Source organism: Salmo salar, chromosome 15, assembly GCF_965601325.2.
Source record: "Salmo salar chromosome 15, fSalSal1, whole genome shotgun sequence".
In the NCBI taxonomy this organism is placed as follows: Eukaryota; Metazoa; Chordata; class Actinopteri; order Salmoniformes; family Salmonidae; genus Salmo; species Salmo salar.
Genome location: NC_138305.1, coordinates 44,444,200 through 44,588,378, shown reverse-complemented (window position 1 = coordinate 44,588,378; position 144,179 = coordinate 44,444,200). Strand labels below are relative to the sequence as shown.

Sequence of the window (144,179 nt, the reverse complement as noted above, 5' to 3'; positions counted from 1 at the left end):
AATCATCATTACAAGTCTCCTCATGCAGCCTTACAATGTATTAAAAAAGTAAACATATAGCCCAACGTTTGTAGAACAACTAAATGAAGCATATAGGAATACCTATTTCTTTGCTAACCGCTCAACACAGAATAGTGTGCGAACTCCCTCAAATCAATTGAAGAAAATATGTATATTTTATTCAGCTTTGTTCAATTGTATTCTTCATACTATAAAATAATGCCACAGAATTATAAGCACAGTTTGTCTACTAAATGAACTAGTGTAGCCCACAGCCATAACCACATCAGGACCTAACATAAGGACAACACAGAGTATGCTATTATTTTCTTCTGAAATAGAAAACATTTGCTTCGTATCATTCTTCTTTAGGCCTGTGTAAAATAAATAATGAATTTATTGTGAAGGTGTAGGCTATATTACATGATGTATTAGACTTTTTAAAATGGCTTGTAGGCTGTGTGTGGAAGCCTGGACATGCTAAATGTGTTTATGTTCATTAACGGCCAATTACGAGTTATTCTCTTGACAATCGCCCGCTGACAGAATTTTGTGACCGCCACATCTATGCATTTGATGATGCTAGTAATATCCTTTTCTGTGAAGTACGTCTCTACGCAAAAGTCTGAGGGACAACAAGCATCAAGGATGCCGGAGGGTCGAAATGTTGTTATAAATAAAATCACCTGGGAGCATGAGCAGCAGTGTGCAGCGTTTTCCTTCATGTTTTCCATGAGTTGCGGAAAGCACCTGGTACTATGCTCTTCAGCTTTTGTACAAGCATCAATACCACATGTACTGTAAATAGGATAGTATAAAATATATATTTAGGATGACTCTGCTTTCTTATATAAGATTATGTAAATGCTATGGTCTGTCAATCTGATGTAATACAATACAGAGATATCTACATTTGTGAGAGGCAGACGTAGCAAGAATGGTGGGAAGCCTGAACTCTTCTGGTCAAACTTGTCAGGTCAGTTATGATTACAGTGAAGCTGTGGCTCAGTTGGTAGAGCATGGTGTTTGCAACGCCAGCATGGTGTGTGCAACGCCAGGGTTGTGGGTTCGATTCCCACGGGAGGCCAGTACAAAAAACAACAACAACAATAAAATTTAAATTAAAAACATTAAAAAATATAAAAAAATGTATGAAATGTATGCACTCACTACTGTAAGTCGCTCTGGATATGAGCGTCTGCTAAATGACTAAAATGTAAACAATGTAAATGTAAGTTTGTCAACAATAGAAATGTGAATGTTGGCAGGGATGAGGCACCGTGGCTGGACCACCGTGGCTTCCCAGATTATGTGGCACAGTTCCAGAAGTCAAGAAAGGGAAACCATATAATTTCAATATTTGAGTGTGAAAAATGTTTTGAAACGTTGTTTCCCTCTTTGACTTCTGGCAGCAAGCATGACTAGAATATCAACCTCTTCCCAGCACATATGCACCAAACCACATATTGGATATTCTGAGTAAACCACATTGTGAAAACTTGGCAACTGTGCAGAGAAGAACAGTCAGTAAGTGTAAATTGAGAATGATTAAAAAGCCATAACTGTTATGTCTTACAGCAAATTCATCTGGTACATAGGACTTGACATGACAAATATTAGGGTTATGATTAATAGAATTAGCTACTTTTCATTCCCTTTATTGGTGAGACACAACTCGTCAATGCTGTTGAGACATAGAGACAGCTTCATGAAAATATATTATTGTCAGGAGTTGTGGAAAAACAAACAACAGGGTCTGGAAAATGTTTTGGAATACAGCCAGACCAGCCACATTCATCAGAGTGAACACTAAGGAACAGTGTTGGTTTGGATGTAGCCATAGTGATTTTCTAGCTCTGTGTCCCTATTAAATTAATAGAGACATGTACAAATGAATCAGAAACAAATCACGTCTGGATTCCCTCTGCATTGATAGAACTAGATAAGATATAACCTAGAGGATCATTTGGAATATTTTATGCAAATATCTATAAAGATGATGGCAGCGCAGTCATGATCTAATTCAAAGTAAAGCTGAGAACTACATCGTATTAGCTCAAACCACTTTATAATCCCCCCCCACACATTCTTGAATTGAAGACCCCAAATATGTTCAACACGAGAACCTTTCCAAGCAATGTCTCTATCATAACAAATTCGGGCCGAGGGAATTTCTTTCGCGATGTTTCAATTATTTTCTTGATGCTGGAAAATAACAATTGAGAGCTCTGACTGCTTCCAAAATATAACTGGCCCTGTTCGCCTGCCCAGGTCAAGATCAATGCTTTGTTTTGCCGCCAAGCTGCATCTCTCCAAATCTATCTATCTATCTATCTATCTATCTATGGGCATAGTCCTGATCCACTGGCATTGGGGATTCAAGATGAACAACAAATGTAAAAAGCTCTATAGAAATAAATATAAAGATACAGTAAAACAACAAAATTGTTCCATTGCTTCACAAACGCAAAACAATAGCTCACACAGCAACATTTACCACAACGCAATATATTCAGTTCCCCTATTGGTGGGAAAAGAAGACTAAGTGAAGTAAAGCAACAATGAAGAGCAGATTAACATTTAGCTGCTTACAAATGTTGGCATTAACTTGGATGAACAAATAATGTCAGTGTTTGTAGTCCCTTTTCAATCAGTACTGTACTAAACATTGTGCTGTGAGTTGCTCTATTGTGAAATGATTCAATGTGGAATGTTTATGAAACTATGAACTGGATTCAATCCGTATCGCAGAAGATAAACGTTATAGCGCAAGTAAAATGTAAAGGAAATTTCCGATTGCGCCAACATATGCTGTGTTTACCATGAACGCCGTCTCCGTGAATGCCGAAACATTGCCTTGAAATTTCATTCGCGCTATAGCGCGGATCTTCCGCGATACGGACTGAATCTAGGCCTACCTTACCATATCCAGGTTTAATGGTTGGGGTTTGGTAACCTCTATCCATAGAACAGTCAGAGAAATTACACTTGACACACAGATCACCCACAGAGGTTGTCCTCAGTCAAAGTTAACAAAATGAAGTAGAAATTAATGGACCAATTCTACACATTCCTTTCTGCATGTGTTATTCAGTAGTAGAGCATCTGAAGCTTAATATTTAAAAAATATACATGAAAAATCATTTCATCATAGTGTTGATGATGATGTTGATAGGCTGACCAAGATAAAGTAAGCAATTTATGCAAAACATCCTCATGTAAGGCACTGTAAAGGAGAATAATATTGCTTTCCAGCTAAAAGCACACACAAGATTCACAAACAGACGACTACAAATTACAACTCCACCTAAACCCGTTCCATTTTCAACACACATTGACAATGCTACAGCTTTTAAAAACTCCCTCATGTTAGTCTTTGGGTCTGAAATATAGGCCTATGCCTGAACATTTAGTCCAGATTTGATGTTTTTCGTTCATTCTACAGACTGCATAATGAGAACGGAACAGCTAAAATGGATGATATTTCTGTACAGGAAAGGATAACCCTGCTGAGAACCCTAGGCATGTGCAACACAAACTGAGAAGCAATTATACGGGGGCCTATTAGATATACCATCAATAATAACACAACACATAGCCAGTTGAAGATTAGCATCACAGTATGTACATTGCAAACTCCATTCTCTGCTTCTCCCGTTTCTTTTCTATAGAACTATACATTTCAACATTTCTCTTTTCAGTACTGACTGGACCAGCAGATTGAGTCAAATTTTGTACAGTATACACATATTCATACTACTAGCTACCGTCCTGCTGCTCTGGAGGCTACAACCCTGGGGTGACATTGTGGACTGGGGAGATCACCCAGGGTTAGGGGCTAGCAGCAGCAGGAGGAGGAAGAGGAAGAGAAGTGCTGGGTGGTCTAGAACTTGGTGCTGTGGCTGAAGGTGTCCGACATGATAATGTTCTTGTAGAAGTTGTCGGAGCGCACCGAGCAGTAACCTTTGACCTTGTCAATGACCTGGTGCACGGGAATGATGGAGGAGGAGTCCTCACCCTCTGAGGAGACAGTTTTAGCATTGGTCTGGTTGGAGTAACCTTTACCTGTTCAATATGAAGGAGAGACAAGGTCATGGTTCAGAAAGAACACAATGATCTTTGTGCAGCGCACATTTTTTTGTTTTTCTTAAACTCACAATGACACAAAACGAATGGCTCCAGACACTTGAAAAATATGCAAAGTGAAAAACACATCACTAAGCACATACACAAAGTAGATATAAATCGATATATGATTGTAGGTTGAATATGTGGCACTCATTTTAAACAATTCTAATGCATAGGCTTTGCCAAGATGATTTGCCTGTGTTTTCTGTGTAAAACAGCTTGTATCTTAATCTTGAAAAATGTTTGAGGTTTAGGTTTATGTCTAGTTACTGTTTAAATTGAGTCCCAATATTTTCTGAGCAACAGTTCACATGCATCTGTGCATTCTTGTGGAAACCATTCCTATACACGCATGCACTTTCAAACAACCTTCAAATTCTACCACAACGGACAACTATGCATAACTCTGTGTATCTTGCCAAAATGTTTGAACCGTTTTCATCTGTTTTTGTCTTATTCTTGTATTGTTTGCCAAGTGATAAAATATTTTGGTTGGTCTTTTCCATTTGATAATGTCAAGGCAAAAACATCCATCAAAACTCAATTATTTGAGTGGGTCAACTCAGGAATAACATAGGCTTTTAAATGCAAAGACTTTGGCATCTTCAGTGACAGAACTTCTGGCTGCCTCTTCACCCGACTGTCAACCCACCATGTATGGGAAAAAGCGTGACTAACAATTTTGACTTATCGAGAGTAGAAACATACAGTGCATTCGGAAAGTATTCAGACCCCTTGACTTTTTCCACATTTTGTTACGTTACAGTCTTATTCTAAAATGGATTAAATTGTTTTTTCCCCTCATTAATCTACACAAAAAACAGGTTTTTAGATTTTTTAGCAAATGTATAAAATAAACTGAAATATCACATTAACATAAGTATTCAGACCCGAGTCTTCTTGGGTATGATGCTACAAGCTTGGCACACCTGTATTTTGGAGGTTTCTCCCATTATTCTCTGCCGATCCTCTCAAGCTCTGTCAGGTTGGATGGGGAGCGTGGCTACACAGATTTTTTCAGGTCTCTCCAGAGATGTTCGATCGGGTTCAAGTTCGGGCTCTGACTGGGCCACTCAAGGACATTCAGAGACTTGTCCCGAAGCAACTCCTGCGTTGTCTTGGCTGTGTGCTTAGGGTCATTGTCCTGTTGGAAGGTGAACCTTCGCCTCAGCCTGAGGTCCTAAGCGCTCTGGAGCAGGTTTGCATCAAGGATCTCTCTGTACTTTGCTCCGTCCATCTTTCCCTTGATCCTGACTAGTCCCCAGTCCATGCCGCTGAAAAACATCCCCACAGCATCCCCACATGCTGCTACCACCATGATTCACTGTAGGCCTGATGCCAGGTTTCCTCCAGACGTGTGGAAAAAGGGAAGGAGTCTGAATACTTTCTGAATGCACTGTACGACTATATATGTCTGCTTTCAGTTCGAGAGACAAACAGCTATAATCACTATCACATATTATTGGTATTCAGGCCAAAGTGTTCGATATTGGTTTCAGAGAATCTTGTTTCTCATGGTCTGAGAGTCTTTACGTGCCTTCTGGAAAAATCCAAGCGGGCAGTCATGTGCCTTTTACTGGAGGAGTGGCTTCCGTCTGGCCACTCTACCATAAAGGCCTGATTGGTGGAGTGCCACAGAGATGGTTGTCCTTCTGGGAGACTCTCCCATCTCCACAGAGGAACTCTGGAGCTCTGTCAGAGTGACCATCAGGTTCTTGGTCACCTCCCTGACCAAGGCCCTTCTCCCCCGATTGCTCAGGTTTGGTCAGGCGGTCAGCTCTAGGAAGAGTCTTGCTGGTTCCAAACTTCTTCCATTTAAGAATGATGGAGGCCAAAGTGTTCTTGGGGATTTTCAATGCTGCAGAAATGTTTAGCTGCCCTTCCCCAGATCTGTGCCTCGACACAATCCTGTCTCTGAGCTCTACGGACAATTCCTTCGAGCTCATGGCTTGGGTTTAGCTCTGACATGCACTGTCAACTGTGGGACCTTATATAGACAGGTGTGAGCCTTTCCAAATCATGTCCAATCAATTTAATTTACCACAGGTGGACTCCAATCAAGTTGTAGAATGATTAATGGAAACAGGATGCACCTGAGCTCAATTTCGAGTCTCATAGCAAAGGGTCTGAATACTTGTGTAAATAAGGTATTTCTGTTTTTTAATACATTTGCAAAAATTACAAAAAAACGGTTTTAGCTTTGTCATTATGGGGTATTGTATGTAGATTAATGAGGACATTTTTTTATTTAATACATTTTAGAATAAGGCTGTAACATAACACAATGTGGAAAAAGGGAAGGGGTCTGAATACTTTCTGATGTACAGTATGGCTATATATGTCTGCTTTCAGTTCAAGAGATAAACAGCTATAATCACTATCACATATTAATTATTCATTAAATGTCATCCTCACTTTGATCCTACAAAACTGTTTCTTCCACCAAAACAATAATCAACATGTCTCATAGAGTCATTACTGCTCACTACATTACACGTGTCCATGGTAAAGTAATATAAGGTCATCGTTAAAGTCCCAGTGCAGACAAAATTCAGTTTCCTGTGTTTTGTATCATATTGTACATCACTGTTAAAGTGTAAACAATTTTATTCTTGTTATTTCCTGATAGTTGCTGGTTGAAAATACAATCTACATGAGACCTTCTAATCAGTCTGTTTGTATGGGCGGTAGTTTCGGCTTGCCTGGTGACATCACCAGGTGGTAAATTGTTTAATATTTTGTATTTTTTTACCTCTCATTTACAATGACAGCCTACCCCAGCCAAATCCTAACCCGGGCAACGCTGGGCCAACTGTGCGCCGCCCTATGCTGTGATACAGCCTGGAATTGAACCAGGGTCTGTAGTGACGCCTCTAGCACTGAGATGCAGTGCCTTAGACCGCTGCGCCACTCGGGAGCCCACTAATAGACCAATAACAAAGAGAGTTCCAAACCTATCTGCCAACAACAGCTCGGTTTAAGTTTTCCCTCCTCACTCAGACCACTCCCAGACAGTCCTAGCAAAATTCTAGCTTGAGAAATAGTTTTTGCTAAAAAGCTATTTTTGTCTATTTTTATGGAAAACTATTACAGTAAGGTACTTAAAAAAAAATGTTTTATTTAACCTTTATTTAACTAAGCAAATCAGTTAAGAACAAATTGGTATTTACATTGACAGCCTACCTGGGCAGAACAACAGATTTTTACCTTGTCAGCTTGGGGATTCACTCCAGAAACCTTTCGGTTACTTGCCCAACGCTCTAACCACTAGGTTACCTGCTGCCCCACTTAATTGTTACCTAGAAATGATATGATATTGTGATTTAAAAAAATGACTGCATTGGGCCTTTAAAATGTGTACACAATAAATCAATATGTATATTCTGCTAAATCCATGAGCTGATATGTCAAGTAGGGTATGGAGGCCACCTTTTGTTGGCAGTGTGCTTCATGCATGATAGCCTTCGTTTCTCAGGATGTGACACCCACTGCTTTATACGCTGTCAGACTAAATTAGTCCATTAGCTGGGGGATGCCATTACTTGTTGGATCAGTCCAATATGACAACATCATATGACAATTACAGATTATCTCTCTAAGGCACACATCTGGAAGCAATAGGAGAATGCACTGCACACCTAACATGAATGCTCAATGATTTTCTCTTGAAGCTGTGGCCCACCTCAACGAGGCAAATAATAGGGAGAGTATCTATGCATGTGGATGCTGACAAATGATCTTTTACATTATCTGAGATCTCTGTGAAATGAAGACCCTAATGATAAGAACATGTTGTAACACGTTGCTGCATGTCTTGGTGTCTATACTGCACCTTCATCATTACCATTTTAAACCAGATTTTAAACATGCGCTTAATATTGAAGGTCACAACAAAAATCCTCAGGTAGCCAAGGTACTTCACCATCGAATCATCACAAGGTCTGTGTATAAGCAGGTAATAACGCACAAACATCATGCTTGAATTGTGCATTTGGTTGTACAGTGCGTGACGGTGATCTTCATTCCATTCCGTTGGTCAGGGATGCACACACACACACACACACACACCCACACACACACACACACACACACACACACACACACACACACACACACACACACACACACACACACACACACACACACACACACACACACACACACACACACACGTCTACAATTTCCCATGTGACAGTGGAATGCTACAAATGCAAGCTGTGTGTTTACTGTGGTATCATTGCTGCTAGCAGAAAACAGAGGCATCCTAGGGGAGCAGAATTAGTGTGGTATGAGAGAGAGACATCCAGAACCGCTGAGAAGGCAAAGGAGCTCACCTGCCAAACTCTCTCATTGGTCAAATCAGTCACATGTAACTACATCTGTATTCATATCGAACCAAATTAAACATCAATGTTGTTATAGCATGTTATGTCTGATTAAAATCTTGAGATGTTTTTCAATGACTTTAGAGAGAACAATGGCAGAATAGAGCTCCTTGTGTTATAGAGTCTTCATGTCACCATTCAATCTGGATTCAATCTAACTATCAAAGGTAGCATTTTGCATTGAAACCAAATGCACAAATGTCAATTTTTATCCTCCACATGTTGTGTTAAATCCAAGATGTCACACAATATTTATATTTCAAACTATTAAATGCTGCATTGTTCTGTTAAGGATAAGTGTTAAGTGTTAAGGATAAGTGCAACCAACAGCTGTTAGGTTGAATCCAGGCCTTCATGTTCTAAAGGTGAAAGGCCAATAACACAACATTACATCACACTGTAAGAAAGCATGGAGTCAGGCTGGCTTTGATGCAGTTCAGTTTACCTCAGGAGGTTCTCCTTCGTGCTATTGGTGGGCTACATCTACACACCACAAACATAAATACATACAGGAGATCAGCCACTATGTAGCCCAGGAATGACATATTGTAAACAGAAAAGCAAGAAAATAAATGTTTCACACATTCCGGCTAATAAAAATAGAGGAAAAAGGAAGTGTGCAGAGTTAAGTAAAGTATCCTTCTTTTCATAACTACAAAATGTAAACTTTTGTATAAATTAAATGTGGGTCAATGAAAAAGACCAACTGAAAGTAGACAAACGTTGTGTGTGGCTCAATATTAGACCCTCCCATCATGTCTTACCTGCATTCCTGCTGCGCTTTGCAAAGGGGTTTAGAGTTGCTTTAGCCTTGGAAGTCCAGTTTGCTGTACTGGAGCCAAAAGAACTGGAGGACAGGGACTTCCTCACGGTGTCTGAGCTGGCCTTTTTGGTGTTGTTAGTGGCTGTCTTGCTGCATTCTGCCATTCAACAAGACACATTTCACAAATGCTTATTTGGGGGAAAAAATCATATAAAGAGTGAAGTAACTTTTTATTAGGGCAGGGTTTTATGGAGTTTCTGTGTATTTGATTGCCTATAAATCTAAGACTTCTCAGGTTTTATAACCACTGTTCTTTGTTACTTTGGAAATCTGGAGTCTAACTAGCTGCACAGAAGTTTCACAGGACTTTCATTTCAATAGGAATTCTATTAACATTGGACAATATTAAATCAAATATTATTACCTTATCATCTTTATCACATAATCACATCTGACTTTTATTAGCAATGTACAAGTACAGTAATTTCCCTCCTCTCATCTAAAGCCTGATATGATGGTAGTATGATAACAGTTCTGAATATCAGGCCAGATATTTTTCCTGAGAGTAAGAAGAGTCTATTTCTAGTCTGTTTCCTGTCAGATCTTTACCTGAGTTGTCTGACAGGCGGAATCTGCCAAAACACAAGTATCTCCTCCACTGTTTCTGGACATTCTCCTTCAGTGCACAGTGGAATATGAAGATGAATAAACCTGTTGGCCAGAGAAGGACAATAAAGGAAAAAGCTGTTAAATAACAACGAAGATGACAGAGATGACAAACAAAAGAGAGCTTGGGTTGGTTCGGCTTTCAGCTACCAGATGTTGTACTAAGGAGCCCTCTGATGGAAGAAATAGTACATGACATGGCAGTGAAGAAACTACTTATAATTCTTAACATTTAATATAATACAGACCTGCTTTGTAAAATATTTATTAAAAAAATACACACACAAAAATACACCTTTGAGCCAAACATTCACATATCCTTAATTAGTCACCAACACTACTGTGTATTATCTTTAGGGTGCACAGCGCACCATAGGGAGGCCCTGTACCCTGCAGTGAGTTGAAGATGGAGAAGAGGTACATGAAGGCCAGGTTGACGGGTCCCCAGGCGAAGAAGGCGAAGCCCCAGGTCATGCCCAGGAGGAAGGTGAGACTGATGACGCTCCTCAGGTTCCTCAGCACTTCCTCACGCAGTGTGCGGTTGCTGCGCTTCCCGTTACGACCGCAGATCTGGATCATAACCACGATGAACATGGCGACGTTCAGGAGGAAGAGGACAGAGAAGTAGCCCACACACGTCACATAGAACACCACCTGGCTCCGGATCCAACAGCTGGGAGGGGATTAGTAATATTGGATGCAATAGGTTAACTGAAATGTTTTAGCTGGAAGGCTGGATCTATATAACATACTGTATACATACATTAGTCCTGGTCCTATGACTGCCATACGGGAAAACATACACTTGGATTTCTCGACTCTAAGGCTCCATCTACATACCTTATATTATGTTTTCTATCGTATCTCTTGAACTTGATGCAGGACTTACAATTCAGAAGAGCCTTGTCCAGTCTCCCCCTTTCCATACTGCATTTTCCCATAGGAGTTTCTGTCAAAAGCTACCACTATGGCCACTATCACAGCAGGCAGACCTGGAAGTGAGACATGGTAATAACAATTCAGGTACACCACGATCCAAACAAATTTGAAAATGCAGTGTATAGCGTAAATAATTCATGCTACCATGCATTTCAATAGGAAGTAAGAATATGACACATACAGCATACTGTATAGCAATTAGTTAATCCAACTTTAGTGGCACTTACCCCAGCCGACGATGCAGAACTTGAGGATGTACCTCCGGATGTAGGTGTTGAAGACTTTGACCAGGGCGATGTACATGTGGATGGACTCGAGGCCCATCCAGGTGAAGGATGTGAGCAGGAAGAAGTGGAGGAAGATGGCCACGGCTACACACAGGCCCTCCACATCGAAGGAAGCCAGCCAGCCATCCAATAGGAACACCATGTTGAGGAACAGCAGCGACGTGCTCAGGTTCATCAGGATCTTAGAGGGGTAGTCACGACGTAACTTCCTGCACAAGACATACACTGAATAACACTGTGACGACTACAGTTCTGGTTGTCTTTCTTATAATATCACGGCCAATTACTAGAACCAAGAGTCCAGGTGACGTTGATTCAGAAGACTAGTTATAGGAGGATTTCCTAGTCACATGTAATATGGATGGAAACACACACACTCACTCAAAGGCAATATAAGTCATAAGCGTTGCAGCAGAAAAGATGGCCGATATGCCACATCCGATGTAGGTGATAAAAGTGAGAATCTTGGTGTTTTTCTCATCAATCTGTGCAGCGGATCCAGAGATATCCTTCACAGAGAAGACAAAAGATCTTAGACACACTAGCCCATTTTATACAAGGAAACACTACTGTTTTAAATTATCAGAGTCATGAGGGAAGAGCCTGTAAACAGGTTATTTAGTCTTACCATTAGGATGCCAAAGTGTGTGAGATGATCACAGAGGCAGATAGTCTTGTTTCTATTGGACATGGGATTAACCCTGCAGCCTTTACTGTTCCAGCCACCTGCACCATCTTGTGGAAACAAAGATACAGTATATTCTATAATTGTATTTGGAGACATATCTTTTCGTTAAAATAAAATCAAAATATTTTGTTCAGACTTACTCTTCATGGTGAAATCCCAGAACACGCAGGTTGGCTTTGGTTTTGTCTGAAAGACACCGACACACTTAATCACTGTCTGACTACAGGCATACGTTCCAGGTGGCAATTTGTATTGTACTACTACTTTAACTGAGGAAGTACCATCAGGAATCAAATATTATCAACTGGGTGGTAACAGATTTATTTTTTTTAACCTATGTGGAATGAGTTCATTATCAAAATAAAAGTAGAAAAAAAATAAGCGAGGGAGAAAACAAAGAAGAAAACAGAGGAGTGACAGGGCATATAGAAAGGTGAGGAGAGGTGAGGTGAGGAGAGGTGAGGAGAGCAGAGGTGAGCAGAGGTGAGGAAAGCAGAGGTGAGGAGAGGTGAGGAGAGGTGAGGAAAGCAGAGGTGAGGAGAGCGGGCAGACTACCTGGTAGTTCAGGTGTACTATCTCGATCTCCACGGGATCCTGCAGGTTACTGATGGAGTAATTGCCCACACTGCTGGCCACAACATAGCTGTTAAGATATAGCCCGTCCTGTTTATCCTGTGAATGATCAAAGAAAAGTTCCATTTTGAAATATAAAAACATGCCACTGAAAACTGTAAATTCACAAACCAGGCATACAAATCACCATGCATTAGTAGGAAGCAATAAGATAAATTACAACACACTCTACAGACACACCAAATTTGTTGAATTCCATCAAACAGAGCTATAAACCTGGACATGTCACTCATAACTATAGATTAACATTTTTTATTTCACCTTTATTTTAACATACCAGACACATGAGTCACCATCCATGAAAAGGATGCGTGCGAAAAGAAAACATACAGTTATATGCTGAAAGGACACACTAAATCAGATACATTCCATCTAAAAGACGTATAAACCTGGAACAGTCCTGTTTTGCGGAAGAACATGAAGTTGATCCTGGAGACAGCAGCGATCTCAGCATTGGTCAGGGTCAGGTTGTTGAGCAGTGTAGCTGGCAGTGTGACCTGAGCCAGGGGGTTCAGCTGATCCGACTTAAAGGCAATCTGGTGGGAGAGAAGCTAGTTAGACCATTGGCTTTACCATAGACTATCCTATGTGACAGTATTTGATTTGCCAATGTAGACAGGTGCCTGCTGACTAATATGCTGATTATATAACGAGTCCCCTGCTGTACCATCTGGAGGTCCTTTGCAAACCTCTGTTGTCCCAGTGCCCTGACATGCCACCACACATGCCTTGTCACATCATTTACATCATCCACAACATGTGGTGGAGTATGATTAAAATGTGCCCTTTCTGCTGGCACAGAACTGGCACAACACCAGCACAGCATTGACACAGCATTGGCACAGCATTGGCACAGTATTGACACAGCATTGACACGTAAGGCAAAGGCATAGGGTAAAACACGTGAACCAAAGTGACAACACAGGAAATCAAGAGAGAGGGAAGGCTGTGGTGGACTCGGCTTGCATGTTAGTCAGCTGAATCATATTTGCTAAACTCTATGATCATTGCATAATTCTGAATAACAGGACTCCATGTGCAGCACAAGGTTATGAATGTCCTGAAAATACTAAGGACTTAAACAAATATACATCCTCCCATATAAGTGACATGGACTCAACAGGTCTGATGGGTTGTGAGTCACCTTTAACACTGAACGAGAGTTTCCACAGGAAGGCTTTCCTGGAAGCCCCGGCTGACTGGTTGACTGGCTGACTGGTGTGACTGCCTGACTGGCTCACATACACAGTAGGAGTAGTGGTGGGGCATAACAACCCCTATTTACTCTCAGGGCACATTGACTGTGAATGAAACAACAACCAGCAGGTATGGATGTTATGAGCTATGTGCACAGCAGAGCAAGGAGTCCCCGTATATATAGTACTACACTGCCCAGTACAGTACAGTGCAGCAGATAATACTGATGTCTCTATAGCTCTTGTGTATAACACTGACCCTAACTGTTTAGTGAGTACCTGGAGGTCTGTGGTGTTGGGGTGTATGAAGGCACTGAAGGAGGTCCCATTGAACTTGCTGTAGTTGAGGGCTGAAATTCCCAGAGCCAGATTTTTAGAGGTTATGTTTTCTGTAGGCCCATCAAACTCTATCTTCTGAACCAGCTCATCCACCGTCTTCAATGTCCTACACATAGATAGAGAGAGACATTTAGGGGTTATCACAAAAATGGACTTTCATTAGTGTATCACAGTACTTTGGTACTTTGGTACAAAGAGACCACACAAAGACCCCATACAGTAGATCTACCTGGGAGATATAGTCATCACTCATGTATGTATCCCTCCCAGCATGCTGGACACACAGTAAGAGGTGGGTTCTGAGGAGAGGAAAGACAATCGCAATGGGAGCAGAAAGGAGTATCTTACCACTCTGAGGCTGCAGCCAGGGCTGACACGGAGCTGGTCATCACGTTAGAGAGGATGCTAACTACGGTTTTGGCCAGAGGGGTGTTGATCTTAGCCACTTTGACCAGCTCCTTAACCTTTCCCACCACCTTGAACACCTCGTCTGTGGAGAGCTCGTTGTTGGTGATGTCATCAAGCTGGACGGCGACTTCGGCAGCATTCTCTGATCGGAGACAGTTAGAAGGGAGACGGATAAACAACTAGAGAGCTCTCCTTGGGCTGTCAATAGACACGTATTATCAGTTGTCTGATGACTGCCCACTGTCTGCCATGGTGAGGGCATTTACACACGTTTTATCTCTAAAATTGCATCTCAGTGGGCATCTCTGTCCCTCTAGATCAAATACATCGCAAGTATTCATTCGGGCAGCCGTTTTGATTTCATCTGCTGAGGAGTCATTAAAGTGATTTGAGAGAGCGTGAAGAAGTCTGTGGCCTACCTGCTGACACTTTGATGGTATCGATATCAATGCAATTGCTGAGGTCTGGGGCGCCCCAAAACGCTGTGTAATTCAGGGGGCTGATCACACTGGGGATAAACAAACACAGAATGAGATCTGGTATTTTGAGGAAAGATAAATTACCTCAACAAATTAATGCGTTCATTGTCAGAATATCAGTAATGTCAAGTTCTTAGAACTTTTAAAAGCAGGCTGATATCCCATTGATATCCCATTGACATCCCACAGATATCCCTGGAAATGGGTGATGTAATATTCCTGGAAATGAAAATGAACTTGCTAATTGTTTGTATAAAGATAGGACATCATTTGATACAGTGAATGTATCAGTCTCACCATGTTCTGGATGCAGTCTGGTCTTTGTTGGGGAAACAAGGGATGTACTGAGTGACCGTTGGTCTGCTCTCTGGCCAGATGTAATGGATGGGAGTTTCCCCTGTGCAGTTCTCTGAATGACAGAGAAAAGCATGCAGCAGAACATTTTTAACACTGAACACCAGCAATATATTAAGATCCAATGACTACAATAAGAAGTTCAGAAACCTTCGAGGCATTCACATTTCAAACCTAATCTAATTAGGAGGTGCTTTAGAGTCGATGTGTGACCGTGCGCTGTGAAATTGGGTTCTTTCTCTGGGCTGTGTGAGGGTCATGTTTTTGTGATCTTGGCGAGTATCGCTGCCCCAGTCACTTCCTGCAGTAAGAAGGGAGGCATTGAAGTGATTTAAACGGGTCTGGGTGAGATCATGTCCTACCGATAGACTGCACGGCGACAGTGTCTAGCTCCAGTCCGTTGCTGATGCTGGCGCCGCTTCTGCCCATCCTGGTGGAGATGGCAGCTTCTCCCAGGGTCACGTTGGTGGTGGTCTTGTAGACCAGCAGGGCCTGGCAGGTGTATCTGGAGGGGGAGAAGGAAGAGGAGGACGGGTGGGGAAAAATGAAGAGGGAAGAAGAGTAGCAGGACACTTAATTCACATGGAAAGGCAGACCTAGTGAATTACCATTCTTCTTTTAGAGTTTTCCCGAGTCACGTGACATGGTCAGGAACAACTCCCTACCTACTACAGTATACCATATTAAATATTGTCTTTACCTTTTACTCTCTAGCTGTAAGTCACTGCTAGGTTGGACACTGGGAACAAGATAAAAAGGAAATGGAGGGTGATCATCATTATTGACCTGTAATACAGCTCTAACGAAAAATACATAGAATGGACATGGAGCTGCATTTTATGATGGTACAAAGATCTAATTGCTTACCTGACATTAGCGACATAGACCATGTGTGTCCAGTTTTGGAACGTTTGATTGAGCTGTAAATGAACCAGTAAAACAGTGAAGTTCTCACCTAGCCATCTTAAGATGAATGCACTAATTGTAATGCACTAACTCTGGATAAGAGCGTCTGCTAAATGACTAAAATGTAAATGTAATTCATTCAGTTCATCTTGTATTCTATTGATGATTTGAAACAAGATGAATTGAACATGACCAGAAGCCTTACCCATTGTGCAACAGTTTTCTCAACATCAGACTCTCTTACTTCGGCCTCCTTGTCATTGACAAGAAAGGAGATCCTGTAGAAAAGACCCTCTGCAATTGAAAAGAAAACACGTCAATCTATATTTGACGCAGTTCATTTACAACTCTCAATGGAACACGTGTCTGTGCTGCACAGCAGGAGCGCGAGGGTTGAGACACAATTGAGTTAAGTAAAATCCAATTTCATATGACAAATGATGTTGACAAGCTGCTCCTCCACGGAATAAAAAATGTGGGGGTTTTTTCATAAGGAAGAGGCTAAATTAAAATACTCTGTTATCATCATAGATGACAGTAATCAAAACAGAACTAATAGATATAGTACATGCCATTATATGACTGATCTGTATTCAGTGCCCAAATGGTTGATTGTATGAGAGCATGTACTGTGTAATACATCACTCTGTTTGACCGTGTCGGTGATCTGCTGCTATGCCTCACAGCCATCACAAGATGGCTCCCAAGCCTCTTCTGTTGTTAGTGCTGATCTAAGTACAGTACAATGCTGTTTCTAATCCATATCAAAACTTTTCTTAGGAGACTCCAGTAATTAGAGATTCGGTAGGTAGGTCACCTAAGAAAGTTCTGAAGTATCTAAAATATATATATATATTTATCTTTGTTGATCAAGAGTGTTATTTTTTCTTCGATTTTCTATCGTAGAGCAATAACAGATTACATTTAGAGGAGCAATTATTTGCTCTAAAATCAAATGATAACAGCATTGGAAGTCTCCAAAAAGACATGTGTGATTAAAAACTTGAAATCACAAGATGAGAGCTGGGCCCCATCAGCAGAGAAGAAGCCATTCTAGAGTTCAGTGATTGGTCACCTACAGAACACTCCAATGTTAATGTTCTACGGCCCGTCCAAAATCACAACACAACCTCAATCAACCTCCTCCTCCATGTGATTTTCACCAGTTTTGGTTTTCCTCTGTCAACCTCATCCCACCACTACTACAGTAGCATTCAAAGCAGAGATGTATTTATTTATTCACCTTTATTTAACCAGGTAGGCCAGTTGAGAACAAGTTCTCATTTACAACTGCGACCTGACCAAGATAAAGCAAAGCAGTGCGACAAAAACAACAACACAGGGTTACACATGGGATAAACAAAAATACATTCAATAACACAATAGAAAAATCTGTGTACAGTGTGTACAAAATGAAGTAAGGAGGTAAGGCAATAAATAGGCCAATAGTGGCAAAGTAATTACAATTCAGCAATTTACACTGGAGTGATACATGTGCAGATGAGAATGTGCAAGTAGAAAACACTGGTGTGCAAAAGAGCAGAAAAACAAAAACAAATATGGGGATGAGGTTGGTTGGATGGGCTATTTACAGATGGGCTGTATACAGCTGCAGTGATCGGTAAGCTGCTCTGACAGCTAAAATTCAGCAAAAGAGGCTCTCTATCTTTATGTTTCTACATATAGTGCTTTGGAAAGTATTCAGACCTCTTGACTTTTTCCACATTTTGTTAGGTTACAGCCTTATTCTAAAATTGATTAAATATTTTTTCCCCCTCATCAATCTACATACAATACCCCATAATGACAAAGCAAAAACTGTTTTTTAGAAATTGGAAATACCACATTAACATAAGTATTCAGACCCTTCCCTCAGTACTTTGTTGAAGCACATTTGGCAACGATTACAGCCTCGAGTCTTCTTGGGTATGACGCTACAAGCTTGGCACACCTGTATTTTGGGAGTTTCTCCCATTCTTCTCTGCAGATCCTCTCAAACTCTGTCAGGTTGGATGTGGAGTGTTGCACCCACAACTATTTTCAGGTCTCTCCAGAGATCGGGTTCAAGTCCAGGCTCTGGCTAGGCCCCTCAAGGACATTCAGAGACATGTCCCGATGCCACTCCTGTGTTGTCTTGGCTGTGTGCTTAGGGTCATTGTCCTGTTGGAAGGTGAACCTTCGCCCCAGTCTGAGGTCCTGAGCGCTCTGGAGCAGGATCTCTCTGTACTTTGCTTCGTTCATCTTTCCCTCGATCCTGACTAGTCTCCCAGTCCCTGCCGCTGAAAAACATCCCCACAGCATGATAATGCCACCATTTCATCAGACCAGAGAATCTTGTTTCTCATGGTCTGAAAGTCTTTACGTGCCTTTTGGCAAACTCCAAGTGGACTGTTATGTGCCTTTTACTAGAGGAGTGGCTTCCGTCTGGCCACTCTACCATAAAGGCCTGATTGGCGGAGTGCTACAAAGATGGTTGTCCTTCTGGAATGTTCTTCCATCTCCACAGAGGAACTCTGGAGCTCTGTCAGAGTGACCATCAGGTTCTTGGTCACCTCCCTGACCAAGGCCCTTCTCACCCGATTACTCAGTTTGGCCAGGCGGCCAGCTCTAGGAAGAGTCTTGGTGGTTCCAAACTTCTTCCACTTAAGAATGATGGAGGTCACTGTGTTCTTGGGGACCTTCAACGCTGCAGAAAATGTTTTGGTACCCTTCCCCAGATCTGTGCCTCGACACAATCCTGTCTCGGAGCTCTACGGACAATTCCTTCTTCCTTCTTCTCATGGCATGGTTTTTGCTCTGACATGCACTGTCAACTGTGGGACCTTATATAGACAGGTGTGTACCTTTCCAAATCATGTCCAACCAATTGAATTTACCACAGGTGGACTCCAATCAAGTTGTAGAAACATCTCAAGGATGATCAATGGAATCAGAATGCACCTGAGCTCAATTTCGAGTCTCATAGTAAAGGGTCTAAATACTTATGTAAATAAGGTATCTGTTTTTTATTTGTAATATATTTGCAAAAATTTGTAAAATCCTCTTTACGTTTTGTCATTATGGGATATTGTGTGTAGATTACTGAGGATATTTTCTTATTTAATCAATTTTAGAATAACGCTGTAACATAACAAAATGTTACGTTACAGGGGTCTGAATACTCTCGCACTGTATAAGTTATTGCAAAACATACTGTTCCCAGTTCAAGTCCACACAGACATGAAAAATTAAAGCGAGCTTTACAATGGCATGGGGCAAGAACAGGGGTGTCCGTGATGCAGGCTGTGGTACGTGCGATGGCGTTTGTGGTGGACACCGTGCCACTGCCTGCATTCAGCACTTCATGTGGAGTGGTAAGAGGAAAGTAGGGGCTCTCTGTAGGAACAAAAGACTGATGATCCATATCAATGAATGCTTGTGGCATGGGAGTGGTCTGTGTCTCTCTGTCTGTGACGGTGCTCTGATTCACAGTCCCATTGTTGCCAGGGCCCAATCTGCTTACTGACGTGCTTGCAGCAGTGGAGGGTGTGTGTTGGATGAGGGCCGGTCCATCTCTATTACCCTGTTTGTCCTCACTGTGGTTGGCCCTGAAGGGGACTGATACAGGGCCAGCCCCAGCAGGGTAGGTGTTTAGGGCTGTAAGAGGCTGGTTGGTGAGGGTATCGGTGAACTGGATATTTGGAGAAACAGTTGGCTGTTTGTTGGCAGTGGTGAGTTGTGTGTATGTGGCAGACTGTGTGTTTGAGGTAGAAGGAGGCTCGATAATTGTGGTAACAGTGGTAGGCTGTATAATTGCAGCCCTAATGGTGAGGTTACCAGAGGCAGCAGCAGTGAGCTGTGTGTCTGGGGAAGCAGTCAATGCTGTGTTCTCTCTGCTCTCTTCAGGCCAGGCCAGTGTTCCATCAGTTCCAGCAGGCTGAGAGGGCTCTGACTGGCTGCCAGTGAGTGTAGAGGATTGTCGGAATGCAGCCATTGGTCGGGTGGGCAGTGAGGCGCCAGCTCTCCAATACGAGGAGCGTTTGTTGTCATCGGTCTGTGGAATAAGGGAGATTCAGAAGCATCTGACATGAGCTGATCTGACCTGGAGGTCACGGCGGAGAGTGTGTGTCTGTGTGAATCACACAACCAAGACCACTGACCGGCCGTGACCAGCCTAATTCATGCATTTATGCCTGCCGCTGGGGTTCATGGGTAACGACGCTGCCATATTCTGACGATGTGCTGCTGATGTATGGCGTTGGCAGAGCTGGAGAGGGAGAGGGGGCTAGCATGGAGGAGGAGAGGGCTGGTCTGGGAGACATATTCAGATCCATCATCATAGTTGTGTAAGGTCCCATGGTGTCCAAGCTGGGATACAGACGGGTTGCTCTGCGTGCTGGGGCGGAAGAGAGAGATCGGAGATGGAGAGAACGAAGAGCCACTTACGGGTGACGTGGACTTCCTCTCCTTACTCTGGAGCCGAGTGTCTCTCCATCCCATCTTTACTTTCCCATTCAGTAAAATTGGTGATATGAAGCTTCTCTGGCAAGGCTGTCTCAGACAGGGGGTCAGAGCTGAGAGAGACCAAGCTGAACGTGGTGGGCAATACATCCATCCACTCCTGTCTGCTTGGGGAGATTGTATTAGGAGGTGAGGACTGAGAGGAGGCCCATTCGTCTGTCATGGTGGCTGGGAGGAGCGCCTGGTGGTGTGGTTGTTCTGTGATAGGAGTGACAGATAGATGGGATGAACGTGACAAACCTCTCAGATTAGAACTGAGTGGATAAAAGCCCTCTTTCCTCTCGGTGCTGCCCAACATACTGCTGTCTGACACATTGTTTATAAATTTGATGATTGCTCCAGAGCCAGAGGCGAATCTAACCTTATCCCCTCATTCACTCGCAATACTCTCACTTAGTACCATACTAGCTACCCTACTGTCCACAGGATGAGAGTTAGTTGAGAAGGAACTCAACTGATTCCTCAAAGAGGGTAAAACCAGCTCACTGTGGTGTTTGTCAGAGGAAGAGAGGTGTGTTTCCTCAAGGACAGGTGTTAGAGCTGTTTTAAGGACTGACGGAGACAGTGGACTGGGCCTTTTGCCCTCCCGCATCAATAAATCACTTTGAACCTCCATTGAAGGCTGCAGCACACTCGCCTGTGAACTCTCTAAGAGCACCGGGTCTGTCTCAGTGGCATATAGCCTGACGTGTCCTGAATGACTAACATCACCTTGTTCCATCCTGTGGATGGGTAAGGAGGAGAACACAGGGTAGGGAGAGGTGGGGAGAGGTATGGTTGGAGTGGAGGGAGATAGGGGCCAATATATCTGTGATCACAGCTCTGGAGGCTGGAGCTGCTGCAGTGTAGTAGACATGGTAGGTGTGGGAGTAGGTTAGGGTGTAGTAGACTGTTGGTCTGGAGATTTCCAGTGAGGTCACTTTCAGAGATCATCTCGACCCTCATAGAGACTCTGAGCTCTGCTATTGTTAACCTCTCTGGTATCATTGGGACACTAGCGTCCCACCTTGACAACAGCCAGTGAAATTGCAGGGCGCCAAATTCAAACAACAGAAATCCCATAATTAAAATTCCTCAAACATACAAGTATTATACACCATTTTAAAGATAAACTTCTTGTTAATCCATCCACAGTGTCCGATTTCAAAATGGCTTTACGGCGAAAGCACACCATGCGATTATGTTAGGACAGCGCCTAGCCACAAGAAACCATACAGACATTTCACAGCCAAGGAGAGGACTCACAAAAGTCAGAAATAGCGATTAAATGAATCACTAACCTTTGATGATCTTCATCTGGTGGCACTCTCAGGACTCCATGTTACACAATAAATGTTAATTTTGTTCGATAATGTCCCTCTTTATGTCCAAAAACCTCTGTTTAAATTGGCGTATTATGTTCAGTAATGCATTGTCTCAAATAACATCCGGTGAAATTGCAGAGAGCCAAATCAAATTACAGAAATACTCATCATAAACATTGATGAAAGATACAAGTGTTATACGTAGGCTTAAAGATACACTTCTTGTTAATCCAGCCGCTGTGTCAGATTTCAAAAAGGCTTTACGGCGAAAGCACACCATGCGGTTATGTTAGGACTGCGCCTAGCCACAAAACACCATACAGACATTTTCCAGCCAAGGAGAGGACTCACAAAAGTCAGAAATCATAATTTAATCGCTATTAAATTAATCACTTACCTTTGATGATCTTCATCTGGTGGCACTCCCAGGACTCCATGTTACACAATAAATGTTTGTTTTGTTTGATAATGTCCCTCTGTATGTCCAAAAACCTCAGTTTTGTTGGTGCGTTTAGTTCAGTAATCCAAAGGCACAATGCGTGCTCTCAACACCCAGACAAAAAGTAAAAAAAGTACAATAAAAGTTTGTAGAAACATGTGAAAAGATGTTTAAAATCAATCCTCAGGTTGTTTTTTGCCATAAATAATCAATAATATTTCAACCGGACAAAAGCTTCGTCAATAGAAAAGGAGAAACAAGAAAGGCGCGCTCCCGATCACGTGCTGGGCTCATGTCTGGAAATTTCCACTGTCCACTCATTGAAAGTGCTGTATCTCCCTCATTTTTCAGAGTAAAAGCCTGAAACAATGCCTAAAGACTTGCCACATAGAAGAAGCCATAGAGATCGTGAACTGGGTCCTAAGTCTTTGTATGGTGGATAGGCTTTCAATGGAAAAACTTTCAAAATAATAGTACTTCCTGGATGGATTTTCCTCAGGTTTTCGCCTGCCATATCAGTTTTGTTATACTCACAGACGTTATTTTAACAGTTTTGGAAACGTTAGAGTGTTTTCTATCCAAATCTACCATTCAAAAGCATATCCTAGGTTCTGGGCCTGAGTAGCAGGCAGTTTAATTTGGGCACGCTTTTCATCCAAAATTACGAATGCTGCCCCCTACCCTAGTGAAGTTAATAATGAGGGAGACTGTGTGGCGATGTTTGAGAGGGACTGAGTGGTTCTCTCTGCTGTTTGCTCACTGAAGCCACTGCTTGGCCGGGCCTGATCCATTTGCATACCTGTCTTCTCTGGAGCTGTGCTGAAAGGAGGGATTTGAGTCCAGCTGCTGTGTGCTGCCACCACCCCACCCTGCTCCCCAGTCCCAGCCTCTCCTCCAGCCTCTGCCAGAATGCCTCCTGCCAACGCCTCCCAGGGCAAACTGGGCTCTGATTGATTGGGTAAATGTTCCCCTCCTCCCCCGGTGGTAACAGGGCCGCCCATAGTCACACGGTCTGGGCCCTCAGTGCTGACTCCAGCCCCAGCGTGGGAAAGGTTGTGTGGGCCAGAGGCGGCCAGAGCCAGGCCTTCATCCAGGGAGTAGGGTGAGTCATATTGGAAGAGGCTGAAGGGGTTGTTCCCTAGGTCCAGGTCGTAAATGAATGGCTCAAAGCCTGATGTGTCCTCCACCAGGGGCTCAGTCAAGTTCACAGTGCTGCTGCTGTTCTCTCTGCTGAGACTCAGTGGCACCCAGCGGTGGGGGCCATGGGCTTACTCTTCTTACGGTTGCTGAGTGATGCTGATGCCGCTGCTGGGAAAGATTCCAGGTCCTCCTCATCACTACTGTTCCCAACATCCACCGGTCGCCCTGGGAACAACCCCTGGGGACTGGTCGTGGCCCTGGATACGGCGTGTCTTACTAGCCACCAGCGCTGTTGTTGTTGTGGTCACCTTGGGTACAGGAGGAGGCTTGGTCGGATAGAGGATGGGTTTGATTGTGGCCTCAGGTTTCTTCCTCACGGGCCAGAAGAGGGGGGTGGAGATGTAGCCCAGTGAGGTTTTAGAGCTGTGGGGGCCAGGCAGGACGTGAGGCCTGGTGTGGGGGGTGGTGGTGGTGGAGGAGGCCACTGGCCAGGGGGTGAGCCAGAGCGCAGACCACAGATACACTGTTCTCTCCTTGTCTGTGGCACACCAGTCCAGTCAATGTAAAAACAGAGGGGTCAAAGCAGGTTGCATATTTTAAATACAGACTGACATCCAGCATATACTGTAGCTGAATAAACAAATACAAAATAGTAGCCGCTGTATGGAAGAATACAATATTAGGATCACCTAGATTTATGGCAGTTAACTAGACCTTCATTTTGAGTTGACAGAAAAGATACAGATATTTTCAAATGCATTTTGGCTGAGGACAGGATAGAGTGAGAGTGAGAGGCAAGCAGACAGGTGGAAGCAGGCTGAGAGAGAGAACAGTTTGCCAAAGGAAGCTGCTGCGTCTCACTACAAACAAGTCAAGGAGATGTGAAGTGTGTGTCTTACCCAGGGTAATGATGTTGGTGGACAAGACAGTAGAAGACAGGTTAGTCGAGGACGGTGGTGTAGTAGTGGCTTCAGACAATGTAAGCAAGAGTGACAGCACAAGTAACTCAACAAGGAGAGCATCTCAAGATTTCCTAAGTGTATGTTTTACCCAGCTGAGCAGAATCTGAGCAATGACAGAGGACATGATAGTAGAAGAAACCAAGAACAAAGTAAAAGCTTCAACTACTGAAGAAGTGGAAAATAGAAATAGTATGTGATTAGTCAAGTGTCTAATTTTAAAGTTGTGTATAGTAACTACTTCTGAAACCATTATAAACACGTCCTAAAACCTTGTGACGGCTAGTCTACCTTGATTATATTAGTAATTAGTCATTTGGATGCCAAACATAGAAAAATAGAGGCCCCATATCTTCAGACTACACTTTGAGATATGTTTGCACAAAGTGCTTGAAAGTTACAGTGATAGAGGCAAGGTGTACTGAACAAAGGTACACAGAATACTTTTTATTTCTGCAAAGCCTTAGAACAAACAACCAGACAAGGAGCAGCAGATGTGTCTTACTCGGAGTAGTAGTGACGTTAGCTGGTGTGTTAGTAGTAGTAGTGACGTTAGCTGGTGTGTTAGTAGTAGTAGTAGTGACGTTAGCTGGTGTGTTAGTAGTAGTAGTAGTGACGTTAGCTGGTGTGTTAGTAGTAGTAGTGACGTTAGCTGGTGTGTTAGTAGTAGTAGTGACGTTAGCTGGTGTGTTAGTAGTAGTAGTGACGTTAGCTGGTGTGTTAGTAGTAGTAGTGACGTTAGCTGGTGTGTTAGTAGTAGTAGTGACGTTAGCTGGTGTGTTAGTAGTAGTAGTGACGTTAGCTGGTGTGTTAGTAGTAGTAGTGACGTTAGCTGGTGTGTTAGTAGTAGTAGTGACGTTAGCTGGTGTGTTAGTAGTAGTAGTGACGTTAGCTGGTGTGTTAGTAGTAGTAGTGACGTTAGCTGGTGTGTTAGTAGTAGTAGTGACGTTAGCTGGTGTGTTAGTAGTAGTAGTGACGTTAGCTGGTGTGTTAGTAGTAGTAGTGACGTTAGCTGGTGTGTTAGTAGTAGTAGTGACGTTAGCTGGTGTGTTAGTAGTAGTAGTGACGTTAGCTGGTGTGTTAGTAGTAGTAGTGACGTTAGCTGGTGTGTTAGTAGTAGTAGTGACGTTAGCTGGTGTGTTAGTAGTAGTAGTAGTGACGTTAGCTGGTGTGTTAGTAGTAGTAGTGACGTTAGCTGGTGTGTTAGTAGTAGTAGTGACGTTAGCTGGTGTGTTAGTAGTAGTAGTGACGTTAGCTGGTGTGTTAGTAGTAGTAGTGACGTTAGCTGGTGTGTTAGTAGTAGTAGTAGTGACGTTAGCTGGTGTGTTAGTAGTAGTAGTAGTGACGTTAGCTGGTGTGTTAGTAGTAGTAGTGACGTTAGCTGGTGTGTTAGTAGTAGTAGTGACGTTAGCTGGTGTGTTAGTAGTAGTAGTGACGTTAGCTGGTGTGTTAGTAGTAGTAGTGACGTTAGCTGGTGTGTTAGTAGTAGTATTGACGTTAGCTGGTGTGTTAGTAGTAGTAGTGACGTTAGCTGGTGTGTTAGTAGTAGTAGTGACGTTAGCTGGTGTGTTAGTAGTAGTAGTGACGTTAGCTGGTGTGTTAGTAGTAGTAGTAGTGACGTTAGCTGGTGTGTTAGTAGTAGTGGTAGTGACGTTAGCTGGTGTGTTAGTAGTAGTAGTGACGTTAGCTGGTGTGTTAGTAGTAGTAGTGACGTTAGCTGGTGTGTTAGTAGTAGTAGTGACGTTAGCTGGTGTGTTAGTAGTAGTAGTGACGTTAGCTGGTGTGTTAGTAGTAGTAGTAGTGACGTTAGCTGGTGTGTTAGTAGTAATAGTGACGTTAGCTGGTGTGTTAGTACTAGTAGTGACGTTAGCTGGTGTGTTAGTAGTAGTAGTGACGTTAGCTGGTGTGTTAGTAGTAGTAGTGACGTTAGCTGGTGTGTTAGTAGTAGTAGTGACGTTAGCTGGTGTGTTAGTAGTAGTAGTGACGTTAGCTGGTGTGTTAGTAGTAGTAATGACGTTAGCTGGTGTGTTAGTAGTAGTAGTGACGTTAGCTGGTGTGTTAGTAGTAGTAGTGACGTTAGCTGGTGTGTTAGTAGTAGTAGTAGTGACGTTAGCTGGTGTGTTAGTAGTAGTAGTAGTGACGTTAGCTGGTGTGTTAGTAGTAGTAGTAGTGACGTTAGCTGGTGTGTTAGTAGTAGTAGTAGTGACGTTAGCTGGTGTGTTAGTAGTAGTAGTGACGTTAGCTGGTGTGTTAGTAGTAGTAGTGACGTTAGCTGGTGTGTTAGTAGTAGTAGTAGTGATGTTAGCTGGTGTGTTAGTAGTAGTAGTGACGTTAGCTGGTGTGTTAGTAGTAGTAGTAGTGACGTTAGCTGGTGTGTTAGTAGTAGTAGTGACGTTAGCTGGTGTGTTAGTAGTAGTAGTGACGTTAGCTGGTGTGTTAGTAGTAGTAGTGACGTTAGCTGGTGTGTTAGTAGTAGTAGTGATGTTAGCTGGTGTGTTAGTAGTAGTAGTGACGTTAGCTGGTGTGTTAGTAGTAGTAATGACGTTAGCTGGTGTGTTAGTAGTAGTAGTGACGTTAGCTGGTGTGTTAGTAGTAGTAGTGACGTTAGCTGGTGTGTTAGTAGTAGTAGGTGACGTTAGCTGGTGTGTTAGTAGTAGTAGTAGTGACGTTAGCTGGTGTGTTAGTAGTAGTAGTAGTGACGTTAGCTGGTGTGTTAGTAGTAGTAGTGACGTTAGCTGGTGTGTTAGTAGTAGTAGTGACGTTAGCTGGTGTGTTAGTAGTAGTAGTAGTGATGTTAGCTGGTGTGTTAGTAGTAGTAGTGACGTTAGCTGGTGTGTTAGTAGTAGTAGTAGTGACGTTAGCTGGTGTGTTAGTAGTAGTAGTGACGTTAGCTGGTGTGTTAGTAGTAGTAGTGACGTTAGCTGGTGTGTTAGTAGTAGTAGTGATGTTAGCTGGTGTGTTAGTAGTAGTAGTGACGTTAGCTGGTGTGTTAGTAGTAGTAGTGACGTTAGCTGGTGTGTTAGTAGTAGTAAGGGATAATAGGGGAGGATTTGTCACTGTTCATAAGAGTAAGGGATAGAAAATGAAATTCATAATTAAGAGAGACACATTTGAGACAAAAGGGAACAAAATAGACAGTTGATATTGAATTTTCCCCAATCAGTCCTTAGTCACTAACAGGCAAAAAAGGAAAGTGGGCTGTCTTACCATGCACTGTGTTGTTAGTGGTAGGTGAGTTAGTCGTAGCTGGGTTTGAAACAAAAGTAGTAGCAGAAGCTGTCGGTGCTGGAAAATTGTCAAAAGAATTGTTAAAAAAGAAAATGGAAGGCAATAACAGCAAAACACACTATACAGGGCTACTATAGGTGTTTTCAAAATGTCAAGAACCACTTAGACAGTATTCACTGCTGAGTCCATTGTTAAAAGGAAGCTACATGGAAAAACATACTCCCACTGAGAAGCCATGACAATTGCTTTCCCAGCTTAATCCAAAGTTCCAAGTTGGTCAAGGATAGCACTGCTTTCAAACCCATGCCCGACACATAAAGAAACCTGCCACAAGCCGAGTACAAAACAAGAAAAAACAAATAGACATCTTACCATTGGTTGTGCTGTAGAATAGAGTTGTGTTAGTAGCGGCTGCTGCAGATGGGATAACGGTTTGAGTAACTGGTGACAAGGACAGCAAATGTGAACTAAATTGTTTGAAAGAGTGAAATGAACACACACACACAAACAATAAGCAATGCGCTAGAGAGTATGCATGGGGTTATATGGGTCAATACGTGGCCATGCCATTTGCAACATCACTGGGAAGATCTCTCATCTTTACCTTTTTTCCTGAAAGTAAATGACAATGTAGTGACTGTCAAATGTCATGTGTTTGCTAAATGTTCTAAGAAATCAGACTAAACTACGTAGACATATTATATGGATGTACCATATTGAAGTGTTTATAAAGGTCTTATAAGTAACACATTCCGAAAAATGCAATTTGCACTATAACTATAATCAGATACAATTTGCATAAACTGCGATCAGTTCCATTGGGAGAGATACCTTACCAGTGGTTGTGCTGGGTAATGTTGGAACATTAGTTCCTGCAGTAGTGGTCGGGGTAGTGGTTTGAACTGGTGACATTTACAGCACAAGACAGCAAAAGGAGGGTATAATAACAAAGTGGTTAATGGTTGAGGCTCTCATCTCTTAGAGGGAAAATAATGTTGAGAAGTAAAGATGGCCTTACCAGTTGTTGAGCTGGAAGTTAGAGGCATGCTAGTAGTTGTGGCAGATGAAGTGGTAGCAGAGAGAACTGGTGATGGACAGCAGACAGTATGAGATGAATAAAGGATGGTGAAGTATTGAGAGCTGAGGTTGAGATCATAGACGTAGATGGGTATGAGTTGGCCATTTAAAAAAATATATTTACCCTTTATTTAATAACTAGGCAAGTCAGTTAAAAACAAATTCATATTTACAATGACGGCCTACACCGGCCAAACTAGGACGGCGCTGAGCCAATTGTGCGCCGCCCTACGGGATTTCCCAATCACGGCTGGATGTGATACAGCCTGAGGACAGGACAGTTACATTTGACTGTCACATGAACCATTGTACTCTGTTTTGGATAGGAGATAACCAACACTCTTAGAAAAAAGGGTTCCAAAAGGGTTATTTGACTGTCCCCACAGGAGAACCATTTTTGGTTCCAGGTAGAACTCTTTTGGGTTCCATGTAGAACCATCTGTGGAAAGGGTTCTACATGTAACCCAAAAGGGTTCTTCCTGGAACCAAAAGGGTTCTACCTGAAACCAAAAAGGGTTCTTCAAAGGGTTCTCCTATGGGGACAGCCGAAGAACCCTTTTTGGTTCTAAATACCACCTTATCTTCCAAGAGTATAGCGTGAGTTAAATCAATGTTGTTCAACCATCCAATTGACGTCATGTCTAAATATATCATGTCTAAATATATATAGTCAATATATAGTGGCTTCAAACTTAAAAGGGAAAACCCAGGACCTTGGTTGCATTACTTCAAGGAAGGGTCAGATAAGAAAAAGATGGAGATGAAATGTCTCCTGCATCAAACCCATTAGGTAGGAAGTACAGCAGTAGAGGACAGGCTCATTGTAATGGCAGCAATGGTATTTTTTGGAACGGAGTCAAACCTGTTGTTTCCATATGTTTGATGTGTTTGATACCGTTCCATTTATTCATTCCAGACATTACAATGAGCCTGCCCTCCTATAGCTCCTCCCACAAGCATCCTCTGAAGTACAGTATCAGAGACATGGTGTTTACCTACTGCATGGCCTGCAACCCACCAAACTGCCAAATAACTCAAACACAGCTGTTCTTCATGTCTTCATCTTCCATGTTTAATAAGTGGCTTCCCTCATTACAGAATCATACTTGCTAAAACTGGTGGCTGCTTTTCACAAATCTTTATTTATTTGGGCTGGGAAATTCATTTCATTTCAGAAATTAACCAAGCGTTTCATATGAGCCATTGACAGTTAATCAAATCATAAACTTCCTTTATCAACACATTTTCTTAGATTAGATAGAAGTTTATGTGAATGCACCTCCATTCCTCAAACAGTGGATTCAGTATTATGAGGGTTTAACAGATTGGAATTGGCTGTGCGATATTTGAGAGGGAACCATGAGAGCAATCACAGAGACTTTGGGATAAGACCTAAATCTCTCTAGTTTAAAGGGCCACATGTAAATATCCCCTAAGTCAGTCAGTGGACATTTTACATATTGATTAAAACAGGGGTGATCCATCAGCTGCAAACTGCATTAAAGCTAGAGTCCTTAATTAAAACAATAACAAAGCCATCAACCCGCCTCTGTATTGGTAAAAAGCTGAGGGATGGGCCTGGAGAAATGTAATCACTCTCAAATTCATAGACAGAGCTATAAATGCAAGGACTGATTATCCATGACATCAAGATTATAGTTTCAACCATGTTTTGGGGCTACACAGTGTTTACATTTACGTTGTTTACAAACATTGGAGTACAATAAGCTTACATTTTGGATTCTGATGGCATACGATAGTTGAGGCATTTCTAAGTTATTTTCTTCAAGAATCAATGGGTCTGTATCATTCATTTATACGTCCAAAAAAGTCCAAACTAAGGATTCTACCTTTAAGTAGATCATATTGGCTTACCTTCATAACAACAGGCTGAAAATAACATGTGCTCTTTACAAACAATGTGAAGGAGGGATGGATGCTTACCGTGGGTTGTTGAATTAGTAGAAATCATGTTAGTGGTGACAATGGATGAGCTGGTAGGAGTTAATGTTGCTGGTTGCAGGGATGTATGGAGAAAGGTTACATATGCATTAATTGAATGTAAAGTGAGACAACACAAATGCACCATCCACCAGCCACAAAAGATGACTGATGGCGCAACGAAGCATAGCATAAGGAATATAAATACAAATATGCAGAGAAATCTTGTACAGTTGTGTAATGCAGTAGCTTTAGAAGCGATGATTAGCACGCCTATGAAAGACAGTTTTAATATTTACTCAGTAAACATACGGTTTCTACCAGGATAGGATCAACAGGTTTATAGTTGAAAGTTATTTCTTCTGTGAAACATACACAAAGTCAGGGGTCCCCAATTACATTCAGCCGTAGGGCGATTTTTCCTTGAGCAGATGGTCGGGGGGCTGGAACATAGTTATAAATCATTTGTACACTGCAAATTGACCGCAAGAATCTCAATCAGATATAGTATTTGAGAAAAACAGAATCATATCAAACCTTGATTACATTGGGATACGATCGCATGTCTCTATTTATGCATGTGAATTCTTGGACAGATTTCTTAAATTAAAATCACGTTGAGCTCATTTCCTGGTGATTTTACAGTCTTTTATGACCAAATATTTATATATTCTTTTCTTCAGAAAACTTGGCGGGCCGAATAATAAAATCACCAGCTGCCAATAGAGAAACCCTGCATTAAGCCATCACAAGCCATGGACGCCATCCTTTGATGGGCTTCATCCTAGTCTCATTTATTTTCATCCAATCACCTTGTTGAATCTCCAGCACAGTGCTACAGGTGTTTCTTATAAGCAAAATATATGAGAGTTGACCTTCGAATAAATGCACCATAGACAGAGCTTAATAGATTTGCTCACAGCATGAGAACTGACATTTTGGAAAGTGTCGCTTGTAAGTCAACATTTAGCTGTGGCTGATGTCTATGGGAAGGAGAGGCCATATTAGCCCTGCATCGTCTTATCCAGAACATGGGGTCAAACTGGACAGGAACACTCATTTTAATGTGATTCCACAGAGGCTCCAGAAAATTACGTCATAATCTGCATTGACTCGATACCGTGGCCATCAATGCAAAGTGACATAGAAAGAGTGAAGTACTGTGTGCTGGCAGGATGTAAATACGTTAAAAAAAAACAAGCTGAATAAAACATAACAGGGAGCTTACACACAAACATGTGGAAGAAGGGTCAAATGGTATGTCTGTAAGTATGTTAATCAATATTTAATCACATTTAATAATTGATATTGTGTGATGCTTGATAATCATTGTACTGTCTGTTGTAAATGATTGACATGTGTAACAGTCGTTGGTTTCCTACCTGGGCAGTCCAGTCCAGGAGAGGAACAGCTGGTGGTGTGTGATGTATAGATGGGTACAGAGGTACCTTCAAAGTGGATTGGAAATAAACATGTTAAATCACCATAATCAACAATATTTCCTATGGTGAGTGATTAAAAAGAACACAAACAAGTTTATGCATTATTATGTTAATTTCAGTACAGTCCCACACATTATAAATTCATCAAACTTTTATATTTGGCATGACTTCGGGCTGGGTATTAAGCACCGCCATTGTAAAAAGATTGACAGTTTCCCAGCAGCCGCTCAGCTCAGCTAGCTACATGCTCTCAGGCAGGTATGGGACCCAGAATTGTCAATAAATAATCAGAATGATCTGCCATATAAATGTTGGAATTTCATAAGCCTAAATACTTATCATCTTGTTGAAAAGGGCGAGGAGTTTGATATTTTCCTCACTGTTCTGTAGCTGTGCCCAGTCCAACTGCCAACACTTCCTCTCTTGTATAAAATATGCACCACTTTGTGATATAGGGATGATGCTGATTTGCTTGCACCCCTCGCATATTTTCTAACGTTGTTAAACAGAAGAGTGATTAGAGGAGAACACAGCGAGACAGACCCACCTGGACTTGATGGACATGGCTAATCAATATGGTAATCGCTGGCAATAAAAAGTAATCACATGTCAGAGGAGAGCGAGGCCATGTTTAATATCAGTTAGTGTATGTGAGTTGTCATTATTGACACTGTCCTATGGTCCACTGACACATCGTTCTGGTGGCTGGTGGATTCCAATAATCAGTCTTCAACAATTACCTCATGCACTGCTGAGTCCACATAGATGTGAAACATCAGAAACGACTATCTTGTCACTCCCAGGCCAGTACCCATCATTCCCACTCAAAAAGCCTTGTGCCTTAGGTGATGTGGATGAATGGCTAGTGCTATTCCATATATCTAGACTAGTAGACCAACAAGAGTAAACAACCCCATCGTGCCTGGGCCAGGACTGTGAGGACTCAGTGAATAGTGGATCTCTGACAGAGTTTAGCCGTGCAGACATTCACTCCTCCACTGACCTTACAGAGAGATGAAAGAAGGCCCAAAGAGCTTCCCTGGGGCCAGTCCTCTTCACAAGCCTGATAATTAGCCCAGAGCTAGATGACACCAGACAGACTACAGCTACAGCCTCGTGTGCCACACACTGTTGGCCAACCAGACTACCTACCAGACTACCAACCAGACTACCAACCAGACTACCAATCAGACTACCTACCAGACTACCTACCAGACTACCAACCAGACTACCTAACAGACTACCTACCAGACTACCAACCAGACTACCTACCAGACTACCTACCAGACTACCAACCAGACTACCTACCAGACTACCAACCAGACTACCAACCAGACTACCTACCAGACTACCTACCAGACTACAAACCAGACTACCTACCAGACTACCAACCAGACTACCAACCAGACTACCAATCAGACTACCTACCAGACTACCTACCAGACTACCAACCAGACTACCTACCAGACTACCTACCAGACTACCTACCAGACTACCAACCAGACTACCTAACAGACTACCTACCAGACTACCTTCCAGGCTACCAACCAGACTACCAATCAAACTACCTACCAGACTACCTACCGGACTACCTACCAGACTACCAAGCAGACTACCAACCAGACTACCTACCAGACTACCAACCAGACTACCTACCAGACTACCAATCAGACTACCTACCAGACTACCAACCAGACTACCTACCAGACTACCTACCAGACTACCAACCAGACTACCTAACAGACTACCTACCAGACTACCTACCAGACTACCTACCAGACTACCAATCAGACTACCTACCAGACTACCAACCAGACTACCAACCAGACTACCTACCAGACTACCAACCAGACTACCAACCAGACTACCAATCAGACTACCTACCAGACTACCAACCAGACTACCTACCAGACTACCAACCAGACTACCAACCAGACTACCTACCAGACTACCTACCAGACTACCAACCAGACTACCTACCAGACTACCTTCCAGGCTACCTTCCAGGCTACCAATCAAACTACCTACCAGACTACCTACCGGACTACCTACCAGACTACCAACCAGACTACCAACCAGACTACCTACCAGACTACCAACCAGACTACCTACCAGACTACCAACCAGACTACCTACCAGACTACCAACCAGACTACCAATCAGACTACCTACCAGACTACCTACCAGACTACCAACCAGACTACCTAACAGACTACCTACCAGACTACCAACCAGACTACCTACCAGACTACCTACCAGACTACCAACCAGACTACCTACCAGACTACCTACCAGACTACCAACCAGACTACCAACCAGACTACCTAACAGACTACCTACCAGACTACCTACCAGACTACCTACCAGACTACCTACCAGACTACCAACCAGACTACCTACCAGACTACCTAACAGACTACCAACCAGACTACCTAACAGACTACCTACCAGACTACCTTCCAGGCTACCAACCAGACTACCAATCAAACTACCAATCAAACTACCTACCAGACTACCTACCGGACTACCTACCAGACTACCAACCAGACTACCAACCAGACTACCTACTAGACTACCAACCAGGCTACCAACCAGACTACCAATCAAACTACCTACCAGACTACCAACCAGACTACCAACCAGACTACCAATCAGACTACCAAACTACCAATCAGATTATCTACCAGGCTACAAACCAGACTACCAACCAGGCTACCAACCAGACTACCAATCAAACTACCTACCAGACTACCAACCAGACTACCAACCAGACTACCAATCAGACTACCAAACTACCAATCAGATTATCTACCAGGCTACAAACCAGACTACCAACCAGGCTACCAACCAGACTACCAATCAAACTACCTACCAGACTACCAACCAGACTACCAACCAGACTACCAATCAGACTACCAAACTACCAATCAGATTATCTACCAGGCTACAAACCAGACTACCTACCAGAGTACCAACCAGACTACCTACCAGACTACCAACCAGACTACCAATCAAACTACCTACCAGACTACCTAAGGTTTGGGCCCCTCAGCCTCCTGACAACATCGTTGGCTCAGCTGTGGATCAGTGTACATGTGGTTTGGTTGTTACATCTTAGTTCCTAAGAAGTCTCTGTCTGCTCTGTAAGCATGGGGTCTTTAATGTGCTTCCTGCATTAGAAGCCCTGGACAGACGAGCCTGGCAGATACATTGCTGTTATTCAAAGCAGGGACAGACTCGCATCATGCAGAGTCTCATTTTGTCACAACACAAAGTCTGGGAGCAGAAAAATAACTTAGAACTTTACCTAGAACTTTACTTGGTTGATCTTGAGTTGAGGCTTTCAATGTATGACGCAAGACTAATAGTCATCTATCTGTGTATAGATTTGGCATATTGACTGAAGATGACTCAAACTGGGACCTGATTTATCATTGACATGTTACGTCCAGAGTCTAGGTAGAAAGTTCCTCCATAATATAACTAACGCAACCCTCTGTTTCCTGGAACCATTAGTTTAAATGCTATATTAGTTAACACCGTATTTCACATGCATCATTTCCCATGGCACTAAGCACTCAAGCAAGCAACTTTCACAAAGCAATCAAGTTGTTAGCAGCACACTCACCACTAGATGGAACAGCTGTTGTTAAGTGTATGCAATGTGGGAAACAGACTGTAAAGAGAAAACTTGACATGAGTAGGTATCACAACAGTCAGCCATGGGCATTTAATTAGCAGCAGCTGCATCAGCCAGTGACATGGAAACAAACTCCTGTGGGCAAAGCAAAGCATTTGTTGTCTTAATAAGTGAATTAACATTTAATAATCTAATGGACCACAATGCAACATGGAGGTGTGTTTATGTAAAGACAAACAAGGACACAAGGACATATAAATATATACCAGAGGTGATATACTTCTGAACAACAGTATATTGTCTACCCTACTCCTCTTCTAAATAGTGTGCAGTACAGTAGAGCTAGAGTCTATCTGTTTTAACATCTGGTATGTATGATTCTGAACTGGAGCAGCAGCAGAGATCTTAACTCAAACTGCAGTGTGGTGGGTTATGAAATGTAGAAACATTGCTCGGAGTACAAAAGGGAGAGTTGGTTGTTCCAGATCATCCACACCCATGAGCAGTTTCAAGACTAACACAAGAGTTAGAGGAATGTTCAGAGAGACAGACATCTTTCTCTGTGCACCTCTGTGAAACGGAGAGCTTAGCGTTGGGAAGGGAACTCCTACAATTTGATCTTAAAAGTCCTCTGAGCTGAACTCTTTTTCACAGACTCTCAGGCCCAAGCTGTAGCCGAGCAGATAGTGTTTCAGGAATGGGGCTAAGTAAAAAGAGTTTCCTCAGCCATGGGGCCTGTGTGTGTGTTCTGTGAGACTCATAACGGGTAGGAGAAATGCATGATTCTGCACTTCGTACTTTCCACAGCTAAACCACACACAGCACCATTCTCTAGTGGGCACCGGGCGATCGGCAGACATTTCCTGACAGCCCTGGCTCCTTCGCTGTGGCTACGCTCCTATCGCTACAAACAGAATCCTAATACTTTCAAAGGTAGAGACATGGAGCATATCTTTGTCCTGCTGCTGCTGCTTTCATCTTCCTTAGCAGTTCGGATAACACTGGACTGTTTGAGTTACTTAGGATTTAGGCTCTCTCATAACTAGTATATCACTTGGAATAATATTGCATGAACTGTTACTAATGAACCAGGAAATTGTCCCGATAACAATATATAGACTTCTGTCAGTCAAACACTTTTGAAGTTCTGCTGACTGGAAACCAGTCATCATAAATAGAACATACCAGTGTGCAAAGGATGTGACTATATTTGGATACTCACTGCAGCTCAGTGTTCTGTCCGTCTGTGCCAGTGAAGAGGGGATGTCCCAGAAGCTGTTGTCCCAGTCGATGACGTTGCCAACGGCGTCACAGGTGAGGGCGGCCAACTGTGTCCTGCTCATGGCGCTATCCCATAGGCGGAAGTTATAGATGCTCCCATCGAAGCTATTCTTACCCCCCAGCCTGAAAAGGCCCCCGGCCCCCACCAAGCGCCCACTTGTGTTAGAGCAGGTCTTGGTCCGGTAGTTGCTGTTGTAGTAAAGGGCCACCTTGCCTGTGGTGGAGGCCCATGTGAGACAGAATGGCTTCATGGTGGAGGTGAAGTCCGAGGGATTGAGGATAGAGTCTACCAGACATGTCTCGTTACTCATGACCAGTGCCATTCCATCCTGGTTCATTCCGAAACTTAGGGCTTCATCACCACTGCTGTCCTCTAGCCGGGTGTAAGAGAAGATGGTTTCCTTGTTCTTTTGGTTGGAGCGGGCTACCTCAAAGCACACGGTGAACTGCTGAATGGTCGGTATGGTCACTGAATTGGAGACCTTGACCACTTTGCCATTGCCGTTTGGCAACATGACCTTCTGATTCCTCAGCGCCACGGCAACTACAGCACACAAGTAGAAAGAAGAGCATTAGAGAACAAAGTGTTTTCACCTCCAGGCCTAATTAAACTGCGGAATCAACCGATCACAATCATTCTTCCTGCGGGGCAGAGCTTCCTACAATACAAGAGTAAAAGAAATTCAACCTGCCTCATCAAGTCATAAACTAATCATTAAGCCTTTGATCAGTTTAATCGGTTTTGTTAGTGCTGGGCTGGAACAAAAGCCAGCACTGTGGGTCTCGTGGATTGAAGTTGAGAACCACTGCATTAGATGACTGTCAGATGTTCAGTAGAACCAGGGGCTCTAAATTGTACAGAACATCTTGTCTGAATAACGACACAACTAATAATCCATATGTGTAGGTAAACTCACCATTTACCTGACTAATGCCGGCCATTACTGCTATTCAGTCATACTCTGACTTTTGAATGCTTAAAGGCTAATTCATTGACTGATGAGTGTGGGAGAATAAACGTTCATGTGAGGCACTGTATAAATTACTACATCTAAATGATAGGCTAACCAATTGAATAATCTTCATGTGTCACTCTCCTACTGTCTGTCGTTATTCACTTTTCTTCATTTAATGAGGCACCATTTCCACATCATCGTTATATGACTGCATAGTGTTCCACAGCCCAGAGGATGAACAGTGCCAGTTAGGCAGGTGACATCTCAGGCCTTCCTCTTATCACTAAGATTAAATGTCAACTATCACTCCACATTTCCCATTCCCACCAATAAATGAGGTTTTTCAGGAAGAAAAAGTTTTTTTCTGTTCCTTTTAAAATGTACTGTACGCTCATTTCATACTTTCTGACACGTTTCATTTTAATGAAGCTCTGGTTTGTTGCTGTTGGCCATCCCCACTGCCAGAGTGACAGCCAATTTGGAATGGAAAAACTCAGCTTTGAATGTGGTATCAGGATTTGACACAGTTGAGAGGCCCTTTTGATAGATCCTGCAGGGCTCTGTTTGTGTTGTTGATCTCCGATCTGCTTTGCGAGCCGTACGGAAGGGCCAGGGCTTACTGTGACACCGTCATATGATTCCAGGGCTCCAGGCAGGACGTTGGGCTGCTAACAGATTGAAAGCCAAGTTCAATAGGTTGCCTGCCGGTTGGGATATCACCTTGAGTTTAAACCCAATAGGAGCTTAGACCACAAGACTGATGAATGTGGGAGAATAAAGGCTCATGTGATGCACTGTATGAATTATTCAATTTAAATGATAGACGCTGACAACTCTAGCTCATCTGACAGCCATGCGTTAAATTGATACCCAATGCTTGAGGACGGCGAAGGAGCCAACCAGAACCAAGCACGGTGAAAACCTCCCAAAGCAAGTTTTCCTTGGCCTCCTTGGCCTCCCTGGTGTTTCACAGCAACAGAAAGATTGCTTGCATATTGCAAAGCATACCATGTTCCAACTTGACTGGCTGAAATGTTTTGTCCTGTGGTCTCTCACAGTAAAATTGGTCTCCAGAATTTTGTGAAAATGTTTTAAATAATGTGAAGGCATTGAATAGCTACGGCACCAGTCCCTGACACTTGATTCGCACTTGGACTCGATGTAAATCGGAGGTTCTGTTCAAGCTGGGAGTGATTTTGATGGACTAGTGCTCTTTAAAAGGTTACTGGGGGGGGGGGGGGGGGGGCTGTAAGTGAATACACTTACTGTAACTCTTTGATGTGCAGGGTTTACATGTGGTGCCTAGATAAAGGCTGGGACTAAGATTCTATAAACGGAACATACACCATTTATAGGCTATACACTATAAAACAATCAATGTTATTAGATATCCTATATATATTGAGAATACAACATTTGAGTTATTAGCGCTAGTGTGTTTAGTATAATGGATGGAAGACATGTTTGTCCTAAGCCATGTTGTTGCTGTTTGGTTAGCATAATGGATGGAAGACATGTTTGTCCTAAGCCATGTTGTTGCTGTTTGGTTAGCATAATGGATGGAAGACATGTTTGTCCTAAGCCATGTTGTTGCTGTTTGGTTAGCATAATGGATGGAAGACATGTTTGTCCTAAGCCATGTTGTTGCTGTTTGGTTAGTATAGTGACGGAGATGTTTGATGCTTGTGTTATGTGAAATTCCTCTAAAATGACACGGGGAATTACTTAAAAATACCTGAAGCTTACTGTAATAGAGCATGGCTAAACACTAACATGTAAACTACCATGTTCAAAATAGAAAATAAAATGTAATGTAAAAACATTCCAACTATAAACACAAGAAGAATCATAATAACAATAATAACCATAATAAACATAAAAATCATAATCATTCAAATATACCTGTAAAAATGTGCCCGCTTTAAAACATACCTTGCCTGTAACTGACATTGAATCCTTTCTTTTGGACGCTAAAGTCTGAGTTAAATGACATCTCCATCACATTGCCGGTGGAGTTTAGTGTCAGTCCGTTGGCTGTCAAGCCACAAAATTTCATATCTTGGTTTCCGGTGTTGACAATGACGCGGTCATAGATGCACCCCAGGGCCTCCTCGAGATCAAAGTCGAAGAAGGTTATTTGCACAATGAATCCAGCCGGGGCCTGCAGAGTCCACTTGCAGGCCTGACTTTTGGGGTACACTTGGGGGTAGCAGGGGGAGGTAAAGGTACCCTGGGAGTCCGTGAGCACCACAACGCAGTTGGAGTTACTACAGCTCAACACTGCTGAAGCAAAACATGGACATGTTGTCACAACTATACCCCAGAACCAGGGAGTACAGGAAGACACCAGGAGACACCAGGGGACACCAGGACAGGACAGGACAGGTAAGGCAGTGGAGGAGGAGTCAGGTCAGTAGTGCAACAGTGCAAGGCCAGTGCAAGACCAAGGTCAGAGGTCAGAGAGACTGTGTTAGTGGACCAATAGAGTCAGACAACAGGGACCATCTCAAGTTTAGACTTACAGGAGATTTAGATTAGGAGTAGCAAAGAGTCAAGTGTCAGTCAGTGAAAAAAGGCACTAATACTACTTCTGCAGTTGAAAAATATGTGTTGAGATAATAAAATACCATAGCTATGATTTAAAGGTCACCTAAAAACTATGCACAGATAAAAATGTTAATGGGCTGAAAAGAAACCTTCACTCAGAAAACAATGACTTATGTTCATCCAGGGCAGGCTAATGTGTGAGCCAAAACCACAGCAAACACTGGCAGAAACATTTGAGAAAAATACCACTGCAAAGCAACGCAAATTTGTCAAGTGCCATTCTTGATCGGCATTCAACACAAGTTACAAGACCGTCTATTTTATTTCGCATAAATAAACATTAAATGTGAATAGTAATGAGAGCGGTCTGCAGACATCTAAACATAGGCTCAACTGAAACAAGTACTGTGCGTAGCTAGTACAATCAGAAGACACTCAAAGTCGGCATAATGATGGGATCCCTTTCAGAATCGTTCAAAGTCATTTAACACGGTTATGTAATACAGTCTTCTAGAACTGTAATAAGACAGAATTAAATACAGCAATCTCAATATGGCCAGTAATCGTGTTTGTCTCTTCTCCATTAGCTTATTGATCCAACTTTTTAACTTGATTGTGAGCAACAGTGCATCTTCTGTAAGTCTTTCTCTATGAAATTTCAGGAACATTTATATTACAATTCAAAAGCCAAAGCCTGGATAACACCCATACAATGGAAATCAGCAGTTGTTATGTTGGGTGTTTTCGTTTACTTGCCTAACTCTCTGATCCTGGATCCTGATGCCTTACAGGCAGGAGCCATGTTACCTTTGGGGTGTGATTTCTCTGCAAACTGAATCAAATCAGGTATTAGGAAACCTGGAAGGCAACAATCCAGAGAATTCTACCCTTGGAGAGGGTCGAGGGAACAGTAAGAGCAAATTATCCACCGGCAAAAAAGACTACCAAAACCATACGTTTTTGTTTATCGCCTGATTACAGTCCAGAGTTGTCGTTGCTTCAGAAAATTGACTCATTAGAAGTGTTATGTACCCCACAATGGATGACTGATGCAAGGTCAGATTACAGCCTGGTCCTACTGTGGCACTGTTATACCTGCCAACATGTGCCCTCTTCTCAGCCAAGAGGGTCAAGAGGGTCCTAAAAACTAAATCCACTCACTCAGGCCGACCAAATTACAGCTTTAAGTGGCTGTTCCTTTTCCTGGTCCAAAAACACCTATTAACGTGCATTCAGAAAGTATTCAGACCCCTTGACTTTTTCCACATTTTGTTACGTTACAGCCTTATTCTAAAAAGGATTAAATCGTTTTTTTCCCCCTCATCAAGCTACACACAATACCCCATAATGACAAAGCAAAAACAGGTTTTTCCATTTTTTTGGCCCAAAAATAAAAAATAAAATAATTTATAACATTTACATAAGTATTCAGACCCTTTACTCAGTACTTTGTTGAAGCACCTTTGGCAGCGATTACAGCCTCGAGTCTTCTTGGGTATGACGCTACAAGCTTGGCACACCTGCATTTGGGGAGTTTCTCCCATTCTTCTCTGCAGGTCCTCTCAAGCTCTGTCAGTTTGATGGGGAGCGTCGCTGCACAGCTATTTTCAGGTCTCTCCAGAAATGTTAGATCGGGTTCACCTCCGAGTTCTGGCTGGGCCACTCAAGGACATTCAGAGACTTGTCCCGAAGCCACTCTTGCATTGTCTTGACTGTGTGCTTAAGGTCTTGTCCTGTTGGAAGGTGAACCTTCACCCCAGTCTGACGTCCTGAGCGCTCTAGAGCAGGTTTACATCAAGGATCTCTCTGTACTTTGCTACTCTCATCTTTCCCTCGAGCCTGACTAGTCTCCCAGTCCCTGCCACTGAAAAACAACCACACAGCATGATGCTGCCACCACCATGCTTCACCGTAGAGATGTATTGGCCAGGTGATGAGCGGTACCTGGTTTCCTCCAGACGTGACGCTTGGCATTTAGGCCAAAGAGTTCAATATTGGTTTCATCAGACCAGAGAATCTTGTTTCTCATGGTCTGAGAGTTCTTTTGGTGCCTTTTGGCAAACTCCAAGCGGGCTGTCATGAGCCTTTTACTGAGGAGTGGCTACCGTCTGGCCACTCTACCATTAAGGTCTGATTGGTGGAGTGCTGCAGAGATGGTTGTCCTTCAGGAAGGTTCTCCCATCTCCAGAGGAACTCTGGAGCTCTGTCAGAGTGACTATCGGGTTCTTGGTCACCTCCCTGACCAAGGCCCTTCTCCCCCGATTGCTCAGTTTGGCCGGGTGGCCAGCTCTAGGAAGAGTCTTGGTGGTTCCAAACTTCTTCCACCTTGTTCTTGGGGACCTTCAATGCTGCAGAAATGTTTTGTTACCCTTCCCCAGATGTGCTTTGACACAATCCTGTCTCTGAGCTCTATGGACTATTTCTATGACCTCATGGCTTGGTTTCTGCTCTGACATGCACTGTCAACTGTGGGCCTTATATAGACAGGTATGTGCCTTTCTATTAGACAAGTCATGTCCAATCAATTGAATTTACCACAGTTGGACTCCAAAGAAGTTGTAGAAACAGCTCAAGGATGATCAATGGAAACAGGATGCACCTGAGCTCAATTTCAAGTCTCATAGCAAAGTCTGAATACTTATGTAAATAAGGCCTTTCTGTTTTTTATTTTTTTTATACATTTGGAAACATTTCTAAAAACCTGTTTTCGCTTTGTCATTATGGGGTATTGTATGTAGATAGATGAGGAAATAAATGAATTGAATCAATTTTAGAATAAGGCTGTAATATAATTTTTTTTTTGAAAAAGTGAATGGCCCAGTCAAAGAAAAAACTATTACTGCCAGCAACATGAGTCTCAAGCATTATCATACATATTCAGGGCTCTAAAGTGCGACCAATTTGGTAGTATATGCAATGAAATATTTTGCTGTGCGACCAAGAGTTTTCAGATAATTATTGTTGTAATGATAAGGCTTCGCTGTACATTTGTTTCCTTGTGCCCTAAAGAAAAAAAGAGTGCAGATTCGATAGCGTCAAGATTGCACCATTATAACAATGAAAATGGTTTGCTTCTAACCATACCAGGTCAACAGATCTGACCAATAATACCGGGGCAACATTTTATATTCCTCTAGCGGATAGCCAGGACTGCATTTACTTTATAAACCATGTCATGTGCCGTTCTAAAACTACTCACACGTCGTTAACCATTTGTTTACACCTTGTTCTGTCATGTTACCTCATTGGCTAGTTAGCTAATAACTTGGTAACTTTACAAGTATATCCAAATATTTGGGGGAACAGAAAGACAGGAAAAGCGATATCTTCTTCAGGAGAACAATGATCATAGCATTGTATGAATGACTGATCTGTTGCATGTCCTCATCACAAACGTGAACGTTTATAAAGAGCCAGTGTACAATTTAAAGGTCAACTATCCAAACATCAAGTGGTGTAAAGTACTTAAGTAAAAAATACTTTAAGTACTACTTAAGCAGTTTTTGGGGGGTATCTGTACTTCACTATTTATATTTTTGACAACTTTTACTTTTACTTCACTACATTCCTAAAGAAAATGATGTACTTTTTAACTCTATACATTTTCCCTAAAACCCAAAAGTACTCATAATATTTTCAATACTTAGCAGGACAGGAAAATGGTCCAATTCACACACTTAACAAGAGAACAACCCTGGTCATCCCTACTGCGTCTGATCTGGTGGACTCACTAAATACACATGTTTCGTTTGTAAATGATGTCTGAGTGTTGGAGTGTGCCCCTGGCTATCGGTAAATGTGTTTAATATAAGGAATTTGAAATGATTTATACTTTTACTTTTGATACTTTAGTATATTTAAAACCAAATACTTTTAGACTTCTACTTAAGTAGTATTTTACTGGCTGACTTTCACTTTTACTTGAGTCATTTTGTATTAAGATATCTTTACTTTTACTAGAGTATGATAATTGGGTACTTTTTACACCACTGCAAACATCCCACCAGTACACTGAATAGTGTACTATTCAGGCTGCACTCAATCACATGCCACATCACCTGTCATCTAAATATGAAGCTAACTGTACACATTATCCACTTGTCTTTTTTTAAAAGCCATCAAAAAGTAACAGCCACACTTCTATTCAAAATAAACATAGATTGATACAATTATAGTACTCCAAGTGAAAGCTATTATACTCATATTGATGTAAGGGATTACCAAACAGTCCAATTAATGGCCTAGACATACTGATGCTGTGCGCTGGTTTCATTAGGAGTGTCTGAATGGAGGATGAAACGCAGAGTGAGCGACAGCCCCTCTCATTTGCCTCTAGGATTTATCAGGGCCATAGCCCAGTCCCATAAAAGACACAGAGAACATTTCTACACCCCAGGTCAACAAGTGGTCAAATATAAGGTACGTGGTGTAATAAAGTGACTGGGTATCTTCTTTTAACCAGTCAGAATCACTAGTGATTTACCATCTATGTGCAAACAGAGAGAAATACGAGGGAGGACGTTGGGTGTTGTGATACAGATGTAGAATCTTAATCTGAACCAGTCTCCTACAGCAGGAAAATAATCCTGCAACAAGAGGAAATTTGAATTATTATGTGGGTTATAATTAATGGACATTTTTGTAACGGTTGATACATTTTCCGTAAGTGAAAATCAAGTTTGAAATTTCTAAGTGGATATCACAAACTTTAGAAGCCTTATTAAATCTCATATACACTACACGTTTTAAATGTTCTGCGTTGCAGTAAAGTTATCCTGCCACAGGGTGATCAAATTAAGATCCTACATATGTATGGTTTTACAATGAGAAAAACTGAGACAAAAGGAACGGTGAGAGGCTCTGAGCAAACACTGGTGAGGAAGTAACACCAACGCAAATGATGACCATGATAACCATTGATAGGAGACATGTCAAAAAGTTATTAAGGTTACAATGGTGCGCACTTGTGAGCTCAGGAGTTGTGGTCGGGTTTGTAGATTGATCGAAGGAGAAACAACTGAGTTTTTAAGCATCATTGGTGGCAGAGCTGTATTTTTTATTACTTGCCATAACAAAAGTGTGCTCAGTGTCTGCAGGTAATTGTTAAGGGAACATCATTGACATGACAAGTATTAATTCCATTATCTCTTTGGTAAACCAAACAAAAACACATTTGAATGTAAATGTCTGTCTTAACTCCCACAAGCATTTAATCCAACAATAATCAATGATGTATCCTAGCAAATGTACTCTCAGAATGCAGGCATTGGTATTCACTGTGGTTCCAATTGCACAAAGCAATTGGACTTGTCAGTATCTAAATACATTTAAAAAAAGTTTGTATCCATACATTTCTATGTAATAGGAGCCCGGCCAATGATAATCATCCCACTTTAATAATACATTTGACATGCAGCATTAGTTTGATTTTTTTCCTGCATGTCATGCTAGCACTTGAATAAGATTAAAATACGACTGAATTAGAAAATAAATGTGTGTAAACATCAAAATACTGATTTTGGATGGTCTTGGAATGAGCACGACTGCAAAGAATAAAGGTCATTTGTTTTATTACCCTTTGTTCCTAAATGTACTACTTAGCACGTTGGAAAGTCTGAATCTTTCCTGATTCTGTGACTAGTAAGGAGTTCTAACACAGTGGTTTTCCGTAAAATACTTTACCTTGATCCACTCTGCTTTGAAAATGTTTTTTTTCCGTTTTTCCATGTTATGAGAATAGACCCTGAACATGAATTATAAGGAATTAACAGAGCTAATGCAAAACAGACACATAAATCATGGTATTGAAAATGTGAACACATGTTGGAGAGTGTGACTGGATGTCCAGACAGTCAGTCCATCGTCGTTTCACTTCCACAACATTGAGATACATTAGACAACAACAAGGGTGATGCCTCAGCATTTGCATACCAACAGAACTGTGGTTGTGCTGCTGTGGTTACCATTTAGTGGAGTCAACTAGAAACCCTCCCAACAAAATGGTGGCAATTTCATATAATATTTGGCAGGGTCCAGAGAAAAAACAACAGCATGAACAAACTCCCTTCATGGTCAGGATTTAAATAAACAAGTAATGGGATCAACGTTTGACAACTGGACTGAGTCTGTTTTGCAAAGGAGAGTGAAATCACTATTGGACGGAATCATGCTACTGGAATACCCTGCAGTTTTACAGACGTGTGTGTGTGTGTGTGTGTGTGTGTGTGTGTGTGTGTGATGCTGTCAGCCACTGGTGTGGTGTGTGTGGTGCGCAAGAGGAAAAACAACATGCCAAATGATGTTTACTCAGTTTGTATGTCCCTGTTCACATCCCTCTGAGACCCACTAAGCCCTGACCGCTGCCATGGGCCTGACCAGCCCCCTGTGTACTGAACCACCCTGCACTCACATGGCCCAGAGGACACATGGACACACACACACACACACACACACACACACGGGTTTATATACTTTACAGTGAGCTCCAAAAGCATTTGGACAGAGACACATATTTTGTGGTTTTCGCTCTGTACTCCAGCACTTTGAAATTATACAATGACTGTGAGGTTAAAGTGCAGACTGACAGCTTTAATTTGAGGGTATTTTCATGCATATCAGGTGAACCGTTTAGAAATTACAGCACTTTTTGTACATAGTCCCCCCATTTTAGGGGACCAAAAGTATTGGGACACGATTTGTGCTCTTGTAAGAAGCAGTAGGAAGCAAATTCCTAGCACGTAATGATTACATCAAGCTTGTGACCAATGTTCCCTCAACCTTTTGGGGGCACTGAGCAAATTTTAGGTCTTGTGAGTGGAAACTTGAACGTTGTGAGAATTCTGTGCAACTTCCAGCACGCGTTTACAGTTAACACTGAGGCTGTACACTTACAGTTTTAGACAGCAGCCAATAGGCTATTGTGGCTATAGCATAATGTAGGCCTACCAACAAAACCAATGGAGCAAATCCCAACATTTTCACATGGAAATAGCTTTTGATTTTTAAGATATAGCCTACATTAGCCTATATGTCGTGTTCAATGAAGGACTACATTGAATGAGACTTTTAAAAATGTTTTTACATGATTATGGGCTAGACATTAATGTTTTTGTATGAGGTCTGTAATACCATGGGCCAAATAGGTGACTGTAAATTGCATTGTATTGTGTTGTATGATGCAAGAAACCACTTTGCAAAATATAATTAATTATTATTACCATACAGAGGATCAGTGGTGTAAAGTACTTAAGTAAAAATACTTGAAAGTATTACTTATGTAGTTTTTTTTTGAGTATCTGTACTTTACTATTTATATTTTTTACAACTTTTACTTCATTACATTCCTAAAGAAAATAGTGTACTTTTTAGTCCATACTTTTCCCATGACACCCGAAAATAGTCATTACATTTTGAATGCTTAGCAGGAAAGAAAAATGGTCTAATTCACACACTTATCAAGAGAATATCCCTGGTCATCCCTACTGCCTCTGATTTGTTGGAGCATGCCCCTGGCTATCTGTAAATAAAATAAAAAACAAGAAAATGGTGCCATCTGGTTTGCTTAATATAAGAAATTAGAAATTACTTATACATTTACTTGTACTTTTGATATTTAAGTATATTTTTGAAATTACATTTACTTTTGATACTTAACTACATTTAAAATCTAATACTTTAAAACTTTTACTCAAATAGGTTTTTACTGGGTGACTTTCACTTTTACTTGAGTCATTTTCTATTAACCTGTTGGGGATAGGGGGCAGTATTTGCACGGCCGGATAAAAAACATACCCGATTTAATCTGGTTACTACTCCTGCCCAGTAACTAGAATATGCATATAATTGTTTGATTTGGATAGAAAACACCCTAAAGTTTCTAAAACTGTTTGAATGGTGTCTGTGAGTATAACAGAACTCATTTGGCAGGCCAAAACCTGAGAAGATTCCAAACAGGAAGCGCTCTCTCTGACTATTTCTTGGCCTTCTTGATCATCTCTATCCAAAACAGGGGATCTCTGGCATAACGTGACATTTTCTAACGCTCCCATAGGCTCTCAGAAGGCACCAGAAACTTGAATGATGACTTTGCTGAAAAACAGTAGCGCATTTGGATAGTGGTCGATCTGAGAACAATGAGACTGGGGCGCTCGTGCACGAGCCTCCACCATGTTTACATTTTCTGTCTTTGAACGAAAACAGGGTTTCCCGGTCGGAATATTATCGCTTTTTTACGAGAAAAATCGCATAAAAATTGATTTTAAACAGCGTTTGACATGCTTCGAAGTACGGTAATGGAATATTTTGAATTTTTTTGTCACGAAACGCGCCGGGCGAGTCACCCTTCTTTACCCTTCGGATAGTGTCTTGAACGCACGAACAAAACGCCGCTATTTGGATATAACTATGGATTATTTGGAACCAAACCAACATTTGTTATTGAAGTAGACGTCCTGGGAGTGCATTCTGACGAAGAACAGCAAAGGTAATCCAATTTTTCTTATAGTATATCTGAGTTTGGTGAGTACCACACTTGGTGGGTGTCAAAATAGCTAGCCTATGATGGCCGGGCTATCTACTCAGAATATTGCAAAATATGCTTTCACCGAAAAGCTATTTTAAAATCGGACATAGCGATTGCATAAAGGAGTTCTGTATCTATATTTCTTAAAATAATGTATGTTTTTTGTGAACGTTTATCGTGAGTAATTTAGTAAATTCACAGGAAGTGTTCGGTGGGAATGCTAGTCACATGCTAGTCACATGCTAATGTAAAAAGCTGGTTTGTGATATAAATATGAACTTGATTGAACAAAACATGCATGTATTGTATAACATAATGTCCTAGGAGTGTCATCTGATGAAGATCATCAAAGGTTAGTGCTGCATTTAGCTGTGGTTTTGGTTTTTGTGACATTATATGCTAGCTTGAAAAATGGGTGTCTGATTATTTCTGGCTGGGTACTCTGCTGACATAATCTAATGTTTTGTTTTCGTTGTAAAGCCTTTTTGAAATCGGACAGTGTGGTTAGATTAATGAGAGTCTTGTCTTTAAAATGGTGTAAAATAGTCATATGTTTGAGAAATTGAAGTAATAGCATTTCTAAGGTATTTGAATATCGCGCCACGGGATTCCACTGGCTGTTGAGTAGCCATAGAGGTTTTAGCCCATAGAGGTTTTAAGGTATCTTTACTTTTACTCAAGTATGACAATTGGGTACTTATTCCACCACTGCAGAGAATTCGACAATGTATGCCGAACTCTCTGCCTATTGGCTTATTTGCATGTTCAAACCTGTCTCAAAATACAACACTGCTCCTTTAATTAAGATATACTGCTCAAAAAAATAAAGGGAACACTTAAACAACACAATGTAACTCCAAGTCAATCACACTTCTGTGAAATCAAACTGTCCACTTAGGAAGCAACACTGATTGACAATAAATTTCACATGCTGTTGTGCAAATGGAATAGACAACAGGTGGAAATTATAGGCAATTAGCAAGACACCCCCAATAAAGGAGTGGTTCTGCAGGTGGTAACCACAGACCACTTCTCAGTTCCTATGCTTCCTGGCTGATGTTTTGGTCACTTTTGAATGCTGGCGGTGCTTTCACTCTAGTGGTAACATGAGACGGAGTCTACAATCCACACAAGTGGCTCAGGTAGTGCAGCTCATCCAGGATGGCACATCAATGCGAGCTGTGGCAAGAAGGTTTGCTGTGTTTGTCAGCGTAGTGTCCAGAGCATGGAGGCGCTACCTGGAGACAGGCCAGTACATCAGGAGACGTGGAGGAGGCCGTAGGAGGGCAACAACCCAGCAGCAGGACCGCTACCTCCGCCTTTGTGCAAGGAGGAGCAGGAGGAGCACTGCCAGAGCCCTGCAAAATGACCTCCAGCAGGCCACAAATGTGCATGTGTCTGCTCAAACGGTCAGAAACAGACTCCATGAGGGTGGTATGAGGGCCCGACGTCCACAGGTGGGGGTTGTGCTTACAGCCCAACACCGTGCAGGACATTTGGCATTTGCCAGAGAACACCAACATTGGCAAATTCGCCACTGGCGCCCTGTGCTCTTCACAGATGAAAGCAGGTTCACACTGAGCACATGTGACAGACGTGACAGTCTGGAGACGCCGTGGAGAACGTTCTGCTGCCTGCAACATCCTCCAGCATGACCGGTTTGGCGGTGGGTCAGTCATGATGTGGGGTGGCATTTCTTTGGGGGGCCGCACAGCCCTCCATGTGCTCGCCAGAGGTAGCCTGACTGCCATTAGGTACCGAGATGAGATCCTCAGACCCCTTGTGAGACCATATGCTGGTGCGGTTGGCCCTGGGTTCCTCCTAATGCAAGACAATGCTAGACCTCATGTGGCTGTAGTGAGTCAGCAGTTCCTGCAAGAGGAAGGCATTGATGCTATGGACTGGCCCGTTCCCCAGACCTGAATCCAATTGAGCACATCTGGGACATCATGTCTCGCTCCATCCACCAACGCCACGTTGCACCACAGACTGTCCAGGAGTTGGCAGATGCTTTAGTCCAGGTCTGGGAGGAGATCCCTCAGGAGACCATCCGCCACCTCATCAGGAGCATGCCCAGGCGTTGTAGGGAGGTCATACAGGCACGTGGAGGCCACACACACTACTGAGCCTCATTTTGACTTGTTTTAAGGACATTACACCAAAGTTGGATCAGCCTGTAGTGTGGTTTTCCACTTTAATTTTGAGTGTGACTCCAAATCCAGACCTCCATGGGTTGATAAATTGGATTTCCATTGATTATTTTTGTGTGATTTTGTTGTCAGCACATTCAACTATGTAAAGAAAAAAGTATTTAATAAGATTATTTCATTCATTCAGATCTAGGATGTGTTATTTTAGTGTTCCCTTAATTTTTTTGAGCAGTGTATATTCTTTTTAACTGATTGGGTTTTAAAAGACAGCGTGAAATGTAGCATACAGGATTTGTGCTCTTGCAGGAAGCATGAGGAAGCACTCCCCATTGCTGAACTCTACGTATCTATAACTGGGCTAATAAGTCGCTAACTATAACTAGCAAAGAATATCAAGAAATGAGTACAAGCGTGGCTCTGCGCTCTGATCTGACCGCTCGTGGGCTACCCCCACAAATACAATTCTACTCCGTTGCTCTCTGGCTCTTCCTACAACAAAATCACAGACTCAATCTTGCAAAGCTTGGATTTGTTTTTGGTTTGTTGCATTGAAAAGGGGCTGATATAATGTTGATTCAATCACAGAAAAAAACAATGATCTATATAGTGAAAACTAATGGGGCGAACTCGGTGAAGTTCAATCTCTTGCGTCTCTGCACAGCCTGGCATTTCTTCTGCGCTGCAGTCTAGGCTGAGCACGCGCACATTTTAGCAGTTAAGAGGGAACACTGCTTGTGACTACAAACTTGTTGGATGCATTTGCTGTTTGTTTGGTTGTGTTTCAGATTATTTTCTGTTTCAGATTATTTTGTGCCCAATAGAAAAGAATCGTAAAAAATGTGTCACTTTTATTGTAAATAACAATATAATACGTTTCTAAACACTTCTAAATTATTATTTTATTTGACCTTTATTTAACTAGGCAAGGCAGTTAAGAACAAAATCTTATTTACAATGACCGCCTACCAAGGCCAAACCCGGATGGGCCAATTGTGCGCTGCCCTATGGACTCCCAATCACGGCCGAATGTGATACGGACTGGATTTGAACCAGGGACTGTAGTGGCACCTCTTGCACTGAAATGCAGTGCCTTAGACCACTGCACCACTCAGGAGCTAACGTGGATGCTACCATTAATGTGGATGCTACCATTTTTACAGATAGTCCTGAATGAATTTTTAATAATCATACCCCCAAGACATGCTAACCTCTCAACATTACAATAAGAGGGGGATTTTTATTTAAAAAATGTTGGGGGTAGGGGGAGGGTATGACATGCCTCTGTAATTTTCTCACTCAACATTATTCACAATTCATTCAGGATTATCCTTAATCATGTTATTTCACTGTCACAATACATTTGGAGCTCACTGTACATCATTGGTACGGCTGCACGCACGCATACACACTTAGACCCACACCGAAGTATATCATTTTTAAGTTAATACACATAATCACTGTAACTGATTTCTGCCAATTACATGTGAGAGTACATGTTGAATAACTGGCTTCAGCAACTCCTAGGAAGTTATATCATGTTAAATAAAAATACATCTTTTGTTTAAAAATGTTCAAAGAATTTTCCATCTGACTGGCAATGTGTTCAATAATTGTGGGTTACAAAAAGTGACTGTGTACAGTACAGTGTTGAAAAAGAGCAACATGTGTATACATTTAACTGTCAAAGAGATGGAAAACTGTATATTTCTGTGATTAAAAGTTTTGAAGGACACATTAACATAAGAACACAAAACCCCATTGTTGCTGTATAAACCTCAAGACGCCGACTTGTAATGAAATTCGCACATTGTTGTTACTGTAGCATGACTGAAAATGTGAAGTGTGCCAGTGAAGAGAGTGCCTTAAAAACAGGATTTGATCAGAAAGCTCCTTTGAGAGGCGGCAGGGCAGGCTGCAGTGGGATGGTGCCAGGGGATGGAATGCCAGATACAAAAGAGGGGAAGAAAGGGGTTTAAACAATAACTGAAAAATACTTGAAAGTATTACTTTCAAGTATTATGCGTGCGGCCTAAAAATAGATTATTTCAGATAGAGGACCTCTGAGAAGGTTTAATCCTCCAGATTACTCTACTGCTTTCAAGCAGCCCCCTCCTTGTCTCTTGGTAGCTCACCAGCTAGCTGTATCTCAGCTGGTATCTGCCTCACCCCTGTTTTCATGAGGGCTAATTAAGTGCTATACCTTAGGAGGGGAGAGGAGGGAAGGCAAGGGAGGGGGGTTGGGGGGCTTGTGATGACCCATGCAGTTTAATCGCATATGACCCCATCTTTTAACAGACAGGAGTTTTGCTTAGGGCTATGGCGGTCATAAAATGTTGTCAGCTGGTGATTGTCAAGCAAATAACTGCTGGTCTCACAGTAATAGACTCTTAATTAACATAAACACATTGAGCATCTCCTGGCTTCCACGCATAGCCTACAAACCACTGATGTAGACCTTAAGAACATCTACATTTTAAAAAGTCGAATAAATCCATGTAATATAGCCTACACCATCACAATAAATCCATTATTTATTTTAAACATTTTTAAAGAAACATGATATGAAGAAAATGTAGTCTATTTCAGATGACAGATTAGCATACTCTGAGTTGTCCTTATGTTAGGCCATGATTTAACTATGCCATATGGCTGTGGGCTACACTAGTTCATTTAGCAGACAAGACTCGCTTAGAATTCCGTGGCATTGTTTTATAGTATGAATAATACAATTGAACATAGCTTAATAAAATAGAAAGGATATTTTCTACAAACGATTTGAGGGAGTGTGCACATGTGGCTATTCTGTGTTGAGCGGTTAACAAAGAAACAGATACTACTATATGCTTAATTTAGAGTTATGTAACTTTTGTTGTTCTACAAACGTTGGGCTATATGTTTTGATTTTTAATACATTCTAAGGCTGCATGATTCGACTTTAATGATGATTTGAAAACAGCTGCATGAATGGCATGAGCTCTGCTTTGTTTTTTTGCGCAGGCTGTACACACTTCATCAGTCTCTCATTCACAATTTGACAAGCAATTGATAATGCCTCCAATTTCCCGACTGCATCCCCTTTGTGTGGCCGTAATGCCCCATAAAGAATCCATGCCTTTTGCGGCCAGTGGCCGTTGTGCCCTTGGGCTGAATATAACAATTATAATTACCTTCTCCTGGCTGCATGCCGAAGCACCTCTCACTCACATAGCTCTCCATCAAGTGATCAGGTCTTTTTCACAGGCTAAGTGAAGACAGACACATCTGGGATGCAACTGCATGCATCCTTATCCAAGTCCGTGGCGCATATTGAAGATATTGGAATAACTGTCAACATTTACTCTCCGTCAGCCAACAAGATGAGTAGGCCTAACTAACAGCAAAAGCACTAGCCTATGTCAATCTACTATCCCCCATAGTACAAAAGTTGACCTATTCTATTCTGTGTGAGAAATAAATATTCCAATCATAGTCTTGGACAGTTGTGGGACGCGATAGATCCCAAATGAATACAACCACTAGCATGAAAATTGAGCAATGAGCCTGACACAACAGATCAGAACTCTTTGCTTAAAATGTTGATAAACTATTTGGCTATTTCTTCACATAAGCGCAGAAATGCGCACACGGCAGTAGGCTATACGTGTGAATGTTCCATTAGCAGGGAAACACAATTCTCAAAAGTGACGGCAAATGCATTTTTATGGTGAAAATGATCTTCCCCAAACTTGAAACTCACTCGCTGCGTATGTATGCCAGTTAGGCTCTACACCCATTGTAAAGCAGATTCATGTGCTTCATTTTAACCTGTTGGGGCTAGGGGGCAGTATTTTCACGGCTGGATAAAAAACCGTACCCGATTTAATCTGGTTACTAATCCTACCCAGTAACTAGAATATGCATATACTTATTATATATGGATAGAAAACACCCTAAAGTTTCTAAAACTGTTTGAATGGTGTCTGTGAGTATAACAGAACTCATTTGGCAGGCAAAACCCTGAGACATTTTCTGACAGGAAGTGGATACCTGATGTGTTGAATTACCTTTAAGCCTATGCCATTGAAACACACAGGGGTTGATTAATGTTTTGGCACTTCCTATTGCTTCCACTAGATGTCACCAGCCTTTACAAAGTGTTTTGAGTCTTTTACTGTGAGATCTGACCGAACAAGAGCCATGGAACGGTGATGGCCGATTAGACTCTGGCGCGCGAGTTCATGTTGGGTACCCTCGTTCCAATACGTTATAAAAGAGAATGCATTCGTCCACCTTGAATATTATTCATGTTCTGGTTAAAAAAGGCACTAATGATTTATGCTATACAACGTTTGACATGTTTGAACGAACGTAAATATATTTTTTCCCCTCGTTCATGACGAGAAGTCCGGCTGGCTTAGATCATGTGCTAACAACACGGAGCTTTTTGGATATAAATGATGAGCTTTTTTGAACAAAACTACATTCGTTATGGACCTGGGATTCCTGGAAGTGACATCTGATGAAGAGAATCAAAGGTAATGGATTATTTACATAGTATTTTCGATTTTAAATCTCTCCAACATGGCCGTTTGTCTGTATAGCAAAGCATATTTTTCTGGGCGCAGTGCTCAGATTATTGCAAAGTGTGATTTCCCAGTAAGGTTATTTTTAAATCTGGCAAGTTGATTGCGTTCAAGAGATGTAAATCTATAATTCTTTAAATGACAATATAATATTTTACCAATGTTTTCTAATTTTAATTATTTAATTTGTGGTGCTGACTTGACTGCCGGTTATTGGAGGGAAACGATTTCCTCAACATCAATGCCATAGTAAAACGCTGTTTTTGGATATAAATATGAACTTGATAGAACTAAAAATGCATGCATTGTCTAACATAATGTCCTAGGAGTGTCATCTGATGGAGATTGTAAAAGGTTAGTGCATCATTTTAGCTGGTTTTATGGTTTTGGTGACGCCTGTCTTTGAATTGACAAAACATTACACACAGCTATTGTCAATGTACTCTCCTAACATAATCTAACTTTATGCTTTCGCCGTAAAACCTTTTTGAAATCGGACAACGTGGTTAGATTAAGGAGATGTTTATCTTTCAAAGGGTGTAAGATAGTTGTATGTTTGAAAAATGTGAATTTTGACATTTATTTGGTTTCAAATTTGCCGCTCTTGAAATGCACCTGCTGTTGATAGGGTGCACCACGGGTGGCACGCTAGCGTCCCATATAGCCCCAAGAAGTTAAGTTATTTGGCCACTTTAGTTGTGATACAAACCTTATCAAAATATATAGGCCTATGGGCTAGATGAGATGTGGGAATGTGATTTGAAAAAGTGACAAAAAAAGGCATGCGCTGGTTCTTGCCTTAAGCTGGGCACCATTCACAAGTGATAATATATAATTCACAAGCGATAGGCTAATATTGTCCCCCATCAGACTATCCTTGATTTAATCTTGTCTTTACGTATACAGTACTAAATAATATGTGTGACATTTGTTTTGATTTAGAATGGACCATTATCATGCACCTGTCTTGAAAATACATGTAATTTATGCACTTAACCTGTTAGGGCTAGGGGGCAGCATTGACACGGCTGGATAAAAAACATACCCGATTTAATCTGGTTACCACTCCTACTCAGTAACTAGAATATGCATATACTTATTACATATGGATAGAAAACACCCTAAATTTTCTAAAACTGTTTGAATGGTGTCTGTGAGTATAACAGAACTCAAATGGCAGGTCAAAACCTGAGAGATTCCTTTACAGGAAGTGGCCTGTCTGACCATTTGTTGAACTTCTTTTCCATCTCTATCATTTACTAAGGATCTCTGCTCTAACGTGACACTTCCCACGTCGTCCATAGGCGCTCAGAGCCCGGGAAAAAACAGAATGTCGTCATTCCAGCCCCAGGCTGAAACACATTATCGCCTTTCTCAAGTGGCCGATCAAGAGACACTAGCTTATGCGCGTGACCCCGACCGCCCCCGCCTTTGGGATTTTTTTCCTCTGTTTGCCGAAAAGGAGATTCCCTGTCGGAATATTATCGCTTTTCTACGAGAAAAATGTCGTAAAAATTGATTTTAAACAGCGGTTGACATGCTTCGAAGTACGGTAATGGAATACTTAGAATTTTATTGTCACGAATTGCGCCAAGCGCGTGACACTTCTTTACTATTTCGGATAGTGTCTGGAACGCACGAACAAAACGCCGCTATTCGGATATAACGATGGATTATTTTGGACCAAACCAACATTTGTTATTGAAGTAGCTGTCCTGGGTGTGTATTCTGACGAAGACAACAAAAGGTAATGACATTTTTATAATAGTAAATATGATTATGGTGAGTGCTAAACTTGCCGGGTGTCTAAATAGCGAGCCCGTGATGCCTGGGCTATGTACTTAGAATATTGCAAAATGTGCTTTCACCAAAAAGCTATTTTAAAATCGGACATATCGAGTGCATAGAGGAGGTCTGTATCTATAATTCTTAAAATAATTGTTATGCTTTTTGTGAACATTTATCGTGAGTAATTTAGTAAAATGTTAGCGAATTCCCCGGAAGTTTGCGGGGGGTATGCTAGTTCTGAACGTCACATGCTAATGTAAAAAGCTGGTTTTTGATATAAATATGAACTTGATTGAACAAAACATGCATGTATTGTATAACATAATGTCCTAGGGTTGTCATCTGATGAAGATCATCAAAGGTGAGTGCTGCATTTAGCTGTCTTCTGGGTTTTGGTGACATTATATGCTGGCTTGAAAAATGGGTGTCTGATTATTTCTGGCTTGGTACTCTGCTGACATAATCTAATGTTTTGCTTTCGTTGTAAAGCCTTTTTGAAATCGGACAGTGTGGTTAGATTAACGAGAGTCTTATCTTTAAATGGCTGTAAAATAGTCATATGTTTGAGAAATTGAAGTAATAGGATTTTTAAGGTTTTGAAAATCGCGCCACAGGATAGCAGTGGCTGTTACGTAGGTGGGACGAATTCGTCCCGCCTAGCCTAGAGAGGTTAAATAGCAAATGGAGGACGCTTTTTCTGTGGTTCATTTTCATGCCAGCCAGGTAGGCTATAGTCCTGTTGCAAAGCAAAGCAATGTGTTTAATATTAGGAAAGTTGATAAATAAATATTAGTAGGCCTAACCTATTGAAAGCTGATGGGATCCTCCTCTTTTTAATAGAGGCCATCACTCTGTTTTCTCATGCAATTGCATAGACTATAGAAATGTTGCGCAACATGAGCTCATGGTCTCTCATGAAGTGTTTGATTCGATTTTCGATACATTTGCATTGATGTCAGAGTGAGTAGAGGGACAATAGAGTGCTGAGTACCAGGCAATTAGCAAGTTTGGTAGGCTACTAATGACCATCAGCAGCATCAGAGCTTGGAGAAGCCTAATTACTGTGGCTAAATGGTCACGCTGAATTTGACTGCCGTCATGACTCGTGACCGCCAGTGTGTTGGTAATACAGTCATTGTAGCAGCCCTAGTTATGCTGCTGGAACATGGCGGAGCACGGAACAGCTCTGCCAAGGTATTTTTATTTATTTCCAAAGGTCTGCTGAGACCGTGGCTCATCACTAGGAACCCAACTACACATGTTATGACAGTGTCAAAGCTGCTCCCTGCGTAACACTAGATCATAATAGGTATGATTATGAATTACTGAGTAGAAGATTGAGATTGCAGGAGTGTCAATAAAGGACATTAGAAGGGGAATCTGTGGCACCACAGAGCAGAAAACTATCATTTCTGTTGTGTTTTTATTGTGATAGGACGCTTCTTCCAACCGCAAATGAACAGAATGTCAATCTAAGCCCCTATATTATATTTTTGTGGAATGAAAATTGATGGGGGCAAGATTGACGTTCTGTTCATTTGTGGTTGGAAGAAGCGTCCTATCACAATTAAAACACAACAAAAATGGGAGTTTTCTGCTCTGTGGTGCCACATACCCAAGTGGATTTAATCAGAAGATGTTGACATGTCTCAGTCAAGAGGATTCCCTTTCTAATGTCCTGTATTGACACTCCTGCAATCTCAATCTTCTAATCAGTGATTCATAATCATACCTGCCCTCTTTCTTGTGATAAGAAGCTCTATTGTTAATTGTCAAAAAGGGGGCAGCATTTTATGAGAATCATTTTATGAGAGTGTGAGATTACTCTGTTGATTCTCTCTCTGGCACTAAATATACTTTAAAAATGCCCTCTTTCCCAGCACTGAATCTCCTATGATCCAAGCCTTATCTGAACACCAGCCAGAACTATAAGTGTTTCTGCTTCAGGTCTGCCTGCCAATACCAACCAACACAGCCAGCTATGGCATGTCACAAACAGAAAAAAAGACTATCCTTTCTAAATAAACTAACATAACATACATCAGTTACAATACAGCATAAAATAGAACAGTCAGTCAGTCAGGCTTACTACAACATAAAGTTACGCATACAACATGCACAAAACGTGCAATGTTATAACTCCTAGGTGAGAGAAATGGTGTGAGCTTTATGAAGTATGAAATGGACCAGAGTAGAGGCCTTTTCCTGGCTTCAAGGGGGCTAGTTCGTGTGGTAAACACATTAGCCCAGTACATACAACACATGGTGAGACTAAAAACTCTCTTAGCAGAATGTCCAACGGCACCCTTGGGCGACATTATAAAAATGGGGAGTTTTTTGGTTCCGTGTGCTTGTTTAATGTGGTCTTGCTGCAAAAATGGCACACAACGAAAAATGGAAATGCACTCACTAAAGCAAAGTCAGTAAAAAGTGATTTGCTTGATGCAATTTGGGAAACATTGACCCTGTTTCAGAGTCTGTTGGTGTAATGAAACACATTTGAAATCCCCTCTTGTGATTACCTGGTGGTGGTAAATAGAACATGGCTTGTCATCGTGATTCTATCCAGTTCTGCATACTGACTGCATTTATCCATCACTGGTACTGACTGCTACATATATTTCTGATGGACTGTAAGCCATCACTTGTTCAGCTATCGAGACGGTCTTGTTCTTCATTATATCTACCATCAAAATCACAGATTATAAAATGGTATCACCAATATTTCTGACCAGAGAGTAGTTCCACTTGCCAAAGACTGATCAAGTAGGTCTACTTTGATATCAAACTATTGTACTTAGGACAACAATCGCTTTCAGGTGTTCAATCATTCTGAATGTGCATATGTAAATCAACAAGTGCTAGTGTTAACTGAAACACAGACATGAGAAAGCAGAGGTTGCAACAAGCACAATCAATGAAACAGAAAAAAAGACATGAATGAAAGAGAACGAAAGAAGGGCAATGTTGAGAGAAAGCAATGGCATACAGTATAAAAGTGAAACGATCAATTAATATCCATTTGTCTTTTTTTATTTCATGATTCATACTGTTCTAAACATAAGAAAACACAATCGATGCCAATAGTTAAATCAGACTGTGTACCTTGTCTTTGCAGGGACATCCACAGCAGGGCGACTGGCAGGACGTTACGGAACATCCATCGCCACCATCCTCCACGGATGTAAGACTCCCTGTCAATCACAGTTAAGATGGAGACATACTAGGTATCGTCTTATAGTACAGTCTTACACATGCAGTACACACAAGCACACAAATACAGTATATTTATTCATACTGATGTGTCTGCAATTTGGGTCCGCTTTAAAAGTTTGAATGATGCATTTGTGGTATGGAAACATATTTTCAGCACAAAGAGGGACCACAGCGAAGCAAATGCAGTTTTGTTATATAATGATAAATCATTCTTTCATGTCAGTTGTAATGACTTCCAGAGTTAGAGAGCACCAGTGGCGAGTACCCGACAGACTACATCAGTGTGGTTCATACAATGACTTACAAGAGATGCTCCTTGTTTGAATCTAACATAAAAATCTAAATTAGAATGAAGGTAAATATACCAATTACCGCGATTAGTCATGCCTCCATAATAACCAATGTGGTCGTTTTGATCACTGGGAAAATATATACAACCCCATCGCCTGTAGACTTTACATTCCAGGAATATCATTTGATTAATGACATGACTAGGCTTGGATAAAAGCCTTGTCTACAATATGAAAAATCCACATTGTCTGATATACAATTCTGTCTGGGAGGAGTTCAGCATAGATACATGGAAGTCAGTCAGGATAAGTTCCCTGTAATCTTATCTAACCTGTACGCAAGTGAATTGGATAAATCACTTACAATTTTTACATTTTAGTCATTTAGCAGACGCTCTTATCCAGAGCGACTTACAGTAGTGAAAGCATACATTTCAATTCATTTCATTCATTATTTTTTTATTATTATTATTATTATTTATTTTTTTGTACTGGCCCCCCGTGGGAATCGGACCCACAACCCTGGCATTGCAAACACCATTACAAACACCATGCTCTACCAACTGAGCCACAGGGAGCCCAGTTGGACAATCAAGCAGTACAAATATAAAAACAGGTTTACAGCAAGAATACGGAATGAAAAATGAAATGTGATGGGAATAGAGAAGACAAAAATAGCAGCCAGAGTCAATCCACTCATATCAACACATTTCTATAGCTGGGTCTCTGCAGTCCAGATGCATCTATGTGGGGTTATTACAGATACTACAAAATCAACCTCGTCAACCTCTTGTCATTGGTTTCTCGGTGTAATTTCCCTCTGAGTTCATACGTGATCATGACCCCATCTGAATCTGCTTCTCAATCAAAAGAGTCAATTGTTCTAACATTTCTGTATAAAATGTAATTGTGGTCTCCCAATTAACTCAAGGCCACACACATAAACAAACCTATTAGTCAGGAAATTGCAGCATACTCCAAACCCAAGTCATTTCACAGAGCTGGGTTAGCTACTATTAGTTAAATCATATGGTTGTGCTGCTGTGGGCCCAAACTATATGGACTGGATGGAGAGTCTGCCAAGAGGCCCTGTTCTCCTCCTCCATCTTAGAGAATAGAGCCTCAGCCTCCTCTGTTCATTTCCACTACACTGAGGGGAACTGGACGGACGGCTTTTCCACTTCAGCAAACACTACGTTTATTAGACAATAGCCCCATCTGGTCTGGGCCTAATTGATACCAATTACTCTAGGTGTTGCCTGAGCCTGAGCCATGGGTGGTGCTGGAGGAAGGTTCAAAATAACATTTCACAGCTTCCCAGTCTTTCTAATTTGCATTTTTTTAGAAGGTAGTAGGTATCCCACATCGAACGATTCCTCAAGAGAAACAATCACTGTACTCAAGAGATGGTAGCCAGAACCTGATGACTCGGAGAATCTTCACAGTGACAGTGTCAGAGTATGGAAGAATACCAGACCCTCTCCCTCTCCTCCATGCAGACCTTTTCATAATATAATTCAATTCACCAAACTTCATCCATTGAATAATGATAGGTCTGCATGTCTGATCCCGGTTCTGTTTTGTTCACCGTGTGCCCTCCCAAGTTCACCAACTTAGACCAGGTGATGAGTATCGCAATTCAACTTCAACTTCCTCGCAAGCACAAGGAGCACTGAGAAAAGTGATATGGAGCTATGAATAGGCCACCCACACAAAGGCCATGATCACTGATCATATTTTATTCAGACAACAGCAGGATTTTAGCTCATCATGTTCATCATGGCTGTCAGGAAACAAAGATCAAGAGAAACCTGAGTCCAGCTTACATTGTCCTCATGGAGATAAGGAAGTAAAATCTGATTTTATAGTCATTCAGAAAACAACACTCAGTAGTGAAGAACTGGCATGTTTGCGACTCCACGACCTAATAACTCACAACCTTATCTCAAAGTAATTATTCTTGCTAAACACACACAGTATAAATAATGGAAATACAGGAATATATATTCTATTCACATTTCACACAAAAAAGCCACAGATAGGCTATACTTCCTCATAACTCTAAATCCATCTATTGTTTCCTGGATTATTCAAATAGATGACTAATATGGTTATTGGAAATGATTGTGTTCTACAGACGATGGGAACCTTCAAAAATAAACTTTCCTATTTCTTTTCACATCAGATACAAACATACACACACGAACAACAACTTACAGACGCGCACAAACAATGACTGCATCTCATCTGCCCAGACTCACATGCTCCCACCCCCATCCCTAGTGCCTGCATTATTTGTCTGGGAATCGTCCAGCCCATTGACTATGTCACTACATCCCCATATGCCTTGTCTTGAAATATGCAGACAGACAGATTAAAAGTATACATTGAAACTTTCAATTTCTAACAATTGCTTCTTTTAATTTGCCAGTAGCCTAAACAGTGTAGTAGACAGCAGTATTTCAAAATGTAGAACTTGTTTTGCATAACGAAGTTAATTAAATCTTTATACATCATTTATAGCATTAGGGCTGAGCGAACAAACTGAATTAATTGCGCACTTATTACATACATTCATATTCATATATTCATGAAATTTCTGACATTAGAGAAAATTTGGTCTTTGTTGACTTGTTTCTCTCAAATATGTTAATATGAACGCAAAACAAGCTGAGAGGTCAGTTCTCCGTGTCCCTTGGAGACCACATAAAGACTTTGATTCATCTGGTAGAGAGGATGGATGGACTGTACTGCATATCCATCAAACCCATTGATGCCATACTAACAAATGGCCAGTTGTAAATTAATATGCCATTACCAATATTCAAACTAGGAGTACAAAAATGATAATGACTGATTAATCATTGTAGAGAACTATCCAGGTGTCAAGATGGTTGGAGTCATGAACCATCTTCAGACACATTCTTGATGATATGTAAAGGCCTGTCTTTCTCAACCTTATCATGGTATAGTGTCATCACTGAGCTGCTGGTCTCAGAATATGAGGGCCATCAGATCTTTCATTTATCATTAAATCCCCCAATTTAGTGGTGTGTCTGATGTCAGCCACCTGGACAGGTATAGACTATTCATCTTCCTTTCAACAGATTCTCTATGACTTCATCTCACATCTCCTAAAATGTTCTGTCCTGTCAGAAGTTCCACATTTAGGACCTGGTGGAACTGACTGGCAGCTGTAAATTTAGTCTGCAATCATTCAACTTTTGGATGAATGTTCTAGGTTGTGTAACACAAGTAAGTAAGCACATAATAAGACCACTCTTTCAATAACAATTTCTCACATGCAGACTGCACTTCAGAAGATAATACATGTCATGGCATAGTCTTCATGAAGACACAAAATATTGTTTAAAAGTGCTTAATGATACCTAAAAAAATACCCCACACCAACACAGCAGTCAAAGAGATGGAATAACAAGCATTTCACGAAATGGAGTGTTCAGTAGTGTCTTCAATAATTGAGCTAGGGGGAAAATCCCTTTTAAAAAAGTGTTCTCTGTAAAGTAGGTAGCTGAGGAACGCTCAACTCCGTTCGATTTGAGATAAGAGAGTTTAGCGTTCCTCAGCTATAATGTAGACTATTTTCACTAGGCCTACCTCAAAAGTAGTTGAGTTTACCTTGTGTCATATCATACATACATTTAGCATGTAATAATTTATCATGTCTTGATATACTGCTATAGAAGATTAATTAATAAACTGCAGGACCATTCTCAAAGTCAATCGGCTAATGTTGTAAATAAACACATACGCTGACAACAATGTGACATTCATTGATCCTCTGGTCACACTCAGGTCAATTATCTCCAAGACAATGGAAAAGAAAAGCGTCTGACAATAACAACAACATTTATAACTTACATCCTCTTATTGGAGAGGGAGCTGGTCTCATTGAAGGATCATATTATCTACTCCGCTGTCGATCCGACTGGAGTTTTCAGTTTTTGAAAACTTTTGGCAACTTCTTCAAATTCGTGCCACGCCGACGTTTCAAAACGTAATTCAGTGTATAAACGCAAAACACGCGCTTATCCCAAAGTCGAAACCTCAAATCGACTGTTGACCCTGTTCCCCTGTCACGCAAGATGCTTGAAACAGCAGCAAAGTAGTTTTAACATTCAAGGAGCATGTCCTTGCACACAGCTGGAGGACGTTCTCTCTCACTCTGGCGCCCCACCCCAAACCAAGTCCCGAGGGTTAAGAACATTTAAGAAAATGTGCTCAAAATCACCTAGAATTTTTAAGAAAATGTGCTCAAAATCACATAGAATTCTACGTTGCTTCTCCATCACACTGAAAATGGACAAATTACATTTACATGTACAGTTATTAGTCCAGTGGTGTAAAGTACTTCTTAAGTAAAAAATACTTGAAAGTATTACTTAAGTAGTGTTTTTTTTGGTATCTGTACTTTACCTTTTATATTTTTGACAAATTTTACTTTTACTTCACTACATTCCTTAAGAAAATAATGTACTTTTTAATTATTCGTTACATTTTGAATGCTTAGCATGATAGGGAAATTGTATCAAGAGAACATCCCTTATCATCATGAGTCTGATCTAGGTACTCACTAAACACACATGCTTCATGTGTAAATTATGTCTGAGTGTTGGAGTGTGTCCCTACCTATCCGTAGCTTTCAAAAACAAGAAAATGGTGCCGTCTGGCTTAAGGAATTTGAAATTATTTACAGTTTTACTTTTGATACTTAAGTATATTTAAAACCAAATACTTTTAGACTTTTACTCAAGTAGTATTTTACTGGGTGACTTTCACTTTTACCTGAATCATTTTCTATTAAGGTATCTTTACTTTTACTCAAGTATGCCAAATGGGTACTTTTGTACCACTGTATTAGTCATATGACATTTTTTTTGTGTTCTGTCTTTTCTGCTTTTTAAAAAAAGTCAGTTAAGAACAAATTCTTATTTTACTACTGTGAAATTGAAATGAGGGAGGACAAGACTGAAACAAGTTACATTTTGGACTGAAGTCTGTACAATAAACAGACTTTGATTTGTTGGCTTTTTGATCCATCATTTGCTTCGAATGTCAGTTCAGATAATCTTCTTTTGTGATAACTCTCAACAGGGTTGGATATCTGAATTTGCATGCCTTATCCACTTTTTCAGCATTTTGGTCTCCACAGCCATCACTTTTATGTAGATGAGGTTTATCCATAGCCAAAAGACAAAATGACATGTCTTCTATTGTATATAGAACTACAATAAAGTCACTGTAGTTCTATCAGCTCATTAATTGGGTTGGGAGTTCAATAAAGATGAATGGGCATGAGAGATATTTGAATGAAACTAATGGGAAGCACTTTATCCACATTGACTCTTTTATGGGGTGATGAAAATGTCATAAACTAATTTTAAAGTATGGTTTCCAGTTGTGAGTTTCTTGTATAGCTTGGGACAGCACAGCTGTTTTATATGGCGGAGAGGAGAGGCTGTAAACTTTCACAAAAGCCAAAGAAGTGGCTGTTCTCCTACCAGTACATAACAATGAATCATGACTGAAAGGGATGATCAAACCCAGCTGACGTTCCCCACAGTACTGTCATATGTGAGCTCAGTAGGGCCAGTATTGATCTCATGAAAAGACAGTGTTTACATCATGTGTGTAAGAGGGGGTATACTTTCAATATTTAATGCAAGAACTTAGACGACAAACTGCCATGTGTGACATGAAATTGTACTGTTGTTCACGGTCACTGTGAGAGAATTACCTATTTCAACTGACCAGTGACTTTTCTCCCCCAATAACCATACAGCTAGAATAGATATGTGCAAGGAACCCACCTGATTTTAATTTGCATCAACACCATGCCCATCAACAAGGAGGAAGGGAGTCAGAAAATGCTGGTGGTGACAGCTCACAATACCCTTTGGCTGGCCCTCGCTTCATACTCGTCGCCAATCCCACTGGCTCCAGGTCATCTACAAGACCCTGCTAGGTAAAGTTCCCCCTTATCTCAGCTCGCTGGTCACCATAACAGCACCCACCTGTAGCACGCGCTCCAGCAGGTATATCTCTCTGGTCACCTCCAAAGCCAATTCGTCCTTCGGCCGCCTCTCCTTACAGTTCTCTGCTGCCAATGACTTGAACGAACTACAAAAATCTCTAAAACTGGAAACACTTATCTCCCTCACTAGCTTAAGCACCAACTGTCAGAGCAGCTCACAGATTACTACACCTGTACATAGCCCATCTATAATTTAGCCCAAACAACTACCCCTTCCCCTACTGTATTTATTTATTTATTTTGCTCCTTTGCACCCCATTAGTTGTATTTTTACTTTGCACTTTCTTCCACTGCAAATCTACCATTCCAGTGTGGCCTTTTTTGCCTTTACCTCCCTTATCTCACCTCATTTGCTCACTTTGTACATAGACTTATTTTTCTACTATATTATTGACTGTATGTTTGTTTTACTCCATGTGTAACTCTGTGTTGTTGTATGTGTCAAACTGCTTGCTTTATCTTGGCCAGGTCGCAATTGTAAATGAGAACTTGTTCTCAACTTGCCTAACTGGTTAAATAAAGGTGAAATAAAAATAAATAAAAAAATAACTCTTAAGGCAATAGGCAGGCAATGAAGATAAGACAATGAGCGCGATGACATCAAGAAACTAGGCATGATAATCACATTGAACAGGTCGAGCAAAACAAAACGTGACCCCAGAGGACTAATTGATTATTTCCTTAATAAGTAAAGGGCTTGGGACACTCAAATGGAGTGGAACACAGAAACCGGATTAATTTACTAAACATAAGTGGGGTTAAACAGTAAATGTGGTATTTTGGAAATGGACGACTCAAAAATGTCAGTCAGCAGTCATGTAGTTCATTACAGGTTTACTTTCTATGCCTCTTGAAATGACTTCCTGGTGACATTATAAATATTCTACGTTTTTGTTCACACCTTTCGTCTCATTTCCTCAAATTGCACATTGAAGCGTTTCTTTTAATGTGCCCGCAGAGTGAATATTCCACTATGAGGTCCACTCAATTATCTGCTCTTAGAGTTTCAGCACATTTTAATAATGGCTGATGGCTATAAATTACAGTTCAATTACCATTATCCAAGGAGCAGTAAGAGACATTAGGGGATAATGACTTGGAGAAGGTCATCTTCAAAGCTTAGCTACATAAACAGAGCAAATTAGTTAAATATACTGAACAAAAATATAAATGCAATATGTAAAGTGTTGGTCTCATGTTTCATTAGCTGAAATAAAAGATCCCAGACATTTTCCATACGCACAAAAAGCTTATTTCTCTCAAATTTTGTGCACACATTTGTTTTCATCCCTGTAAGTGAACATGTGTCCTTTGCCAAGACAATCCATCCACCTGACAGGTGTGGCATATCAAGAAGCCGATTAAACAGCATGATCATTACATTGGGCGGCAGCGTAGCCTAGTGGTTAGAGCATTGGACAAATAACCGAAAGGTTGCAAGTTCAAATCCCTGAGCTGACAAGGTACAAATCTGTCGTTCTGCCACTGATCCTAGGCTGTCATTGAAAATAAGAATTTGTTCTTAACTGACTTGCCTAGTTAAATAAAGGTATAAAAATACACAGGTGCACCTTGTGCTGGGGACAATAAAAGGCCACTCTGGAAATTTTGTTATGCCAGAGATGTCTCAAGTTAAGGGAGCAGGAATGTCCACCAGAGCTGTTGCCAGATAATTTCTCTACCATAACCTCATTTTAGAGAATTTGGCAGTACGTCCAACCTGCTTCACAACCGCAGACCAAGTGCAACCACGCCAGCCCAGGAACTCCACAAACGGCTTCTTCACCTGCTGGATCGTCGGTGACCAGCCACCCGGACAGCTGATGAAACAGGAGTATTTCTGTCTGTAATAAAGCCCTTTTTTGGGGGAAAAACTCATTCGGATTGGCTGGGCCTGGATCCCAAGTGGGTGGACCTATGCCCTCCCAGGCCCACCCATGGCTGTGCCCCTGCACAGTCATGTGAAATCCATAGATTAGGGCCTAATTAATTGATTTCAATTGACTGATTTCTTTGTATGAACTGTAACTCAGTAACATTTTTGAAATTGTTTCATGTTTCGTCTATATTTTTGTTCAGCAATCGCACGTTCTGGATATATTTATTCAAAGAACCCATCAACTGGGACTGTTGCTGTCTCTACGGTGTAGCACTGGCATGCTTAATTATTTCCTAGTTCAACAAGCTTATGGAAATGTATTAAATAATGAACAATGACCTAAACACTTCAATTGATTTGTTTTAATAATGGTCAAATGAGTCCTTCATTTACATTAAGTACACATTGACTACAAAATGTAAAAAAAACAAAACAAGGGAGTTTAAATGAAAAATAAAGAAATATCACAAACACAGAAAACTCAGGAACTTTTGCATATTTGAGGATGGACTGATCTACTGCTCAGTCAAAGTTGACAAAATACAAAATTACAAGTTTAGTGTTAAAGTAAGGGAAGCACTTTTAACTAAAGTGACATTACCGTACCCTTGGAATTAGTTCTCTATGAGGCGGTTTCCTGGACAGAGATTAAGCTTTGTCCTAGAATAAAAAACATACAATGAAGAAACTCCATTAAAATATTTTTTTTAGTCCAGGACTAGGCTTAATCTACGTCTGGGGAAACTGGCCCCAAATGTCCCTTCCCTGACTGCTCCCTCCCCAAGAAGTCATCACACCAAGTAAACATGAACAAGTCTTCCTCTTGCTTGGACAGTTTTGTTTGTGCAGCTCTGTGTACTAAAGCAGACAGCATCAGTACAAACAGAGTACCAAGCATTAATCAATCACTTTAAAACATTTATTTAAATTGTGTTGATGCAGAAAGGACAGTCTTTCACCCGAGAAAAGGAGATAGATAGTGATTTGAAAACACATTAAAGGGCAGATCAATAATGTCCCCTGATAATAATCTATTGAAGCATTGGTCTATAAATTAAGATTAACAAGAGAAACTGTGTAGTCTTCAAGGATTATGAGCTGCAAACTCTGAGCATGTCCCCAAAACATACATGCATACAGAGGGGATGTGTGTTACACAGAAGTGTTATCAAAACAGTCAGTTAGTTGCTAGTGTAAACTAATGAGGTGTATACTGTGCTAATAGAGGAAGGATGCACTGTTTTAATATACAGGCTCAGGAAGTCTTTATTGAGCGCTTCACTCTAGTCATGGACAGCCATGTTGGAAGCTCCACAACAGGAGTCCAATATGGAGACACAGATGTCATTGTTGTTTACAGTGATGTTGAAGGCTTGGGACAGAATTGCTCTCTTCAGACGCATGCCGTAGACTAGAGGCTAATGGTCTCTCAGTTCTTCTGGACCAGATCAGCAATACAGTGACACCAGGGGACAATGGGTCTCATTCTTTTCCAGTGGTCAGTAAGTTGAGGGCCTTCTGCAGATTTTGCACCGCCGTGCCCACGTCTTCATACTGCAGGGCGCTGCCGGCGTACTTGCAGTACTTCTGAGCCCTGGTGTAGTCCTCTGGCGTGAGGCGCACGTCACCTGCCGAGACAAAGAATTAGGTGTTCCTTTGAGACGAGTAATTATTGAAAATGAAAGTTACATTCTATGTGATCACTTAATTAAGAGAGATTGTGTGTCTGAGTAACACACGCCACCCGTTACACTCTCACTGACCCACCGTATTAGGTCATCAACTGTGAGTTAACACCAGCCTGACACAGCTCTCTGATTTATCCTTTAACTCAAAACATATTCCAAATCCAACCTCCCTATTCAATATCACCAGAATTTGAGACACTGGCCATAAGTCCCATGACTATTTTTTAATAGAAGATGCTATTTAGAACTCTTAAAGAATCATGTCGGTCAAGACCAGAGTATGTGAGCGGAGTGTGCCCAATTTGACTGGAGAGCGGAGCATGTTTCCCAAAGGCTGGAGTGCCGGCCTTCTCGCCCGCTCCAATTTAACTCCAGTACTGCTCCAGTAGCGCTCACTTCACCAGCTCAAGGCATTTCTAGCCCAGCATGCATTTGTAAGATACTTGGGTGCTGCTATAGCCCCTTGCTTTAGCTACTGTCAGGAGTTCGCAAAATATTTTCATAAAGAAACTGATAAAATACACAGGTGCAAAAATCAAGGTGACTTACAAAGACGAGGAGGACCAAGAGCATGAGAGGTGATGTAGTGTCCACAACTAAAGAATCATTGTGGAATCTGAAAAGACACGTATCCTGAAAGGATGATGGTGTAGTACGTGCACATAACATAAATTAACGAGGTGGGTAGCTAGCCAAGTGAGTCATTGTAGCAAAGTATTTATAAACCAAAAAATCAGATCTCTTAAAGGTTTTGTTCATTTTCGTTCTATCATTGATTTTGGCCCAATAGGCCTGACATAATACCTCTTTTAAGGAACTTTCTGTTTTGATAGGGTTATTTTGCCTAAAAACCTTTAGGCCTACCTATAGAAAAGTAAAAATACAAATCCGCATCCCTGCCCAGCCTGGCAAGAGTGGCCCGAAGGGTGTTTAGCATCCCCAGTGGCTCTGCAAGCGTGGAGAGGGTATTTTCTGCTGCTGATCTGCTCTCCAGGCACCATCGCATGAGTCTGAAGTCACAGACTTTGGCGAAACTGACGTTTCTAAAAGTGAATCAAAAGGCATTAGATGCTATGAACCTAGTAAGGCTAAGTACACAACCGATCGAAAGTTTTAGAACACCCACTCATTCAAGGGTTTTACTTTATTTTTACTATTTTCTACATTGTAGAATAACAGTGAAGACATCAAAAGTATGACATAACACATAAGGAATCATGTAGTAACCAAAAAAGCATTAAACAAAACAAAATATATTTTATATTTGAGATTTTTCAAATAGCTACCCTTTGACTTGACAGCTTTGCACACACTTGGCATTCTCTTAACCAGCTTCATGAGGTAGTCACCTGGAATGCATTTCAATTAACCAGAGTGCCTTCTTAAAAGTTAATTTGTGGAATTTCTTTCCTTCTTAATGAATTTCAGCCAATCAGCTGTGTTGTGACAAGGGGGGGTGGGGGTGTACAGAAGATATCCCTATTTGGTAAAAGACCAAGTCCATATTATGCCAAGAACAGCTCCTTCTCATGTCCTTTTTAGTGTTTTGATGCTGTTTAATATGACATGTAGCATATCAAATCAATGTTTGTCACGTGCGCTGAATAGAACAGGTGTAGACCTTACAGTGAAATACTTACATACAGGCTCTAACCAATAGTGCAAAAAAGGTATTAGGTGAACAATAGGTAGGTAAAGAAATAACAACAACAGTAAAAGGACAGTGAAAAATAACAGTAGCGAGGCTATATACAGTAACGAGGCTATAAAAGTAGTGAGGCTACATACAGACACCGGTTAGTCGGGCTGATTGAGGTAGTATGTACATGTAGATATGGTTAAAGTGACTATGCATATATGATGAACAGAGAGTAGCAGTAGCGTAAAAGAGGGGTTGGCGGGTGGTGGGACAATGCAGATAGCCCGGTTAACCAATGTGCCGGGAGAACTGGTTGGTCGGGCCAATTGAAGTAACTATGTACATGAATGTATAGTTAAAGTGAGGGAAAAAAACTGTTGAGAAGCCTTTTTGTCCTAGACTTGTCACTCCGGTACCACTTGCCATGCGGTAGTAGAGAGAACAGTCTATGACTGGGGTGGCTGGGGTCTTGGACAATTTTTAAGGCACTCCTTGCCTGGTGTAGAGGTCCTGGATGGCAGGCAGCTTAGCCCCAGTGATATACTGGGCCGTACGCACTACCCTCCGTAGTGCCTTGAGGCCGAGCAAGTGATGCAACCAGTCAGGATGCTGTCAATGTTGCAGCTGTAGAACCTTTTGAGGATCTCAGGACCCATGCCAAATCATTTCAGTTTCCTGAGGGGGAATAGGCTTTGTCGTGCCCTCTTCACGACTGTCTTGGTGTGTTTGGACACTTCTAGATTGTTGGTGATGTGGACACCAAGGAACTTGAAGCGCTCAACCTGCTCCACTACAGCCCCGTCGATGAGAATGGGGGCGTGCTCGGCCCTCCTTTTCCTGTAGTCCACAATTATCTCCTTAGTCTTGGTTACGTTGAGGGATAGGTTGTTATTCTGGCACCACCCGGCCAGGTCTCTGACCTCCTCCCTATAGGCTGTCTCGACATTGTCGATGACCAGGCCTACCACTGTTGTGTCGTCTGCAAACTTAATGATGGAGTTGGAGTCTTGCCTGGCCATGCAGTCGTGGGTGAACAGGGAGTACAGGGGGGGACTGAGCACGCACCCCTGGGGGGCTCCAGTGTTGAGGATCAGCGTGGCAGATGTGTTGCTACCTACCCTCACCACCTGGGGGCGGCCCGTCAGGAAGTGCAGGATCCAGTTGCAGAGGGAGGTGCCAGGATCCTTAGCTTAGTGATGAGCTTTGAGGGTACTATGATGTTGAAGGCTGAGCTGTAGTCAATGAATAGCATTCTCACATAGGTGTTCCTTTTGTCCAGGAGGGAAAGGGCAGTGTGGATCTGTGGATCTGTTTGGGCAGTATGCAAATTGGAGTGGGTCTAGGGTTTCTGGGATAACGGTGTTGATGTGAGCCATTACCAGCCTTTCAAAGCACTTCATGGCTACGGACGTGAGTGCTACGGGTCTGTAGTCATTTAGGCAGGTTGCCTTCGTGTTCTTGGGCACATGGACTATGGTGGTCTGCTTGAAACATGTTGGTATTACAGACTCAATCAGGGACATGTTGAAAATGTCAGTGAAGACACCTGCCAGTTGGTCAGCACATGCCCGGAGCACACGTCCTGGTAATCCGTCTGGCCCCGCAGCCTTCTGAATGTTGACCTGTTTAAAGGTCTTACTCACGTCGGCTACGGAGAGCGTGATCACACAGTTGTCCAGAACAGCTGATGCTCTCATGCATGCCTCAGAGTTGCTTGCCTCGAAGTGAGCATAGAAGTGATTTAGCTCGTCTGGTAGGCTCGTGTCACTGGGCAGCTCGCGGCTGTGCTTCCCTTTGTAGTCTGTAATAGTTTGCAAGCCCTGCCACATAAGACGAGCGTCGGAGCCGGTGTAGTATGATTCAATCTTAGCCCTGTATTGACGCTTTTCCTGTTTGATGGTTCTTCGCAGGGCATAGCAGGATTTCTTACAAGCTTCCGGGTTAGAGTCCCACACCTTGAAAGCGGCTGCTCTACCCTTTAGCTCAGTGCGAATGTTGCCTGTAATCCATGGCTTCTGGTTGGGGTATGTACGTACAGTCACTGAGGACAACGTCCTCATGCACTTATTGATAAAGCCAGTGACTGATGTGGTGTACTCCTCAATGCCATCGGAAGTATCCCGGAACATGTTCCAGTCTGTGATAGCAAAACCGTCCTGTAGTTCAGCGTCTGCTTCATCGGACCACTTTTTTTATATACCGAGTCACTGGTGCTTCCTGCTTTAATTTTTGCTTGTTAGCAGGAATCAGAAGGATAGAGTTGTGGATGGATTTAACAAATGGAGGGCGAGGGAGAGCTTTGTACGCGTCTCTGTGTGTGGAGTACATTTGAAATGATGAGTGCTTCTTACAGTCACCTTTTCATGTTGTTTATTAAAATACTTTTAATTCAAATCACATGGTTTGGTTTCAATACTTCAAAATCAAATGGTTGGTCCAGATAGTCACCAAAACAGATGGATCTTAGTTAAATGGTGATTTCAATGAATGGAGCTGCATTTTTCTTCTTCCTGTTAGCGAGGAGCGTTTTTTAGTGGAGCTGTTGGAAAGAACATGGAGCACAGCTCTGTGAGCGATGAGCTCAACTCCGTTCACATACTCTGGTCTAAACACATACGCTAAGCCTTTTTAATATTCTCCGAATTCCAAAAGGTTTAAAAAACATTTGTGGTAACATGAACATAACAAAAATTGAATGGTGTAATTCAAAATTAATGTTTTTTGTGTACAGTTGAAGTCAGAAGTTTACATACACTTAGGTTGGAGTCATTAAAACTCGTTTCTCAAACACTCCACAAATTTCTTGTTAACAAACTATAGTTTTGGCAAGTCGGTTAGGACATCTACTTTGTGCATGACACAAGTCATTTTTCTAACAATTGTTTACAGACAGATCATTTCACTTATAATTCACTGGATCACAATTCCAGTGGGTCAGAGGTTTACATACCCTAAGTTGACTGTGCCTTTAAACAGCTTGGAAAATTCCAGAAAATGATGTCATGAGACCGCAACAGCAAATGACCTTGTGAAGATGCTGGAGGAAACAGGTACAAAAGTATCTATATCCACAGTAAGACGAGTCCTATACCGACATAACCTGAAAGGCTGCTCAGCAAGGAAGAAGCCACTGCTCCAAAATCGCCATAAAAAAGCCAGACTATGGTTTGCAACTGTACATGGGGATAAAGATCGTACTTTTTGGAGAAATGTCCTCTGGTCTGATGAAACACAAATAGAACTGTTTGGCCATAATGACCATCGTTATATTTGGAGGAAAAAGGGGGAGGCTTGCAAGCCGAAGAACATCATCCCAATCGTGAAGCACTGGGGTGGCAGCATCATGTTGTGGGGGTGCTTTGCTGCAGGAGGGACTGGTGCACTTCACAAAATAGAGGACATCATGAGGAGGGAAAATGATGTGGATATATTGAAGCAACGTCTCAAGACATCAGTCAGGAAGTTAAAGCTTGGTCGCAAATGGGTCTTCCAAATGGACAATGACCCTAAGCATACTTCCAAAGTTGTGGCAAAATGGCTTATGGACAACAAAGTCAAAGTATTGGAGTGGCCATCACAAAGCCCTGACCTCAATCCTATAGACAATTTGTGGGCAGAACTGAAAAAGCATGTGCGAGCAAGGAGGCCTACAAACCTGACTCAGTTACACCAGCTCTGTCAGGAGGAATGGGCCAAAATTCACCCAACTTATTGTGGGAAACTTGTGGAAGGCTACCTGAAACATTTGACCCAAGTTAAACAATTTAAAGGCAATGCTACCAAATACTAATTAAGTGTATGTAAACTTCTGACCCACTGGCAATGTGATGAAAGAAATAAAAGCTGAAAGAAATAATTTCTCTACTATTATTCTGACATTTCACATTCTTAAAATAAAGTGGTGATCCTAACTGACCTAAGACAGGGAATTTTTACTAGGATTAAATGTCAGGAATTGTGAAAAACTGAGTTTAAATGTATTTGGCCAAGGTGCATCTAAACTTCCGACTTCAACTGAAAATTCAAATTAATGTTAATGCCCATTTATTAGTGTAGACATTGAACAAAAACATGAGGTTTTGCAGCTGTTTAAAAATAGAGGGTAACAAAATCTGTATGAAAATAATTTAACATGCTTACCTTTTCACTCCTCAACCACAGTGATTGATACACTGAAATATGGTCATGGACAAAATTTCCAGAATCTAGCATTGTCTACCAGTGACTGCCCAATTTTTTAAAAAGGAGACATTACAGGCAGAACATACTCATGCATTAGCAGCATGGCAAGCAATGTATTTGTGGCTTGCCACAAGAAGCTCCTATTTACCACCAGCCATTTAAATTATAGGGTAAGGCTGAGGTTGGTAGATTCTGAACACTTGCGTTAAGTCATGGCAGATGCTGGTGGGCATTTTGTTCATTTTATAACCCTTGACCTTCAGAATATACCACCACGAAAACGCAGTTCCATCTGATTAAAGATGTATACAGCTCTGAGGGGTGGTTACTGTACTTAATATTTGGGGGCAGAATAAATGGTCTGGTCAAAGACTGCGCTCTCAACGTCGCCTAACGCTGTCTCAAATAGAGAACGAGAATGTCATTATACAATACTTAGTCTTATTTGAGAAGAATCCAGGTTCAGATAATGCGTGCTGACGCCGCAAGGTCTGGGAACCTCAAAGCGCATGCATCTCAAATTGTATTTTTGCGTCTGAAATGGTATGTGCGGGCACAACCTGTAGACATTTGTTGGTCTCGTGTCAGTGTGCTACGTACATACCAGGCAGCGCACTAGCTCTGGTCCAGGGCGTTACGCTAACCACTGTTGCTTGTGCAGCTATGTATTACGTGCTAGCTACCTAGCAAGCTTGGACACTGTAGCTAGCTAGCAGACAGCTAGTACACACTAGCTTCTAAATCTAAATGTAATTTCACCACCCGTGCTGTTGGTGGAGATAACGCATCATCCTATCTGGCACCATTCGAGAATTTGGTCTCATCTCGTATGTATTACAGAGTCTGTGGCGTGAGAAGGTATCTGCTGGAGCCAGACCCTATACTCTTATTTTGCTTGGCTTTGAAAGGTTAGAGTCCTAGCTTAGAGCTTGAATCTACAGAAACTGTAACTCAACCACTTAAATAGGATTAGATCCGGCCAGATTATGGGTGATCTGCTTTTTGTAAATTATATTATACTGGACACTTTTATTCTATACACTTCAAGCAGAGAAAATGTTTCATTTGCCGCAGTGTTTTTGGTAATGTTCCCCCCTTACATACGTCCTACAACACTATTAAACTGGACTCTGCTGAGTAAGCCATGTAATTATCACCTCTCATGCCAACCCAATGCTGTGTATTCTGCTCTCTATTCATTACGATTTATTAAAGCCGCATTGCTATGACACTGCAATTGTTCATGTAGTCATTTTCTTTTCATCAGCCACAGACTGATTATTTGGGTTTGTCTGTGGTCATATTTTTCCCACCAGTGCTGGAAACCGAGAGCCCACAGTCTGTTTTCCATAAACCGTTATGAGGAGACCTGCCAGTCTCCCTCTCCATCTCCTCACCCCCCCTTCATCTCCTCACAACCAAGAGGGGAACCATCTCATCCCGGCCACTTCAGATGAGCTGCAGGGGCTTCATGTTGTAAAAACTCAGCAGTCAGGGTTTTTCACAGAGGCCTGTGGGACAGCAGGTGTGGCATGGTGGTTTTGGGGTGTGGGTGTGGTGAGGCCCAGGGTGCTTAGGGGAAGGGAAGGGGGTACTATGCCGTCCCTGTCCTTACCTTCCTGAGTGGCACTCAGCAGTGAGGGGTCGACCGCCGGAATGCTTCGGGGAACAGGCACTGGTTTAATGGGCTCTCCTGTAAACAACACAGGGGAACAGGGCAATATTTAATGTGTTTGTTTTGCAGGTCCTGGAGTCTGCAGTGTGCCGCCCCTGATTCAATTAGCACCAGAGAACCTCAGGGGTCACTGGGTGGAGATGGGTCACTGAGGCTCTGATAGAATGCTTTCCCCTGGGCATCTAGGGAAAAGCACCCTATCTGAGCCTCAGAGTGGACCCTGCCCTCACCCCTGGCTTTGCTTTGATCTTTAAAAGGTGGAGAGAGAGAGGGCAGACAGACAGACCTCTGGTACCACAGCCTGCCAAGCCTGAGTCAATAAGGAATACATATTGACTGTCCATATTACATCAACAACTACTTTAATGAGCCTGTGACATATTAATAATAACCACTAGAGAATGAATAAACAAACATCTAGTTGGTCATTATCTGGTGGGGCTGTTACAAATGACAGTGTTGGCTGCTTTGTGTGAGGTAACTGTTTTCTGGGTGATATGTGACAACACCCAAGTCAGCCACAAAGAAAGCAGTCATTAGGGTTCATATACACAATACTGTCCCTCCGCTCACAAAGAGCTGCAAAGGAAAAATTATTAGGCCCTTTTTCTATGCTTGTCGACTATGCCAAAATATACAAAAACAGGTATAATGGCAAAGTTTATCCCACGGGCTTGAGCTAAGCTGTACTCAAGTTATGCCAGTGGATACAATTTGTCTTAACTTCAACTTAAGAACACCAGTCTATTATACATCAGGTTTGTGAAAACTTTCCCAATGGTCAGGTGAAGAATTAGTCAAATTAGCTGTTGGTTGCTGAATAGGATTGTAATGACATAGCAAGACTGCAGAGAGGAATTGATCAAGAGTCCATAGGGGCCCTATAGATTCTGATGGCATTGTATCATTTCCTGAGGCTCTGCTGAGTGACAGGGTGGTGTGTAGAGGTCCCATTCTCTACCTGCAGGTGTGTTAGCTGGACAGTGGGCTCCAGGAGGGATGTGGATGTTGTTGTAGTTGGTGGGGGGGTAGGGGGGACCCCCCATGGACCCCGGACCCTGAGGGTAGGGGGGACCCCCCATGGACCCTGGCCCCAGGTCTGGATCCCCAAAGCCGGGCTGGGAATGGGGTGGAGACTGTGGCTGAGCAGGCTGGGAGGACTGGTACGACGGTCCCCCTCCACCCTCAGCACCATACTCCTCATCTTGGAAGACAGGAAGACAAAAATAAGACGGAGGATTTTAAGAAGTGTAGTTTGTAGTACCTCAGACTTATGTCAGGGAACTCATATTGTAGATTTACGCTAACATTTTTTCAACATGACAATACACCGACCCCATACCACGTCAGACATCTGATGAGGCAGAACTTATGCAAGACTGAGTGTTAGCTACATGAGGTATAGATCTATAAATCTTTGCAATAAAATCTATTTTCTGCAGATGAACATGCTGGTAGACTACCCACTGAGTTACATCATTACCTTGCTGTGGCAACAATATCAGAGGCTGACTCAATATGGCTAGGAACTATAACAATTTAAGTTAGGTCATCAGAGTCCCTGCCCATCTTCTGAAAACATCTGAAGCCCAACCTCTTCAAAGAGTTTTTTAAATAATCCAAGAGCAAAAAAATATAAAAAAATGCAAGAATTGTGAACTAAACACTTGCACTTTACTTTTTTCCCCCCCTTACTAGCTCCAACTTCGCTGATCACAACTTTATTAAGGAAACATTTACTTACTATGGACTGTGATATGTGGATGTTCCACCTATATTAAGATGAATGCACTAAGTGTAAATCGCTCTGGATAAGAGTATCTGGTAAATGACACAAATGCAAATGTCTAAGTACGTGTTACAATTCTGTAAAGCTCAAAACACTTTTAAATCAAAGCCCAACAGACTGCTACACTTTATCTTAGTAATTCCCTTCCAAACATCACCCACATTATCTTTCAATCATGTGGAATTTACTTCTAATGCATCAACTCGCAATATGCCTTAATCTAAAATCGGTTTAGTTTAGTTCATTGAGGAGTCAGACCGTGGGTATGCTTTAAGTTTAAACTATGTGCAGCACCAGGTCCCAGACCAGCCATCCTCTCCTCATGCAACATGAGGAATGAGTCACCAAGGAGCCACTCTTTTCCTTCATGCAACCACTGATGCAAAGGAATGTTACAGGAAACCCTACAGCTATGGAAGTGGATCTGAGCTTCCAACACACTGTGACAGCTTCTTGGCACGGATTGGCGGAGATGAATTAAATGGCCACTTTGGGGCAATGTGCCGAGTGCCGACATACTGCTCAAACGGAACGATGTACATTCAGTACATATGAACAGTAAGTTGTGGAAAAACATATCAAGCATTAGCCTAAGTTTTGTTATGCAAAGATGAAGCCTATGTACTTGATTAGTGATGTATAGCAGACTAAACATATTTTACTTTAAAAGTTTATTCAGACAAAAACAAAATTTGAATAAATGTTGTGTGTACTGAACTTAAATCAGCTTGAATTGGAAAAAGTGATCTACTCTGTCTTTGAGCTACGATATGCACCATGTTTATATAGCACAGTGAGCCAATTCCCAGAAGAAAAAGCTTAAATCAAGTACTGAAGAAAAATAAAAAAGAAGGAAATTCCATTTAAAATGGGTAAGGCACCTATTCTTTAAACTCATTAAAAGTAATATGTTCAAAACATATTTTGGAGTGACCACATTTAATTTAAAGAAAATATTATATTACATCCATACACTATATATACACAAAAGTATGTGGACACCCCTTCAAATTTGTGGAGTCGGCTATTACAGCCACACCCATTGCTGAAAGGTGTATAAAATCGAGCACACAGCATTGGCAGCAGAATGGCCTTACTGAAGAGCTCAGTGACTTTCAACGTGGCACCGTCATAGGATGCCACCTTTCCAACAAGTCAGTGTCATATTTCTGCCCTGCTAGAACTGCCCCGTTCAACTGTAAGTGTTGTTATTGTGAAGTGGAAACATATAGGAGCAAGAACGGCTCATATGCAAAGTGGTAGACCACCCAAGCTCACAGAACTACCGTGTTCCAAACTGCCTCTGGAAGCAACGTCAGTACAATAACTGTTCGTTTGGAGTTTTATGAAATCGGTAACCATGGCCGAGCAGCCACACACAAGCCTAAGATAACCATGCGCAATGCCAAGGGTCGGCTGGAGTGGTGCAAAGCTCTCCGCCATTGGACGCAGTGGAGCAGTGGAAACACTTTCTCTGGAGGGATGAATCACGCTTCACCATCTGGCAGTCCAACAGACGAATCTGGGTTTGGCAGATGCCAGGAGAACGCTACCTGCCCCAATGCATAGTCCCAACTGTAAAGTTTGGTGGAGGAGGAATAATGGTACTGGGCTGTTTTTATGGTTTGGGCTAGACCCCTTAGTTCTTGTAATCTTAACGCTACAGCTATCAACAACATTGTAGACGATTCTGTGCTTTGTGGCAACAGTTTGGGGAAGTCCCTTTTCTGTTTCAGCATGACAATGCCCCCATGCACAAAGCAAGGTCCATACAGAAATGGTTTGTCGAGATCAGTGTAGAAGAACTTGACTGGCCTGCAGAGAGCCCTGACCTCTACCCCATCAAAACACCTTTGGGATGAATTAGAACACCGACTGCGAGCCAGGCCTAATCGCCCTACATCCGTGCCCGATCTCACTAATGCTCATGGCTGAATGGAAGCAAGTCCCTGCAGAAATGCTCCAAAATCTAGTGGAATGCCTTCCCCGAAGAGTGGAGGGCATTATTATAGCAGCAAAGGGGGGTCCAACTCCATATTAATGCCCATGATTTTGGAATGAGATGTTCGACTAGCAGGTGTCCACATACTTATGGTCATGTAGTGTATTTTCAGAGATTAAAAATCAAACATTCTATGTGCTATATTTGACACCACTTTGGACATACTGTAGGAAGTGTGAGATGAATGAAAAACAGACTATAACACATTTTCATATACAGTTGCGGCAAAACATATCGGCAAGATGGCACTTTTCTTAAATACTACTGTTTCTTCTAAAATAAGTTGAAATTGAAAAACCTTTGTTCCCCACACCATGTTATTGGATTTTCAACACTGCAGAACCAATTTTATTTTAAAAAAGGTAGAAAAATTGACATGGAAAAAATGATTGGCACCCTGGAGCTAGTACTTGGTTGCACAGCTTTCGGCCAAGATAACTGCCAACAAATGTTTATTGTAGCCATCAATGAGCTTGCTGCACCCTCCTACTGGCAATTTGTCCCACTTTTTAGCAACAGACTGCTCTAATTCGTCAATGTTTGAGAGGTGCCCTCCACCAACTGCTATTTTCAGCTCTCGAGATAGGTTTTGGATGTGATGTGATGTGATTTGGGTCAGTACTCCTCGCTGGACACTCAAGAAGAGTCTTCTTGAACCATTCCAGGGTTCTTTTTATGTGTGTTTGGGGTTGTTGTCCTTCTGGAAGATCCACTACCTTCTACACAGACAGTTTTTGGACACTGGATAGAACATTGCACTCCGAAAGACCTTGATAATCTGCTGATTTCGTGATGTCCTGCACATAGACAGGGGTGGTCTTAGTGATTTGGATGCCCCATGCAGGGGATTTACAACAGGTGTAGAGCCTAACTGGCATACAGTTGAAGTCGGAAGTTTACATACACCTTAGCCAAATACATTTAAACTTAGTTTTTCACAATTCCTGACATTTAATCCTAGTAAAAATTACAGTTAAGATCACCACTTTATTTCAAGAATGTGAAATGTCAGAATAATCGTAGAGAGAATGATTTATTTCAGCTTTTATTTATTTCATCACATTCCCAGTGGGTCAGAAATGTACATACACTCAATTAGTATTTGGTAGCATTGCCTTTAAATTGTTTAACTTGGGTCAAACGTTTCAGGTAGCCTTCCAACAAGCTTCCCACAATAAGTTAGGTGAATTCTGGCCCATTCCTCCTGACAGGACTGGTGTAACTAAGTCAGGTTTGTAGGCCTCCTTGCTCGCACACGCCTTTTCAGTTCTGCCCAGAAATTATCTATAGGATTGAGGTCAGGGCTTTGTGATGGCCACTCCAATACCTTGACTTTGTTGTCCTTAAGCCATTTTACCACAACGTTTGAAGTGTGCTTCGGGTCACTGTCCATTTGGAAGACCCATTTGCGACCAAGCTTTAACTTCCTGACTGATGTCTTGAGATGTTGCTTCAATATATCCACCATTTTTTTCTTCATGATGCCATATATTTTGTGAAGTGCACCAGTCCCTCCTGCAGCAAAGCACACCCACAACATGATGCTGCCCCCCCGGTGCTTCACGGTTGGGATGGTGTTCTTCGGCTTGCAAGCCTCCCCCTTTTTCCTCCAAACATAATGATGGTCATTATGGCCAAACAGTTCTATTTTTGTTTCATCAGACCAGAGGACATTTCTCCAAAAAGTACGATCTTTGTCCCCATGTGCAGTTGCAAACTGTAGTCTGGCTTTTTTTAATGGTGATTTTGGAGGGGTGGCTTCTTCCTTGCTGAGCGGCCTTTCAGTTTATGTCGATATAGGACTCATTTTACTGTGGATACATTTGTACCGGTTTCCTCCAGCATCTTCACAAGGTCCTTTGCTGTTGTTTTGGGATTGATTTGCACATTTCACACCAAAGTACGTTCATCTCTAGGAGACAGAACGCGTCTCCTTCCTGAGCGGTATGACGGCTGTTTGGTCCCATGGTGTTTATACTGGCGTACTATTGTTTGTAGAGATGAACGTGGTACCTTCGGGCGTTTGGAAATTTCTCCCAAGGATGAACTAGACTTGTGGAGGTCTACAATTTTTTTTTCTGAGGTCTTGGCTGATTTCTTTGGATTTCCCATGATGTCAAGCAAAGAGGCACCGAGTTTGACAGTAGGCCTTGAAATACATCCACAGGTACACCTCCAATTGACTCAAATGATGTCAATTAGCCTATCAGAAGCTTCTAAAGCCATGACATAATTTTCTGGAATTTTTCAAGATGTTTAAAGGCACAGTCAACTTAGTGTATGTAAACTTCTGACCCACTGGAAATGTGATACAGTGAATTATAAGTGAAATAATCTGTCTGTAAACAATTGTTGGAAAAATTACTTGTGTCATGCACAAAGTAGATGTCCTAACCGACTTGCCAAAACTATAGTTTGTTAACAAGAAATTTGTGGAGTGGTTGAAAAACAAGTTTTAATGAGTCCAACATAAGTGTATGTAAACTTCCGACTTCAACTGTACATACGCAGTGCGCAAGTTTCAAGTTTGGGGAAGATCATTTTCACCATAAAAATGCACCTTTATAATAAAAGCATTACATTCATAATCGCATGTGGTCACTTTTGAGAATGGTGTTTTCAGCAAATGGAACATTCGCGCTAATAGCCTACTGCCGTGTGCGCATTGCTGCACTTACAATGTGAAGAAATAGCCTAATAGATTATCATCATTTTCAGCCAAACATTATCATCTGTTCTGTCAGGCTCATTGCTCAAAACAGGGTTTTTTATGCTAGTGGTTGTATTCATGTGGGATCTATCGCGTCCCACAACTGTCCAAGACTATGATTGGAATATTTATTTCTCACACAGAATAGGTCAACTTTTGTACTATGGGGGATTGACATAGGCTAGTGCTTTTGCTGTTGGTTAGGCCAACTCATCTTGAAGGCCGACGAAAAGTAAATGTGGACAGTTATTCCAATATCTTCAATATGCGCCTCGGAAAAGGATGCGCGCAGTTGTGTCCCAGATGTGTCGGTCTTCACTTGTTGCCTGTGAGAAAGACCCAATCACGTGATGGAGAGCTATGTGAGTGAGGTGCTTTGGCACGCAGCTGGGAGAAGAGAATTATAATTATTATATTCAGCCCAAGGGCACAACAGCCACTCGCTGCAAAGAGAATGGATTTTTTTAGGGTGCATTACGGCCACACAAAGGGGATGCAGCCCGTAAATTTAAGGCATTATCAAGTGCTTGTCAATTTGTGAATGAGAGACTGATGAAGTGTGTTCAGCTTGCACAAAAAACAAAGCTGAGTGCATGCCTTTCACGCAACCTTTTAAAAATTGTCATTAGAGTCGCATTCTTCATACTATAAAATAATGCCATGAAATTCTAAGCAAATATTGCTGGCTAAATGAACTAGTGTAGCTCACAGCCATACTGCATAGCCAGATCAGGGCCTAACATAAGGACAACTCCGAGTACAATATTCTGTTCTTCTGAAATCAAAATAAATCTAATTCTATTTGTCACATGCGCCGAAATACTTACTTAAAAGCCCTTAACCAACAACGCAGTTAAGAAAATATTTAATAAATAAAAAAATAAAACTATAAAATAACGAGGCTGTGTGCGGGTCAATGTGTGGGGCTACAGGTTAGTCGAGGTAATTTGTAAATGTAAGTAGTGACTATGACTATGCATAGATAATAAACAGCGAGTAGCACCAGTGTAAAAACAAAGGTGGAAATAGTCCGGGAGGCCATCTGATTAATTGTCCAGCAGTCTTATGGCTTGGAGGTAGAAGCTGTTAAGAAGCCTTTTGGACCTAGACTTGGCGCTCCGGTACCGCTTGCTGTGCGGTAGCAGAGCAAGCGGTAGCAGAGTCTACGACATGGGTGTTTGACAATTTTTTGGGCCTTCCTTTGACACTGCCTAGTACATTTCTATTTTATTTAACCTTTATTTAACTAGACAAGTCAGTTAAGAACAAATTCTTATTTACAATGACGGCCTAGGAACAGTGGGTTAACTGCCTTGTTCAGGGGCAGAACAACAGATTTTTACCTTGACAGCTCGGGGATTCGATCTAGCAACCTTTCGGTTACTGGCCCAACGCTCTAACCACTAGGCTACCTGCCAACCCAAGTATATAGGTCCTGGATGGCAGGAAGCTTGGCCCCAGTGATGTACTGGGCCGTACGCAGTACCCTCTGTAGCATCTTACGGTCAATAGACTACATTTTCTTCATATGATATTTCTTAAGAGACCCGTCTAAAATAAATAAATAAATAAATAAATGGATTTATTGTGATGTGTAGGCTATATTAAAATTGACTTATACTTTTTAAAATGTAAAAGTTCCAAAAGGTCTGCATCAGTGGCTTGTAGGCTGTGTGTGGAAGACAGGAGATGCTAAATGTGTTTATGTTAATTAACAGTCAATTACCGTGAGACAGGCAGTTATTTGCTTGACAATCACCAGCTGACAGAACTTCATGACCACCATAGCCCTAGCGGAGTCCAAACGTTTTTTTTCCACCAATTTCTACTTATTTTAAATAGGGAATTATTGAAGAAAAGTGCAAGGGTGCCAATTTATTTGTCCGCCCACAACTGTATGCATCTGTGTCAGTCTTAAAACCAGTTTCTCTGCCAATATGTGTTTTTCTAGCCTATTGTCCCATTTTCCCCCAGACTAAGTTAAATAATATGGGTGGGTTAACTCAAATGTACTGACATAAGTCAAGATGGTTTGTCTGCATTTGAAATGATACGAAAGGCAAGTCTATAGGGAGAACCAGAGTATTGAGGGATAATATGAAGGAGTGCGCAAGGGCCCAGATGATGAGGGGAGGGCTGGTCCCAGAACAGCTCTCTGAGATAGCTCTCCCTATGGAGCTGTGAAACAGGAAGTGGATCGTTTCCCTGCAGACACTCCCCCCTGACTCCCCCTGCTCTGCTCCAGTCTGTCACAGGCCAGCCAGCCAGCCCTGCACAGCCGGTCCCTGCCTGGCCTGCACAGCCTCACACACTAAGCAGCTTTGTATCCTGCTTACTTACAGAGCAGGAACTTGATTGCCCTGAGATAAAACTATAAAATGTCTCCCACCCCCCCTCTCTCTCTTTGGATCAGAAGAAACTCCCACGATTAGAGCCACGTGAGAGACAGACAGTAAAGGCAGAGAGACCGGACCAGTGCTTGAGCGTTTTCGCCCATGGGCCACTTAATCTCGATTTGTGCCAATAACAGATGGGAGTGATGGGCATTTTAAATGGGTGTGGATAGGCTCGGAATGTCGTTTCACATTTGAGTCGCCTGCTGCCTTGTGCATAGGACAGACAGTCCCAAAGTTTGAAAAGACATGCACTGCTGACACTATCTAAATTCAGTTCTGAAATCACAGACCATTGATCCACTGCACTGAAACTCTCCTAATATCCAAAGGACACTCATAAATTATACATTTAGGAACCCAATTATAAAGATTCAAACAAAGTAGTCTCGAAACATATGTGCTGATTCTTATCAGAGCTGAGCTGATGACAGTCCTCTGCTTGGCCAAAAGTCACTCTCAAAAATGGCATTGGGGACTCCAGAGGTACTGAGTGTTCTGAAAGAGCCATCCAATGATGGACTAGAAAAGAAACTTCAATACATTATTGATACCTTTGCCAATGACAGCGTGAGAATGTTGAATGTTGAGAATTTGCAGCTTTTGAAGTTAAATTGGAGAGAAACTCTCCCGAAATGTCACCCCTTTCCATACTTTCCCCTTGTCACCTTTGTTATTTGAGATGGGACCTTATTTCTTATGAAATGTTAATGAATCCGTCTGTACTAGTTTCCATCGTTTGGTGGCATGGCTACAAAACAAACGTGCCTTCTCTGACTAGACTGGTGGGCAACATGGCATGAAGCTTGCACTTGTTTGTTCTACCCAGATGGAAGCATGGCGCACTCGCTCTTCCATCGGAACATGTCAGTACCAGGGTTCAGCACCATGGTTGTAGCTCTGGGAAAATATGCTAATCAACAAAGTTGCTTCCTTTTGGCTTTCCATCATTTCAACAAGAGTGTTTTCCTCCATCCCTTTCCCATTGCTAATCATCTCCTCCTCGGAAGTGTAAAGTTAAGGAAATATGTATCTGAGACAATGCAGTTACTGTGGCCTCTAAACAAAGCAAGATTTATTCCCACATGTTTCATTAGGATACCTAGTCAGTTGTACAAGTGAAGGCCTTCAACTGAAATGTGTCTTCTGCATTTAACCACTTTAAAACAGGTCAAATAAAAGGTATTAACATAAGAAAATAATATTACTGGTTGTAAGAGTACAAGCAATAAAATTCAGAAAAAAAATGCTTCTCAAAACAACCTAATTGAATACAAAAACTCAGAAAATCTATCCCATATCGTAAAACCAATCAACCAACTCAAGACTCAAAAGGAAAGTCGAAAATACAAAATGACCACCTAAATTACAGTCACTGTTTATCTTTGAAACACATACTATTTTCTTTTCCATTTTCACCCCGCAGCATGTCTGCTTGTTTTCATATTTTCATTTGGTGAGGTGTTTCCTGAGGTGTTCGGCTGACATGTGGAAGATGCAGTGATAAGATTCTGAAGCGTGTGGACTGAGTTAGACGCAATACGAGAGAGAGGAGAGAGTAAAATATCAGCTTTCTCTTGGCAATGTTACACCTTAGTGGGAATAACCCTGCATGATGTCACCACTTACAGAGGGAGGCCCAGATTCACAACAGGCGGGAGGGGAGGGCCGTTGGTCTTCCCTAACAAAAGGGATGAACTACAACAGAAAGTAGGCTATGACTGACAACATGGCTAATAGGCTACACTGACAGTCATACTCTAATAGGGGACAGGGTAGCGACACGTTGACTTAAGAGGCCCCGTCCTCAGTTTCTGCCTGCGTGCGGGTCAGCTCGCAGTGGAGTGGAGGGCTACAGAGATGACTTAAATCTCTGACGTGCTGCTCAGGTCAAACACACTGTAGCACATCCGGGCAGATGTTCAGAGAGGAGCACAGTGATCTAACAGCTCTGCAGCGCCATGGTCGGCATCTAATGGGTGGTTAGGAAGGTACCCCTGTCCCCCTACTCAACCTGGCCAAACGCTCTGTTCTTGGTCCGAGATGTAGTTGCTCTGAAAGTATCAGTCTCTGAAGGGTGTTAAAAACGTACACCGACAGACAGGCATGGGCTCTTGCACACAAACCAACATGAAACTGAAGTATGTAACACAGTCATACACACACATTGTAAGACTGTTCTTAACCAGTGGGTTTCAGCTGTAACCTTCAATACAATGTTTTGTAGCATTATATAATTGTTACACCGCAGAGGTAAAACCACCCTGCCTGATCCTCTCAGGATAAGGTGTCAGAAAGCATCATAAAATAAATATCAGCTCTCTCACACAGACGCAACACCGCAAGGGCCACTGCAAGCCTCGGGTGCTACACTTGATACAGTGCCTTGCAAAAGTATTCATCCCCATGGGCATTTTTCCTATTTTGTTGCATTATAACCTGTAATTTAAATGGATTTTTATTTGGATTTTCATTTTTGTATTCAACCCCTTTGCTATGAAGCCCCTAAATAAGATCTGGTGCAACCAATTACCTTCATAAGTCACATAATTAGTTAAATAAAGTCCACCTGTGTGCAATCTAAGTATCACATGATCTCAGTAATACACACACACACACACACACACACACACACACACACACACACACACACACACACACACACACACACACACACCTGTTCTGAAAGGCCCCAGAGTCTGTAACACCACTAAGCAAGGGGCACCACCAAGCAAGCGGCACCATGAAGACCAAGGAGCTCTCCAAGCATGTCAAGGACAAAGTTGTGGAGAAGTACAGATCAGGGTTAGGTTATAAAAAAATATCTGAAACTTTGAACATCCCACAGAGCACCATTAAATCCATTATTAAAAATGGAAAGAATAGGGCATCACAACAAACCTGCCAAGAGAGAGCCGCCTACCAAAACTCACAGACCAGGCAAGGAGGGCATTAATCAGAGAGGCAACAAAGAGACCAAAGATAACCCTGAAGGAGCTGCAAAGCTCCACGGCGGAGATTGGAGTATCTGTCTATAGGACCACTTTAAGACGTACACTCCACAGAGCTGGGCTTTACGGGAGAGTGCCCAGAAAAAAGACATTGCTTAAAGAAAAAAAAAAGCAAACACTTTTGGTGTTCCCCAAAAGGCATGTGGGAGACTCCCCAAACATATGGAAGAAGGTACTCTGGTCAGATCAAGCTTTTTGGCCATCAAGGAAAACGCAATGTCTGGCGCAAACCCAACACCTCTCATCACTCCGAGAACACATCCCCACAGCATGATGCTGACACCACCATGCTTTGCTGTGGGGATGTTTTTCCATCAGCAGGGACTGGGAAACTGGTCAGAATTTAAGGAATGATGGATATTGCTAAACACAGGGAAATTCTTGAGGGAAAACTGTTTCAGTCTTCAAGAGATTTGAGACTCGGACAGAGGTTCACCTTTCAGCAGGACAATGACCCTAAGCACACTGCTAAAGCAACACTCGAGTGGTTTAAGGGTAAAGATTTAAATGTCTTGGAATGGCCTAGTCAAAGCCCAGAACTCAATCCAATTCAGAATCTGTGATATGACTTAAAGATTGCCGTACACCAACGGAACCCATCCAACTTGAAGGAGCTGGAGCAGTTTTGCTTTGAAGAATGGGAAAAAAATCCCAGTGGCTAGATGTGCCAAGCTTATAGAGACATACCCCAAGAGACTTGCCGCTATAATTGCTGCAAAAGCTGGCTCTACAAAGTATTGACTTTGGGGGGGTGAATAGTTATGCACGCTCAAGTTTTCAGTTTTATTCGTCTTATTTCTTGTTTGTTTCACAATAAAAAATATTTTGCATCTTCAATGTAGTAGGCATGTTGTGTAAACCAAATGATACAACCCCCCCCCCCAAAAAAAATATTTTAATTCCAGGTTGTAAGGCAACAAAATAGGAAAAATGCCAAGGGGGGTGAATACTTTCACAAGCCACTGTAAGGCACACAATGGCGGCTAACCTTTACTAACTGAAGTACCACGTCACCCTGACGGAGGAAAGCGGGTCTAAAGGCTCCTGAAGGAAAGGCCAGGAGAAGAGGTATTTTCTTAACGGGAGACACTGTTTGTTTGGGTGGCAGTGCTGATATAATATCAGTCCTTACCATATGTTTCCTCCTCATAGCCATCAGGGCCAGCCTGTGGGGTTTCACCGCTCTTCAGACAGTTGTGGATGTAAGTGGCCTTCCATCTCGCATACTTCCTGTGCTGGATATTCTGAAAAAGGGAAAGGAACAAGGGAGGCAGGGAGGAGGAGAGGGGGTAAATAAATACAGAAATATTCAAGATAAGAGATGTTGAATTAAAAGCAATTAGTTAAACAATGGAGACTGGATGAAAGGCTTAAGGTAGGACTATATTTATTTTCCTTTGGCTTACGGTAAAGGGATGGAAGGGGAGGGGGTGAAGCAATAACTGTGGTCTAACACCCAGGTCACCAAATTCATTAGAAGTTCTATGCACCTAATTTAAAAGTTCTCCCCCTGTTAATCTTATCTGTAGATTAATTAAATGGAAATTCATTGAGGAGCTTCCTTTGGAGAAAACAAAACTTCAATGTCCTAAACTACACATTCACTTCAGCCACAAGGGTTATTCCAAACCAGTACATCCAGGTGGTTTCTTTCTAAATGACTTAGCAAAATTAATACAATGAAGACATTTCTTTCTGAAGCAACTAACACACACAATCATAATTCTAATCTAAATTATCCCTGGAGATAACAACATGCTAGCCCTGAGGGGAAGTTTAGGACTGATGGTAGCTATGATTAGAGCTCACACTTAATAGTCTCACATACTCCCTCAAACACCATTTTCTAAAAGTTTGGGTCCTCCACTCTCTGGTGATGAAATGTCTTTTTTTTTCTGTAAGAAATCCAATCTCCCACAATGCATTGTGACGTGCTTTGTATAAAGAAAAGTATATACAGCAATCAGCGAGCGGGGAACTGTGAGGCTCGATTGTCTGGGTTAGTGGTACAGAGAAAAAAACTGAGTTTTAAAGCAGCCTCTCCAATGAGCTATCTGCAGCAGGAAAATGCATGGCCCTTAGGGAGAGACAAGCCACTCAATGAAACATTGTCTGTTGTCTGCCACAGGCCACTTCCCTCAGTAGAAAAGCCATCTGTAGCCATAGAGAGAGAAGCTTTAATAAGCCCACAGCTGCTGAGATGGGGTCTATGAGTGTTTCTCAAAATGCATACTACCGTGCTCCGAGCACGCAAATTGGAGCGCGGGAGGGTTGGAGTCCAAATCAAAGTATTCGAAACAGAGCACGGAGGACACTTCACAAATGCATACTCCGTTTGTAAATATTTTGAAGCATGCACCGATGCAAGCTTCAATAGAAACTAAGCAAACAAATATGACTCAACCACGTAAAAAATGAAGCTACATTTCTTGAAATCAATGGCAGCCTTTATTTGAGCTGAAGCGAGAGAAAATTCACACATACTAAGGAATTAAATGTTGCCTATTCACATTTCATGTTGCCTGACCACAATATTTCATCTTGATATCTTAATAAATACATGCTGTGTTAATTTTGGTATGTCTACCTGCCAACATACCGTAGATAGCAAGTCCAAAATAAGGCAATCGGGCTAACTGGCTAGCTACTAGTACTGTTAGCTAGCCATGAAGAATTGTTAGCTAGCTATCCACGAAGAATTGATATCTTGTATAATATACATTTTCAGTCACTTTTGCCTGTTAAACTATCTGGTTTGCTACATTATTAGGATTCACATATAGCTAGCTGATAGTTATGAAGTAAAACGGTTGTTTTGTGTGTGTGTGTGGTGTGTGTGTGTGTGTGTGTGTGTGTGTGTGTGTGTGTGTGTGTGTGTCTTGTTTCGTTTCCATTGCCATTGTTGTCCTGGCTGGAAGACAGTTGGGGGAATGGGTAAGTCCATAGTAAGTCAATTTAGCTAACTGGCTAGCCATGAAGAATTGGTAGCTACACACAAAAAAATGTACATCTACCTTGCATAACATTAGTTTTAGGTAATTTTTGACTGTTGAACTAGCTGGATAGCTAGATTATTAAAATTCACAAATCTAGCTGATATTTATGAAGTAAAGCGTTTGCTTTGTGTATATCTTGTTTCGTCCATTGTGCTGGCTGGAAGAAGTTCCAGTGAATGAGGGGGTGAAGCTTGAGGTAATACAGACACAGTTGGGGGAGTGTGAGTGCTTCTCAAATGTATTGTTGTGTGCATTCTCCACACTCTCGTCCTCAGAAGGACGTAGTCAAGAGAACGTGGTCGGAGAATGCACTCGGAGCATGAGAGTGTGGAGCACTCTAGTATGCATTCTGAGAAACACCCTGTCTAGTAGCCTACAGTTCTAGACTGGAGGCTCTATATGTTACAAGCTGTTTCCAGGAACACACTGTTTTCCAGTCAGATCAGTCAGTAATCTCAAGACTGGAATGAGTAGATCAAATAGAAATTCCTCATATTTTCTATGTCTTTGAGAGCAGCCGTAGACTGATGGAAGGATGGAATTGTGGCTAGTCAGTTCGTATTACTTCACACATTAATTAATATGCTGAAATAAAAAGGTATATGTAGTTACAGTAATTTATAGGCCTTATACAGTAGGATAAGGGTATTCAATATAGTATGCGCTGCAGGTAGCCTAGTGATTAGGAGTGTTGGGCCAGTAACTGAAAGCTCACGGGTTTGAATCCCAGAGCCGACTAGGTGAAAAATATGTAAAAAAAATGTAATTTTTAATATATATATATATATTTTTTTTTTAACTTACCTCCTCTGATAACTCGCCGAAAACTGACAGGACATCTAACAAAAGGCTAGATGTATAGAAGGACTTAATCATATTCCTACAAAGAGAGACAAAAAAAAAGAAGTTAATTAAGGCATACTGAAGTCATTAGACCCAAGTGTTTTAAACCTGCCAACTGTGACAAATGTCTTCTACAAGAACGGATTAGGCTGCGTCACAGAACATGGATAATTCTATAATTATCAAATACACTATATATATACAGAAAAGTATGTGGACACCCCTTCAACTGAGTGGATTCAGTTTTTTCAGTCATACCGGTTGCTGACAGGTGTATAAAATCAAGCATAGAGTCATACAATCTCCATGGACAATACAAATAAACAATAACAATAATGATAATAATAATAATAAGAAGAAGAATAATAATAAGACAAACGTTGGCAGTAGAATGGCCTTACTGAAGACTTACAACGTGGCACCGTCATAGGATGCCACCTTTTCTTAAAATTTCTCCCCTGCTAGAGCTGCCCCAGTCAACTGTAAGTGCTGTTATTGTAAAGTGGAAACGTCTAGGAGCAACAACGGTTCAGCTGAGAAGTTGTAGGCCACACAAGCTCACAGAATGGGACCACCGAGTGCTGAAGCACGTAAAAAATCATCCGTCCTCAGCTGCAACACTCACTAATGAGTTCCAAACTGCCTCTGGAAGCAAAGTTGGCACAAGAACTGTTCGTTGGGAGCTTCATCAAATGGGTTTCCATGGCCGAGCAGCCACACACAAGCCTAAGATCACCATGTGCAATGCCAAGCATCGGGTGGAGTGGTGTAAAGCTCGCCACTGGTGGAAACGCATTCTTTGGAGTGATGAATCACTTCACCATCAGGCAGTCTGACGGATGAATCTGGGTTTGGTGGATGCCAGGAGGACGCTACACCTGCCTGAATGCACAGTACCAACTGTAAAGTTTGGTGGAGGAGGAATAATGGTCTGGGGCTGTTTTTCATGGTTCGCCCCTTAGTTCCAGTGAAGGGAAATCTTAATGCTACAGCATACAATGACATTCTAGACGATTTTGTGCTTCCAACTTTGTGGCAACAGTTTGGGGAAGGCCCTTGGCTGTTTCAGCATGACAATGCCCCTGTGCACAAAGCAAGGTCCATACATAAATGGTTTTTCGAGATCGGTGTAGAAGAACTTGACTGGCCTGCACAGAGCCCTGACCTCAACCCCATCGAACACCTTTGGGATAAATTGAAACGTGGACTGCGAGCCAGGTGACTTTTGGCCATGTAGTGTATGTGGATTTGTCTCTTATGAATTTGAATGATAATTGGATCCAAGGAATCAAACAGGTCTGTAAATATCAAACTATGACACGAGTCATGACACAAAGAGAGGAATGTGGGTCTGGAGTCAGAGTTCAGAGGCGACACCACTTATGGGAATTCAGTGTAGATCACAGGACAGGAAGGAGGGAGGAAAAATGTCATAAAATCCCACAGCTGGTTCCAGGAAGCATAAACACAAGGCAGTAAAAAAAACACAGAAACATAGGGGCTTGCTTTCTGGGGGCTTCCAGCGCAGAGGTGTGCCATGTCAATGTAAGACTTGTCGTGGAGCAGAGCAGTGCAGAGTGGAAAGTAGACCAATGTATTGAAAAGCTGAAGGAAGTTTCCTATTCAGGATTAGTTCCCATAAACATTCAACTCTGCACCTCCACACATGACATAACGTAACATTTATAGCTTGTTTATGTAGATCCAGTTTCTTGTAAATCAAAGCTCTTTTTGTGCCGGAGTGGAATATTAATATAGCCTACTTCTCGTTATCCCGACTTGAAGACAAGCGTGTTTTATTTGTATTTTCAAATGTGGTTGTACGCATTTGCCTACATACCATTGCTGGCACCAGTTTTACCAGACAAACAGAAATGACGTCATCAAAACATACTATAGGTATACTATATAACTCTCAAGATTGGCCTCAAGTGCATTCCTTGTTCAAATATCAATTATTAAACACTGGGTATATTTAATGTTTTCAATTTCCTAAGAAAAATAATTTTGTGAGACAGAAACCATACAGCATCCTTTCTTCAACACACAGTGCAGAGCAGCCACTCCCTCTCCGTCTGCAGCCAGCATTAATCAAAGGCTGACCACACTTCATCCATTCCTATTTAATGGTCTGCAAAATACTAGTACTGCAGAGCACCGTGGAAACCATCCTGATGTCTGGGTTGATCACAGTAAATCCTTCCACACCGCTTCACCTTAACCTGAGGTTAACTAAGATGGTGTTCACTGGGAGGCAATTCATGGCGGACCGCTACTTCAGCAGACCTTACTGAAGGTTGAGCAATATTTTTGTGGGTTTGTAGCACGTCTCACTGTCGTGTTGTGGAAACAAGACGGTAAGACGAAAAGGAAAACAAAATGCATCTTGAATAACAATACATGGCTGGAGGTAAGACGACTAGCCTACGTTGAAAAAAAGAGATCCAGGCCTATTACTGAAAGATTTGGAAGTCCATCTCCGCCCACTTCTCACTTGATTAACGTCATTGGCATTTGGATTCTCATGACGCAGGGGGTGGGTTGCGGGGAAGGGGAGGCAAATGTGAAAACAGAAAGGGATGAAACAGCATGGAGGTTAATTTACAGCACATTCTAGCCTGCATTCTCAACACAACAGTGTGTGCTTTCATGGCTTTTATCTGGCTGGCTCTGCAGAGGTCAGCATATTGGACAGAAATTGGGCCTGCCTCAGGCTATTTACATGCATTATGTCAAAGGCTCTGGACAGAGCCTCAAGACCTCAGTGAATGACTTCCACGCTTCCAGCTATGAGATATTTTATCTGACCCTACTTTTATGCACAATCTTTTTTTAAATTGAAGGATAAAATCTTTCACTGGAACTGATGGATTTAAAGCCTCCTGATCAATTTAGAAGTTGAAACCACATTAGATTTGTCAACACTTTGGCACTGACTCGATTTAAGCTTTTGAAAATACAAAGACCATAACCGGCCAACAACATAATAGCTGGATAAAAGTCCAATGCTTATATGATTACCCCTTTATACTCAATGGAGTCCCCAAAATATCAAAGTTTTACTTGTTGGGATAAGAATATGAATCATCAGAACTGTTGATTTGACTTCTACTCATCAGTTGGGTAGCGAGTTCAATGGGGCTTTAATGAAACATTGCTCATTGCTTAGAAACAATTTAGCGGATTAGTGAAAACCTGTCATCTTAAAATATAGGCAGAAAACATTTTTCATCCAAATTGCTACATTGCACAAGATGAATGGGCACACAGACATATGCAAAATGGATGAAGTCTTTAATTACTAGCTGCAAAACTCAAATGTTATTTCTCTCCCATGTTCAGGACTGTGTCTGGCGCTGTATCTGGGGCCTGGAATCAGCACACAGGAGACAGCATCCTGTCCCTGCCTACAGTACTGGAGACCCTGGCTGGCCTGGCCTGACCAGGCAACCACCGTTCCTGGAAAACTCTGCTCTACTGTCCAGCCTGCTGCTGACGTCAGGGCCAACGACACACTCATTATGGCAGCCAGACCTGTAACGCTACACCTGCATGGCCAATAGGAATCATCTCACCCCTGTGGCAATCTATTCACACAGACAGGGCTTTGTTGCTAATTTTAGACTCTGGAAAGGACCCTTCATGTGCAAAAGCAACAGTGTGATTATTTTGTGTCGTGGTTCAGTGAAAGGAAATGGTATTCATGAGGGCTTACGTATTGGAATCAGAAAATTGGAAACAGTCCACTGCCATGCTGAGATTCAAGAGGCAGGGAGCTGTCTGCAGCTACAGTACAGTAAGACTTCTCCCCATGCTAAGCAGGTAGTAAGACAGTGAGTGAAGAAGTAGCCTTACTTGTGGAATCGTCCAGATCGATCCTCGTTGTCAGCGTAGAGGAACATTTTTAAGGCATAGTTTTCGATGTGGGCATTGCCGACAACTTCCTGGGAGATTGAGTCATTGTCAGTCAGCTCCTTCTTCATCTGAAAAACACACAACAGCATCAAATCACACAAAAGTAAATTATGTTCTGCAGGTAGGCACATTCAACCTGAAAAACCACAGGTTGGAAGTGGCAAACATTTTACAAAAGGCAATCAATCAATACAGAGTAGTTTCAAAATGCACATTCACTTTGACTTTTCAGCTTATCAATCTTTCATCTGATACAAAATGTTCCTCCTAGGTTCCTGAACAGCACAGACATGGTCTATACATAGAGGGAGCCTGTGTACTGTAGTGTGCATGAAACGTGTGAGGCGAGGCTTTCCATGGCGTGAATAATACATTCCTGGGATGCAGCAGAGCGCAGACACTGATTCCACTCCAATAGAGTCTAGTATGGTGGAGTGGAGGGTCTCTGGAGATGCACCCACAGATCATTACATGGACAATAACCAAGGGTGTATTTTACCGCTTTCATTTCAACAGTGCGGGACAATAAATCATGTGCTGAGCACCACTCACCAAAAGGATATTTAACCAGAAACATCAAAGCCAGTTGCAAAGAACTGGCAGTTTACTTTATCACACTGCTCTTACATGACAATCATCCATGACAATACCAGTGACACAGACACTGGAAAACTCACACAATTTTTATATTTCTAACTGTGACTTGTTTGTTTTGTCAAAACTTCATTGTCTGTGTATGGTCAACCCCTGCATGCAGCTGACACTTTCAATTATTGCTGTACCCATATTGTGCCTTAATGGATTGTGGCCAGTTGCCAAAAATGCAGCCGCAAAGCCCACTCACTGTCACAGAGCCAGCCTCTCTCTGAGATGTTACAGTCTGCTAGAGAGGTTTCCTTGTAAAATCAGTAAAGCAAATAATACTGATTACATTTCAACAGGTGCACTCTGCTCTCCTGAATGGACTTACTGTTCATGTTTTAATGAAATCTCAACCTATGCTTAAAAAAAAAAAGCTGAAAAAAAAAGCAGGTAACACGCAGCACAGTACATTACTTGTGTTAGCGAAGGACTTTAAAAACATAACTTAGAAGGAAGTGTGCCGACTTTCTAGAAAGTCGAGCCAGCCGTTTCTAATTGAATCAAAGGATTCAGCTTGGATCACAAAACACCACTAAAACTACTCTGGGGTTCTCTAGAAGTCCCTGTTGTACTAGAACAGCTTAGCAAAACACAATAGTCATTTTCAATACGTCAGGACAATATTACCATGAAAGGCTGCATCTTCTTTGATGGTTTTGCTGTCATTGCAAAACAGAATGAGTGAGAAATGTGTTTCGTACCCTTGGGGTAAAGCAACCCTAACAGACGAGAACTAGGTCTACTGACACTCATCAGGTCTGTATAGGCATTGTAGGCCAACAAAAACAAACAGCTAGTGCATTGAAGCGACTGACAATGCAATGTTAAAGACCGCCAAAGCGGCGATCAGGAAAACAAAAACTGCTGTTTCCATGAAACAGAGGCCCATCAGTGTATAGCCTAAATACAGACAGTCTCTTCCACCACACCTTCGCTCCCTAATCCACTGCTCTCCGAACGCTAATTTAACGATGGAGAGAACGAGCCAAGTGTGCTGGTCAATATGCTGAGGGCATGCTTTAGTTCATCTTCAATACCAGAACAAAAAAAGACAGATTGGCACCTTAATTATCCATCCTCTGCACAAAATAATAATAATTGGTTGTTTGTTTCCCTAAAAATGTGTAGCTTTAGTGGATATTAAACTGTTAAGAGGTAAAATGATAAAGAACCACATGGTGCGATGTAAGATTTCTGTTTCTTCAAATCAAACTTTATTTGCCACATGCGCTGAATACAACAAGTGTAGACTTTACCGTGAAATGCTTACTTACAAGCCCTTAACCAACAGTGCAGTTCAAGAAGAAGAAAATATTTACCAAGTAGGCTAAAATAAAAAGTAACAATAAAAAGTAACACAATAAGAATAACGAGGCTATATACAGGGGGCACCGGTACCAAGTCAGTGTGCAGGGGTACAGGCTAGTTGAGGTAATCTGTAAATGTAGGTGGGGGTGAAGTGACTATGCATAGGTAACAAACAAACAGCGAGTAGCAGAAGTGTACAAGAGGGGAGGGGGGGTGTAAATGTAAATTGGCCGGTGGCGATTTTTATGAATTGTTCAGCAGTCTAATGGCTTGGGGGTAGAAGCTGTTGAGGAGCCTTTTGGTCCTAGACTTGCTCTGCTACCGCTTGCCGTGCGGTAGCAGAGAAAAGTCTATAACTTGGGTGACTGGAGTCTGACAATTTTATGGGCTTTTCTCTGACACTGCCTATTCTAGAGGTCCTGGATGGCAGGAAGCTTGGCTCCAGTGATGTACTGGGCCGTATGCACTACCCTCTGAAGCGTCTTACGGTCAGATGCCGAGCAGTTGCCATACCAGGCAGTGATGCAACCGGTCAGGATGCTCTCGATGGTTCAGCTGTAGAAAGTTTAGGATCTGGGGACCCACGCCAAATCTTTTCAGTCTGAGGGGGAAAAGGTTTTGTCGTGCCCTCTTCATGACTGTCTTGGTATATTTGGCCCATGATAGTTTGTTGGTGATGTGGACACCAAGGAACTTGAAACTCTCGACCCGCTCCACTACAGCCCTGTCAATGTTAATGGGGGCCTGTTCGGCCCGCCTTTTCCTGTAGCCCACAATCAGCTCCTTTGTCTTGCTCACATTGAGGGAGAAGTTGTTGTCCTGGCACCGCACTGCCAGTTCTCTGGCCTCCTCCCTATAGGCCGTCTCATCGTTGTCGATGATCAGGCCTACCACTGTTGTGTCGTCAGCAAACTTAATGATGGTGTTGGAGTCGTGTTTGGCCACGCAGTCGAGGGTGAACAGGGAATACAGGAGGGGACTAAGTACACACCCCTGAGGGGCCACAGTGTTAAGGATCAGCGTGGCAGACGTGTTGTTGCCTACGCTTACCACCTGGGGGCGGCCCATCAGGAAGTCCAGGATCCAGTTGCAGAGGGAGGTGTTTAGTCCCAGAGTCCTTAGCTTAGTGATGAGCTTCGTGAGCACTATGGTGTTGAATGCTGAGCTGTAGTCGATGAACAGCATTCTCACATAGGTGTTCCTTTTGTCCAGATGAGACAGGGCGGTGTGGAGTGTGATTAAGAATGCTTCATTTGTGGATCTGTTGGGGCAGTATGTGAATTAGAGTGGGTCTAGGGTGTGCAGGAGGATGCTGTTGATGTGAGCCATGACCAGCCTTTCAAAGCACTTCATGGCTACCGACGTGAGTGACATGGTGCGGTAATCATTTAGGCAGGTTACATTTGCTTCCCTGGGCCCAGGGACTATGGTGGTCTGCTTGAAACATGTAGGTATTACAGACTCAGTCAGGGAGAGGTTGAAAATGTCAGTGAAGACACTTGCTAGTTGGTCCGCGTATGCTTTGAGTACACGTCCTGGTAATCCGTCTGGCCCAGCAGGCTTTGTTCACATCAGCTACCGAGAGAGTTCACACACAGTCATCCAGAACAGCTGGTGCTCTCGTGCATGCTTCAGTGTTGCTTGCCTCGAAGCGAGCATAAAAAGGCATTTAGCTCGTCTGGTAGGCTCGCGTCACTGGGCAGCTCGCGTCTGGGTTTCCCTTTGTAGTCCGTAATAGTTTTCAAGCCCTGCCACATTCGACGAGCGTCAGAGCCGGTGTAGTAGGATTCAATCTTAATCCTGTATTGACGCTTTGCTTGTATGATGGTTTGTCTGAGGGCATAGCGGGATTTCTTATAAGTGTCCGGATTAGTCTCCCGCTCCTTGAAAGCGGCAGCTCTAGCTCGATGCGGATGTTGCCTATAATTTATGGCTTTTGGTTGGGATATGTACGTACAGTCACTGTGGGGACGACGTTGTCGATACACTTATTGATGAAGCCAATGACTGAGGTGATGTATTCCTCAATGCCATTGGATGAATCCCGGAACATATTCCAGTCTGTGCTAGCAAAACAGTCCTGTAGTGTAGCATCCGTGTCATCTGACCACCTCTGTATTGAGCGATTCACTGGTACTTCCTGCTTTAGTTTTTGCTTGTAAGCAGGAATCAGGAGGATAGAATTGTGGTCAGATGGAGGGCGGGGGGAGAGCTTTTTATGCATCTCTGTGTGTGGAGTAAAGGTGGTGTAGGATTTTTTCCCCCCTGGTTGTACATGTGACATGCTGGTAAAAAAATTGGTAAAACTGATTTAAGTTTGCCTGCATTAAAATCCCAGGCCACTAAGAGCGCTGCTTCTGGATGAGCATTTTCTTCTTTGCTTATGGCCTTATAGAGTTCAATGAGAGCGGTCTTAGTGCCAGCTTCGCTTTGTGATGGTAAATTGATGGCTACGAATAATACAGATGAGAACTCTCTTGGTAGACAGTGTGGTCTACAGCTTACCATAAGGTACTCTACCTCAGGCGAGCAATACCTCGAGAATTCTTTAATATTAGACATCGCGCACCAACTGTTATTGACAAAAAGCACCCCCCCCCCCCCCCCCCCCACCCCGTGTCTTACCAGAGGTAGTGTCTCTGTTCTGCAGGTGCATGGAAAATCCTGCTAGCTCTATATTGTCCGTTTCTTCGTTCAGCCACGTCTCGATGAAACATAAGATGATACAGTTTTTAAATGTCCCGTTGGTAGGATAATCTTAATAGTAGGTCATCAAATTTTATTTTCCAATGATTGCACGTTAGCAAGAAGAACGGATGGCAGTGGGAGTTTACTCGCTCGCCTACAGATTCTCAGAAGGATCCCCGATCTGTGTCCCCTTTTCCGGCATCTTTTCACGCAAAAGGCATGGATCTGTGCCTGTTCCAGTGAAAGCAGGATATCCTTCTCGTCGGACTCGTTAAAGGAAAAAGTTTCTTCCAGTCCGCAATGAGTAATCGCTTTTCTGATGTCCAGAAGTTATTTTCGGTCAGACGAGACAGTAGCAGCAACATTATGTACACAATAATTTAAAATAATTTAAAAAATAACAAAAAAACAATAGCACAATTGGTTGGGAGAATGTAAAACGTCAACCATGTTCTTCGTCGCCATCTTCAATTTCATACTGTGCTTCCTCTTCTGGAATGGAATGAAAGTCTCATTCATGTTCCCATGATTAGGGAGGAAAAATAAAACAATGATTTCGCATTAACTTCCAGAAATATCATACAAGGCGCAAGACATAAAACAAAAGAAGTTTAACAATCTGTCTCGAGTTCACATTGACATAATCTGTGAAAGTAGGTCAAAGATGTATCTCATAGAAGTTTCTTCACCACCTTTTTAAAAGCCCTTTAAACGGGATGCACCCACCAGGTCTGGGCTCTTCGCTGGCTGAGACACTAGCTCTATAAAAATCCCTGAGTAAACAGCATCCAGAGGTTGTTTCCTGCTCCTCTTTTAGAGGAAGACCATAAACCCAGTCTTTTGAAATCTTGATGAGAATACAGTGCTCTTACATTTTCTCAAAGGAAACAATTAACAGATAGGATAGTTAAGAAATATATATTTTTTCATAATATGATATAACCGTTCTCTTTCACATAAGAATGTATTGGTTATTATAGTTGCTTCCTTTCCATGACATCTAACAAACATTCCTTACCGAAGGATGTGCAAATGTGTGACGTATCAAGAGTTCGCTACAGTGTGAGAGAGAACACCCATGTTGCATTAAAACCTTAAGCAAATCTCAAGGAAAATACAGTGCATTTTGAAAGAATTCAGACCCCTTGACTTTTTCCACGTTACAGCCTTATTCTAAAAAGTATCAAATAACAAATGTCTCATTAATCTACACACATTTGGAAAGGCACACACCAGTCTATATAAAAGGTCCCACAGTTGACAGTGCATGTCAGGGCAAAAACCAAGCCATGAGGTCAAAGGAATTGTCCCTAAAGCTCTGAGACAGGATTGTGTCGAGGCACAGATCTGGGGAAGAGTACCCAAAGATTTCTGCAGCATTGAAGGTCCCCAAGAACACAGTGGCCTCCATTATTCTTAAGTGGAAGAAGTTTGGAACCACCAAAACTCTTCCTAGAGCTGGCTGCTGGGCCAAACTGAGCAATCAGGGGAGAAGGGCCTTGGTCAGGGGGGTGACCAAGAACCCGATTGTCACTCTGACAGAGCTCCAGAGTTCCTCTGTGGAGATGGGAGAACCTTCCAGAACGACAACCATCTCTTTACGGTAGAATGGCCAGACGGAAGCCACTCCTCAGTAAAAGGCACATGACACCTGAAGGACTCTTATACCATGAGAAACAAGATTCTCTGATCTGATGAATGCCAAGCGTCAGGTCTGGAGGAAACCTGGCACCATCCTTACAGTGAAGCATTGTGGTGGCAGCATCATGCTGTGGGGATGTTTTTCAGCTGCAGGGACTGGGAGACTAGCCAGGATGATGACAAGATGAACGGAACAAAGTAGAGAGATCCTTGATGAAAACCTGCTCCATAGCGCTCAGGAACTCAGACTGGGGCGAAGGTTCACCTTCCAACAGGACAACGACCCTAAGCACACAACCAAGAAAATGCAGGAGTGGCTTCTGGACAAGTCTCTGAATGTCCTTGAGAGGTCCAGCCAGAGCCCGGACTAACGTCTCTGGAGAGACCTGAAAATAGCTGTGCAGCAACGCTCCCCATCCAACCTGACACAGCTTGAGAGCATCTGCAGAGAAGAATGAGAGAAACTCCCCAAATACAGGAGTGCCAAACTTGTAGAGTCATACCCAAGAAGACTTGAGGCTGTTATTGCTGCCAAATGTGTTTCAACAAAGTACTGAGTCAAGGGTCTGAATACTTGCGTAAATGTGATATTTCTGTTTAATACATTTGGAAAATAAAAAAAATACAGTTTTTGCTTTGTCATTATGGGGTATTGTGTGTATATTTATGATGGAAAAAAAACAATTTAATCCACTTTAGAATAAGGCTGTAACGTAACAAATGTAGAAAAAGTCAAGGGGTCTGAATACTTTCCTAACGTACTGTATATGCCGAGCAGGTCTTACATTAAACACAGAGCTTAAAACTCAAAGCAGATGTTTTTTTTATTGCATGTCTCACAATTCCACTCAAGAAATTTCAGAAGTACATTTCTGAAGGAATCCATTATTCAAAAGGCATGCTTTCCGTAACTAATGGTGGTTCAGATTACAGTCTTACCGAAGCTTTGACTAAATGTGTGATCTAACTATCTCAAAGATTCAAATTTCTCCTTGGATAACTTTAAAAGTAGACCTAATCACATATAGGGGCTACATTATTAACGATTATAGATATGAATATCTGATGGACAAGCTAAAGAATTACTGTTAGACCCTCAAAACAAGCAGAAATTACATTTGGCATTCACCTTTTGAGAAATTTGACAATGTAAATCACAAAATTCCTCCTATATTTAGATCATACGGCAATTACACTACAGATGTTTGGAATCAACGAGTATTTCACTCTTATAACTGAAAATGATGAGGTGCAGACATTTCAATCATGTTCGCAGAACTCAAATCAAGGGAGGCTGCCGCTTTGTTGTTAATGTCCTTTTTGAGAGGCAGTGTCAAAATCCAATTCTGAAGGGAAACTGAATCCACTGAAAGGCCTGTTCCTGACCAGCTTTGAAAATAGTCAAATGTCAAGACTCCTAAAGTGCACTTAGCAGCCAATGGCTTTGAAGATATTCATTACTAAACTGCCCTCAGAGATTCACGACGTGATAAGCTTCATTTAGTGGATATTGGTACAGAATAGAGGAAATAGATAGAATTAACAAGGAATATGAAGAAGTACATTATGATAACTACATTATGATATCTTACCCAAAAATCAACAAATCATAATGTGAAGACAATTGGGAAATAGTAGATAAATGTGTCATTGTGTGCAAACTTGTTTAAACATTCCAAAGGCTGTATCCAACCTTTAGTGTAGCTGACTAATTATCTCACCGTTTCTAACTGATCCATCAGTTGCACAAGAAACTTCCGACATTCTGGGGTTTTGCTGTCCAGTTTCATTCCCGTCTGCATGGCATAAAGCCGACCTGAAAGAGAAGGAAAAGGGTATCACTATTTTATCTCAGAGCAATGTGTCAGGGGTGATGACGACACTTCATGTTTCCCAGAATAACACTGAGTGCCCTCAGAACAGCCTCAATTCGTCGGGGCATGGACGACAAGGTGTCGAAAGTGTTCGACAGGGATGCTGGGCTATATTTACTCCAAAGCTTCCCACAGTTGTGTCAAGTTAGATGTATGTCCTTTGAGTGTTGGACAATTCTTGATACACACAGGAAACTGTTGAGCGTGAAAAACTCAGCCGCGTTGCAGTTCTTGACACACACAAACCTGTGCGCCTGCGCCTACTACCATACCCCGTTTAAAAAGGCACTTAAATATTTTGTCTTGCATTCACCCTCTGAAATGGAACACATACACAATCCATGTCTCAATTATCTCAAGGCTTAACCTGCCCCCCCCCCCCTTAATCTACACTGACTAAAATGGATTTAACAGGTGACATCAATATGGGATCATAGCCTGGATTCACCTGGTCAGTCTATGCCATGGAAAGAGCAGGTGTTCCTAATGTTTTGTACACTGTGTTCAAACTAAAAGTTAGAGTAGAGTCTCTCTCTTTATTATCACGAACAGCAATTCATATGGTAAAATCAAATGTGGACTGGACATAGTTCTGTTACATGGTCAAACATTTTTGGGGTTCAGGGTAAGGTCTTTCAAATTAAAGTAGGCTACCCTAAATCACCCAAAGTGTCCATTTGTCCAGCATGTTGGGGCGGCAGGTAGCCTAGTGGTTAGAGCGTTGGACTAGTAACCGAAAGGTTGCAAGATTGTTTTCACGTTCTTCTCTGAGTTATGACGCTCACTTTGAGTTAACTGATTCAACCTCCCAACAGTGCAAGTCCGTGAAAGAGGCTGTGTAAATATTAGCATTATTGTTATTATATCCTTAGCATTGTTTCACTCAGCACATAGCAGCCAAGAGGGAATCTTGGCTCATGTTTTCAACACACGCTGTCCATCCACCCTCTCCTCCATGTTGACAGATCCTTGCATCCTTTGATTTTATGCATCCAGGCTCAGGACCATTAGCGCTCTTCTCTCAGTTTTCAGAGATTGAAAACATGCGCACACCCAGACATCTGGTGAAGGACTGTCCCATGAGCCTTAAAGTGTTCCCTGTGTGCAACTTTGACACACACTCAATGTTTGAGAGGCCATTGCCAAATCCAACAGCTCTGGGTTTACAGCTGTTTCGAGTGCTGCAGTTTCCAACCAACAAAGAACTCTAAAGCGCCATACCTAATTGACAGACCTTCTATTGACGTGATACATGAATGAAGATGTGGGAAATTATATATGACTAGGCAACTAGATTCAGCCGTGGGTGAAGTGGATGGTTGGGGGACCAAAACGTAATTCTATTTTGTTTTTACACTTCAAATTGACAAGTAAGCGCTAATGAGATTGGATTGGAAAATAACAATCCTTTTATCCCACCCCCAGATCTATATTTTTTATTTTGACAAAAAAAACTTTTGGGGGGCCAAAAATGTATAATCACTTGGGTGAGTTGGGGCCCGTGGGCCGCCTGTTGCCGACCCCTGAACTGACTAGGCTATAGACATAACACAAAACACTGCCTGGAAGAAGCCACTCAGAATAAGAGCAATGCCGTGAAGAGGCAGAACAAAAAAGCAGCACACTGATGCTTTGAACGTGTAGTCTACAGCCTGAAGTGTGAGCCTCTGAAGGACTGCAGTCAGAGCCTTAATAATGAGCGGTCTCCAACCGGGACAAAACAACAATCATCGATGCAGTGAGTTCAAAGTCATTAGCTACACAAAGTCAGACAGGCAGGTTAATTTTTTTTCCGGACCAGCACCCAAGTAGGTGTCCGCCTCTAAAATTAAGATCATACCTTCCACACGTTCGCGATTTAAATGCTAACAGTGTGAAGGATGCTGCTGTCCCTTAGGAAATTAAAAGATGAGCCACTAGATCAGCTTGTAGCCTAGAGCCTGTCTAGCCAAAAAACATGACATAATTGTTTGCCATTCTTCAAAGAGTGCTTTAAAAACCTGTCTGGGCTAGGGGGCAGTATTTTCACGGCCGGATGAAAAAACGTACCCAATATAAACAGGTTACTACTCTGGCTCAGAAACTACAATATGCATATTATTAGTAGTTTCTAAAACTGTTTGAATGGTGTCTGTGAGTATAACAGAACTCATATGGCAGGCAAAAACCTGAGAAAAAAATCCAACCAGGAATTGGATTGTAGTTTTTCAAGACTGGGCCTATTCAGTATACAGTGACTTAGGGTTCAATTTGCACTTCCTAAGGCTTCCACTAGATGTCAACCGTCTTTAGAACGTGTTTCAGGCTTTTGCAGTCAACAGAGAGCGAATAAGACCTCCTGGAGTCTGATGACCGAGAGAATGACAGGCCACAATTACGCGCTTTCACGTGAGGAGGTAGCTGTGTTCCATAACGTTTTTCAAGACATTGGAAGCGTCCGGTTGGAATATTACTAAAGTTTTACGTTAAAAAGGCCCTAAAGATTCATGTTTTACAACGTTTGACATGTTTCAACGAACGTAAATATAACTTTTTGTCCTGAAATTTTCGGCGCGCTTTCTACATTTGGAGTAGCTTACTGAACATGCAAACAAGAAGTTATTTGGACATAAATTATGGACTTTATTGAACAAAACAACATTTATTGTGGACCTGGGATTCCTGGAAGTGCCTTCTGATGAAGATCAAAGGTAAGTGAATATTTCTAATGCTATTTATGATTTTAGATGACTCCAAAATGGCGGGTATCTGTATTGCCTGGTGTATTTTTCTGAGCGCAGTACTCAGATTATTGCAAAGTGTGCTTTCCCCGTGAAGCTTTTTTGAAATCTGTCACAGCGGTTGCATAAAGGAGATGTTCATCTATAATTCTTTGAATAACAGTTGAATATTTTCTCAACGTTTATGAAGAGTATTTTTGTAAATTGTTGTGCTGATTCACCGGCAGTATTGGAGGCCAAATATTTTCTGAACGTCACGCGCCAATGTAAAATGCTGTTTTTGGATATAAATATGAACTTTATCGAACAAAACATACATGTATTGTGTAACATAATGTCCTAGGAGTGTCCTAAGATAATCAAAGGTTAATGCTTCATTTCGCTGTGTTTTGGGTTTTATTGACACATGTCCTTGCTTGGAAAATGGCTGTGTGATTATTTTTGTCTATGTACTCTCCTAACATAATCTAATGTTTTTCTTTCGCTGTAAAGCCTTTTTGAAATCGGACAATGTGGTTACATCAACGAGACGTATCTTTAAAATGGTGTAAAATAGTCGTATGTTTGAGAAAGTTGAATTATGACATTTTGTTGTTTTTGAATTTGCCGCCCTAGGTGGGACCCAAACTGTAAAGAAATGTGTGCATTTATCTATAGGCCTATGCCAAGTGTTGCGACAATGCCTCATTTATTACAGGGGCGGAAATCCCGGGGGGGACGGGGGGGACACGACCCCCCCATCCTGGGAAAAATATGATTTGTCCCCCCCAATATATCACTGAAACATAACTATGTAATTTAAATAATATTAATAATACGCAATGAAAGCAATTGTGCTGATTATAGACACTTAATAGCGCGTTTTTAAGTTTCAAAAGATTGCGACCCCCCCACCCTTTGCCTCACAATGGTTTGATCCACTGCCAGTTCCTTAGCTTGCTAGGTAACAGAGAGGTCGTATCTACTGTAAGTTAGTGCTTCAAAGTCCCTGTGATAAGGTTAGCGATAAACTGAAATCCAAACTGAACAGAACTACACTCTCTTCTACCATTGTCTTAATAAATATATTTAATGGTCTCGTTGCAAAAGCTAAATTGTCGCAAGGGAACTTTTATTTATTTATTTATTTTATTTCACCTTTATTTAACCCGGGTAGCAAAGATTATAGCAAACACCACTGAAACTGAATTGGTGCTCGCTAGCTTTGCAAATTCAGCTATTGTTGGAAGCCAGCCAATATGAAACAAACTATTAAAATTACAAAAGGTTGCAGCATATGTTGTGTAAATGGTGAACTCATACAGCTGTCAACTCTTGTCATTTTAATCCGTTTCACATTTGCTAGCTACCTTTTAGATTGAAGCCCAAATAGAATGATTAAAGATGATAGAAGCCCATCTCCTACTGTAAATAACCTACACACTGTGTGTGTAGCCAGCCAGCCAGCCAGGTAGAAAAATGGCAGAAAAATAAAAGACGGACATCAGAGTATTTTTCAATACACCAAAACGCATAGTAAGAACCCTAGTAGCCTTAATATCTCAAAGACTAGTTGATAAAATGTTTATAAGAAAGAAATGAAATTCTAATGGAAATGTTTCACAATGATGTCATTAGGCAGAGCAGGCAACAGATGGCACACAGACAGCAGAGTTGGGGACAGATATGCAGGGACAGACTGGCAGAGACAGGGAGTCTCAGGTAAGTTTGTTGAGTCTTTGTTTGGCAACATTATGAAAGGTTCTCAATTTTTTTGACTTGTAAAATAGGAACATAATTGGAAAATGCCATGGATACCCCCACTCTCAACTTAAACTGGTGACTGAACTAAGATTTGTTAAAGGCAATGGTATTGCTGTTGTGATTAGTTGTGTAGTTTTGGGTACCGGTAGTTAGGAGTACGGCAAACACCTTATTTCTTTGGTTCCTCAATATACATTTACCATATTACAATGTAGGCTATGTGTTACAGCACTACTTTTGGTGTCCCCCTCAGGAATTGCTCTTGAGAAAATTTCATGTAATTGTCCCCTCCAAAGTTGATATCAGATTTTCGCCCCTGATTTATCATAACCATTAGAGATAATAAATCTTAATTGCTAAATTGACCCATATATATATTCATTCAATAAAAAAGCATGTGCCATTTAATTTAATGAAACCGTAATATAAACTATATCGTGAAACACAATCTTCAAATAGGCAGTAACCTCAGCAGTGGCGATTGCTTGTAGAAGACTATGGCCTTATATTGTTAATTTTGCAGACAAGACGCACTTATTTCCCAAGCCCTTATCACAATCAAAACACCTATTTTATAGTAAAAAAAAAGTAATAAGAGAATATTTTTCCAAATGAAAAAAGTTTCCACTGCGAAGTGCGGATCATCTCGCGTCTAGAATTTTTTTTTAACGTGGCTCAATTTGGCGAATTAAAATATTTTTTCAGGGTTACAAAATCTGTCTTTTCGCTATGCAGATATTAGTTTATTCTGCCAGTTGTTTAGACTTTTCTGAATGGATGAACAACTCCACATTGAACACTGCATGGTAATGAATTACAGCCTATACATTTGTTTGGTGAGTAGCCAGCCCTATGCTTAATGATTCTGGTGAAACATGCTCTGTCTTTATCAAACTATTTTTGTGCGTATTTTCAGTGTGGAACCTGTCTATGTTTAGGGGGTTATAGCCTAGGCTAACCAATTTTAAAATGGCACTAGCAGTTCGCAATGTAGCCTAAGCGGAAAATAGATGGGAATATTATTCCAAAACTGCAGCTCATTGTTGGAACACGTTTTCCTACTTCAGTCAACCAGTCCATTTTGAATGTGTGATAAAATTGTCGTCATTTGGCAAGGAATGTAGCTTGTGTATCCCATCAGTTAGATACGTTTTTATAGGCATTTATTTATGTAGACCTAACAGGAGCTCGTGTGCGCAGTCAGCACGTGTATGTATGGAGCGGTCAGAACGCAATTGAGGGAATGAGACATGGAACTGTGTGATGCATGGCTTGGTTTATTTCTTGTTGTGCCCCGCAAATGCACATGCTCAAATGGAACACTAGAGTCAAAGCAAATCAACGTTGTCTTCAAAACAATTTTCAATGGCCCGTTCGGGCAGCCACAAAGCACATTCCATCAAATAGTTTTACAGTATTTGATTATTATTATTATTATTATTATTATTATCTCTGGTTAAAGACAGAGCTTTGTGACGTCCGTTCAGTACTCGATTACTCATGTCCATCCCTAGCACCGATGCAATAATTTATTCACCAACATTTCAACAGCAAGCTGTCTTCATAGAATAGGCTACAACAAGTGGTGCACTTGTCATTCTGACCTATACGTTTTGACAACTGCCTGGCCAGCCCTGTTTGCCTTGAATGCAACAGGTTTCCATAGACCCGCCTGTGAGCTGAAAAAGTAGGCAAGCCAACATCAGCTTCCACGTCAGCAGCACATCAATAGAGCATTTTAGTAATACAAAAATAAAGTTATACTAAATCAGCAAATGTCACATTTCCAAGGTGGGATAGGGTATCATACAGTGCATGTTATGACAAAGGTTGAGTTTTAAATCACTCATCTAACTCTAATTTCACAGTCATTACATTGTAAAACAGGGTGGACTGGCAATTACTACTTCCCAGCGGAAAATAAAAAAGCAAATATACCCAGCTGGGAGTTCTCTAAGTATGGCAAAAACACTGATCGTTCATTTTAATGAAGGGGTCTGTGTCTTTGATACAGGGCTGCTCTAAGTATGAAGCCTATGAGTGGGCAAAAGTCCAGATCCATGTGTGATAGGCATGTGTCAGTTATAATTGTAACAACATTGCCTTAAGATATCTAGCTAGGCTAAATTCTGCATTCAAGGCACAGATATTGTTGTACGGCCTCATATAGTGAGCAAAATTCTATATTTTGTTTGGTTTTCAACACCTGGGACGCCATCATAGTGTATGGCAGGTTGAATGCTGCTGCATTAAAAATGAACAAGAAAAAGCCTGGGGCTTGAAACCAATAGTGGGCCTGTTACATGGTTATCTCCATCTCTCCTACAATAACACTGACTCAATTCAAATTACAACTGAACATAAAACCCCGGAAAGACACGTTAAGGTGACCAATTTACAAGACAGAAGCAAAACAGAATACAGTCATTACTTTCGGTTGGCTGAAGCAGTTTAGATTTGATTCTAGTAGGTTCAGCTTAGATAGAAGCACAATATTCATTATGCTCACAATTAGCTTTTAAAATGGCTTCACCATTTGTCATATATCAAAACAAAGCATGTCAGAAATCAGGAGAAAATACAATTTTAGAAAACTCTTTCCAAAAGTTTGAGCCAAGGTGCAGCGGTGTAAGGCACTGCATCGCAGTACTTGAGGCGTCACTACAGGCCCGGGTTCGATCCCGAGCTGTCGCAGCCGGCCATGACCGGGAGACCCATGAGGCGGTGCACAATTGGCCCAGCGTCGACCGGGTTAGGGGAGGGTTTGGCTGGCTGGGATGTCGTTGTTCCATTATGCTCTAGGGACTCCTTGTGGCGGGCCGGGCGCCTGCATACTGACTTCGGTCGCCAGTTGTACGGTGTTTCCTCCAACACATTGGTGAGGCTGGCTTCCGGGTTAAGCGAGCAGTGTGTCAAGAAGCAGTGCGGCTTGGCGAGGTCGTGTTTCAGAGGAAGCATGGCTCTCGATCTTCGCCTCTCCCGAGTCCGTACAGGAGTTGCAGCGATGGGACAACACTAACTACTAATTGGATACCACGAAATTATGGAGAAAAAGGGGTAAAAGTCCATTAAAACTATGCCAAAGGCCACGTGTTGATATTCCCTAAACAGTTAGCCATAACGAAAGCAATGGGGATCATTTTGCTCAGATATGATGATGGTCACTGCACATCACAGCGGGCACTAACAATGTCATCCTTTGTCAAGCCATTACGCCCATACAGCTTAACATCTAATTCTCCTCTTCTGAAACAATGCAACACTGAGACCATTCACGACAGACGCAAGGCCATGAAAATAAAATCCATAATCCACTGTACTTCAGAAGGGGAAATTATTTTGCCATGGGCAGAACTGTGTGTGTGAGTGTGGAAGGGGGTTGATGAGTAAGGGAACTTCATGAATGGCCAGGGGGGTTACAGTATTCTCTCCCCCAGATAGAGATGTAGGAGAATGACAAACTACAGTGTCCAATGACACAAAAAGAGACAGTCAGCAGCATTCATTCCTCTGCAAGGCTCCACAGATGGTTGTGCGTGCAGCCCAGTACATCACTGGGGCCGAGCTCCCTGCCATCCAGGACCTCTATAACAGGCGGTGTCAGAGGAAGGTCCCAAAAATTTGAGGACTCCAGCCACCCAAGTCGTGGACTGTTCTCTCTGCTACCGAACAGCGGCGGTGCCGATGCATCATGTCTAGAGCCAACAGGACCCTGAACAGCTTCTACCCCCAAGCCATTCCTGATAGAAAGTTAAATAGGTAGCCAAATAGCTACCTGGACTATCTGCATTGACCCTTTTTGCACTAACTTTGACTCATCACATATGCTGCTGCTACAGTTTAATATCAGTCACTTTATTCCAAGTTATACGTACATATCTACCTCAATTACCTCTTACCCCTGCACATGTACTCAGTACCCTGTGTATATAGCAAAGTTAACGTTACTTATTTTCTATTTATTATTATTTATTTTACTTTTCCATTATTTCTCTATTTTCTTTCTCTCTGTATTGTTGAGAAGGACCAGTAAGTAAGCATTTCACTGTTAGTCTACACCTGTTGTTTACGAAGCACGTGATGAATAAAATTGTATTTACTTTTATTTCATAAATGTGGAATATAGCTAAAGGGGATGGTTGACTGTCCAATGTAGCTTGATTCACAGGGATTAGTGTCATTCATTTAATACACTGAATGTTACGAATATTTCCCATCTCAAAAGTGAGTCAACTTTTCCCCCTGCAGATGTTCTTCCACAGAAATAGACAGTGTGGTAGTTGAACCTCCACTGCGTAGGCCTAAACCATGACATCCGTGTTAATGTATGTTGAAGTAACAAATCGGCCTATAACTTTGTCAATCTTTCTGGTTTGAGATATGGTAGAACTTGACTAAAATCCTTGTCAAATGGAAATAAATGGGAGGAATACATGCCTGTCCTGGCATGCATCCCCAACGCAAGCTTGACATTAGTCATAAAAAGAGTGTGAGCTGAGTCCTCAGTTTGGGCGTCACCAAGTCTTCACTGACATTTGCAATGAGAACAGAATTGTGTACTCTGGGATGGTAGCCCGCGCATTCAGCTCTCCTCACTACAAGGATGTTATTATGTACTATAGCTGCAGTTCAATCGGAAGACTAGATCAAGTCCCGGAAGCGTGAGGGAAAACAACTCAAAGAGAGCCTTTTCCATAGGTTAATACTATAGCACAATGCCAGGGCGCAGGGGCCTACACTAGGAGGCAGAATACAGGCCCATGGTGCTACAGTCGAACCGGAGGTTCAGCCATTTTTACTTCTGTGCTTCAAGTTGGCCAGGTTTTATACAATATAAAGCAGCAGGAGAACACAATGTTCTATTTGAAATGAAAGCCTTTGTGTTGGTTAGGGTTACTATGTGCTGCTGAGGCGGGATATTAAATCACTGTGGTATCCTGCTGCTAGCTTGGACATTCATATTAGGGAAAATGCAATCCATTAAGTGGAAGTTTGTTTGTAGTCATTGTTTGGCCTGGGGGTGCTTGGGTTCAATAATGGTGGGTAATTATAGGGAAACAAATCAGTGCTTTTGTTTAAACCATGAATTTCCCTAGTTGTATGGAATGGATCAAGTAAGCTATAGCCCAGATGATGAACATTGCACAAATAGGCTTTGCGTATTTTGGTCAATGTAATATAATGGCTCGCCGATAAAGAAAAATAATGATTGTTGCACCACTCTTTTGTAAAGCCTGCCACCACTAATCCGCTAAATGAATACACTAACCTAGGGCTCCTATAGGTCTTGAGTCCTCTAACCATTGTCATGTGCTGAATGCTTGACAAAAGAGGAAGCTCATTTGCTATTCAGATGGTTTCATCCAGACCATCAACATTTCAGGCTAATAACTGTGAGAAAATCCTTATTACATTAGGTAGACTAGTCAATTTGATCCTATTCAGTCTGGTTCAAATAATGGTAGCCATTTTCCTCTTGAGAGTCTGATTTACATTGGACCTTGGAAGCTAGAATAGCCTGGGATATAGGATACTCTGCAATCAAGTAGAGTTACTATATCGTCTTGATTCTTGACAATTCGATTTAGAGCAATGAAGGTTCTCTTAACCATAACATTTCAAAACAAAGGCAAATTCAGTTTGAGAGAAAAGCCTGAGTCACTATGGCCGTCAGCTCTACAACCTTCTTCCAAAGACAATGGGGTTGAGTCATTCAGAGATATGTCGATGCTGACCTCCAGTGGCATGTTGAATTACTGGTCCACTCTGATGCTCATGGGCCATGAAACAAGGAACTCACGCTGAAAGACCTTCAACCATCTCTGCTTCAGTCCAAACCCCAAACCAGCCTAAATAAAATCAGACACAATTGGAGAACTCAAGAAACACCAAAGCTACCAGACTTTGTCTAAGCCCATCAACTGACAATCCCCAGCCCTAATTATATACACAAGAAAAATATCAATAGGGTTTATCCAATAAGGCACACAAAAACAGGACAGACTTCATCCAAAGGACACTAATTTCTCTACTCATGTCCTTTCAATTCTACCAACACACCCGCCATTGCAATTAAAATACAAGAACCAGGCGGGCAGTGAAACTGCGCAGTGATGCCAAACTGGAAAAACATGTTCCTCAGCATATTTGGCTAATCCACCTCATAGCATGTTCTGCACATCCCATTCAGCCAAAAGCAGCCATTGTCAGTCATCAGTATCTCTGTAATGAGCCATGGTAAATATATTTAAATTCAATCACTTTTGACAACAGCAGTTTTGATTTGAATGAAACCATATATATATATATATATATATATATATATATATATATATATATATATATATATATATATATTTGCCCATTGTAGAAGTGCTCAGAAGGTGACTTTGGACATCAATGCCAGAACATTCAAGAGATAAAAGGTTCTCAGAGTTGATCCATGTCTTCGTCACTGGAAAAGATAAACGATTGAGAATTATATAATTTAAAAGCTTACAAACAGAATTGTCAAACTATTTAATAATTTCTGGAATTATTTTAAATATTGTGTAAAAATAAAAAAACTAGTCTCAATTATCTAAAAACACAAACTCCCATTGGTTTCATATTTGCATATGTTGTAGCTTAGTAGTGCTAAGCAATTAACTGACATTTGTTATTTTACGTTTTTTAAACAACTATTTGACCTGTTGTTTCAATTATTTGAATTCCATTTAATTTGTTTCTGTTGCTCAATGCACATTGAGCAGTTTCTCTAGAGCTAAATCAGATCAAACCCAAACTCTGATGTAGTAGGGAGTTGTTGTTTCCAACAAGCAAATATTCAACAATTTAGTGCAGAAAACATGGTAATTAACTACAATGACCATAATCCTTTGCACACCTACTTGTCCGGCCTTTAGCCGTGGTATATCGGTCATATACCACAAACCCCTGAGATGCCTTATTGCTATTATAAACTGGTTACCAACGTAATTAGAGCAATACAAATGTATGTTTTGTCATATCCGTGGTATATGGACTGATATACCACAGCTGTCAGCCAATCAGCATTCAGGACTCGAACCACCCAGAGTATAATCTTTAATAAAACACTTTTTTCTCAACCTTACAGTACATGAATAAAAATGTTTTTCAAACACTTGTTTTGAAACATTCCATCTAACATCTAACAACTCTTAAGCCTTATATTACAGAAGTCCCCAAAGCATGTTGTAGAATAACCAAATACGATCAATGAGAATGGCAGGAAAGATTGACCCTATCACAAAAGGATTCTTGTGATAACATTGCATTGGATGGCAGCTAGCCTTATGTTAGACACTGCAGAGGTACTGCAGCCTAGTAGTTCACTAAACTATAATGTTTTCATGATTTTGTCAGAGAGTTTAGGACTCCTGTCAGCTCCCAGAGCTAGCCTAAAACAAGGCTTAAGCTCAGTAGGCTAACAAAGTCTTAAATCGCCCAGATGACCAAGAGACAGTACAGTGCCCTGTCGGTCACACTATTTTGAAAGAAAACGTCCTTTGTGTAAAATAACTAGCTAGCTAACGTTAGCTTGCCACAATCCACCAGAAAGCAATTAGGCTGCGCTTGATAACAACATAGCCTAGTCATAGACCATGTAGTGGCACTGAATGAAATGTGCTTGCTAAGAAAGGGTCAAGTAAAGTAAGTCATTTGTAGACGTTTCTAGACTTGAGAAAATATATCTATTTTTATTTTCCTGTTTGGCAAGCTAGATATCGAGCCAGGCTCTGGTCACATGAACTGTATCCCTACCCTAGGCAGCTGGCAACGCCTTACAAATGAGTCATGCCATACCACAAAGCTTACCATATAGTTAACTGGCATAGCCTTTTTCAAAGAATGTGACATAGTTAGATAGAGTACTCTTATAGTACTCTTTGCAATACACTAGCTAGCTAACGTTAGCTAGCTAACAATTCGTTAGTTATGAATACTATGAACCTCGACTACTTTTGATAAAGCCGACTGAGAAGTCGGCAAAGTTAAGAAGTAAACATCTGTTAAGTAACCACTAACATTAGTAAGACTGGCAGCAGCAACAACAACAACAACAACAACAACAACAACAACAACAAAAAAGTGTCGAAGTTGTAGCTAGCAAGCTGTCATTCGTTAGCAGCTAACTACTGTACCTCTGGTATTATTGTTATGATTCCATAACTAACTAACGTTAACTAGCTATAGTTAGATAAATGACATGGCTGGCTAGCTGTCGACCTCATACGTTATATTCACAGAACAGTTAGCTAGCGATTTAACGGTTCCTGTCCCCCTAATGGAGTTGACAGCTGAACATAAACGTACAATAATGGCAAGCTATCCGAGTTGGCTAGCAAGTACAAACTCACAGTAGTAAGCCACGACAGGATCCCTCTTCTCATGTTCCTGTGCGGTTCTTAGATAGTGTTGAATGGCTTTTAGCTGTGGTGGGAGCGCCATCTCTAATAATGTAAATACACTAGCTAACTATGGTAGATTAGTCAACATTAATGGCAATGTGGCTTGCAAACTAGCTAACTCTCAACAACAATGCTCCTCCTTGCGCAGAATTCTTCCGCTTTCTTGTTCAATACGTTTAGCGCCATCTGCAGGAAAGGAGGACTGTCAAAGCAAAACGGCATCATATTGACATTGACAACATATTGATTACTGTGTGAGCCTATTTGCAATGCGTTCCATGGTGATCTTACGGGTTGTGAGTAGCCAACAATCTTATTATGATATGAATGGAATGAGAATCAACGAGAATTACGGCATATCTGTAGTAAATTGTCATCAAGGATCTGCATGCAGCTTATAGATTAGTAGGTAAGTTTTTCAACACCACAATGATCCACTGTGATTAAACTGCATATAGATTTTTCCCTAGACTCGCCAGAATACGCTACCATCCGTTTTTCAGGGATACAACTTTCGTTCCCCTTAATATTCAAAGTGGGACCTCTGCTCAAGTGTCATTCTATGCCTACTACATTAGGACAACTTTTCCCCAAGCAAATGCATGGGGCTATCATGAACATATGGTATGTATAGAAAAAAATTGAAACAGGGCATGCAGCATACCTCTTATTGTAGGATTGCTTTGTCAATACAGTTTTCAGTACAAAATAGTAGCAGCATAGCACCACCTCTAATAAAATTTAAAAATCTATCATCTCACTGATACTTTTGAGACATAAGAAAGTGTTTGAGCTTTACCTAAAAAGCAGCACAGACAGATTTTTCAGAAACAGCACATTGCAGAACAATATTGTCTGAACATAAAGAGGGTCATAAAATGTGCCCCTTTTATTAAACAAATGTGAAAAGTTGAATGCATTTTTATGAAGTACATATCGGAAAGTCAAAACAGACAAACTAGATGTTATTAAATGAATTTCAATTACCCTAAGAAAACTAAACAATGCAACTAAACATTAGTTAAATCAAAAACATACAAAACAAATAATATGTCCTTGTGGTGTATTTCATGATGTAGGATTAATTTCTTGTCAGCTAGATATTCATAGTTTCATTGAAACCTGGAGTTTCTGATTAATAAAGATGAACCTGAAATTAGCTCAAATCAAGTTAACATCTTTTTTAAGCATACAATCCGCAGAATTTCAGACTGAGTGTATATCGGAATTAGCTTGCTAACTAATTGATCCCACTTCCCAAAAATACTCCTCAGATTTACTGACAACCAAATGAATGTCATTGCTTCTTTTAACAGTTACCTCAGCTTATTGTACAAAATGTAAGAGGCAAACATTAAAACCATCCATCTGTCACAAATACCAGAAAGCAGTGTGCCATATTGTACCTGAGATGATACATTTAGCTGAAAATAATAACAAAAGTTGGATGGATGCCTGATAATAACTTACAGATACAAAACAAAAGAGGTAATCATTTTCAGTACGGCTACAACACAGGGTTAAATCAAAAGCATGATACTACATGCTATGAAAAGGGTCTTAAAACAGTCAAATATGGGTTATCCATACACACTGTGACCAGCGCACTTATCAGCAATTACACTTAAACCTACAGTGGGTTGTAGAACTGCATGATAAATCTGGGAGCATGGAAACCCATTTTCTTTAACTGTTAATGATATCATTCCTATTTACAGTATTTCAAAACCTTAATTTAGTAATCATCAAAGGAGATGTTCCAAAATCTTTCAAATTCAAACTATCTTGAGCACCTTTATATACTCCGGTTCTTCAATGAATACACATTTTCTATTAAAGGAATACTTCAGGATTTTGACAATTAGGCCCTTTATCCACTTCCCCAGAATCCAATGAACTCGTGGATACAATTTGTATATCTCTGTGTCCAGTATGAAGGAAGTTAGGGTAGTTTTGCGAGTCAGTGCTAACTAGTGTTAGTGCAATGACTCAAAGTCTGCTATTATGCTAGTAGATACCCATAGACTTCCAGTTGCTGAGCTAACGCTAGTTAGCGATGGCTCGCAAAACTACCTCTAACTTACTTCATACTGGACACAGAGACACAAAAATGGTATCTACAAGTTAATCTGGCTCTGGGGATCTACATAAAGAGCCTCATTGTCAAAATCCCAAAGTATCCCTTTAATAATTTATTATGACCTGAACATATTAAAGGCCAACTATTGAAATCAAATCTAAGTTTCATTAGGATACATTTTTGCCTGCCTTTTTTCATCTGTAGGCCTAGTTCAATGCCTTAAAATGAACCCATTTTTAGCTTGTGTCGTAGGGTATTAGGATGTTAACCTTGATGACATGACATTGGCCATATGTTAAACTGGACAATTAGACAACATTATATGTCTATAGGCCCCTAAGAAGACTACAACAATGCTAAAATACTTTTCACTGGGTACAAGAACTATAATTTTTCATAACAGGTTTCTTTCTTACTTGGGCCAATGATTGAAAGCTGCATACGATACAACTATATCCTTAGCCTACTGACAAAAGTAGATTTAAATCTGTGTTACTTGATTTTAACAATGGGATTATGGAAAGAAGTGTCTTTGCTTGTCAACTCCCAACAAAAAAAGCAGAGGTATGTCGTTTTCGGCCTTTGTGTCCATGTCAGACCTGGATAAGACAAACAGAAATTTGAAATATGACCTAGAACTCTGTAGCAAATAACACACAGGTCATTGATTGGTCAAGTAACCTAATCTCCTACAGAGTATCTCAAATATCTCAGCAACACACAGCAGCAACGTGATCACAGTGAAAGTGTACATTGCACTTAAAAATATGGTCTTTTCAAAGTGTTCCGGCACCATGCATTTGGTGATGTTGAACGTCTTTTCTAGGGCACTGGCATCACACATGTAGAGTGGGTGAACCTGGAAACCAAAGAGATGGCTCTGTAGCCAAAAAGCGATGACTTCCAGAATAATTCTTAGTAGGACAGAGATTATGTAGAAGACGGTGTATATAGGTCTCTGAAGGATTTCCTCCTGGTCAATGTTTTTACAGGCAGCATAGAGATGAAATACAGCTCCAGGGACTAAAACAGTTACCAGCTGCAATGCCCAGAATACCTGCAAGCAGAAGAACATTATGGTTATGGTCAGATGAGTGGAAAAACAACCTATTCACAAGTTCACATTCAATAACAGCTAATCTTTGAGTCCTGTCTGTTCATTACTTTGTTATTCACATTGAATAAAAGTACATATTCGAGTCTGTCTTTTCATGACTGGAATAAAATGTTTTGTCATTTGAATGGATGATGTGAAAAGTGCACGAAAATCCTTTGTTCGCATATCACCATGGCATAGCGTGCAAACTGGTGATCTCTGATTCTTTACCAATACCATTTATGAGATTAGCTCTCAAATGAGCACTGTTTGCTGATTCTGGCAGATTATAAAAGGTTTCTGAATAGTTGAAGAGATGGACTTTCTCATGTGAAATCATTTAATGCAGGAAGCACTCTTACCTGAGGTGTTATAGGCCTAAATTGGTTGTAACAGTATAGGTTTAACTCCCTCCTGTCTGGATCGCAGCTGAAATGGAGAGCTTCATTGCCATACACTGCAAAGCCCAAGACGCCCAGAAAGAACATCCGAACAGAGCCAAAGAACAGGGTGTGGAACTGGCCTATCACCGTCGGAGGCCTGAGCTAAAACACAAACACACAAACACACAAAAAGGCTTTAAAACAGCATTTGTTTATAAAACAAATTTAATAAATGAATGTGTGAAAACTGATTGAGGAAGCATGAGTATGATTGTAATTTAATGAATTACACAAACTATCAAAACAGCTTGGAAAGGGAGTAATGAACAGATGAAACGTTTGGAATGCATCCTCATCGACAATAGCAGATGGACCAAATATGATCAGATTTAAATGGAACAACTACAAACATGCTTATAAATCAGTAATGCATGGAGAATGGCAGTAATAGGGTCATATTTAAACAACACACATCTATTCAGAGAGTAGGACATTTACTATATTTACACTCTTATTTAATTCTGCAACAAATACAAGTCTATCCACTCTATTATGCTACAGTCAGATAGATAAATAATTCAGAGAACTCACTGGGCTCAAAGTGACCACGACCATCGTCCAATATTCTATATATTCTTGGTATCACCATACTTACACATCCTTCGTAAAAGTTCTTAATGTAGTTTAAAGACATGACTTTGCTGCTATTCTCCCAGTTCAATTATATTGTAACCCGTGGCCCTCATTGCCAATATGCTGGCATCAGGCAAAGCCCACTATAATTCTGAAGCTCCTAATGACCTTTTGCCACTGAAAGCCCTTGTCAATGCATATTTGTCTTTTATCCGCGGTGCCTTCATCAATTTACTCACTCAGTAGAAAAAAACACAACAGGAAAGGGAAAACAAAGGCACGGGGCATGTGGTCGGCTCATAATCCCCATTGAACTAAGTCAGCGAAAAAACTTTTGTAAAACACAATGGGGGAGAGAAAACAAAATAGTACAATACAATAGTGGCACCTGAGGGCACGTTATTTTGAGCTTCCAAATGAACAATTTGAGATGAAAATGGTGTTCGAAAGTTAGTTTTAGCACTACATCTAAAGAATTGTAATGTCAATTTCCACATAATTTCATGGATGACATTTGAAATGACAATTGTAAAGAAGTGATTTAGGACCTAGTAAACAACTTCTGACAAAATAAGAGTCAAAAACAAAATATTTAAGCTAATGTTTTATCATTTTTATCATCTTCAAATATATTTAACTCAGAATACTGTGACATATTTTATCTGACTTGAGGCACACGAAAAAGTTATGAAAATAACTTTACGCAATTTCTCCCTGTTGCAACATCGCGGTACACACCCTGCACTGTAAGTACTTCTGGAAGATCATTCACCAAATTGTCCCAGCCTCGGCGAGCTAGAGCAAACACACAGCAGACAAAAAACGACATAATAAACAAATCAGGTAATAAAATAAAGTCCACACACCAACCATAATCCAGGCGGAGTGCTGTTCATTCCCCCTCTCAATCAGAGCTTGGGTCCTAAACTCATGCCACTCTTGCGCTCCCTGGGAGATACCTGCTGGAAGAGTACCATGATGGATGTGTTTCTTTTACTTAAGGTGTTCTTGTGTCAGAGATCAAACAACAAACCAAAAAGCAAAGCACCAGTGAGATCAGGCATTTGTGGCAGTCAGTAGAGAGCGTTACGGACAGAGGCACTAATTACCTAAATAAAGCTAACACTGTCCCGCAAACATCCAGTCAGAGGGCAAGTGGTCCACACGACGACGCAAGCGCTTAGCTGTCGCTGTCCTCATCCGTCAGCGTAAAGCCACACAGCCTAACGGAGGGAAATTCCCTAAACAAGTGCGCTATGGAGTTTATCATATGGGATAATAAAACGATACCATTTCATAATAGACTCGTTTTTAGTCAATTCAAACATAAGGACTAAGCACATATGCTATAACTAGAATAGCCTACAACTACATTAACTAGATGAGTGGTTTGAATTTGAATCCGTTGTACGCACAAACTGAGAATAACAGTAGCCTAGACCACATTGATTATGGACATTCTCAATGGCACATTGGCATTTAAGGCAGATTTTTCTGTGATAGGATTACGCCTACGGGATTTCTAGTCCTTGCCATGTCATTAAAAACACTTTAAAATACAACTCACAGCCATACCCATTTCCATTGGCACTGTAGACTGCTCTGCATTGATGGACAGTGACGGATAGATAGAGTTAGCATTGAATGACTTCATTCATATTAATCAGTCATGGTAAAGTACTGTGAATATTTCATAATAACAAATTAGATTTTCCGATTGTATTAACTTGGAAATACTCAATGTGCCTCTCTCTCTCTCTCTCTCTCTCTCTCTCTCTCTCTCTCTCTCTCTCTCTCTCTCTCTCTTCTATCTATCTATCTATCTATCTATCTATCTATCTATCTATCTATCTATCTATCTATCTATCTATCTATCTATCTATCTATCTATCTATCTATCTATCTATCTATCTATCTAATCTGTGTTTTATCACTTCAAATTGACATTCAGGAGATCAAAATCCCGCTCAGTTTGCATAATGAGAGGTTTCCGTTTCGAAAAATGACATTCGCTTTTCTTTCGGCTTTTATTTAACCGCTGTGTGGGGAATAGGTTCGTTTATGTTCTGATATATGTCACTCGCCCCTATAGGACCTCTTCTGGTCTCTGTAACTTTCCCACTCTCACTGCTTTGCTTTCCTGATTACGTATTTATTGGATTTCTCCCTCCACTCACTTCCCCTGGTGGCTGGTGACTCAAATAACGACACCATACAGCTCCTACAGATAAGGGCTGGCTGACAATGAAATACCTGTGCAGGAGACCAAAACCCCGCTCAGTTTGCATAATGAGAGGTTTCCGTTTCGAAAAATGACATTGGATTTTCCTTAGTAGACTCAAGGAACAGCTCATCCTATATCACAAATGTTTTCAAGCACAGCTTTCTCATCCTGAACGTGAAATGGGTATTTGGTGCTTGTTTAAGGAAATCCAGTATAGCTTATTAGTTTATTCCGTTTATAGTCAATCAAATTACCACTATGAAATAGTATGTGAGTAACCTTGACAATGGTACACATCATATGCAAAACTGGTGTGAGTTATTTTCCGTCATCGGTGCTGTATGCGTGTTGAAAAAGTGCCTCCTTCTTTTGCGCGCCAGTCAGTGTGGCTTCAGTCGTGCGTTTTAGCACCCCGGCGGTTTCAGCACTTTGTTGGAAGGACAGCTCCCGCGCCTCAGACCTGCTTTGGCAGATGGTCAACATCTTCAGCAAAGTGATCATTGTACAAATCCCCGAGTAGCAATGGACGACATTTTAGATAACTTATCTTTTACTGGACATTCTGTCTTTTATAACTTTACTGATGATTGGATACCTGATGGAAGGGAAACTATTTATTTTATTATACGATGTGTCATACCGACTGTGTATATTCTGATCATAACGATTGGGTTGTTGGGGAACATTACCTTGGTTAAGATTTTTATCACCAACAGTGCAATGAGGAGCGTCCCCAACATATTTATTTCGAGTTTGGCAGCTGGGGATCTTTTGCTTTTGGTCACTTGTGTTCCAGTGGACGCATTCAGATACTTCTTTGAGGAGTGGATCTTCGGTGTTGTGGCTTGTAAACTAATACCGGTCATTCAACTCACCTCAGTCGGAGTCTCAGTGTTCACTCTCACGGCTCTCAGCGCTGACAGGTAAGATCAAGAATAGATGAATGGGAAGTATTCTTATTGCCAATATTATTGTTATGTATACCTAATTGCAAATGTTAAGAATAATTACCAATGTAATTCATAATGATTCATCAATTGTTATGATTATTTTTATTGACAACACAAGTTTTATCATAATTCAATGCTGTGTAAATGTCACTGACAAATCTGTGGATATTTTGATTGACAAACCAAGTGTGGCCTCAGAAATGTTTAAAATTAATCAAATAGTGTACACCTGCTGGTTGTATTGACTTCAATAAGCCTGATTTGTGTTATATTGTTTTATTCAGGAGAGACACGGTTAGAATGGCCATTTATCTTCCCTGGAAGTAGCAGCATGAATGCTGAGATTCGAAAAAAATGGCACTGTACATTTGACAAATCACAAGAATAAGAGTATTTTGAGTTTATTTCCAAAACACTATATCCACACATTTTTCACAGTTGTGTTTTTTTCACCAGAAATGATTGCTTATGAGTACCTTCATGTGTGTGTAAAATATTGCTTCATAGATTTTAGGTGTGTATTAAAATGTTATTTTTTTCTTCTAACAAACGCTACATATCTATTCTTTAGCTGGAATGGAATGTTCATATGCTGAATATGTATCTGTGATATGTGGTTGTCTCAACTAGCTATCTTAAGATGAATGCACTAACTAAGTCGTTCTGTGTCTGCTAAATTACTAAAATGTTAAATGTTAATGTTTTACATACAGATCTCATATTACTGTATTTATAATTTTTTATATTGATTTCACAAATATATCATTTGTACAGTTCTTTATAAAAAATGTAGTTTTTTGTTACATTTGACAGTGTAAAACCTAGCAGTACTACTTAGGCGGATATTGTTACGGTTGTTACGGTTGTAGTAGGAAGGAGCGGACCAAAATGCAGCGTGTGTGTCATTCCATATTTTATTTTCCACTGTGAAACTATGCAATACATATAAATAAACTGAATAACAAAACAAACCGTGACGCAGAGGTGACACAAACACTAACTCAAAGACAATCTCCCACAAACCCAGGTGGAAAAAACACCTACTTAAGTATGATCTCCAATTAGAGACAATGACCACCTCCCTCTAATTGGAGATCATCCCAAACAAAACCCAACATAGAAATACAAAACTAGAACATGACAACATAGAAAAACTAAACTAGAACACCCCCCTGATCTACTCTACCATAGAAAATAACAGCTTTCTATGGTCAGGATGTGACAGATATACTGCGTTTAGCAAAAAAAACATGTTTATTTGTCTTGCAAATACCTGTCTGTCATTAAACAACCCCATGCTATGATTAGATAGATCTGTGTGTTTTTCACTCTTTCAGAAGTTCTTTAAACATTTCTGTAACGGGCGTTGTAGTAAGTGGACCAAAGCGCAGCGGGTTGAGTGCTCATTATATATTTATTTTGAACACTTAAGAAAACAAAACAAGAAAACATACAAACGAACAGGATTACAGGCTAAACACAGCTATGCAATCACAACTTCCCACAAAACCCTAACAAAACATACCCCTCTATATAGGACCTTCAATCAGAGGCAACGAGGAACAGCTGCCTCCAATTGAAGGCCAAATCAATAAACTAAACATAGAACTAAAAAGACTAGACTAGAACATAGAAATATACTAACATAGAACATAGCCCAAAAACCCCGGAAAACACTAAACAAACACTCCTCTACATAAACACACACCCCGAACCACAAAACAAATACCCCCCTGCCACGTCCTGACCAAACTACAATAACAAATAACCCCTTTACTGGAGATGCCAGACTGGATACACGCACCTCAAGGCTAGTGCGAGGAGCAGGAACAGGATGAGTTGGACGACACTAAATAAACCCCCCAAACTAAAGGGAGGGAAGGGAGGGTGGCTGCCATCACCGACGGTTCCCGTGCTACACCCCCCCCCTCCCCAATCCTCCTACTGTGGAGGTGGCTCAGGCTCTGGCCTTAGTCCCCCACCTAACCTGTCCACCCCCGCTGAATGCCTCTGGCTGAAGCGCATCGCTGTAGACCTCGGGCTGAAGCACTTTGCTGTAGACCTCGGGCAGACGGACGATTCTGGGAGCTCCAGACTGTAGGGCGACTCACTCGGTTTTGGACTGTGGGCCATCTCACTCGGTTCCGGACTGTGGGCCGTCTCACTTGGTTCCGGACTGTGGGCCGTCTCACTCGGTTCTGGACGGGGGTACTGTCGCCGGAAGCTCTGGACGGGGGTACCGTCGCCGGAAGCTCTGGACGGGGGTACCGTCGCCGGAAGCTCTGGATGGGGGTACCGTCGCCGGAAGCTCTGGACGGGGGTACCGTCGCCTTAAGCTCTGGACGGGGGTACCGTCGCCGGAAGCTCTGGACGGGGGTACCGTCGCCGGAAGCTCTGGACGGGGGTACCGTCGCCGGAAGCTCTGGACGGGGGTACCGTCGTCGGAAGCTCTGGACGGGGGTACTGTCGTCGGAAGCTCTGGACGGGGGTACTGTCGCCGAAAGCTCTGGACGGGGGTACCGTCGCCGGAAGCTCTGGACGGGGGTACCGTCGTCGGAAGCTCTGGACGGGGGTACTGTCGTCGGAAGCTCTGGACGGGGGTACTGTCGCCGAAAGCTCTGGACGGGGGTACTGTCGCCGGAAGCTCTGGACGGGGGTACTGTCGCCGGAAGCTCTGGACGGGGGTACTGTCGTCGGAAGCTCTGGACGGGGGACTGCGCACTGAAAGCCTGATGCGTGGGGCTGGTACTGGAGGTACCAGACTGGAGACACGCACCCCAAGGCTAGTGCGAGGAGCAGGAACAGGACGAGTTGGACTGGGCTGACGCACTGGAGGCCTGGTGCGTGGGGCTGGTACTGGAGATGCCAGACTGGATACACGCACCTCAAGGCTAGTGCGAGGAGCAGGAACAGGACGAGTTGGACTGGGCTGACGCACTGGAGGCCTGGTGCGTGGGGCTGGTACTGGAGATGCCAGACTGGATACACGCACCTCAAGGCTAGTGCGAGGAGCAGGAACAGGACGAGTTGGACTGGGCTGACGCACTGGAATGACCTGTCTGTCATTAAACAACCCCATGCTATGATTAGATAGATCTGTGTGTTTTTCACTCTTTCAGAAGTTCTTTAAACATTTCTGTAACGGGCGTCGTAGTAAGTGGACCAAAGCGCAGCGGGTTGAGTGCTCATTATATATTTATTTTGAACACTTAAGAAAACAAAACAAGAAAACAAAACAAGAAAACATACAAACGAACAGGATTACAGGCTAAACACAGCTATGCAATCACAACTTCCCACAAAACCCTAACAAAACATACCCCTCTATATAGGACCTTCAATCAGAGGCAACGAGGAACAGCTGCCTCCAATTGAAGGCCAAATCAATAAACTAAACATAGAACTAAAACGACTAGACTAGAACATAGAAATATACTAACATAGAACATAGTCCAAAAACCCCGAAAAACACTAACCAAACACCCCTCTACATAAACACACACCCCGAACCACATAAAACAAATACCCCCCTGCCACGTCCTGACCAAACTACAATAACAAATAACCCCTTTACTGGTCAGAATGTGACAATTTCAGAAAATGTACACTACCGGTGAAAAGATTTAGAACACCTACTCATTCAAGGGTTTTTCTTAATTTTTTTGGGACTATTTTCTACATTGTAGAATAAGAGTGAATACATCAAAACTATGAACAAACACATATCTAATCATGTAGTAACCAAAAAAGTGTTAAACAAATCAAAATCAATTTTATATTTGACATTCTTCAAATAGCCACCATTTGACTTGATGACAGCTTTGCACACTCTTGGAATTCTCTCAACCAGATTCATGAGGTAGTCACCTGGAATGCATTTCAATTAACATGGGTGCCTTCTTAAAAGTTAATTTGTGGAATGTCTTTCCTTCTTAATGCATTTGAGCCAATCAGTTCTGTGGTGACAAGGTAGAGGGGGGTATACAGAAGACAGCCCTATTTGGTCAAATACCAAGTCCATATTATGGCAAGAACAGCTCAAATAAGCAAAGAGAAACAACAGTCCATCATTACTTTAAGACATGAAGATCAGTCAATATGGAACATTTCAAGAACATTTTAAGTTAATTCAAGAGCAGTTGCAAAAATCATCAAATGCTATGATGAAACTGGCTCTCATGAGGATCGCCACAGGAATGGAAGACCCAGGGTTACCTCTGCTGCAGAGGATAAGTTCATTAGAGTTACCAGCCTCAGAAATTGCAGTCCAAAATAAATGCTTCACAGAGTTCAAGTAACAGACACATCTCAACATCAACTGTTCAGAGGAAACTGTGTGAATCAGGCCTTCATGGTCGAATTGCTGCAAAGAAACCACTTCTAAAGGACACCAATAAGACGAAGAGACTTGTTTGGTCCAAGAAACATGAGCAATGGACATTAGGCGGTGGAAGTTTGTCCTGTGGTCTGGAGTCCAAATTGGCGATTTTTGGTTCCAACCGCCGTGTCTTTGTGAGATGCGGTGTGGGTGAACGGATGATCTCTGCATGTGTATTTCCCACCGTAAAGCATGGAGGAGGAGGTGTTATGGTGTCGAGGTGTTTTGCTGGTGACACTGTCTGTGATTTATTTAGAATTCAAGGCATACTTAACCAGTATGGCTACCACAGCATTCTGCAGCGATATGCCATCCCATCTGGTTTGGGCTTAGTGTTTTCAACAGGACAATGACCCAACACACCTCCACGATGTGTAAGGGCTATCTGACCAAGAAGGAGAGTGATGGAGTGCTGCATCAGATGACCTGGCCTCTACAATCCCTTGACGTCAAACAAACTGAGATGGTTTGGGATGAGTCGGACCGCAGAGTGAAGGAAAAGCAGCCAACAAGTGCTCAGCATATATGGGAACTCCTTCAAGACTGTTGGAAAAGCATTCCAGGTGAAGCTGGTTGAGAGAATGCCAAGAGTGTGCAAAGCTTTCATCAAGGCAAAGGGTGGCTATTTGAAGAATCTCTAATATAAAATATACAGTATTTTGATTTGTTTAACACTTTTTTTGGTTACTACATGATTCCATATGTGTAATTCCATAGTTTTGATGTTGTCAATGTAGAAAATAGTAAAAATAAAAAATAAAACTTGAATGAGTAGGTGTTTTGAAACTTTTGACTGGTAGTGTATATATAGTGTTTTGAAAATAAGCTCTTCATGTTGTATTCCATAAAGAATGAGGGTGGCAAGCCCAGTTCAGTTGTATTCAGTTATCATCAGGCATTCAAGAGGAGTCATACAGAATAATCTGCACAGTGCATAATTTACTGTCTGAGTGTGTGAGATTAAAAGGGCAACCATGCCTGAATCTTTGTTTGGGACCTTAATTTGACCTAGCAGACCATTTCCTCCCCCACACATACCCTCACCAAGACCACTGATGCATGGAGACAGTGACCTTCTCAAGTTACCATTCTATATCCCAACAAATAACCTGTCTTCTGGTATTAAGAGCTCCTACCTCAGCTAAAAGTTAACTGGTGTCATGAAAATTCCTGGTCTGACTCAGGTCTGGACATCAATATGAAAGTATAAATGTTTTATTATCATATTAAAGTCCATGGGATTCTCTGATATAAATAATACCCATTGTGCATGCCATTATAGAAGTCCAAAAATGGTACAGTGCTTTGTAATGACTCTTTCTATGACACAGAATGTAATATAGAGCTCTATCAGTTGGAGGAAAAGTTTGGCTATGTCAATCGTCACTGGAGATGACCATGACTTTTGGCCATCCCTGTCACTAGGGGCCATATGGTGAGATTGCAGTCTACAGCTGTTCTCTCTATGGTTTCCCTAGTCCAATTCAGCATGTCATTTTGTGGTGAAGAGCAATGAAAATAAGCCATTTGTATGCTTACTCGATGTGAGGGCTTTAAATAATTGTATCTTATTAGCACTCACCTGGGTAATGCTCACAAACATGAAAACACAATAAAGTGGGATTACAGTGGTTTGTTCATGTAAATTCAGACAATAAACCCATCCTTGTTTCTCTCTGGTGCGGTATCAATGTGTCCATTTTCTGTGCTTGTCTGTTGCCGCCTGAGGCAGCGTGGTCTATGACTATGGGGGATTTCTACACAGGCAGAAGGCATCCGAGGCTGCTGGAACAGCACAGTCAAGGGCAGTGTACAAACCTCCAACTGCCAATCGAGATTCTCCTCCAGATCAGACATTTCATCTGCAGAAATATCGTTAGAAAACAGTCAGGATGTGGAAAATCTTATATCATTGGAGCAACAAATCTCTTTATGCCCAATGGAGCGAACATCCTCTGTTGCACCCGCATTTCCTATATTTTTCCCCCGCATTTCCTATATTGTTTGACTTAGCAGAACTTAATTATTCTATACACATAACACTGAGTGTTGATTTACACGGGAGATCAGGCCAAAGTCTAACCTATACATTTGTTTTATTGATCAGCTTGTAAACATTTGGGTTTATATCAATATTTAGATGCACTTTGGCAGCAGTGCAGAAACACATTATTGTTTCAGTTAAATCTTTATAATTTCATTTACTGGTAATTATTGGAACCCTTGATCTCAATCCAAGGATATCATTATTTTGGGTGTGTTACGGTCAGGACATTCATTTGTTAGCTAGTGCAATCATCATGCACTCCATAGATCTTTCATGTGTATGTAAAATATCCCCTCTAACACTCCATAAAGCTTCTATTCGGTACTCATGGACTCAGAAATTCCTTGTCTTTGTCAAAGCCTCCTAAAGTTAATTAGATTAATTAAATATAATCACATAATTGACATTTGATTTTAGACAAGGAAATTAGAACAGTAAGGACAGCTGGCCATTTAATCCCATTTGCATGGAAAAGACTGCTTTGAATGTAATTTCATTATTAATATGAAAATGTCAGTAAAGGCTTTCCATTAACGTTAATTTGTTCTATCTACAGTAATGCTTCACTGAGGTTGAAAAAAGTTTGGAGAGTCTGAAAAAGGTTTTGTGAGTCTATTATCAGTGTGTGAGTTGCAGCGAACCATCAAATAATTAATGATCACAGGTTCAGTCATATCTGTCTATCACTGCTTCTGAGTGTCATGTCTGTCCTGATCCTGGAGTTTCGCTGTAGCCTTTGACACCAAGATTACATTTTGGTCTTGTGTTGTTGTGTTTTCAGGTACAAAGCCATTGTGAATCCTATGGACATCCAGACATCTAGTGCTGTGTTCTGGACGTGTCTGAAAGCTGTGTCCATCTGGGTGATCTCCGTCCTGCTGGCGGTGCCCGAGGCCATCTTCTCCCAGGTAGTACACATCCAGGACAAGAACGTGACCTTCACCGCCTGTGTGCCCTATCCCCTCTCCAATGAGATGCATCCCAAGATCCACTCTGTCCTCATATTCCTGGTGTACTTCCTGATTCCCCTGTGGATCATCTCTGTGTACTACTACCACATCGCCAGGACGCTGGTCAAGAGTGCTCACGACATGCCTGGGGAGATCAGTGAGCACACTAAGAGACAGGTAGGTAACAACAACAACATCCTGTATATCAAACAAGTCACGAATGAGGTTTGACTTTTACAGTTGTGGTTATTAGGAACGGCATATTAAGAACATTAGGTAACTTGATGGATCCATTTGAATTGGACATTTTGAATATCTCATTCCATGCTTTTAGGGTACAACACATCTGTTGTTTGATAATACCGGTGTAGGGAGCATACAGTGCATCCGGAAAGGATTCAGACCCCTTGACTTTTTCCACATTTTATTACGTTACAGGCTTATTCTAAGATTTATGAAGTAATTTGTCCCCCTCATCAATCTAAACACAATAGCCCATAATAACAAAGTGAAAACAGGTTTTAGAAATTTTTGCTAATGTATTAAAAATAAAAAACAAAAAAACCTTAATTAAGTATTCAGACCTTTTGCTATGAGACTCAAAATTGAGCTCAGGTGCATCCTGTTTCCATTGATCATCCCTGAGATGTTTCTACAACTTGATTCTAGTCTACCTGTGCTAAATTCAATTGATTGGACACGATTTGGAAAGGCACACACCTGTCTACATAAGGTCACACAGTTGACAGTGCATGTCAATGCAAAAACCAAGCCATGAGGTCGAAGGAATTGTCCGTAGAGCTCTGAGACAAGATTGTGTCGAGGCACAGATCTGGGGAAGGGTACCAAAGAATTTCTCCAGCATTGAAGGTCCACAAGAACGCAGTGGCCTCCATCATTCTTAAATGGAAGAAGTTTGGAACCACCAAGACTCTTCCTAGAGCTGGCTGTCTGGCCAAACTGAGCAATCAGGGGAGAAGGGCCTTGGTCAGGGAGGTGACCAAGAACCTGATGGTCACTCCAGAGTTCTTCTGTGAAGATGGGAAAACCTTCCATAAGGACAACCATCTCTGCAGCACTCCACCAATCAGGCCTTTATGGTAGGGTAGGCAGACGGGTCTGAATACTTTCCGAAGGCACTGTATGTTGGTCACATGAATCTTGGGGCTTGTTACATGAAATCCAGTAACCAGGTTTCCTGAAAAAGTCCCAAACATTATTGCATGTTATAGTGCATATTAAGCTAGAGTGCACGTTGAGATAGAGTGCACATTTGAATTTGACGAAACTGAACAGCATCACACATTTTCTTGCTACACAGGATTTGTTTTATTTTTGACATAACCCCGGAACCCTAGTTACAGGTTTTAATGTGAAGAGGCTCCGGGTTTTAATGCAGACATTTCCATTTGTAGTCAAATACACCAAGTAAATATTTTAAATGTTGTAAAGGGCAAGTGGAGGACCATGTCAAGATGTATCACTGATCGTTGCATGGATGCTCGATCTTTACTGTCTGCAGAGGTAATAAATTATACATCAGGGGAAGGAGGAAGTAAATTCTAAATGTAAGCAATGATCTGGTCAGGTACATTCATTTGAGCGTCCATTGACCAAAGAACATTAAATCAGATGCTGCTTTGCTTTAATATTTCATACAAAGTTAAGAACTTCTAACTAATCATCAGACAAATGGGCTCAAATCCAGATCACTACCCAACCAAGAGCATGAGTAAACAGATATAGTCCAAAACCAAAACCCATACCCAGCTTCCAATCAATGAGAACCTGACTCAGACCTGACCTGAATCCAGGTCATAAAATATGCAAGTAGGTGCTTACACTGGCCAATGTGAGGCTGATATCAACAATGAGCAATGCATAGTAAACAGTATTGATGAGTGGTGCTGGAAGGGCTTCATGTGTTGTCTTATTCACAGCTGTGAGGCAATAAGAGACCCGAGACCCAGCTATCCTCTACAGTAGATACCCAGTGAATCTGGTATACATCTGTGCGACACGTGAAAATACGAGAAGCCTGGAGGATGACCAAATCATTGAACCTTCAAATGCACATTAGCTTTTACTGTCTCTGCCTCAAAGTAATCCCCGGCACTATATCCCCACTAATCAAAGTTATTGTCTCTAGATTTGTTTCTGTGCATTTGTATTTCAAATCAAATTAAAGGACTTAATCATTTGGGTGAACCCTTAAAATAGAAGAACAACACAGACTGTTGATGTTGTGGCTGTGTACATCTCCTATTAGACAGGTCCAGGGGGATTGGGCTGCAGAGGCTCAAGTCTCATTTAGAGGAAAACTCTGATAGCATCTGTCTCTACTGAAAGACATTTAAAGGTATTTAACACTAATTATATGACAAGTTGCATTAGCCTGATGAAAGACGGGATAGAGAGAGAGAGAGAGAGAGAGAGAGAGAGAGAGAGAGAGAGAGAGAGAGAGAGAGAGAGATTTGCTGACCCTAAACACATGATTCTGGTAATTGTTTGAGACATAATGAAACAGTATTGGTTGAATCTCTATCTATCATGTCTAACAGACATGCACTTCGGAAAGACAGTTTCTATTCATTACTTTATGAAAAGCTATAGTAACAGTGGTCTTAAAGGGAAACTTCACCATTTTTCAACTTCCTAATCATTATCTCCAGCACCACCCCAACATCAACATATGTGAAAATTGTGCGTTTCTATGTTTTGTAGAAGAAAGATACAGGAAAATAAGTGTTTCCAATGACATCATTGGTGTGAATTGTGTGATTTTGACCAATCGTGAGTATGCATTGCCTACTAATTGGTTGATGATGTCATTGGAAACAGTTACCTTTCTCTAAACGTTTTACTACAAAACATAGAAACGCGACATTTTCACATATGTTGATGTTGGGGTGGTGCTGGAAATGATGAACTGCTGTACGATACATTTTCAATAAAGGCCGTAGAAAATAGGCTTTCCGATAATCATCTAATCTTTATCTATTTTAAATCACTTTGGAATAGAGGATGGTCCCTACAATGGTGTTTGCAGATTTACAATTTAATATGAACAATGACACTGTCCAGGCAGACACTGCTAGTGAATATGATTTCAGACGTGATATGTATGAATGTAAACATACAGTCCAACCATCTCCCTATGCCAGGGGTGTTATTGTGCTGTTATGATATGCAACAATTGCTCTGGAAGGATTCATTTGGCAGGCTTTCTACACAAAAGTAGGCTAACACACAAAACACAGTGACAGCATAATCAAGACAATATTAGTTAAGCCTCCTGTATTTAGAACTATGGCCTTGGCTACAGTCTGTTAACTTTCCCTGGCACACAGTTCCATAAATAAAACTTTCCTTGTCGGCTGTAGAAGTTTATAGTAGGAATAGTTTATAATTCATACCCCACACTTCTTACTGAGACCAGCAAATACAACAGTGAATAACTTATTGTGACGCGATAACAACAATGTAGGGAATTACATGTTTGGCTATGAAAGATTGTTGATACTGTGCCGAATTATAAGCAAAGTTATTTAATTTTGACATCCATATCAATGTAGACCATCTTTACTGTCTAACTAACCAGATATAACAGCTTGCTATTGACTAAGATTCTAATACATTTCTGAATAATTTATGAAGTCCAGTTCAATACAAGATATAGTGCTGATCAGAAGAAAAGTTGCTGACAAGTTAGTGGATTGTTCAGGTTTTTGTTGAAGAACCTAAAAGGATTGTGGGCAGAGTGCCAGCATCACGTCTTGATAGCTGGCTGCCATTGAATGGCGAGCTAAATCATGACAATTACCCAGGATATAAAACCAACCCAGACTTGCATTTCAGAGCTCAATCTCCTGCTCACTTCACTGATGGTTCAAATAGGATGACAGCAGTACTCAGAAGCTGTTATCTGTGCTGTTTGTCAGACACTCTGTGGGATGAAATGTTGATTGGACTGGACCTTCTTGTTTGACATTTCTGCTCATACGATAAAAGGTTATGACAGTACAGATATCTTTGACCCTTCTGAAGAGTGCTGACTGCAGGGCACTTAAAGTACTGATGGCTCTTGTTTGTTTGTTCATACTTGATTGGTGTCTGGTACATACTGTATTGATACTAAAGGACAATAGCCATACTACTTGTAGCCTGTAGCCTGTAGCCTGTGCACTATTATTCAAAATACAGAAGAGAGTGATTTGGACACATTTTATTTCATAGGGCTTCTGTATTCTGTGATCCTTCTGGATTTTCTATTCTGTAATCCTTCTGGAGGGATGCCTTCAGTATTTTGTATTCTCTAGTCGTTCTGGAGGGAGACCTTCTGTATTTTGTATTCTGTAATCCTTCTGGAAGATTGAAATGGCTTTATGTTATATAATATGTATTTTCAAACACTACATGTCTTTTTTTTTCCCAAGATGGAGACGAGAAAACGGCTTGCCAAAATTGTTCTGGTTTTCGTGGGCCTCTTCGCTCTCTGTTGGTTCCCCAACCATGTCTTGTACATGTACCGCTCCTTCAACTACCGTCAGATCGACTCCTCCCTGACCCACCTCATCATCACCCTGCTAGCCCGGGTGTTAAGTTTCTCCAGCTCCTGTGTCAACCCGTTTGCTCTCTACCTGCTGAGCGAAAGCTTCCGCAGGCACTTCAACAGCTCACTGCACTGCAAGAAGAAGCCCCACCACGAGCGCAACACGAGCTACCAGCAGAGCACCTCAGCCATAAGAATGACCTCCATCAAGAAGACCACCCCTACTGTCATCAATGGACATGGCAACAGGCAGGAGGTCTCTCTGTAGGTTTAGGAGTGGTAGGAGTGGCACCAACAACAAAAAAAGATAACGTGCAAAACTTTACAAGGTGGACTATTCTGAAAAGGACATGCATGTGTGCTCAAAAGAAAATGTTTGGCTTGAAGCCGCCTTGTCTATACATTTCCCACAATGCTACATATTGCTGCAGATGAGATGGTCACCTATGAACTGAAAGTATTGAACTGAACATGTTTGTCAACAAATCTGTCGTAAATACTAGTATCCACAATGTTCCACTTTTCATGTTTTTTGGTCAATCTGATGCATGTATCACTTCACAGAGTTTGTATAGATATACTGTATGCTGTCTGTGACACATACTGCCCAAACTCCAAACCTAAAGAGCAGGCAATTGCTTTTATGACAGGAAATCTGTCCATGCACTTAAAAACAACATTATAATGGCTCCCAAGGGGGCACAGGAGTTAAGGGTAATTTCAACAAAAATCATAATGTCCCTTTAAGTAATTATTTCCCTCAAACATCTGCCTGAAAGTGGATAGAAGTGCCAAAGCAGACAGAGGGGACCACAGGAAATGTACGCTGGAAATGAAACCAACATTTACCAAGTGTTGATGGGAACCTGCATGCCACTATTGCAGGACAGTGAGATGATAAACACCATACAAATTTGTTCATGAGATATATATTCACTTTGACAATGCCATTTCCTGTGCTATGTTTGAATGTTTATCTTCAGATGCTCAATGTGACACCAATGTTTGCTGTTTTGTTAAGTAAAACGTGTCCCAGTACGTTGAACTGCAAATGCTGCAACAATGCTGTACATTTTTTGTATAATATTGTGTTGTTATTTTGCAAACGTTGACCATTCCATGCACAGCATAGCTTCATTGAGCATGTAAAGGAATACGCTCTAAGAACAGTGTGCTTTCTGAACATGATTAATCATGCTCAATTACACTCAATTACATTTAAAGACATGCTTCTATACTTTGGCAACTAGTAAGTATTTTTTAAACCTTTGGGCTGGATGTGTCAATGTGTAGTTCATACATACATAATCTATGAGCAGAATTACTGTCTGACCTCAATAAGCCACGAAATTCCTAGTTTGAAAGCGACTGTTTTCTGTAAGCTGTAGGCTCCAGTTTCCTACATTTACCCCCACGTGGGCAAGCTCCGTAGCAATTTGAGTTCAGTCAATGAGTTTCAGCCCTTTGCCATTTGAGTGACAGTTAGCAACGCTCACACACAGTAGAACAAGAGATAGAGAGCAATGACGTGGTGCACATATCTGTACATTTGTGATGGAGTATGCAATACTCGGGGGACCACTTTTGGCTCGTGGGTGCTACTTTCAGAACTACTGGCTAACAAGTATACAAAAGTACCAGAGAATATCTTTAATTACACTTATCACTCAGGAGATCATGATTACTGGATTAAACCAACTAACACGTTACACATTAACGTCCTCAATCAAATCCTATCTCTTCCTCTTAAACAGAAAAACGGCCGTTTTTGTACAAAATCAATCTGTTTAATAGGCTGCATTTACATAGGCAGCCCAATTTGAGTCTTTTACTCAATTATTGGCAAAAGAGCTGATCTGATGTGGAAAAAAGTGTAAAAAGATTAGAATCAGGCTGCCTAAATGCAGCCTTAGTAACATGTCCTGATACACTGATCTCAAGTGATAAGTCAACAGGTCCCTCACTGGAAAAGAGATCTGTGTCCGTAACAACAGAGAAAAGTAAATGGCTGAGTCTACAGCTATTTTCTATCGTCTGTCCCCTTTTCAGTGCCATGGAAATATATCTGTGTTATTCTACCATAGTTCTCGATTCCTTCATCATTTGTGATACCTTGAAACACTATGTACAATGTACAATGAAAAATGCATGTGTTTGAAATTCTTCATCATATAAAGGACCTCGTTGCTATCAACGCAATGTGATACTATGAGCTCCTAATTTCTGTGGATTTACAATGTTTGTTGAATTAGGAACGGATCCTCCAAGGCTCCTGCTGTTTGTCTGTGGAAAAGTATATCCACAGCATGTAATACCATCACAACAAATGTGAAAGTATGTCATGTTAAATGTGCCAGGTGAAATTGTCTGTGAACAATTGTAATGTTATGATATGTATGCTTTCATTCAAATTTGTTCTGCTTATGAATCACATATTATTTATGGAATATTGATATTTGACATGCAAATATATACTTTGTGTTGCTATTACGTTATTACATATAATATAAATGTGATCAAATTAATAAATTCTACTCACAAGATTTAGCCTGTTGGGTCTGTGGTATGCACCTACATGTGGTATGTCCATAGATGTTTGTCCGTATGCATATTTCACATTCCTCCCCAACATGCATTAGTCTTATTTATTCAGGACCATGCCAATGTTAAGGTGAGCAACCTGTCTTTATTAATTTCAGAGAGCGCATTTAGTCAGACAAGAGAGACACAGCAGAGATAATGGATCTGTTGTAAATAAAACACTCTTTTTAAAGGGGACTTTATCTCCATCTCCCAGGCCTGATTTGGTTTGAAATCGCAGTGGTTCATCTTGTTTTCATTTCCTTCATCATTTTCTGAATAGGGTGATTCCCAGCGCAAACACGGTGGGCTTATAGCCATAGGAGGTGGGAGGTCGATGTCCTGATACATGAATATACTGTATGTATGCACTGATAGAAGTAGAGGGAAATGTATAGAAACCTGTAGTCTCACGTTGCCATACCTCCAAAATCACGTCGTTGTCACGCCTCCCTTGGAGGCCTGGAGAATTTTGTATTGCAAAAACGTTTTGATTGGATGTTACATTTCAAGAACCCTCCCCCCACATGCCGTTGGTGCTAGATTAGGGCAAATCCAGGATCCTTGGGACGTCCCTACACTAAACCCTACCCTTACCTTTACCCTTACCCTAACCTTGACTTTAACCTTAACCCTTACCTAACCCTATCCTTAATCCTTACCTTAACCCCTTTAAATGTCAACTTCAGTGGGGTAATGTCAGAGTTGAGACGTCCCAAGGATTCCAGATGGCATGAACAGTTGGTGTTACAGTATGTTTGTCACTGTTTTCAGACCAGGAAGGACACATTTTTCAGAGAGTTGTTCCATATGCTGGTTTGCAGAAAATTGAAACAACATTGCAGAAAATTGAAAAAATCCTGGAGGAAGTGTGCTCTATACACAAAATTGACATACATCAACATAATTTGATGTGGTTTTAATTGCCGATTTAGACTTTTTCAGGCTCTCAGGAGTATTCAACAAATAAAGACTCCTAGAAAGAAGGAAGTTTACTACTGAATTGTGTTAATTGTGCTGTGAGTTGTTTATCCATCAACAATATGTACAACACAGGTTACACCTGCTTGACGAGGATATGCAAACAGTATACATTTTTGGCATAAAGTGAGAGACACAATGAATGGCTTGCTGGCAGAGTATGATTAGCTTTTAGCTTATGATACGATTTATGAACCAGCACACCATTGTGCATCTATCATATGAAATACTACTGGGTTGGAAATACACAGAATTTTACTTCCTTGTTCAAGTTACAAGTTTTAATGTTACATGCACAAGTACTGTGAAATGCCTTTCTTGCAAGCTCTAAACCCAACAATGCAGTAATCGACAACTAAATAATAATAAGTAATACTAAAAATAACATAAGGTAGAACAAAAACACACAAGAAATAAAAACAAGAAATATGAAGAGAACAAGAAAGTAAGTAAGCATACTATATACAAGGTCAGTCAGTTCCAGTACCATATTTACAATGTGCAGGGATATACTGGAGTGATAGTGGTAGATATGTATAGGGGTAAGGTGACTAGGCAACAGGGTATAAGTTACATTTACATTTACATTTAAGTCATTTAGCAGACGCTCTTATCCAGAGCGACTTTCAAATTGGTGCATTCACCTTATAATATCCAGTGGAACAACCACTTTACAATAGTGCATCTAAATCTTTTAAGGGGGGGGTTAGAAGGATTACTTTATCCTATCCCAGGTATTCCTTGAAGAGGCGGGGTTTCAGGTGTCTCCGGAAGGTGGTGATTGACTCCGCTGTCCTGGCGTCGTGAGGGAGCTTGTTCCACCATTGGGGTGCCAGAGCAGCGAACAGTTTTGACTGGGCTGAGCGGGTACTGTGCTTCCTCAGAGGTAGGGAGGCGAGCAGGCCAGAGGTGGATGAACGGAGTGCCCTTGTTTGGGTGTAGGGCCTGATCAGAGCCTGAAGGTACGGAGGTGCCGTTCCCCTCACAGCTCCGTAGGCAAGCACCATGGTCTTGTAGCGGATGCGAGCTTCGACTGGAAGCCAGTGGAGAGAGCGGAGGAGCGGGGTGATGTGAGAGAACTTGGGAAGGTTGAACACCAGACGGGCTGCGGCGTTCTGGATGAGTTGTAGGGGTTTAATGGCACAGGCAGGGAGCCCAGCCAGCAGCGAGTTGCAATAATCCAGACGGGAGATGACAAGTGCCTGGATTAGGACCTGCGCCGCTTCCTGTGTGAGCAGGGTCGTACTCTGCGAATGTTGTAGAGCATCAACCTACAGGATCGGGTCACCGCCTTGATGTTAGTGGAGAACGACAGGGTGTTGTCCAGGGTCACGCCAAGGCTCTTAGCACTCTGGGAGGAGGACACAAGGGAGTTGTCAACCGTGATGGCGAGATCATGGAACGGGCAGTCCTTCCCCGGGAGGAAGAGCAGCTCCGTCTTGCCGAGGTTCAGCTTGAGGTGGTGATCCGTCATCCACACTGATATGTCTGCCAGACATGCAGAGATGCGACTCGCCACCTGGTTGTCAGAAGGGGGAAAGGAGAAGATTAATTGTGTGTCATCTGCATAGCAATGATATGACAGACCATGTGAGGATATGACAGAACCAAGTGACTTGGTGTATAGCGAGAATAGGAGTGGGCCAAGAACAGAGCCCTGGGGGACACCAGTGGTGAGAGCACGTGGTGCGGAGACAGATTCTCGCCACGCCACCTGGTAGGAGCGACCTGTCAGGTAGGACGCAATCCAAGCGTGGGCGGCGCCGGAGATGCCCAGCTCGGAGAGGGTGGAGAGGAGGATCTGATGGTTCACGGTATCAAAGGCAGCAGATAGGTCTAGAAGGATGAGAGCAGAGGAGAGAGAGTTAGCTTTAGCAGTGCGGAGAGCCTCCGTGACACAGAGAAGAGCAGTCTCAGTTGAATGCCCAGTCTTGAAACCTGACTGATTAGGATCAAGAAGGTCATTCTGAGAGAGATAGCAAGAGAGCTGGCCAAGGACGGCGCGTTCAAGAGTTTTGGAGAGAAAGGAAAGAAGGGATACTGGTCTGTAGTTGTTGACATCGGAGGAATCGAGTGTAGGTTTTTTCAGAAGAAGTTAAACAGAGTAGCAGCAGCTTGTATGTGTGTGTGTGTGTGCGTGCGTGCGTACGTGTTGGAGTGACAGTGTGTGTGAGTGTGCATAGAGATAAAATAAAATACAAGGAGAAATATGTATACAGTCTACTTTATAATCATTTTTGTGCCACAACTAGGTGTTTGATGTAACATACGCTCATTAATGTAAAGGTAACGCAATATGTGCATTATTTGGTCTCAAGTGTTCCTGCTTTCAACATTTGATAAAACAG

At 41.5% G+C, this 144,179-nt stretch overlaps 4 protein-coding genes across 12 annotated transcripts; 1 reads left to right on the top strand and 3 right to left on the bottom strand.

Annotated features, from left to right (window-relative positions):
* Nucleotides 1-1,642: 1,642 nt before the first annotated feature.
* On the bottom strand, nucleotides 1,643-65,339 carry LOC106571415 (adhesion G-protein coupled receptor G6-like). 8 transcript variants are annotated; one of them, XM_082961796.1, is made up of 30 exons: nucleotides 65,035-65,339; nucleotides 60,752-60,840; nucleotides 40,011-40,358; nucleotides 37,064-37,666; nucleotides 35,830-35,877; nucleotides 32,142-32,207; nucleotides 30,763-30,831; nucleotides 28,760-28,825; nucleotides 28,578-28,643; nucleotides 28,114-28,182; nucleotides 16,377-16,465; nucleotides 16,133-16,185; nucleotides 15,966-16,004; nucleotides 15,628-15,770; nucleotides 15,209-15,320; nucleotides 14,852-14,940; nucleotides 14,373-14,574; nucleotides 13,965-14,130; nucleotides 12,879-13,025; nucleotides 12,412-12,528; nucleotides 11,997-12,042; nucleotides 11,797-11,903; nucleotides 11,550-11,677; nucleotides 11,109-11,377; nucleotides 10,832-10,934; nucleotides 10,332-10,615; nucleotides 9,886-9,987; nucleotides 9,278-9,433; nucleotides 8,959-8,996; nucleotides 3,929-4,065 (listed from the first exon to the last, which is right to left on the bottom strand). In XM_082961796.1, coding segments are annotated over exons 1-29 (3,795 nt in total). In that variant the 5' UTR covers nucleotides 65,037-65,339; the 3' UTR covers nucleotides 3,929-4,065; nucleotides 8,959-8,979. The 8 variants fall into 8 exon arrangements, with proteins under 8 accessions (XP_082817919.1, XP_082817921.1, XP_082817927.1 ...); XM_082961793.1 differs by lacking the exon at nucleotides 8,959-8,996 and having other exon boundaries at nucleotides 1,643-4,065; nucleotides 65,035-65,338; XM_082961795.1 differs by lacking the exons at nucleotides 8,959-8,996; nucleotides 35,830-35,877 and having other exon boundaries at nucleotides 1,643-4,065; nucleotides 65,035-65,338.
* A 4,652-nt stretch (nucleotides 65,340-69,991) lies between these two features.
* On the bottom strand, nucleotides 69,992-119,152 carry LOC106571414 (vacuolar protein sorting-associated protein VTA1 homolog). The gene is made up of 8 exons (XM_014144477.3): nucleotides 118,927-119,152; nucleotides 105,930-106,024; nucleotides 97,870-97,997; nucleotides 93,976-94,051; nucleotides 91,308-91,419; nucleotides 79,232-79,474; nucleotides 78,211-78,288; nucleotides 69,992-70,714 (listed from the first exon to the last, which is right to left on the bottom strand). The coding sequence occupies exons 1-8, from the start codon at nucleotides 119,015-119,017 to the stop codon at nucleotides 70,569-70,571; spliced, it is 969 nt and encodes a 322-aa protein (XP_013999952.1). The 5' UTR covers nucleotides 119,018-119,152; the 3' UTR covers nucleotides 69,992-70,568.
* A 676-nt stretch (nucleotides 119,153-119,828) lies between these two features.
* On the bottom strand, nucleotides 119,829-124,602 carry LOC106571413 (gap junction epsilon-1 protein). 2 transcript variants are annotated; one of them, XM_014144473.2, is made up of 3 exons: nucleotides 124,036-124,602; nucleotides 122,516-122,698; nucleotides 119,829-122,114 (listed from the first exon to the last, which is right to left on the bottom strand). In XM_014144473.2, exons 1-3 carry the CDS (start codon nucleotides 124,063-124,065, stop codon nucleotides 121,719-121,721), a joined length of 609 nt encoding a protein of 202 aa, XP_013999948.1. In that variant the 5' UTR covers nucleotides 124,066-124,602; the 3' UTR covers nucleotides 119,829-121,718. The 2 variants fall into 2 exon arrangements, with proteins under 2 accessions (XP_013999948.1, XP_013999951.1); XM_014144476.3 differs by lacking the exon at nucleotides 124,036-124,602 and adding an exon at nucleotides 123,128-123,337.
* Nucleotides 124,603-125,719: 1,117 nt separating this feature from the next.
* nmbr (neuromedin B receptor) lies at nucleotides 125,720-140,785 on the top strand. The gene is made up of 3 exons (XM_014144470.3): nucleotides 125,720-126,316; nucleotides 133,550-133,895; nucleotides 138,155-140,785. Exons 1-3 carry the CDS (start codon nucleotides 125,916-125,918, stop codon nucleotides 138,536-138,538), a joined length of 1,131 nt encoding a protein of 376 aa, XP_013999945.1. The 5' UTR covers nucleotides 125,720-125,915; the 3' UTR covers nucleotides 138,539-140,785.
* The last annotated feature ends 3,394 nt before the right edge of the window (nucleotides 140,786-144,179 follow it).

Coding starts and splice junctions, on each gene's coding strand:
- nmbr (XM_014144470.3), top strand. CDS start 125,916: ATGGACGACATTTTAGATAACTTATCTTTTACTGGACATTCTGTCTTT. Junction 126,317..133,549: donor ACGGCTCTCAGCGCTGACAG/GTAAGATCAAGA, acceptor TTGTGTTTTCAG/GTACAAAGCCATTGTGAATC. Junction 133,896..138,154: donor GTGAGCACACTAAGAGACAG/GTAGGTAACAAC, acceptor TTTTTTCCCAAG/ATGGAGACGAGAAAACGGCT.
- LOC106571415 (XM_082961793.1), bottom strand. Junction 28,183..28,577: donor ATTACCCAGCACAACCACTG/GTAAGGTATCTC, acceptor CCTTGTCACCAG/TTACTCAAACCGTTATCCCA. Junction 12,043..12,411: donor TAGTACACCTGAACTACCAG/GTAGTCTGCCCG, acceptor GGTGTCTTTCAG/ACAAAACCAAAGCCAACCTG.
- LOC106571413 (XM_014144473.2), bottom strand. CDS start 124,065: ATGAACAGCACTCCGCCTGGATTATGGTTG. Junction 122,699..124,035: donor CTCCGCCTGGATTATGGTTG/GTGTGTGGACTT, acceptor TTTGTGTTTTAG/CTCAGGCCTCCGACGGTGAT. Junction 122,115..122,515: donor TTAGGCCTATAACACCTCAG/GTAAGAGTGCTT, acceptor TTCTGCTTGCAG/GTATTCTGGGCATTGCAGCT.
- LOC106571414 (XM_014144477.3), bottom strand. CDS start 119,017: ATGGCGCTCCCACCACAGCTAAAAGCCATTCAACACTATCTAAGAACC. Junction 94,052..97,869: donor CGATCTGGACGATTCCACAA/GTAAGGCTACTT, acceptor CTCTCTTTGTAG/GAATATGATTAAGTCCTTCT. Junction 70,715..78,210: donor GCTGAGTGCCACTCAGGAAG/GTAAGGACAGGG, acceptor TTGTCTCGGCAG/GTGACGTGCGCCTCACGCCA.